A 144,179-nucleotide genomic window follows, 5' to 3' on the forward strand; every position below is an offset into this window, starting at 1 on the left:
CCGCCGACCAGCATACCCTAACCCACTCTGTTCACCACCTTCCTTTCTAGTTCTGTCCAACCTTCTTCATTATTTTCATGTTTGTCTCCATTTCTCGGTGTAATGTGTTCTTTGATCTTCCTTTCCTCCTTTGGCCTTCAGAATTCCATATGAGGGCTTGTCTTGTGACGCAGTTGGGTACTTTCCTCTATATGTGTCCTATCCACTTGCAGCACTTTTTCCTGATTTCTTCTTCCACTGGGATTTGGTTTGTTCTCTACCACGGTAGATTGTTGCTGATAATGTCTGTTCAACGGATCTGAAGTATATATATATATATATATATATATATATATATATATATATATAAAGTTCGGAAAGGTCAAAAGTGAAAAAGATTGTTGTCAAAAGTATTAAATGGTCATTACACAATATCATAAATGGTTTCAGTTGTTAAGAGTTCTGAAATAGTGAAGATTTGTAGATTGAATGAATGATTTTCCTGGGAATAAACGTTCACCTCAAGACCTTAATATCCTACGTTCAGTTCTTTATGAATTTAATGATGTACAATCCTGGCAGGTCGAGGACAAAACAGCTATCCAGTTAACCTTAATTTTTAATGACAGTCTAAGAGAGTGCAAAGTGTAAAGACAGTTGGAAAATAATGTAATTCAATAAAAGCTAAGTTACTAATATAAAGTAAGATTAAAACTTATTTCCTAATCAATACATCAATCGAGTTTTATAGAATGAATAAATATACAAACAAGATTTTCATAAAAGTAAAACTTGACTATACCCTTTGGATATACCTACATACACAGCTACACAAACCAAGACTCATGCAATTCATATATATACGCATAGACATCGACCAACCCGCAAGATATGAGAATCTCAATGTTGAAGAACATAAGTAATCTAGTTTACTGTTGATTGGGAGATTAGTCCGATCATCACCAACCTCCAAAGTTAGCTAGCAAGATTCCACCTACCAACCAGCAACTCCGTGAGGAGGCTAGGTGTCGGATTTCGTTGCCACATTATCCTTCAGTAAATCAAATTATTATAGTCATCATCATTAATGTTATCATTTGACTTCACAACAATTAGCTTGAGAATTCAACACTGTGTTGGTGACAAAAATCTCTGTTTATGTATAACCTAATGACCGCCTTGTTTCACTTTTGACAACCATATGTGTCGGACAGTTGATGAAACCAAGAGAAAGATACAGTGTGTGTGTGTGAGAGAGAGAAAGAAATTAATCAGAATAATGAAAAGTTTGTTGATGAGATTAATAACTTCACAGTTATGTGAAAGTAACATTTCGTCCAAATATTTGTGAGAAAAATATGGTGATATCTGATAATGTTTGTATGAATCTAAATCAATTAGGTGATGTGTAAGAATGCTACTGAGATAGAGATTATTGTGTTTATTAATTCACGTTTAGACCAAGTGATTTTTCATTAGACGGCTATTTGTGTTGTGAAATGAGTTGTGGTGATTTTGTTGTGACGATTTGTGCCTATTATGACAGTCGATACCATTCAGAAACAAACATTGACTTGATGGTCATTGAATATGCTGGACTTGTGGATAATTTGTTTGTTGTAGAATGTAGTTAATTCATCAGTCGTTTGTCATGATGACGTTGTTCATGAATGAAGTAGTGATTTTGAGATGATGGAGAAAATTTGTAGTTCAGGTGGCTGATTTTGATGAGGTTTTGTTTTGTGAGGTGGATAGTCTGATTGTGGAGCTTTTATCGTTATTCTGAATGACATCATCATCAGCACAAACTTCAGGTATAAGTGAAGTGTTCGAATTTCTACACATATAGCTCACAGTTTGTCCTGTAGACTTCGATGTTGATATATGATTGATGGCCTTTAACCTGTCGTTGTATATTCCCTTATTTTGGATATATCTTCCAATGAATTGATTTTTGGTCCTCTATTTGTCCTAATGTTTCTGATTGTTCCGTCGATTGGATCGATTTCAATGTGTTTGTTGATTGCTGATTGACTTGAGTGCCATGTTTCTAAAAATTCTTTTGTGCTTTTAGAATTGCTTCTATCCGAGATCTCAACATTTTTCCAGCTGAATATATGTCCGCAGTTGTCCATATGCATTGATATAAGTGAGGATATGTGATGGCATTTGACCGCTAATTATTGTTCAATCTCAATTTTCAATCAAAATCAGATTCTTAGTTTTATCCTGTCTTTAAATACTGAAATCGTTACTTAAATAAATACAAATATTGTTTGCTTGTATCTTCCCATTGTTGTAATTGCAATTGACAAGTCTCTTGTTGGCATATGTGCATTCTGTAGAGATTGCCTAGATACTGTCACAAGCTTTATAGTTAAAGATATATAGTGGTTAGCAATGGAATGCAGGACGCGCTTATAAAGCTTGTGACTTGAGGTAATATCTAGGCAGTCCGCAAAGAATGCACATATGCCAACAACAGACTGATCAATTGCAGTCGTAATCAACAATGGGAAGACACAAGCAAACACTATCAAGTGAATTAATCTTCGCCCCATTGCACCAGCAAGTAGCTAAAAGGACTCAGTAGCTTATCTGATATCGTGATGACGTTTAAAGGGAACAGTACTGGGTTTGAGTCCTAGAGTGAACATCGACTCTAAGATTCAGGCACGTCCAGCTGACGAGTTCAAATAAGATGGAACTAGCGTTCCGGATTCCACTGCTAGCCACTATCCATCTTTGCTTCAGAAACGTCTGTATAATAAATGTATTTGTCATACTTCATCGTAAGCTAAGTTATGAATTGTTTATAAAATATTTGTGCTTTGAATATAGTTTTGTTTAATGAACTAATTAGTTACTACGCAAACCAAGGTCGAAGTCAGAATCTTCAATACGAACGTTAAGACATTTCTATCGTATAGAGCTAAATCTTGGAGAACTACTACAACCGTCATCAAAAAGGTTCAAATATTTGTCAACAATTATCTACGCAAGATGCTCAATGTTCGTTGACCGGATACCATCAGCAACAGTCTTCTCTGTCAGAGAAAAAAATCAGTTTTCAGATGACGAGAAAATTAGGAAAATATGCTAGAGGTGAATAGGACATAGATTTGAGAAATCACCAAACTGCATCACGTAGAAAACGCTAACTTGGAATCTTGAAGGGAAACAGAAAAAGAGGAAGACCAAAAAATAAACTGCGTCGGAAGCTTACGTCGAAAGGATGAATAGCAAATGGAAACAATTGGAATAAATTTCTGAGGAGAGAGTTGGATGGAGGATGTTAGTAGGTAACCTATGCTCCTCCATAAGGAGTAACAGACGTAAATAAATAAACGTAAATGTGAATTCATATGAAAATACATCGTCACACAGTATTTATTCATCATGAATGGACTGATATGTATGAAATTTGATTTTCAATACATAAAAGTTACTCAAATGATTGAGATTACCGTAGTTTTTTCTGTATATTGGAATATTGTACTTTATAAAAATACTCACTCATCTATTTCATCAATAAAGAATATAATCATTTGAAGGTATTAAGGAAATAATAACATTCAAATCAGGTTATTTCATTCATAAATACTTGACAACGATTATACAAAGATAAGTATAAAGACTGTCAGTCTTCAGTCCTCAGTAATAAGGATAGGAGGTCTCTCGACCTATATTAATCCTTGCAGTTTGTAATACTATGGATGTCCAATCTCGTTTTGAATATATTAACAGAAGGTGCTGATATTACGTGTTGCGGTAGAGAATTCCAGTAATTCACTACTCGATGCGAGGGACGAAACTCCTGACGTAAACGATTTGATCTTGGTTTTTGAACTTTCTTCGAATGTCCTCTCAAATGATCAGTCCTGGACAGAAGTAAAAGATAAGACATGTTAATACCACGGTCATCGTTCAGTATACGATAAACCAATATTAGATCAACCCGTACTCTACGGTAAGATAACGGAAATACGTTGAGGTGTCTCAGTCTGTCTTCATAAGATAGGTCAGATAGACCTTGCACCATCTTAGTACCTCATCGTTGGATTCTTTCCAGCATCTCTGCTTCATACTTGAAACAAGGACTCGCTGCTTGAATCTCATATTCTAAATGTGGTCGCAAACCCATAATAGTTGACAAATTTAATTTTACATATAATACACAAGTTTGATACTTTTAAAAATTTCATTATGAGACTTGACTTCTATCCAAATCTCGACTATTCAAAGTTTTCTTTACTGGGGATATAATGATTAAGTTCAACTGTAGCTTAGATAATCTGTTGCTTATATTAATAGATTTCTTAAGATTTAAAAGAGAAAAGTTGGATGTAGGCATGAGTGCAACATGAAGACACCTATAAAATACCATGGTATAGTGTAATATAATTCAGTCATTAAATGTTGATGATTGGATTCTAATCTGGATTTTTAAACTTATCATATTCTTGGTGAGAAAAGATGGATGATGGGTCAATATTGTCAAATTATACATAGCTAAGGTGATATACTTTCTATGATTGATCGATCATGAAGTAATGACCAGTGTTATGTTTGTATATTGTTTTGTTGCTAATTAAATGCTCTCGGTCATGTTAAAATGTAGCCATTAATTAAAATGACTTCACACTACACAAATGATGCTGTGAAGCCACATGACGCGAGTTTAAACCTCTTGGGAAACGTCCGTTTCCTCCAGATTACTAATACACCCTGTTGTTGAAGGCAGTTTACATGAATAAAAAAGTTCAGAGTTTTCTAACAACTACCTCCGACCACCTTACATCGCAACACCGTATATGAGATTTCGAATCCTTTAAACTAGTGACTATTGCAAATTGATTAGAGTTTGAACACAACCAATGAACCAGATAAACAGGATACCGACTATAAGTGATCAATCAACTGTAAATATCTCAGTTCTACAAGATGTCAGTTGTGACCCAAATACCTTACTACTAACCTCTTAGAGTATGAAGTTAGGTAAAGTGGATCGGATTTCACCAAGAAGCGTCAATCGTCAAAAAATGATAAATACACCTTATTGGTGAACGCTAACTAGTATGAAATCTAAGTCATGGATTTCATTTCGATTACCTACAACTGCGTAACACATCTTTACTTTATTTTTTATCTGATTCTAGATAGCTTATGATTGTTTCAATTATCCTATTTAAACAGTTATTCAGTATTCAGTTTAGATGGGGGTTGGAAGTAGTCAACAGAAAACCCTGGACCTAGGTTTCATGTTACCTTGGCACTCATCAGCAAGGTCTGCCTGTAATTTTGAGGAAACTAATGCTCCCTGAAGGATTCGATCCCGTGTCAACCAAATTCACAGTCAGAAACGTTATAATTGGGCTATTCAGGCCATGACTGATCTCCTGTAGGACTGAGAGGTCATATGATGGAAAGAAAAGTCAAAATTAGATTGATTTACTCATTATGAGCTTTGTTCAAGATTACTTCCGTTTTGATTCAATGTAATGATTACTCCATGTAGTATTTGTTTTCTTTTCTCGTATGATATTTTATTCTGTATAATATACGATATTCTTGTATTCCATTGACCCGAGCTATGCTCAATATGTGATTCGTTATAACTGCAAGTATTTTTTCATATATGTGATTTCATCCTAATTATTAATCAAAATGGGTGTATAATCAATATATAAATGAGTGTATTTTCGACTAGAGTCGTCGTCGAGTTTTAGGGGTTACTAAATCTTCACTTACACCAGTCTTTGTGTTCTTACTTTCGCGTCGTGGGAATTGCAGAGGTACCTCGTTTCGAGTATAAGTGATAAGCGTTTCCGACATAACAATCAGCAACGACCAGATATAATAAGTAGCGTTCAATCGACAAGACATATCAAGATGATCACTGGGTGGTGACCAATACCATGTGTATCAGGTACACCTTGGTAATGAGTGCCAAAATAGTAAGAAACCTAAGTCCAGGGTTTCCTATCGACTACCTTCAACCACAGTTATTTATTTATTTGAACACAAATATTGGTACAGAGGCACCGAATACAAGTGTGCCACATAAGTCACTTGATTTATTTGTAGGCTGAGATGCTGCCCGGGTACCAAGGCCGAAGCAGGTAGTTTTCTCAGGAAGTCACACCCAGAGTTTTCAACCTAAAAGTCTGATTCATAAGACAGTGCAGCAATGTCAGGCAATGCAGTCCCGTAGTAGCCGGTGACCAACGGTTGGTTTATACGCCATTTATTCCCTCAGAATCCTGGATCCAGCCCATGTTACCATTGGTTTGGAATCAGAGTTTTCCAACTCTCTTAGGTGAACCATCCATGTCCACATACCTGGTTAAATCACCAGACATTCACTTCTCAACCTCTGAACTTTGTAAACAACAGTAATGCCGCGAGATGGCAATGTATAGTACTTCCCTGGTAGCAGTTGTATACGCATGGTCATTCGAGAGCATTTCGAGAGAGAGAGAGAGAGAGAGAGGAACTAACTCTCCTCACCATTGGTTGTACCATCTCATCCTAGCATAGTGCACATAATATCAAAGTCACCTAGACTAGTGATCATATTACAACTTGATCGATAGGATTTGATCTGCACTAAGAAGGACCTAACACATATAACATTGATCACCACCTAGTGATTAACACAATTGTAAACTATTCCATTTCACATATCAATTATTTTTTAAAAATAAATTAAAACAATGCACATTTATAATCAGATTATTTATTTATTATTTCATAATAATGAATTCATTTGAATAAATATTTCACTATGGAATTTTAACATAATGATAACAGTAATAATAATAGTAATAATAATAATAATAATAATAATAATAATAATAAAGAGAGTAATGACTTATTATTGTTTTAATAGATCAATTATTATTTTTCATTTATTCACCTAGTTTAAACGAATGAAGGAACGAACGGACGAATGAACAAACCGAATTGTACAAGAGAAGATTTACAGAAAAAAGAAGTGAATAAGAGAAAAGGAAACTCCAAGAGAAAAACAAACAGAAGACTGGATGATTATCATTCATATTCCCTGTTGTTGGTTGTTTGTTTTTTTTGTTTTTTGTTTCGGTCATCAAAGAAGAAGAATTTTTTTGTTTATATTTGTCCCATGGATACAATTTGTAGGTGAAATTATATGTTTATGATGTATTCACTAGACTCATTCATATTTATATTCATATTATTATTACAATATTTAGACATAAGTATTATGCAATATAAATGTATTAAAATATATAGAGAGAGGGGAAAAAAAGCGTATGAAACAAATGGTTAGTTACATTATATGTACTCAGAGTTTGATCATAGAAATATATCTGTAGACTAGAGGAAAATTTCAAAGAAAAAACAAACAAACAAACAAACAAGTAACCATGATGAATATAGATTTTATGCAAAATAAAAATAATTTTAAATCACCATACTTTTATTACTCAACAGCCATTCTTATATGTAAGAAAAAAGAAGTCATATTACATAAGGTGCAACACATAGGATTGGTTGAGTTGTGCATGTGTAGTTGTGTGTGTGTATGTGTGAGAGAGAGGGGGAGGGAGAGAGGGGGTAGGGAATATGGATGATCGTAATAATGGAAAGAAGTTAAAACAGTGAAATATAGTTGTTTTTTTGGAAGAAAAATACAGCTGAAAAGAATTTTTTTTAAAAACTTTGGTAATGTAAACTAAGTTGTGTTTTGTTGCTGTTGTCAATCCCTTCGAAACTATTTATAACAAGTGTAATGCTTCGATAGAGTATTTTTTTAAATATATACATTCAATTAGGTTCTCACTATATATATATCGGCTAACAATGGCTGGCAACATTATGATCAAAGAAAAACTCACACAAAAAGGTGTCTTCGTTTAGTTAGTTGATGTGATTATGAAATGAATGGTTCACATATCTATTTATATTTATCATTCTATATACACTATATACAATACAGAATCATATTATATTCTTTTCACAAACAATATATAATATATATATATATATCATACGTTATTATAATTATTATTAGTATTGTGTCTACTGTTATTCAAGAGTTTCTGTTATATCTTATCAGTAAGTAGTATATTAAAACATAAGATAAAATGCAATTTGATTACTTTACATTTTTTTTCTTCAAAAAAAAGTGGGAATATTCATCAACTATGTGTGTCTTTTTTTCCTGGGGCGGGGCAGGAGCGGTGAGGGATTATTCTAATAAACAACTTATATTGAAACTACGTTTAGATGAATTCATATATGTTAATGATGTTGATGTAGTTATAGATGAATTGATCATATTACTATGTGATAATGTTGATAATGAATGTGAACAATTACAACATAATGAATGATTGAATTCATTTTCACATTTTATTTGATTACAATATAATTGTTCATTTGTTATTATTCGTTTAGAGTTTATAGGATTATTAGAATATTCATTTTCATTCACATATTTAGATTCATTATTCATTGTAATAGTTTTTGGGATACATTGTTTTTTTATAGGCTAGAAATTAAAAGAAAAACAAACAAACAAAATGAAGTAAACAAACAAATATTACCCTTAACTCAGGGTCTGAAAAGTTGGAAAAATGAAAATTTCGCAAATGCAATAAAAATTATCTTGGTGGTCTAGTTATAGTATTCCGGCACCAGACAGTGGGTTTTAAGCGTTATTTAAGCCCTAACGTTTCAGGTTGGGCTATTTCGCTTACTACCCTGCTTAAGTGTTGTATGCAGTATAAGCTATATGGCTATGTACAGCTGAAGGTCTCACATGAGACTGGAGGTTCGCTATTGGTATTGTGGATAGTTCAGCATTGCTTTGGCAAGTTTTGCTGACTGTTCATGCAAAAATTAGTTTGCTGGTTAACCGATTTCATCTATACTGGTGCTTGCTTTTCAATGTTCCCGAGGGCCATTGTCATTGGGACATTGTAAGGCATGTCGCCATTGCTAACATTAACGAGTTTGACTGTCGTGTAAGCGGACTAGGTCAACTTTGGCCTTGATTCACGCGATCATTGATGGTCCACCAGGGTGCTTGGAACCTGTGTGGTTGCGCCACAGGATTTAACTGTACTATTCAGATTGTAGCGTTAAAGCCTACACGGCGTCTGGTTCTCCTGTTAACCGGGGCTCAGCTGTACTGTTTGGGTTATCACGTGAAAGTCCGGATGGTGTCTGGTTCTCCTGAAAGCCAATGCAAAATTACCCTGGCCCACAAGGACATATTATATAACTTTGAAGGAAAGTATCAGAAGAATGATGAAAACCCTATGAACAAACGATCCAGCTTACTTACTTACTTACTTACGCCTGTTACTCCTAATGGAGCATAGGCCACTGACCACCATTACAATTGATTGATCACTGGGTGGTGATCAATCTCATGCTTGTCTAGTCCTTATTAGTGCAGATCGAATGCTATCGATCATGTTGCAATGTGGCCACCAGTCTAGGTGACTCGACACTGCGGGCACTATGTATTGAGATTAGATGGTGGTTGGAGGTAGTCAACAGGAAACCCTGGACCCGGGTTTCGTGCTACTTGGCACTCGTCAGCAAGGTGTACCTGTAATCTTGAGGGAACTGGTACTCCCTGGCGGATTCGATCTCGTGTCACCCAGCTTCACAGTCAGAGACGTTACCACTGAGCTATCCGAACCTCCAACCACCATCTAACCACTGACCACCATTCTCCAACCCACTCTGTCCTGGGCCTTCTTTTCTAGTTCCATCCAATTCTTGTTCATTTTTCTCATGTCTATCTCCGTTTCTCGGCGTAATGTGTTCTTTGGTCTTCCTCTTTTCCTTTGGCCTTGAGGATTCCATGTGAGGGCTTGTCTTGTGACGCAGTTGGGTACTTTCCTCAATATGTGTCCTATCCACTTCCAGCATTTATTCCTAATTTCTTCTTCCGCTAAGATCCGGTTTGTTCTCTCCCATAATAGGTTGTTGCTGATAATGTCTGGCCAACGGATCCGAAGTATTTTACGTAGATAACTGTTGATAAACACTTTTATCTTCTGGATGATGGCTTTCGTAGTTCTCCAGGTTTCTTCCCCATACAGTATAACTGTCTTGACATTTGTATTGAAAATCCTGACCTTGGTGTTGGTTGACAGTTGTTTTGAGTTCCAGATGTTCCTCAGTTGTAAATATGCTGCTCTTGCTTTGCCGATCCGCGCCTTCACGTCTGCATCAGATCCACCCTGTTCATCAATGATGCTGCCCAAATATGTAAATGTTTTTACATCTTCCAAATTTTCTCCGTCAAGCGTGACTGGATTGTTACATGCTGTGTTGTATCGGAGAATCCTGCTTTTCTCTTTGTGTATATTGAGACCTACTGCTGCTGAGGCTGCTGCCACACTGTTCGTCTTCTCCTGCATCTGTTGTTGCGTTTGGGATAGAAGGGCCAGATCGTCTGCGAAGTCTAGATCATCCAACTGCATCTTAGATGTCTATTGTATCCCGCGCTTCCCTTCAGACGTTGACGTCTTCATGATCCAGTCGACCACGAGGAGAAAGAGAAAGGGTGAGAGTAAGCAACCTTGCCTAACACCGGTCTTTACTTCGAACGACTTTGTCAACTGTCCTCCATGCACGATTTTGCAGTGTAATCCATCATATGAGTTCTGTATGATATTGACTATCTTCTGAGGCACGCCGTAGTGTCGAAGAAGTTTCCATAGTGTTGTTCTGTCCACGCTATCAAATGCCTTTTCGTAGTCAATAAAGTTGATGTAGAGTGATGAATTCCATTCAATTGATTGTTCCACAATGATCCGTAGAGTTGCGATTTGGTCTGTACACGATCTATCCTTACGGAATCCTGCCTGTTGGTCCCGAAGTTGGACGTCTACGCAGTCCTTCATCCTGTTTAACAATACCCTGTTGAAGACTTTTCCCGGTATTGAGAGAAGAGTGATGCCCCTGTAGTTATCACACTTGCTGAGATCGCCTTTCTTCGGTATTTCTATCAGAAGTCCTTCTTTCCAGTCTTTTGGTACTTGTTCCTCATCCCAAATCTTATTGAAGAGAATGTGGAGTATCCTTGCAGTTGCCGCTACGTCTGCTTTTAGTGCCTCTGCTGGGATGTTGTCTGGTCCTGCTGCTTTGCCACTCTTGATTTGTCTGATGGCCATGCTGATTTCTTCAATTGTTGGTGGGCCAACATTGATTGGGAGGTCCGTGGGTGCTGCTTCGATGTTGGGTGGGTTCAGTGGAGCTGGTCGATTCAACAGTTCTTTGAAGTGTTCTACCCACCTGTTTTGTTGCTCTTCAATGTTGGTGACTACCTTGCCTTCCTTGCTTTTTACTGGTCGTTCTGGTTTGCGGCGATTTCCAGAGAGTTTCTTTGTCGTGTCATACAATTGTCTCATGTTTCCTTCTCTTGCAGCCTTTTCCGCCGTCATTGCTAAATCTTCCACATATTTACGTTTGTCAGTTCTGATGCTCCTCTTCACCTGTTTGTTTACTTCTGTGTATTCAGCTTGTGTCTTGGCTTTTTCTGCTCTTGTTCGACTGGTATTGATTGCTGCTTTCTTGTTCCTCCTTTCTTGAATCTTATCCAGTGTATCAACAGTGATCCAGCTTAGAGAACAAAACTCCATCAAAATCATTCACCTGAAATACATTGAGAGTACATCGTAGAATTAGCTCTTTCAGATAAGGTGTTTGTTTTCAGTTCTCTCTTTAGAAATGTTTATAAATGTGACTACATTGAAAGTAACAACTTTTTGTCTCAAAAACATTATCTGAATGGAGTAACTTCTACAGTATATTTTCAATGTACAAGTCAGATTTAATAATGATTTTTATAGAGTAAAAGTTCCACGTTATCCTAATTACTTTAGATTGATATAATGAATGGATCACTGTTAGACTACCATTAAAAACCTGGAAGTACTGGATGGCCATTTCGTCCTAGTATGAAACTTCTCATCAGTGAGCATCCACGACTCAAAATGTAGGAATCGAACCCAAGACCTCCAGTCTAGGACGTGAACCTTAAACTTATAGACTTGATTCGTTTTAAAATGAACTTACCGAACAGCATAATTTGGATGCATTTGAATCTTTATGACTCTGTAAGGAATTACAGTCTTCTTGACAATATTTATTCATCTCATCATATTTACGTTTTAAAGTATCTGAGAAGAGTTGTAATTCCGTTATTCCCTCTCCTGTTCCTCCGGCTAATCCAGATATTCTATCGAAAACAGATGTAGTTAGTGTTGAATACGGTAATGATTGACTTGATTTTAATGTTGATGTTGTTGTCATCATCGTCGTTTTCGTCTTCGTGTTGGTGGTATCAATGATTACTGATGGTGTTCCTACTAACGGAGATGATAATCTTGATGTTGGCTTTGATGACAATGATATAACTGTTACTGTTGAAGATGGTAAAGTAAAGGAATTATTTGTTGAAGATGACATTTCATTTATATCGTGTAATCTGTCAGTTTTATCAATAAATTGTTGTTGTCTCTGATGTTGACGTTGAAATTCCATAGAATGATTATTTTGTATTTTATTGAAAGAATATTCAATTGATGAGGAGGAAGAGGATGATGACGAGGATGACGATGATGATGATTTAGATATCTTTGGACAGTAATGTACTGTATGTTGACTTCGTGGTAGATTTGTTGATATCAACTTTGAATTCAATGATGTTGGATCAAAATATCCTATTGAAATGAAATGTTTAAGAATGAATTAAGTTTCTTTTAATAGACAGTATTATTAGTAGTGTGCAATGGTAGATGTATTAATAATTGGACAAATATAAAAATATCAATGATGAGCATTGATACAAAATGAACTAAAATAAAGGTGTTTAATTTTTATGGTTCAGATCATGGACTAATCATTTAGATAACTATTAGCAAAATGGAAGCATTAGAGATCTATTTCATCCTAATACACTGCTACTCATCAGTAAGCATCTACAACTTCTACTCAGTAGTACAAAGTTTATGAGCTGTTCATGAAGCTTAAATGTTCGGGTTTCTATCTCCGATGAAACTACAATTTGTGGATGACCTTTCAATGAAGATAAAGTAAACTTGAGGAAAATCACCTATTTACTAGTGTCAAAAAAGAGCATAAATTTATGAGGAATTAAGATTGGGATTTACAGTTAGAAATTAGGGATTGAATTCAGAGTTAAATTTCTCATCACGAAGTGATGTTAGTTATAATGGCAAAATGCTATTTAATGATATGAATGAATGAACTTAAAATCCAAGATTTGTTTTCTTTATTTTCATCGGTTCATTCATAAATTATAATCTTATTCTATCTCCGGTAGTGGGATCATGAATGGACAAAGTAGTTTCCCGGTGATTCGCGGTTTTCAGCCTAGCCTCAAATTTAACAAAATGTTTGGTTGGAACTAACTACAGTAGTCATTGAATGAAATGAGAATAACATGATGTATTTTTGACAGTGGTTTGTTTATTTTATAATCCATACCTACTGGAATTTACAAATGATTAATCACTGAGCAATAAGTAATGTTATATCAGTCTAGTCCTTAATAATGATCGAATTCTATCGACTATTATGTGATAAAGTGACTAGGTTAAGTTACTCGATGACGCATTCCCTATGCTGAGATATTAGCAGATTCAGGATAGTCTACAGAAAATCCTAGACTTAACTTTAGTCGGATTAGTTAATCTGGTGTTCACACTGCAATCTCGTTCACAGAATTTGATTATTATTATTATTATTATTATTATTATTATTATTATTATTATTATTAAGGATTAGATAAACATGACATTGATCACCATTCAAGGATCAACTGATTTTAAATATCTCAGTCCTACAAAAGATGAATCATAGCTCGACTAATTATGTGATAAATTCTTAGACTTTGAGTCTAGGTGACATGAGTTGCTGTACTACAGAGAACGGCAGTTCCATCAAGATTGTAGGTATACCTCGTAGGCCAGTGCAGCAAGAACGGAATTGAGGTCAAACATTTCTTGTCGAACACCTCTATATATTCAAAACTCTCTGAAATGCATGTATATATCATTGACGAAACCTCTAAAATTGATAAAAATTATTCACTTAGATTTTATTATTAATTATCATCAAATAGAATTCAATTAACCTCAGATATTAACAAACGAATGTAACTACTCTAAGACATTAATAATACTTACCTGACCATAGTGGATAAGGTAATGACAAAGATGGAGATGATAGATCTTTTGTAGTAGATAATTTATCAACTGATAAATTACAAAATGATAATGATGATAATGGTGATAAAGAATCAACTGATTTACTATTATTATTACTATTATGATTATTATTACCACAGTTATGCAAATTGTTGATTGAATATAATGAGAATTGATCTGATGAAGTATAAGATAAAGAGTTAGATAATCCACAAAATAATTGATTTGGTGTTGATATAGTCGATGATGATGCATTACAAATGGGAGTAGAAATTGAAGAACAATGGGAAGATGAAGAACACTTTATATCTAATCCATGATTATTATTGTTATTATGTAATAATGACAATCGATTTGTATATGCTGGATGATTTATTGAATTCGGAAACGAAAACTTAATATTTTCATGTGTTTTGTATAAATCAGTTGAACGTTTTCTCAACATATCCCTTTCAATACTATCTAGATCATTATAAGTATCAGTGGAATTTATTGGCTGTTTGTAACGTAATCGTAAACCTCTATAAAGATAAAGGAAACAGTGATTGATTAGAAACGTTTATTGATATATGCAATATAATGTTAACAACAGACATCAAATTATCTGTTAGGATTTGTATGTTAATGTTATGAAATACAGTTTATCTTTATAAATAAGTTGAAATATGAATCTTGGACTGCTTACCTCGTCTGTATTAAATTGTACTAAAAATTTGTGTCTAAATAACAATATTAAGACATTTCACTGAGAATCCCCATATCCAAACAAAGATTAATTATGAGTCAATTGAAGCTAGATAACCATGAAAAACCTGGAAGCACTGGACAACCGCCTTGTCCTAGTACGGGACTACCCAGCAGTGCGCATTCACGACCCCGCCTAGCGAGACTCGAACCCGGGACCTAACAGTCTCGCGCGTGAGTGCTTACCCTCTATACCATTGAGCTGGCTGGCGTCCAGCGGTGTTGATGTCTAACTTCAACCAATCTAGGAAATTGAGCAACACATCCACTATTGTCGTCAGAGAGTTACAGTCTCACAACTGACCCGGTTGAACTCCACTGGTCACTGCTTCTCACTAGAACTCCAGGATATACATCTTGAAACCAGTCACTAGTGATCTATATTGATTAGTTCCACAATAGGACGAAACGGTCGTCCAGTGCTGCCATGTTTTTTATGGTGGTCTAGCTTCGATTGACTCACAATCTCAACTATTGAAATTACTACAATCTCTACAAAACCCCTTCAAAGACTGATTAGTTACAGTCCTTAACAGTAACGATGGGAAAATACAATGCGTCAGAAAAATAATTCATACCAGTTGTACAAACTAGTGAAGTTGGCTTCTGAAACTAAAAATTCTGGGTTTAAGTCTTAGTGTGAGCGTCAACACTGAGATTTAGTTACAGCTGATTAAGGAGTTTCAAATAGGATGAAATTTTCTTCCTGGATTACATACTAGCTGTTATTCAAATAGGTAATTTTTGTAAATATTTATCTAATTTCATAAGGAAGCTGGTCTACATTGTAAATCGATGTCAATTCAGGAATCATTGTAAACTAGAGAGAACATCATAGTTAACTTCTTAACAATAAATACACATGCTTATATAGTGGATTGTGTTGTTGAATATCGTTGCTTCAGATAACTTAACTAAAACTATATACATAGATGCAAATTACTTTGACTATCTGATTTTCAAAAATTGATAACTACTAAGAGTGGTGTTTAACACACTTCATGTTCGGTGTAAGTTTCAATTAAGTTTCAGAAGGGGTTTTGTGGAGGTTTTAGTAATTTCAGTCGTTGAGATTATGAGTCAATCGAAGCTAGACCACCATGGAAAACCTCGAAACACCGGACAGCCGTTTCGTCTTAGTATGGGACTCCTTAGCAGTGCTCATCCACGATCCCGCCGCCCGCTAGATTCGAACACAGGACATATCAGTCTCACGCGCGAGCGCTTAAGTTTCAGTCAATCAAGCAAAAAATAATAATAACTCACGATGTTAAATAGAGTTCGACAGTGACTAATAGTAAAATCCAGGAAGTGCATTTTGTCATATTTAGGACTTATCAGCTGGACGTACTTGCTGCATCCCAGTGAAACTTGATCCTGATAAGTTCCACTTCAAATACTTAGTGTGTTACCTACCGAGCTATTGAGTTCAGACAATCACAGGATTATGCAACAGGACTCGTTTCCGATTGTTTCGTAACGGTTTTTTTTTCACATTTTCTCGTTGTTGTTGTTGTTAAGGACTGAAATCGATCAGTCATATTTTTGGTATGTATGCATCCGGTGTGGATGGCTTCAATGTTGTAATCAAATCATAAGTATTTTAAAAAAGTAGAGTTGGATTAATTTTACAATTATAATAAAACAATCATGAAATATCAGAAGGGGATTTTGTGGGGATTTTAGTAATTTTATAGTTGAATTCATGAGTCAATTGAAGTTAGACCACCATGGAAAACCTATAAACATTGGATGGCCGTTTCTTTCTAGTGTGAGACTCCTCAACAGTGCACATCCACAATCCAATGGTAAACGATGGCTCAATTTCATGAATTGGTTGAAGTTAGACTCTAATACCGTTAGATACCGGCTCAGTGGTCTAGAGATTAAGCATTCGCGCGCGAGAATAATAAGTCCTGGATTCAAATCTCGTGGGACGGGTTCGTGGATGCCCACTGCTGAGTTCGTTTTATTTATTTAATTTTTAATTGAATAAGTTAATTGAATTCGAAATTTTATGAATTGATTATTAAAAATAAATTTTCAAAGTCATCATAAATAAGACTCTAGTCAGAAAATAATTAGAACCAATGTGTACTTTATACTTTCCAACTGACATGAGTTTATGATAGGCATTTTATCCTTTGAAACAGCTATCCAATGTTCTTTTTTTTTTGTATTTTTCATGGTACTCGAATTGTGAACAGTTTAGCATAGTAACTAATTACAAATTTTCATAAAATCCCTTCAAAGGGATTTGTTGAGTTGTATAGATTTATTCAACTTGTAGTGGATTGAAATCATTGTCATATCAAAAATTTCTTTAAATGGTTGAATATTTAAATAAATAAATCTCAACTTAGTGATATAATAGTAACTTGTTTGCCAAAAAAAAGTATTAATACTGGATTGGATACATGTATGTTTACTATTGAGGATTCCCATAATAAGATGAAATAATTATCTAACAATCTCGGGTGTAAATTGTGTTGTACCTCTACCACCCCTCTTCACAACCAGAAGGAAGAAATTGTTTAAGAATTACAAGTATTAAGTTATTAATTGGTGGATTCAGTTCAATTAGGTTCAAAATCCAATTTAATTATTTAGATTTTGATAACCAGATTGTGGAATTAATCGTCAAGCATGCATAACAGCTCAATGCTCAATATAATGACTTGTGTTTAGTAAATGTGATACATTCATAAAATTGTAATATAAATTGAATTAAAATGGTATTTTTGAGATTAATTTATTCTTATTAAAAGAGGCTTGTAGAGTTTGTTCAATTTTCAAAGTTTACACCATGAACTAATCTTAGTTTGACAATTAGTGGAAATCAAGAAGTAATGAACTGCTGTTTTATCTAAGTACGGAAAGTTTTATCAATCTGCATCGATGATGTAAAACGATTTAAACTCAGTACCTTCGGTCCTGCGTAGGAATGCCTAAACTTTAGACCATTGAAACAGTATCTAATGGTAAGCATTTCTAAATTTAATAAATTTGTGATATTGCGTTATTATCTATTTATTGCAATGAATAACTGTTTCATACCTTACATGGTTGAACTCCATTAGTCACTGTTACTCGCTGGAACTTCGGGAATTTCATCTTGAACTTGGTCACTAGTCAGTACATAATTTTTATTGGTCTAGTAGGCATTGTGAGGATTTATATATTTATTTAAAAACATAAACACTGGTACAAGGAAGCACCAAATACATATGCGCTGAAATACTGACCGGCTTTCCAAAGAGAAGCAGGTAGTTTCCTCAGAGGAATACTCTCAGAGCCTTTGACCTGAAGGTCTAATCCACAAGGCAATGAAGCAATATCAGAAGATGCAGTCCTATGGAAGCCAGTGACTAACAATAAGTTCATACGCAACTCATTCCAACAGGATCCTGGAGCCCATGTGCACCATTGGTTTGAAATTAGGGTTTTTCAACTGCCCTAATTGGTTCCCCTATGTCCACCAACCCGACTAAAGAGCTGGACATCCGCTTTTCATCCTCTCAATTTCATAAACAACAATAATACCACGAGAAGGCAGTGAGTATGACTTCTCTGACAGTGGCTGTATACGCGTGGCCTTATGAGAGCATTTCGAGAGGGAGAGCTGACTCTCTCCACCCTCGATCGTACTAGAGCATTTAATGGAGATTAATGAATTTTCATAATTTAAATTACAGACTGGTGAGATCGTGGATGTGCACTACTGAAAAGTCCAATACTAGGACGAGACGGTCATCCAATGCTTCCAAGTTTCCAACGGTGGTCTAACATCAATCAGTTCATGATCTCAATCAAAAACTTAATAATCTCCACAATACCTATACTGAATACTGACCTTAGTTAGATGATACCTTAGCATTCATGGTGAGATTGAAAGTTTTGAATAGGTTCAGAAATATCTACTACTTAAAAGTCCTATACTTGAATAAGATATTTGTTCATTGTTTCCAGGTTTTTAATAGTTAACTAATAATGATCAATTCATAGTGAAAAATATAAATAATTCATTTCTTAATTATCAAATTAGTGTTAATATTTAATTCAATTTTTAAATGAATTGTATTTATTAAGTTATATATATATATATATATATATATATATATATATATATATATATATAATGATGTTAATAATATAATACAATACAATCCAGTGATTGTACTCTTCAAGTGGTGTCGTTTTTGGCTTTGTTTAAATAACAATACTACTAACAATAGTAATACTACTACTAACAATAATAATAGTAATAATGAACGATAGAAACATAAGAATTAAGGTGTGGTATAATCTATTCTTCAATCTTAAATAGAAAGATTATCAATTCCGCCTACTACAAATAAATGATTATGTAGTTCAATCAGAAGAATCAGATTATGTCATTCAGATATGAAATCAAATTTAAAGAGAGAGAGAGAGAAAAAAAGAAAACTTCCGAATATGAATAACATTGAATAGAGGAAATATATCTAGTAAATATTACCTATCATTGATTTGCATACATTTTCAAGAGTTAAGCGAGTCCTTGTTTTTTGTTAGTAAATGATATTGAAGAGATTTGTTTTTGTTTTTTCTAACTGGTGTGGCTTCATTTTATCGCTTTGGTCAGTCAGTAACAATGTAGAACTTCGTACGTACGTATATCAGTTCGAGTTGACATACCACATTAGCACAGAAATGCAATTGTCGATTCAAATCCCATAGTGGTAGAGATAGTAAAAGTACAAGCAGTAATCGGAAACATTATGGTTTGAAGATGTTATTCAAGGAGTATAATCCAGTGAGATAAATTTGGAAAGTGAAAAAGAAAAGGGACATAAAGAATACAGAAGATTAGAATTTAGGAGGACACAAAGAGTGGATGCACCTACACTATTGCAAACAATTTTAAGCCATGTCATTCAGACCATATGAAGAACTTATTACTCTGATCCCACTGATCTGACATCAAACAGTTTATATTCCGAAGTTTACTTAATCAATGTTATTGTTTTACGGGGAACTATCGTTATGAATAAATAAATCCTTTACTATTGAAATCAATGAAATCTACTGATCATAGCTTTGCGATGAAGATTTTCAAATTCTTATTGAAGTTAGAATGCATTCTGTATTGTTTGTTTGAATCTTCCCATTGATGCTTGGAACAACAATTAATCAGTCTTTTATTGGCATATGTGCATCCTGTGTGGATCGCCTTGTTATTGCCTTAAGTCACAAGCATTATAAACAATGATTAGATAGTGGTTAACAATAAAATCCAGGACGTGCGTTCCACCCTGTTTGGAACTTGTCAACTGAATGTACCTGCACCCAACAATTGATGTTCACTCCGAGACTAGAAATCAGTACCGTTCGCTTCAGGCGCCATTACATTATTGACTGAGCTGTTGAGTCCATATAGCCACTAGCTTGTGAAATAAGGTGTAGGTAAATCCAGCTGACTAGTCGCAAATAGGATGAAACCCGTGTCCTGGATTCTATTGTTACCACCATCCATCTTTACTTATAATACTTCTTGAACCTAGTCATTCCTTCGCATATAAATGTTAATACAACGCATCATAAGCGCATATTTAATCAAAACTAAAATTAATGATACATATAGACTGAATACATATTAAAATAAAGGGTTGACTTACTTCTTTTCACGACGTCCACTACCATTGTCTCGAAATCCTTTAGCAAATGGATTATTATCAATTTTTAATTGAGTGATCTAAAAGAAAACAGAAAATAGACCAATAAAATGCATATACAAAATTAATAGTGAAAATAATAGTGTGGTGTATACTACTTATGTCAGCATAAGTAGTGAATTGGATAACTGTCTCCACCCAACACTAGTTCAAACGAAACATGAAAATGTATTACAATATCTGTACAATCCAAAAACAAACGTTTCAAAAGTTTGAAACAGGTTACTTTGATAACGGGACAAATTTGATTAGTAGAATTTTGTTATGAAACGCACTTGATAACCAATAAAAGAAAGTTTATGGTAGATTTTACAAACAACGTTTTTAATTGACAGATTGCCTTTAAAACAAAACAAAAAATATAGAAACAAAATGAAGATATTTAAGTGAAGAAAATTCTCTTCACCATGATATCACTTACTAGAGTTCTGCAATAGTGTTTATGGGTTTCTTTTTACATCTAATGGTTGGTAATAATAACAGAGAATGATCTCATCAATAACAGAGGTTCTAAAAGTTAATCAGAATTTAAAGTAACATAATAGTTGAACAGTAATAAGATTACACTAACATACAGAAAAGAGATTTGAAAGATAATTATCTACGCTTGATGATTATAGATAGATGAAGAAGAAAACAAACAAGTGTCAAGAAATAACTAACAGAATATGAAGGTATATTATTAAAACTATAGTTTATTAAGTGATTGGATATACTAATTCTAAACACAAAGATCAAGTCTGAATCAATTAGTTACCAAAACCTCCATTATGCATAAGTTTCTTATTCGATTTCCTTTCGAACAAGGTCATCATTAAAGATTTTTTTTCAAATAATGTTAAGTAAGATTTTTGTCTTATTCAACTTATGTATTCAATATTCAATAGGAAGAACCAATTTTAACTGAGGTTTCGTGCAAATTAGTACTCGTCAACACTTCTGTAAGAAATAGTTGATATTCTAAGAAGAATTCTAGCCCTAGTAATCTATTATCACATCAAAGATGTTACTATTACGACCAATGTTGTGTTCATCTAATCCTTCAATGATAATTGAATATTATCAGTCAATTTATAGTATGAACATAAGTCTAAATGACTTAAGATTGCATGTATTATATTAAGATGTTAGGTAGTTAAAGATAATCAAAAGAAAACCGTGTTGTTCATACTAGTTTATATTCATTAGTATAGTATACCTGTAATCTTAAGCGAACTGATGATCTCTAATAGATTCAAATACTTTTTACCTAATCACTTAGTTATTTTTACTACTACCTATATATTTAGTGATATTTACCATGTGTTAATTAGTGACTAGCCGTGACCAGTGGAGTTAATCCATGTCGGATAGAGACAGGTATCTACCATAATACAATGGAAGATGTTCGCATAATTTCGTAAATTGGTTGAAGTTAGACATTAACACCATTGGATGCCGGCCGTCCCAGTAGTCGAGTAGGTTAAACGTTCGCGCGTAAGACTGAAGGCTCTCGATTCGAATCCCGCGCAATACTGAAGAGTCCGACAATGGGACGAAACAGCCGATTATAATCTTTTTTTCGTAATTAATAGATGTAATTGTTTATCATGTGGGTTTTTTTCAAAAAAAGTATGGCCAAATATTACGACAAACCCCATTGTATTAACTTAGATTTTTATACCGATTCTTATTTGTCTGTAACTCATTTGTTCCTTTTTTTAGAAAAAGAAAAGTAAAGAAGAGAAAATTAGTCCAACCGTTTCATTTTAAGTTCTTACATTAAAACAACAACAACAACATCAGATTATCAAAATGAAGGTGTTCTCTTCAAACAAGAAAAGCAAAAAAAATTGTCAAAATAATAAAAAAATGAATGAACTTTATCAAGAAAAAGAAAAGAAAAAAAGAAAGAAAAAAGAAGGGAAAAAATATAATTATTTATTCTGATAAGAATTTTCCTGTCTACATCGTTATTTAGTTGAAACTTTTTCTTAAGTTATTTATGAAACATGAATTTTCAATCGTAAATATTCATTTGTTTATATGTGGGTGTCATGTGATGTGATGTGGGGGCGTGTGTGTGTTTTAGGTGTTAAGATCAACGTTCAAAAACAAAAACAAACAAAAAAAAAGAGAAAAACTATTCATGATAAATATTCAACAAACACGTGTTTACAAAAAAAATTTTTTTTCTTTTTTTTTAAAACAAAAAAAGAAAAATGGTAACTGGAATAGATAATAATAATTATTATGATTATCATATGATTATCTAGAATACGGGTTATTTGAAGTGAACGAATACGTTTCACTAGACCATTTATGAATGATAATGTCAATAGATCTTTATATTTACATGTGTGTGTATTAAGTGGTGAATAGGGTATACATGAGCACATGTATGCGAGTATGTGGTTATGTGTGTGTGTGTGTACGTAAACGTGTACTTGTAAGTGTACGTGTACAGTAAAAGTAAATGTGTTTGAAAATGTTCACCTTTTCAATGGATTTAATTCTTATTTAAAAGGATATTATTATTGTAACATTTGATGTTAAGTTTTTGTAGAACGATGATGTAATATATATATATATCTGAAAGGGTTTGTGGAGATTTTAGAAATTTCACAGATTGAAATCATGAGTCAATTGAAGCTAGACCATCATGGAAAACTTGGAAGCACTAGACGGCCGTTTCGTCCTAGTGTGGGACGACTCAGCAGTGCGCATCCACGATCCCGCATCCCGCGGGATTCGAACCCAGGATCTATCAGTCTCGCGCTAGGCGCTTAACCAACTAGACCATTGAGCCGGCATCCAATGATGTTAATGTCTAAGTTCAACCAATCCGCGAATTTGCACCACCGTACACCATTGTCTTCAGTGAACCGATATCTCACTATATATATATATATATATATATATATATATATATATATATATATATATGTATTCTATATTTTTGTCTGTTCATGGTTGTTACCATTCTTTCATTTAGATGATTTATTCATGAAGCTTTCATTATTCTTCTAAATAACATAATCAACACAAACTTTCGATTAAAATGAGAAATGACAATTCCATCAATTTTGATTGACTGATTAAATTGTCAACCTTAATCTTGATTAATTATTGGTAATGAATATCTCGTTATTATCTTTAGATTATCTTCTCTCCTTCCTCTTTAACTTGATTATTGGTCTGATATTTGTATGTGTTTTTACTAATTCATCAATAAACTGGATCTTTTCCGATAAAAGAATTCGAATAGCTAATTTCTACATGAAGTTTATGCTGATAATGTTGTTCAGAAGGACGATGAAAGTGTCACGATTAAATAATTAACCTCAGAGAGAGAAAGAGTGAGTGAAAGAGAGTGACTTCACTAAAATTATTCACTTAAGCTATACATTTTCTCGATTATATGAAAAGATCTATATCAGTTATTTAAAAAAAAGCATTAAAATTCGATTGTAGCTATGTCATACTGAACAAAGAGACAAGAGATTTCAGTTATACACGGAGTAGGTGATCAGTTGAGAACTGAATAGCTTATTGATAATGGTTGTAATTATGCAACTGGTTGGTGCAAGTTTAAATACCACTGAAAGCATTAGATCTTTCAAGTCCTAATCATCATCAAACTTAAATTAAAAAGGATTTTTTTCCATTAGTTTCTTTCAATAATCAAACATTAAAAGATGGTGAACTCAATACTAAATCAATTAGACTAGTGGCCGCGTTGTAATATGATTGATAAAATTTAAACATCGTTAAGAATAAGACATGCATAACATAAGTTATTACTCATTGATCGGTCAGTATGTAGATTAGAATATTCAGCTGATTGATCAATGATCCTGTCCTATAAAATTTGCTCGTTTAGAATCTAGTGATCAGTCTCATAAAAGAAAGTGTTTCAATTATATCAATCGATCATATAATTAGACAATAAATCAATTCACCATAGAATTAAGTTAAGCGATAATCAAATTAAAATAATACTGTGGTATATTTGATGATACCATTACCAATGATCAGTAATTCAATTGTCAATACATATTTCGAAAGATAAGATGTTAAATGATGTTAATATTAATTCTCATTTTCATCTATTTTACCTTTGAATCTTAAGCGTAGAAACAAGTGTCCAGTGTTGTTACTATCCTATTTTTTAGGTGTCATTCATTAATGAACAATCCAAATTATAATCAACAGTTCAACTTGATAAATTCTCGACGTTATTTTAAACAAAAAATAGATGAATGATTGTACACAAATATACTTTATGATTATTAACATATGGTTTTTGTATTGTGTAAGTTACTAATGGTAAAAATTACCCATAAAGGAAAATGTAATTTTAATTCAAATATTCAATCTAATAATTTTTTTTATTTTCCTGAGTTCGAGTCCCTCGTAGGGGATCGTGACTAAACGCTGTTGAGGAATCTCATACTAGGACAAGACAGCCATCCAGTGCTTCAAGATTTTCAATGGTAGTCTAACATTGATCAATTCACGATCTTAATCAAAACTCAACAATCTCCATAGCCCTATATTGATAGTGATTGAGTGTCCAAAAAATAAAAATTGTTTAATGCAAACATAAGAAGCCGTTTTAAGTTTGATATTGACAACTATAATGCGAGTTAATCAATAGAATTTAGTCATCACTAAAAGACTAGATAAATATGAAATCGGTCAGTGATCAATCAACTATAGAAGCTCTTTCCTAGAGAAAGGTCAGTCATGGCCTAAGTAGCTACAAGTAAGTTCTCAGAGTGTAAAACTAGACTATGTGAATTTGAGTCTCTTTCAGAGTATGAGTCCCCTCTCCAAAGAAATTATCGGTACAGTTTGCTAGCATGTATCAACCAACGCGTAACTTGGGTCAAAGGCTTCATGTTAACCACCTCCATCCACCTACATAATTCAACATGCATTTCTCAAGTCTCAGTTCAACTGACTGTCAACGACGCTTAACTATGAGAAAACACTTAAATAATTAAACTTACTCGTTCATTCTGGTAGGCAGTTACAGCGATGAATTCAGTTTCATCGAAGATAAATGTAACAAAATTGGACATATTCATTTTATTTAGATGATCTGCGCGAACAATATGAAATCTTGGTATATATTTATGCATTGAATTGAGTACAGCTTGCTGAAATATTATAAAATTTAAAACAATACATCAATATCTCTTCATTATTTAGAAAACATTTTCATATATGTCATTTCTTTTATAACGGAGGTTAACAGATATGAATTTATGTATGAAGTTAAATATGTAAATCACTGGATGCCAACTTAGCGGTCTAGAGGTTGGGCGTTTCGATAAGAGACTGAAGACCCTGGATTCGACTTTTGAATGCAGGGTCGTGAATAGGCATTACTGAGGAATCCCAGAATAGGGAGGAACTCTCGGTTTTTCATGATGATATGGTTAAGATCAGTTCGTGATATAAGCTTTTATTTAAATCAATTTGCTATGGGACATTAAAATGCATGTTGTACATTGAAACGTTGAAAATTACAAGAACACTTGAGCATCTTGTTTTTAAGTTATCAGTTTAGTGCGAAAGGTAAGTCTTTATCAGTTTATAATTAATATTTAATGAGTGTCGCTTTACTTTGAAATTATAAATAAGTGCCGTGGTTGACGTTCAAATAACAGACATATGAATATATTGATTGTAGGGAAAAGTCAGCCGTAATTGGCTACTAACAATGTTTGTGATGCATGCAAAATCTAGAAAAAAGAGTACGTCCACTCACTTATTCGATTTGTCGGTTTTATTCTCTCTCATTCACTCTCCCTGTTTCTGCAATTCAAGTTTGATATTTCAAGATCATCTTGAATACATCAGGGATCTTTTTCAAATTCACCTTTCTGAAACTAAATATAGGTTCAGTGGTCTAAAGATTAAGAAACCCGAGTGTCTTGAATTTTATCCCCGGTTAAACTCACGGAGATGTACTGCTTTGAAATCACATGCTGAAACGTAACAACTGTTCATTACTTCCTGTATTTCAATGGTCACCTAACTAGAGTTATTGCGTGATACTATGTTTAAAATTTAACAATTATCACAAATTCATACACTAATATAGAAATGTAAGTTTTAAAACGCTAAAATGCTTCAGCTCTACAACTTAAATATAGAGAAAAAATCAGAGTTGAATAGCACATGATTGGATCATATCACAGTGCTAACCTTAGTACTCGGATGTAAGTATATATAGCTGACTAGTTCTAAATAAGTTGAAATGCAAGATATGAACTCCACTATTAGCTAATATCCAAAATATAATTATAGCTTTGTTCTTGAAAGTCATATGTGGTGTATACTACTTAGGTTGACAGATATAAGTAGTATGTAAAACCGATCGAAAGTGGAATGCCTGCTAGCAGAAGACTGAGAAGATTCAATGGAAGAGAACAGAAATGTTAACATAGAGTAATTGTAATAACAACAGAATTGAAAGAATCATGAAGCATGTAAAGGAAAACTGAAGGAAGATGTGCAAATAACTTATTGAATTTATGTTTGTCAATGTTTTATGACAGCGCTCGGTAATTATGAATTAAAAATTGATTGGTTTTCCCCACCTGAGTTTACGATCACTACACAAATACCTAACAAAACCATTATTTCTGGACTAACCAATCAGATATAAGATAACATGCGTTCGATTTTGGCGTGAAATTCATTAATCCATTTGACTAAATAGCGTTTTGGCATTTTAGCTGATGTCAGTTCGTGATAAAAACCCTAAATCTAATATCTAACCTTAACCATAAGCTGTAAATCATAATCATAATTCCTCACACTGGTTTATGACCCTTATGTAACCCTAGTAAGTAGTTGAAAATCCTCAAGGTCACTTTAGTGTCGCTCGATGGTCGTCCATAAACTATAGTCTCACTCAAAGCAGACTCAGGAAAGGCACTAGTTGTGATTACAAAAGCCAACATAATAATAATAATAATATTAAAATAACCATAACTTACAAAAGATTGTCTTTCAGCTACATTATTAGTTAATTTTAATTTATGAAATGAAATTGGTTTATGCATCCATTCTTCACCGGTTGTTGGAGAATCTGGATGAATGTACGGTTTACGACATGGTTCTGGATCAGCTTTACCTGCAATTGTCCATTTACCATTTTGAAATTTATATCGATGTTCATCACGTGATACAATATCTAATAACATAATATATTTTGCATTTCTATCTAATCCTGTAACACGTACTTTGAATGATGGAAACATTCGACTGAATATAAAAGAAACAAAACAAAATGTTAACAATAAGAAATACTTTTTTTTAAAATGAACATTTATGTAATTGAAATATTCAGTAGTATGTAAATGTATGGCATATTTGATTCAGTTAGGGAAAATGTGCAAATAATGTACTTAATGTAAGGTTATCGTATATTATAAAAAACACTCTGTAATTTCGCATTAATGAATAAAATGATTATTCTCACCAAGTCTTTGTTCACTACAGGGTAAGGGATATTTTAACTTAATAGTTGAATTCATGAGTCGATTGAAGCTAGACAACCATGGAAAACCTGGAAGCACTAGACGATCGTTTCGTTCTATTGCCAGACTCCTCAACAGTACACATCCACGATCCGGCCTTGCGGGATTCGAATCCAGAACCTATGGTCTCATGAGCGAGCGCTTAACCTCTGCACCACTGATCTGGCAGGCATCTAACGGTGTTAATGTCTAACTTCAACTAATCAACGAAATTGAGCGACATATCCACCATTTTCTTCAATGAGTTGCTATCTCACAACAGACCCGGTCGAACTCCACCGGTCACTGCTCCTCACTAGAACTTCGAGAAATACCTCTTGCGCACTGCTGAGAAGTCCCATACTGGGACGAAACGGCCGTCCAGTGTTTCCATGTTTTCCATGGTGGTCTAGCTTCAATTGACTCATGAATTCAACTATTAAATTGCCATAATATCCACAAAAAACCTTTCTCTGATATTTTAATGTTGGACTATAAAGAAATCTAGATGATCTTATTAAATTTTTTCCTATTTTCTACATTTTTTTCTTATGGAATAAAGCCTACACGTCAGATCAAGTGTAGATACTTTACTATGCATAATTTTTATTACTACATGTATTCAATGAATGTGGCTTCGAAAAGAATTTATCATTCATTCATGTACAAAACAGTTCTTTTTTATTTTAAATTATATGATACTACGACTATAATTTATGGACGAACCAATCAGGTATAAGATAACAGGTCCCGGATTTTGGCGCGAAATCCATCCATTTGGATAAATAGAGTTATGGCATTATAGCTAACGTCAGTTCTTGATGAAAACCTTAAATCTAATTCTTAACCGTAATCATCAACTGTAAATCATCATTCGAACTCTTCACACTAATTCATAACTCTCATTCGGTCTTGATTATTAGGTGAACACTCTCAAGGCCAGTTTAGCGTCACTCAAGGTCGTCTATAAATTATAGTTTGTATTTTTCTCATTATTGATTTTACAAATTGGAATCGATCAGTTTCGATTGGCATGTGTGTATTCAAGCACTATCTGATTCAACAGGTAATCAAATAATACACTGGGCCTTTAAAGTGACGAGACCTGAGTCTGAATTTCAGTATGAACATTAACACAGGGATGTAAGTATATCCAATTGACAAGTTTAAATAAAATAAAATAAACATCATGCATTTCACTACTAGTCACTATAGAATTTAAATAATGCATAGAAATAATTCATTTTACATTATCTCGTGTTTTGTTTTCAATGATTAACTAAGATATTAGATCTGTAATCAAGAATCATGTTGCCAAAGATTTGAATCACACAGTTTAATCATAAATGTGAATGGCAGCCATAAAATAGAATGTTCAAAGAATTCTTTAATTCATATCAAAAGGGTTTTTGTGGATATTATAGTAATTTCAATAGATTAGATCATGAGTCACTTGAAGCTAGACCATCATGGAAAACCTGGAAGCATTGGATAACCATTTTGATAGTGGTTTAGCTTCAATTAACTCATGATCTCATCCACTGAAATCCTCTAATTATTTAAAATATACATTTTTATTTACAACATTTAATCAACATATAAAAATTATCCATTTAGTTCATAAACTGAACAATATTAGACTTTCATGATCTCAATAAAATCCAACAATTTCCAGAATCATATACTGAAAATTATTTAGTTTAAACTTGTAAAAGTTTGTTTTAAATTAAGAAATAGATTTCATAATAACATTGACTTCATTTGATAAATCATACGAACACTAGGTAACATTAAAATGCATTCTTATCTATCAGTGTCTGAAATTGTGCTCTCTCTCTCTCTCTTTGGTATGTAATGAAGGATAGAAACTATTATAAAGTTTCAAACTAGACAATTGTTTCCATACTCTCTCATTTTCACTGGTGTATTCACCAGTTGAAAGTCAATCTGTAATAAACTCTATGTTAAAATGTGACCATATAATCATACTTATAATCTTATGTCTATTTCACATAAATATTTCACAGGTATTTTAAATTTATATCGCGAATGGATCAATGTTAGACAACCAATGGAAACCTAGAAGTACTGGGAAGTTAGTTCGTCTTAGTATGCGACTCCTCAGCAGTGCAGGTCCACGATCTCGCACATGAGACTTGAACTTGGGACCTTCGGTCTAGCGCACGAACGCCTAATCTCTAGTGAATGGCTTTATGATCAATTTCCTGGAGTTGTAGTGAGGAACCATGACCAGTGGAATTCAACCTTGTCAGTTTGGAAGCAGTTGACCGCTGATAACAATGGTAGACGGTCACACAATATCATGCATTGGTTGAAGCTAGACATTAACACTGTTTAATAACGGTTCAGTGGTCTAGAGTTTAAGTGTTCGCGCGCGAGACTAAATGTCCTAAGTTCGATGTGTATTGCTGAGAAGTCACATACTAGGACAAAATGGCCGATCAATGCTTTTATGTTTTCAATGGTCATCTAACGCCGATTCAATTTATAGTCAACAGTCTCCATTACTCTATACTGATAAATATTTTAAACAAATATCTGATTTATCAGAAGGGTTTTTGTGGAGATTTTAGTGATTTCAATAGTTGAAATCATGAGTCAATTGAAGTTAGACCACTATGGAAAACCTGGAAGCACTAGGTGGCCATTTTGTCCTAGTATGGGACTCCTCAGCAGTGCGCAACCACAATCTCGCCCCCCACGAGGTTCGAATCCAGGACCTATTAGTCTCGTGGGAGAGCACTTAACTATTAGACCATTCAGCTGGTATCCAACGGTGTTAATATCTGATTTACACAATATAATAATTACTATCATTCAGACAAGTTTATGATTTATGAATAAAGTTCATAAGATAGTTTTGGTCATTGATATTTTGTAAGTGATAAAAAAAAAATTTATAACACGTGGTAGACAGAATAAATTAATGTACAAAACTAATCTATATACAAACTGGGATAAGTGGCACTTTTTATTTGTAAAATGAAACTTTATCTACACTTCTCATTCTTGTTTGTCTGAAAATTTAAAAAAAAAAAGATTCACTTGTAACTTATCATTCTATAGTCAAACTATATTACTTGTATTTTCATATAGACAAGTATAGGCATCATAGCAACTAATTCTTCTATGTATATATATATATATATATATATATATAACACATGTAATAGAAGAATTCAATAAAAATGACAAAACAAACACAGATCATAAATTATTATTATTATCATTTATCTTCTATTCAATGTTTCAATAATAATTGTGTATATTATTCCTATGTATATACATAGTTAACTATATAGTGTTGCATATTTATTGTAATGTTGTATTACTAATAATAACAAAACATTGATAACATGGTAACATGAAAAGAAATGTGATGATATCCATATATTCAAGTTCTCTCTCTATATATATAAATGGTTCTTTGTACTTTTCGAGATTTATTTACATTATCATAAAAGTAAGCAATAAACCAAATTATTCATTATATTCTATATGTTGATATACATGTGTTTATAATCATAATAATATTACATTTATTACATACTTACACTTAAAACATATATACATATATTGTTGTTATCATCTTGGTAAATAAACCATAGCAACTATTATTTATTATGAAGTATTATACACTTTTGATATGATCTATACAATAATTTGAAGGGGGAAACAAAATGCCCGTGGCATTTTTGAATGTGTTGATCAATGTTGAATTTTTTCACATGTATTACTTTTTCACTACAATACAAGAGAATGACCAGTAATTGACAGTTATTATCATTGATTTATTTGTATATCATAAAAAAGTCGGGTAGGTGGGGTGGGGGGGGGGTGAATAAGTTGAGTAGATTGACAAGAATATATCTTTCCGGTTTTATTTGATAATAAGAAATGTGTAAAACATATAGCAATAAACGATACATTCAACTTCACTGTGTGTATGTGTTTTTTACTTATTGCTAATGTTAGAGTTGTCAATACAACCACATACACACACAGAGTAGGAGCCAGTTTGAAATTGAACTAACCATTATTATGAATTGATAAATGATTTTATTAAAATAATGAACCGATCTTAATTTGAAAATATGGAAGTAATAGACACTTGTCTCGTTCTAGTGTAAGATTTTTGAGCAGTGCGTGTCCTTAACTTTGCAACTGAGGATTGAACCCAATATTTTTGGGTTCAAACTTCGTAGTTTTGAGGTTAAACATTTACACAAGATATAGAAGTTCTTGAATACCATCCATAAGCTATTTATCCTAAAACAAACGTTAATCAAGTTGTGATATATTTTATAGATAAAATAATCAAAGAGCAGCTCTTAGAATTTTACCCATTTATCATTTGCTTATCCATATATTTGCAAAGGGCTTTGATGTTGTAATTTACATTAGTTTGTGTTAATTCAAAGGACCCTGAACCCCGAATCATAACCCTAATCAAGAACATTGTGGAGTCCATTAAAAATCTTTTCGATTCCTTATAAGGGTTTAAGGAGATGAATAGGCTATAATCATGAAGACGAATTATGTCTTCTTTTTTTTTAAATTACATGCATATGAATCTATAGGAGACTTTAATGGATTCATTAAATACGTAGAATCTGTGTATATTTCTGCAGTTTTATACTCAGTAACTATTGATAATTTTAACAAAAAACCAATAAAAGAAAGGCTTGAATGAAAAATTTAGTATCCAAAATCCAAAATCTCGTGAATAGCAATTCTTTGTTAAAATGAGATCAATGATACCTGGTGTTTTATTTAACTGTAATAAACTATAAATAATTGTATAATATGAATTCCACTGTGTTATGTTGCCATAGCAACAAACAAAAAACCATGATTGAAATGTTTAAACGAACAGTCTTTATGTTGATTAGAATAATAGTCACTTTCCTATCGTAGATATACAATAAAAGTATCCAAGCCTTTTTGAAAAAATAAACATTTGATTTCATCAAAAATAAAAGTGTTTTAATGGGAGATTTTTGTCGTGAAGTTATATCACTTCAAAAAGTATTGAAATCTAGGAAGCACTGAAAATACCTATTCAATTCTAGTTAGAAATTGTATATCAATACTTATGAACAATCTAGCAATGGATCAAATTAAGATAATATCAGTTCTTTGAGTAATGGTTTAGACTTTAAATCACTGATCTAGTAGTTGTTCTTTTCTAATGTTCTGATCGTCAATGATGAAAGTGTCATCAACGTAATGACAGTAGAAATCAAGCTAATTGATAACCTCTTTGAGAGGTCCGTTTTCTAGTTTCGCCAGAAAAAGATCCACAAGGATGGGACCTAGAGGCGAACCCGTCGCTATACCATCAATTTGTCTATAATATGTGTTATTAAAGATTTTTTTCTGGCGAAACTAGAAAACGGACCTCTCAAAGAGGTTATCAATTAGCTTGATTTCTACTGTCATTACGTTGATGACACTTTCATCATTGACGATCAGAACATTAGAAAAGAACAACTACTAGAACTATTTAATAACAAACATCCTGCAATTAAATTTAAATCATTGAGCTTTCATTAGCATGTATGTATGACATATATATTGAGTTGAATAATTCAATGTTAAAGTTTTTTTACATTTCTTTTAGACAATATGTAAGAATAATAAGGAATTTCTATGAACTTTTAATACTCAAGTCAATTTAAATTCACTGGACATGCTAAGATAATAACAGTTGTCTATCAGTTTCTATAATAAAGGTCAGTAAATCACATGGCTAAAGATCAATGTAATTAGATAATCACTGATAAGATGAATATATATGAAGAAAACAATGCTTATCAATATGACCAACTGTGATCAAGGTCATCAGTAGAATTTGATTACAAGACACCATATAGAAGAACCTATAAATTAACAGAACTAAATAAAAAAATTGATTTTACATTATTGATTTGGTTTTGATTAATGAATGTTATGAAATTAAATCATTCAACTCTGTCTATCATTTCATAATTGCAGTGGATATCAATGGAATCCTTGTGATTAATACACTTAGGACTCGTCAGTTGTATGTATTAACACCCCAGTAATAATTTCGACATTGAAATTCAGACGAAGTAACTTACACATTTTACGTTCAATGCATTGTCTACTGATTTATTAAGTTTAGATGGTCACATAGTAAAGTTTTTCACATTCAGGATTACAATTTATCTTTTCATCTTGACATCTACATCCTGAGAGGATTAGTTCAATTTGTTGTTAATTTTTTTGAAAAATACCATTGAAATTTCAGTGAAGAATTAGACTTCAAAGTTTCTTTGATCAATTTAGATTTTCTGAGCTGAATTAAACTATCATTGTCAATATAATCAACAAGGAAATTCAGCTTGAAATGAGATATTTCGAAAGAAAATGTAACAAAAGGATTCTAGATTGAAATCCATTTCTTTTTTATCTCACAAGTTGAAGTCATGAGTCAATTGAAGCTAGATCAACATGGAAAACCTGGAAGCACTGGGCGGCCGTTTTGTCCTGGTATGGAACTCCTCAGCAGTGCGCATCCGCGACCCTGCACCTCGCGAGATTCGAACCCAGAACCTACTGGTTTCGCGAGCGAGCACTTAGCCATTAGACCACTGGGCCAGCATCCAACGGTGTTAATGTCTAACTTCAACCAATCCACGAAGTTGCGCCACCGTACACCATTGTCTTCAGTGAGTTCCTATCTCACAACAGACCTGGTTAAACTCCACTGGTAACGACTTCTCACTAGAACTCCAGGAGTGTCTCCTGAAGTCAGTCACTAGTGAGCAGGTGATTATTATTATCAAAATGGGTTTAGTGGAGATTTTTAGAAATTTCATAAGTTGAAATCATGAGTCAATTAAAGCTAAACCACCATAGAAAACCTAAAAGTACTGGACAACCGTTACGTCCTATTGTAGGACTTCTCGACCATGTGCATCCATGATGTGAACTATAGAAATAGATTATTTTTGACAAATATAACTAAATTCATTTAATGCAAACATTCAATTAGAAATATCTATCAACTAATAAAACTACCCGTAATAATATTTAAAGAGGAAATTTTAAAGAAGAAAAAAAAGTTATCACACCATTATTTCTAACAATTTTATTATTGAAACTAATGATTTTTTTGTTTGAAAAATAAAGTGGCGCCTAAAATAATCAATTTAAAAAAATTAGTTCTTCACTCAAATATCCATATAGAAAAACAAATTTCTTTTTTTCTTCACTTCACCACAGGAGTTTAGATATACAAAATGCACAAATACAACACATACACATACACATACACTAAACTGCACACACACACTCACAAACAGATGATACCTATATACATTAACATTAATATAAAGATAATAAGAATCATTCAATCATATCTGTGTATATCTCTCCTTTAATATTTGTTACCAATTACCTACATATTCAAGTGTTAATATCACACACACACACACACTATATAAAGATGAACTTTGAAAATGTTAACACAAAAAGTATTGTGTTTAATTGTTTTGTTTATTTCTTTTTTTGATCTGTCAAAACTCATCTGATTATAATTAGTATTGGATTCATTTCCTTCCACGTTAATTGAATTGTTCATATGAATAAATATCTAATATATAGAAATTATCAGAAGGGGTTTTGTGGAGATTTTAGAAATTTCACTGGTTGAAATCATGAGTTAATTGAAGCTAGACCACCATGGAAAACCTGGAAGCACTGGACGGTCGTTTTGTCCTGTTGTAGGACTCCTCAACAGTATTATCAATTATCATTTTATCCTATTTGATATATACTGATTTAATTCATGACATTTTTATAAAAACCACAACTATTCTATATTGAATAAAACTTGTTCAATGTAAATAAGATTCTTAATAGAGTCATTCTAAATAGGTTTATACATTCAAATAGACATACACATACACCTATACACATATATAGAGAGAAAATGAAAGTGAATATGTTTTCAGCAAACACCTACATAGTTAGTTGTATCTAGAGGATTAATATTTAAGACTTTATTGTATTTATATTATTCATGTATGTTCACCTGTTCGTTTATTGTTGACACGTGTTTAAGTTTTCTCGCTTACTCTTTCTTTTTCACTCTTTTCACTTCTCAAAATAAATATAGAGAATCCATAAAATAAATTGTGTTCTACCCCATGTCACACATAAACCAGTTAAACACACACATACACACATCTAACAGTAATCATAAATAATAATAACAATAATAACTATGTACAGGAGTCATAGTGACAGAAATTATTCATTCATAAATGGCGCCTAAATGGTCTAGTTGCAAAAGACATTCCTATTAACAGTAACAATAATTATAATCATGAAAAAATAAAACTTGTCACAATTGTTTAGGCGCCAAAATTTAAAAGTTGAAATATAATTATCATAGTAATTAAGACTGTCTATTATCTATGTAGATATACATTTTACACCCTTATTATTATTATTATTATTATTATTATTAGTAGTAGTAGTAGTAGTAGTAGTAATAGTAGTATTGTTACCACTCATTAATTTCCTTTTATGCATCATTTTCACAGACAACTTGACATTAACACATCACAACATACACTTATAATCACTTATGTATAAATATTAAATGTATCTTATATATTTATAGATACATAGTTTATTATGAACTTAATATTTAACCGATATGCTAGTACCATACAGGTATATATTTGTTAAAACTATTTATAGATGATATGATTCTCAAATGTGTATACTTCAGTATATATAAGTAATCTTCATTTAAATCCAAAGTAAATTAATTCACACTATGTAATGGTTTCTTTCTCCTTTTTAACTTTTCTCTATGACAATATGATAATATAGAATTATTTAATATGAATCGAGTATAATGTATATGTATACCATTGGTTATTACTCCTTCATTCCTTATACAGGCATAGATACATACATACACGCATGGATACACACATTTGCACACACACACACACACACGTGTATACACATAATTATAAGTATTTATAAAACGTCATGTTCGTTGTTTATTTTTATTTTTCAGAGAAAAAAACTTTTTTTCAACAACATAGAAAAATACTCAAGAGATATTATTGTCTTTTTTTTTCTTTACTTAGTCAATAATTCATATGCATTTCATGGCAAAATGATAATGAGGTTGTTGACATTGTTGATGATGACGATGACGATGATAACATCTAAATCATTCTTTCTTTTTTCCCATTTCACTACTATTTTCTTTTTTAAAAAAATGGGGTATTTTAGTCACAAGTTTTCATTTATTTATTTATTCACTTGATATGGGGGTACCAGCTTGATTGAAATAAATATCCTTAGGATTAATACGTATATAATGATCATATTTACACTAGACAGGATGATTTCGCCATTATATATATATACATATATACCCTTGTAATCTATCATGCAATGTTCATATTTCCATATTGAATATTGATAATTTTTCTGGAGCGTTGATTAAAGCAGAAGAAACTGCGTACTATAAAACTACTTATTTTATTTGAAGGAAATTGACACATATTTGATAATGAATGTTTCACATTGTTTTAATAAAATTTCCAATCTTCATTCTAATTATCATTTAAAAGTGATTTTGATTAAGAAATTAATAATAATTGTAGGGCTAGTGAAATGGCACTGAGCCATAGCAAAATTATCTGGCAGTTGAGTTACGAAATGTCGAACAGTTCATCAGTTCTTGTCAAGGTCAAAGACAAACAATGAGCATCAAATAATTGCATGCTAAGGACTGTCTCAGGCGGTGATGATCACAAATTCTCCTTTGTACCTACTTTTACTGATAACGTCCTTTGTGTTATACGTTCTTCAAAGCAACCATAATACCTTAATAAGACGAAAAGATAATTCACGTTAAGTGCTGACAGTGAGGTCATTACCAACTTTCTTTACAAAATCATATTTATTTACTCATTAGTGACTAACTAAAACATGAATTTTTTTCGAAATTTAAACTAAAAAAATTAGTCACCAGTCAATTTTGACAGTAATTCGTTAATAAGATTAACTTAAGACAATACTGAGACAATCTGTACAAGATACACATAAGAAACTAATCAATTAAAGAAGGACTTGACACACATGAAATTGATCACCACCACCCAGTGATCCATCAATTGTCATTACATCTCAGTCCCACAGGAGGTCGGTCACGACCGGGATAGCCTAGTCGTAACGTCTGTGATTGTGAAGCTGGGTGACACGGGATCGAATCTATCAGGGATCACCAGTTCCCTCAAGATTACAGATACACCTTGTTGACGAGTGCCAAGTAGCACGAAACCCGTTTCCAGGGTTTCCTGTTGACTACCTCCAACCACTATCTAATCTAAACATAGTGCACGCAGAGTCGATTCACCCAGACTAGTGGCCACATTGCAACTTGGCCGATAGCATTTGATTTGCACTAAATAAGGACTTGACACACATGGCATTGATCACCACCACCCAGTGATCAATCAATTGTGACCAATTACAGTCCTAAACATCAATAAGAAGATTCAAACAAACAATACAAAAATGAATTAATTACTGATTCTGTTCATTTACAAACTGAATGAAATCATAAGTAATCAACGTTAGATTCAAAAGTACCATAATCTTTACAAGAACCAATTCTCATGCATTACACCATAATGATGAACAATTATAATATTTACAGCAATTAGTCCCTTTGATAAATTTCGATAGTGTAATAAGAAGACGAAGATTATTAGAACTGTGTAATGATATATTAGAGCAATACATTTCAAACAATCTGGTCACACACATAAAGTGCTTGTTAAGAACATTTATCTATAAAAATAAATCGTCAACAAGACTAGAAATGAAATGTAAGAGGATGGACAAGGATAATAAAGAAAATAATGTGAAAACAATTTGAAACCTCATCACCTTGGATAATAAGCTAATATTACCAGGGTAGGTTTAAGGTGAGAACAAACTGTTTTTGATGAGTACACAGAGGGGATTTGGATTTTCGTATGGCTAAGGCTTCAATAAATCTTAGTATACACCCTTTTGCACTTTTGTACAACACCACAAAAACCGAGTTAAGATAGATCTTATGACCCGTTTCAATTATGTGTGTTGGCAATAGTGGATGATAGATGTTTATCCCCTACTCTTATTGGGTCATTTGATACTCTATGTTCGTGCAACCACTTTGTGTCGTTTTACTTGTATTTTCCCATTGTTAATTAGGACTGCGATTGATCAGTCTCATGTTAGCATATGTGCATTCTGTGAAGATTGCTTTGATATAGCCTTAATTCACAAGCTTTTTAAGCAAAAATGAATAGTGGCTAGCAGTGGAATCCGGTTTAACGTGTGTTTCATCCTATTTGGAACTCGTCAATATTTAGATATTAATATTGAGGATATTTGATGGAAAACCCAAAACGGTACTAGGTTCAAGTCTAAGAGTGAACATCAACTCTAGGATGTAGGTAAATTCAGCTGACGAGTCCCGAATAGGACGAAACACGCATCAAACTAGATTTCACTGCTAGCCACTATTCATCATTTAGATACATGGTTATACACCCTAATTACGAGATCACGATTACTACTCCTTATTTATATGTGAATACACACACATAACGTTGAAACTCGCTTACAGTAAATGAGATTATCATCCATATGTACATTCTTATTATTCGAATGTACAATAGATTGCATCATTTGTATATACCTTTTACAATGACATTAAACAATTACATATCACACCTATCAATACACACCTTATAATATATTGACATATTATTATCAAAAATATGTAAACTTGTCATATCTAATAACAATAACAATAATAAATTCTAATTTATTATTAATCATTTAATCATTCATTAATAGAATTATGAAACATTCCATAATTAAAATGAAATAAGTAAAGTACATCATGGTTAAGATAAGTATAGGTCTGAGGTTTGTTTGTTTGTTTGTTTTGTTTTGTATAAAACATGCATGGAATTTACATTTTACATGATATTTCATAAATACTTAGTGTGAAATATCATTGTGTCATCTTATGTCATATTGATGATGATGATGATGATGATGATAAAATACTATAGACAATTTATGTAAGACTATTCATGTAAAGTAATTCAGATAAATAATAAAAGATTTTAATCAATAATTCTATCTATCTATCTATCTATCTATCTATCTATCTATCTATCTATCTATCTATCTATCTATCTATCTATCTATCTATCTATCTATCTATCTATCTATCTATCTATCTATCTATCTATCTATCTATCTATCTATCTATCTATCTATCTATCTATCTATCTATCTATCTATCTATCTATCTATCTATCTATCTATCTATCTATCTATCTATCTATCTATCTATCTATCTATCTATCTATCTATCTATCTATCTATCTATCTATCTATCTATCTATCTATCTATCTATCTATCTATCTATCTATCTATCTATCTATCTATCTATCTATCTATCTATCTATCTATCTATCTATCTATCTATCTATCTATCTATCTATCTATCTATCTATCTATCTATCTATCTATCTATCTATCTATCTATCTATCTATCTATCTATCTATCTACATGCAAAATTATATGTTTTTTACATTTCAGAAGGGTTTTTATGGATATTATAGTAATTTCAATAGTTAAGATCATGAGTCCTACAATAAGACGAAATGGTCCTCCAGTACTTTCAGGTTTTCTATGGTGGCCTCATGATCTCAACCATTGAAATTACTAAAATCTTCACAAAACCCCTTCTGATATGAATTAACATATGTTCACTAGTGACTAGCTTCACGAGGTATTTTCGAGAGTTCTAGTGAGAAGCTGTCACCATTGGAGTTCAACCGGATCTGTTGTGAGATAGTAACTCACTGATGACAGTAGTGGATGTGTCGCTCAATTTCGTATATTGCTTGAAGTTAGACATTAACACCGTTGAATACCGGCCAGCTCAGTGGTGTAGAAGTTATGCCCAGGAACTGCCAGTCTCGCGCCAGGCGCTTAACCAACTAGACCACTGAGTCGACATCCAACGGTGTTAATGTCTAACTCCAACCAATCCACGAAGTTGCACCACCGTACACCATTGTCTTCAGTGAGTTGATATCTCACAACAGACCTGGTTGAACTCCACTGGCAACGACTTGTCACTAGAACTCCAGGAGTATCTCTTGAAGTCAGTCACTAGTGGGCAGATTTTAAGTATATATATATATATATATATATATATATATACAGTATTCATGAATTAAACGCAGTTAGAACTGTTGAAATGATCATGATCTGCCCTATATACAGTAGAAAATATGTAACAAAATAATCTATCTATCATTCTTACTTGGGAAACAATTTTTAATCATTTCAATCCATAAAATTCATAAAAAAGAATATGGTTTTTAATACTTTTCAGGAATAGTCTAACATAATGCTAAACTAGTCAGTTATGAATCTTAGTTTATAGTGAAGACAATTACAAAATCTCTTGGTATAATATGAGAACTATACAGCTGTTCTCAAGTGTCTTCGCCATAATGTTCTACCAACAAGTGTAAGATATAGACCTCCAATCAACTGTCCATTAGAATGGAGAATAGCTGAGCAAAATGGATGAAAAATGGTACACCTAATGATAACGGATACACACTACAGAATTCGCAAATACCAACACGTCATAGAGGATACTCACGTCAGAACATTTGGAAATCTTGACAACAGCTATCGAGATATCATGCAAACAACACAGAGAACAAAGAAAAAACACCCTAAAGAAAAAACTAACCAAGATCTCAAAACCACTCATAGAAGAAAACACAAACAACTGTGTTGTCAGTCTGTCAAAACAACCACTAACAAATACAGAAGAACACCTACTCTGAAAGAGAACTATACATCGAATACTTCATTTACAAGTTTCCTTCACATTCTGTATGATTTTCTCAAGTTACAATTTCTTTCTATTTTTTGTTTATGTTTTTTTTATCCAATTTGATCTTTTTAGCTTTCTACTACCAAGGTTTCCACTTCTGATTGATGTTACATACTACTTATATCTATCGACATGAATAGCATATATCATAGTAGCATTTTTAGTCATATAATATTTGTAAATTACATTGATACAGTGAATTATTGATTTATCATTGATAATCAATAAAAAAGTTATTCAAAATCGAAAATATTGATAAATATTAATCGATATTCATAAATATCAACTTTCTCATAGTCTCTGATAGATACATCATTATGACTAATCTTAAATAAAAAGAAACTTAAATCAATACAGGAATTCTTATTGATTACCATTAATCATTAATGTGAAATTACTTAAATTATGAATTACATTTTTAAATTGATTAATATTGAAGTTTATTAAAGCAATCGATTACGTAATACATGTTATTGGTCATTATTTAATTATCAGTATATGATTGTGGAGATTGTTAAGATTAATATTATGAATGGATCAATGTTAGACTACCGTTGAGAATTTAGAAGCACTGGATAGTCGTTTCGTTCTAGTATGAGATTCCTCAATAGTGTGTATCCAAGGTCCCACACATGGGATCCGAACTCAGGACCTTTGGTGTCAGGCGTGAACTCTTAACATTTAAACTACTGAGCTGTGATCCAATGAGACAGCATTTAACGATGTTAATGTTCAACTTCAACTAATCCATATAATATCACATAATGTTGAGTTTGTGCAGAATTTGTAGAGAAGTTGTTTATAGTAGGACTTTTTTGAAATACACATTATTTGACAATGTATTTCACGTAATTAGTTTATTCATAATGATTTATTTGGATAATTTTTTTTACATTAACAATACATTTTGTAAGTTGAAACAAAAAGATAACTTCATTTCATTTTGAAAACGACTTAATTACAAACCGAAAGATTATAAGATATTATCAAGATGGATGACTTTTCCTGTCTCACGATATCTTGAATTCAGTGTAGTCAATCCAAAGTTATTGTACGTGTTATCATATTTGAAGTTCTTAAGTTTGATCAATTATAAGAACCATAAGCAAAAATCTATCAATAATTCCAAACTAATATGTAGTAAGTACCTTACTCCCAAATGGTTTCCAATAATTTTTTTTTATCTGGTCTCAGTTCATTATGATAATGTTCAAATCAAGTTCCATTCAATCACAATTGATTGATCACTGGGTGGTGGTGATCAATGTTATATGTGTCAAGTCCTTCTTAATGTAGATCGAATGCTATCGACCAAGTTGACTACCTCCAACCACTATCTAATCTCAATATAGTGCACGCAATATCGGGTCACCTAGACTGGTGGCCACAATGCAACTTGGTCGATAGCATTCGATCTGCACTAAATAAGGACTTGACACACATGAAATTGATCACCACCACCCAGTGATCCATCAATTGTCATTACATCTCAGTCCCACAGGAGGTCGGTCACGACCGGGATAGCCTAGTCGTAACGTCTGTGATTGTGAAGCTGGGTGACACGGGATCGAATCTATCAGGGATCACCAGTTCCCTCAAGATTACAGATACACCTTGTTGACGAGTGCCAAGTAACACGAAACCCATTTCCAGGGTTTCCTGTGGACTACTTCCAACCACCAACTAATTAATTCAGTGTATATTTCAATTAGTTTTAAAATAATTCGCTAATTCACATCGGTAACTAATTACAAAAAACTAGAAATTAAGTTCAAATGTTGTTGAACTGAAAAATGAGAAAATAATTCACTAACAGTGAAGAGATTGTCTACATAAGTCAGTCAATCAGTCAGCTACAATGTAGAACCAGGCATATATATATATATATATATATATATATATGCATCGGTCCAAGTTGCCACACCTCATTAGTACAACAAGATGAACACCAAATTCATATAAGTAATTACTTCAATGGTAGTAATATTTAAAAGAAAAATTGTGTATAAGGATATAATACAGGCAAAAAGAATTAGTTCTTAGAAAGTAAGGTATTAAGTCATTTTAATCTCACAATTCAAAGGAAGACAGAGAGTATATACACCTACACCATTATGATCGATTCTAAGCCATATCATCCCGAGTCTCCAATCATTGGTTACGATAATAACGCAGATCCCAACCAAATACTCTACATCTATCAACGTGACTCAGATTAGAAATTAGTGATAATTATTAAATGTTTTGTAATAGAGAGAGAGAAAGACGGTTATCAAATATTTTCAACTCTTCAATGTTTATTTAACTTGAATCAATTTACAATTTTAATAAAATACAATTAAATTCATCCATCTAACAACATTATATGAATGTAAAATTACTGATAAAAAAAAAGAAATCATCTGACCAAGAGAACTATATATATCTATTCGTTTTATCGAAGGTCACAAATGTGCCAACTAACAACAACAACAACAACAAAAAGAAGAAACAAATGACATATTGAGTAATCATGTGTTCCATAGAGATAAATTCTTTCACGCACACTATTACACCTACTTAACAATCGATAATAATAATAATAATAATAATAATAATAATAATAATAATAATAATGTAAATCCGAACAGTTAAAACAATTCAATAAACGAGAATTATTCACGAGTTTTATAATAGAATAATGCAAATGATAAATTGTACTCAATAAATTACATTTTATATTTGTAACTATGAATAGTTTCTTGTGAAATGTTTCATTATTACTTTTTTTCTTTTAAAAAAAAAATGGAGAAAGACAGGGAGATAGATTAATTGGGTCTTTTTTTTTCTTATTATTAAATAAAGAAATGAAAGTATTTGATAAATTATTGAGAATTCATAATAAGAATTCAATATTACTATTTAATCGGTCTCTATTGATGAGTGTTATGTATGCCCAACCAAAGACTGTCACAATGTGCAATGTTCTATGGTGTAGGAGTAGGTCGGAAGAAAGCTGGTGGCAGCCAGATCAAAACATAGCACAAATCCATGAAGTCATTGACAAGTAGACTGAGACATGTTGGTAGGTGTAGACTACCTGGTTGAGGACCGCGAGATGATAACAAACGATGGTTAGAGATCGCTCATAATCGTTTGCAATGGTGCAGGTGCATCCATTATTTGTGTTCTCCCAAATTATAATCTTCTCAATTCTTCATGCACCCTATTTTTTTTTCACTTTCCAAATTTATTTCACTGGATTATACTCCTTGAATAACATCTTCAAACATTAATGTTTCCGATTACTGCTTATACTCTTACTACCTCTACCATTATGGGATTTGAATGGACAACTGCATTTCTGTGCTAATGTGGTATGCCAACTCGAACTGATTTACGTATATACAAAGTTCTACGTTGTTACTGACTGACTGATGGGTGGACCCCTTAAGAGAGAATATTTCTAAATCTCAAGTATAGAAATTTTCAATAAATTTTTTTTTTTTAAATTGTTGCAAGCAACAGAATTTGGTATTTTATATTCTATCTTGTTAATAAGTTCTGACTAGAGTGAAACATGAATCCTGGATTGCTTTTCGAACTACAATCTAAAACTACATTCAGCATTTCCTTTATTTCTGATTGTTGATTTATTAAAATGAACACAATTATAGCCCATACAAGACAGAGTTGTAGAGAATGTTGAATTTCATTAAAATTATGAACCGATTTATATTATATGATCACCATTGTAAAACATGAAGCAATGAACAATCATTTCGTCCTAATGTGTGACTCCTCAGGTTACGCGTTCACGTGCTGGGTTGTGGATGAGTACTGATGAGGAATCCTATACTAAGACAAAAAGGCTATCCAGTGCTTCTGTATTTTCAATGGTTGTCTAACTTATATTGATTCGGAATTTTACTGCTGGGCCCGTACTTTAGCCTCCAAATGCCCTGTTACGGTCGATGGTGGAAAGTGTCTGCTCTCCCTCTCCAAATGCTCTCACATGGCCATGCGTATACAGCCACTACCAGGGATGTCATACTCACTGACTTCTTGCAGCATTACTGCTGTTTACGAAATTGAGAAGATGAAAGCCGATGTCCGGTGCTTTAATCGGGGCGGTGAAAACGGATGGTTCACGTAGGGGAGTTGGAAAACCTGATTCCAAGCCAGTGGTGCATGTGATCCTCAGGATCCTGAGGAAATAAATGGCGTATAAACCAACCGTTGGTCACCGTCTACCATGGGACTGCACCTCCTGATGTTGTTCTACTACCTTGTGGATCAAAGCTATAGGTCAAAGGCTCCGGATGTGGAACCCTAAGAAAACCGCCTGCTTTGGTCTGGGCACCCGAGCAGTATCACAGCCCTCACACAAGTCGAATGATTAATGTGGCACATGCGTATTCGGTATCTGTTTGCATCAATATTTGTCTGTTCAAATAAATAAATAAATGTTTGAATAGTAATCTAGTGATTTCCTATGCCAATGATAATCACTTTGTTTAAACTAAGTATTTTTATCTGATTTCATGGAGTTTTACTGACACATTAGTATCAACAGATCACATTCACTTTTAATTAACTGTGAATCAATAAATGAATATTTGTAAAATTATTCAAATGTTATCTTACAATACATGTCACTTATTTATGTAGGCAACTCCGTCTGTAGCTCTTCTAGAGTTACTGCCGGTCCCAAGCCCAGACAAAGGAGGAGGGTTGGGTATGGGGTTTGCGGCTTCATCACGTAGAAAACTAGCTCTCTAAAAAAACACTAACCAGAGAAGATAATACATATTTATGTAGGTAGTGTTCAGTTATGTATATACTTACCTACATAAACCTGTTACTCCTTGTAAAGGAACATAGGCCGCCTCTATGTTTATATCAAATGATAAATGATTTCATATATCAGATCGAACATCAATAAAATATTGATTATAATTTCACTTTAACTCCGCCTGGAGTCGCTCCGGGGGCTAATACCTGTCCCAAGCTCGGATAAAGGAGGAGGGTTGAGCATGGAGTTAGCGACCTCATCCCATAGAAAACTAACTCGCTAAAAATACGCTAACCAGAAAAAATTATTCAGACCTTTTAACCTTAATGAATAACTTATTACAATAGTGACCACCTACTAATTAGATCAAACACTTCACTTCCCATAAATAATCTGATATATTAGTTGTTGAGTATATGTATATATCTATATATATGTGTGTATATACGCAAATGCTAAAACAAAGATTAATGAAATTTAAAACCGTTTACCTCTTATTCTCAAATATATATATATGTGTGTAAGTAATATATTCCAAAGCTTGGATTTTGTTCTCTCTTTCTTTTTACTATGGCACCGAATAGTGCAGATTTATTTTTCAAAAAAAAAAGAAAGATTTGTTTTACATAAATAGAAAAAAAATACCCAGATATTATTGTGAATCAACACTCTATTTGTCCTGTCTACTTACCAACTAACCAATCAACTTACTTTATCTATCCATCTATCTATCTATCTACGTACCTACCTACCTACCTACCTACCTACCTACCTACCTACCTACCTACCTACCTACCTACTAACCTACTTATGTGTAAATTAAAATGATTCAATTCATTGTTTCAATGTATATTTTATTTATCAATATTTATGTTAATCTAATTAAAGTCTGTTATGATTTTGAACCAATTTGTTATTTGAAACCAAATTCAGTGAATTGATTCATTTTATTCATTTATTTATTTTTCATTTATCTTTATATTCCATCCTCATTCATTTCATTGTAATAACAGTGTTAATATCACTAAGATTTGTATATGCATGTTCTCTTTCTTTCTTTCCCCCTTCTCTTTCTCCCTCTCTTTTCCTCTCATATACATATACACACATATAGAGGGAGATATACGTTATTCATTCGGAATTAAGAAACATATTTATCAAGTAGGCAAATTCGCCTTAGTTAGTTAATTTTTACATCAATTTCAATTAAATACAACCAATTTTTTTTTAATTACTCATTAGATAAATAGGATAAGTAACAATAAGGTACAATGATGATCAAGATTCAAGTTTTTTTTTTATTGAAAGGGGGAAAATGAATTATATACATTTGTTTATATAAATATACATGGTATATTATAATCTAATTCAATATAGTAGTTATATAGTTTAATTTTGTTTTTTAAAGAAAACATTTCTTAAAACGAACTCCTTGTAGTTAAAGCATATATGTGTGTTTGGAGCCTAATTACGTAAGAATTACATAAGAAAACAATTATGATATGAAAAAGGTATGGAATTAACTAACGAATTTGATTTCACCAACAACAACAAAAAAAAATGAATAACAAGAACTGAAAACATTCATGTTCATTTGGTCAATTCACCAAAATTATATAAGAAAGAATTATTAAATAACTGATCAAGCAATACTGTGGTATATACTACTTATATCTATCTATATAAGTAGTGCATATCATGAAATGTAAGTAGAATGTTTATCAGTAGAAGTATGAAATAAAATGAATAGATAGGAAAACAAAACATAAAAAAGAAACAATTGGAATCATATAAGATCCGAAGAATAATGAAGTATATAATAAACAACTAAAAGTAGATATTCAAATAATGTATTCAATCTATGATGATCATATTTTATAAAGTGAGTGTTTAATTTTCCATAAAATAATTAAATAGTTTACTCTACCTGAGATGTTATTCACTACAGTAAATGAGTAGTTTTATAAATAAAATATCCGATTCAAACAGTGTGTGTGTGTAAGTGGATAGTTAATTAATAAATAAATAGATTCGAATCTTGTAAGGCGGGATCGTGAATACACACTGCTGAGGAGTCCCACAATAGGATAAAACAACCGTTCAGTGCATTCAGGTTTTCTTTAATGGTCTAGCATCAATTCACTCTCATGATCTCAATCATTAATTTAATAGAAACTGCATAGAGCTTATTTGTTTTAAATTTTAAACTAGAAATATACAAAAGATAGTAGAATCCAGCATGTGTGTTTCATCTTATCTAAGACTCAACTAAATATCTTCAAGCTTATATAACATTGTTTATTTGTCTTGTTTGGTTAATATCTTATATAATACTCAATTATCATTATCTTGAAAAAGTACCTATCATGTCTTATGATATTTTAAAAATGGTTAGAAATGATCATTTCATTTGGTTTATATATATATATATGTATAAATAGGTCACACCCATTACAATTAACATGACTAATAGTTTCTATATAATCTCCTTAGGTTTTTTTATTAGGAGCCATTATCGTAAAATAAACAATTGTAAAGGCGTCTACATTAGTAAAACAATAATAATAATAATAATGGTAATATTTTCAAACATTCATATTTATATATAAACATATTGTTTATTATATACTGATTACTTGTATACAAATCATTAGTACTTAACAAACAAACAAAACAGACACACACACACACACATACTTGTCTAAATCTGTCATTAGTAAATAACTTTAAACCTTTGATCTATTCAATAATTAAATGCTTGTTACTATAGTTCATTCACAATGTTTCTAGGTGTCAATGAATTGTCTGAAAGATTGAAATGAATTTTCATTTATAAAAATTGAATTATATAATAAATGGTAATAATAAATATGTAAACTATTGACTTTTCTATTAAATATTAAAAGAGGTTTTTGTAGAGACTTTAGTAAGTTAATAGTTGAATTCATGAATTGATTGAAGCTAGATCATCATGAAAAACATGAAAGCATTAGAATTCAACTAGGTCTGTTGTGAGATAGTAACTCACTGAAGACAATGGTAGAAGATGATGCAATGTTGTGGATTGGTTGAAGTTAGACATTAACACTATTGGATGTCAATTCAATGATCTAGAGGTTAAGTGTTCAGGCGTGAGATTGATAGATCCTGGGTTCGAATCTCGCGAGGCAAGACTGTGGATGCTCACTGATAAGGTGTCCCACAATATGGCGAAACGGTCTTCCATTGCTTATAGGCTTTCCATAGTGGTCTAGCTTCAATGAACTCATAATCTCAAATATTAAGACAATAAAATACTTTAATGTTAACTAGACTGTGTATGTTTTTTCTTAGGGATGATAATCTTGCATTTTTCCAGAATTATACACCTACAGTCTTATACTATATTAGATTCAAGAGATGTAACTTTAACAATGACTACTGCATAATTTAACTGTTGAATCAGAATTTGTATATTTTGAATTAGTTAACTTTGGTACTCCAGTAGTGAACAAGAACACAGGTGGGGACAATCAAATGTATTTGAACACGAAATAACAGAATATCTCATTAAAATCTGAGAACCATTCAGTAAATCTTTAATTTGCAAAGTATCAATACATCGTCTTAGATTTCATTGTTCATGCATTTTTATACCAACTGCTGTACATTCCCGTTCTTTCCCTGTCGATCTTCCACTGAAATACATTCTATGTCTGATCATTGTTATATACTACTTATGTGGATATAAATAGTTTATATCACACTACTAGCACTCCTAATGTTAAATAGTAACAAATTGTGAACTAAATGTTTTTGACTAAACAATGAGCTGACAGGACTCAGTAGCAATGTAAATAACGCGATAACATTTGAAGTGACCAGTATTAGGTTTGAGTTCTGGAGTGAATATCAACTTTGGAATTCAGGTACATCCAGTTGAAGAGTCCCAGATAAAGTGGAACTCACGTCCTGAATTCCACTGTTAGCTACCATTCATCTTTGCTCATAAACATTGAACAGTATAAAAGATATGATATCAGAAAAACTGATATCACTAATTATTTGAAATTAAAACAACAACAAACAAATAGGTAATTTCATTTTTATAGTGAGGATAACATGTGACCACTGGCTTTGATCACAGGTTGATATCAACTGATGAAGTAGTGAAAGCCAAAGTGAACTAAACACAGCTGTTTTATTTCAGTTTGAAACTGGTTTTAATTCATGATTAATACTATTTTCGATCCTCTATAATAGAGGATTTTTTTAAATTATGCAGATATATATGTATTTAGCTGGAGTTCTACTGAGAAGATGTAACCAGCGTTATCTAAACATATTGAGAATGAGACGAATATTACCAGATGCAACTGATGACAGTCATTCGATGCCATGAATTAAGTGAAACTCAACAGTATAAACCATTTGCTACCATTTCATTGGTTTAAGGATTAAGCGTCTACTGCAAAACCTTAAGTTCATGGATTCGATTCCTGATAAGTGATGTCGTTATGCAACACTGACGAATCTCATACTAGGACGAAATAGCTAAACAATATTTACTAGAATTTAATGATCGTCTAACATGAGTTAGTTCGCAGTTAAAAATTAAGAAAAATGTCTAAGTCTCAGTTGGATTAACATGGATTGATTCACTTTTCGATTATAATTGCTTTCTTATTTCATTAAACGAGAACTCCATTTCAGTTAAACAAAATTAGATCAGTAGAACAACTCAGTTAGCTGAGATAGAGCTGTTTGGAATGGAATACCTTTAGAGGAATGATTATAATATAGGATTAGGAGAAGTTACATGATCACTGCTCTCATTGTTGTTATTGTCGTTAACTCTAAGAAAAACTCTTGGTATAAGGGGGTTATATTGTACCATATGGATGTCTACACTGAAGTAGATAAGTTTCTTAAAGGAGAAACCTTTTCGTATTCTGTTGTCTAAAAACTAGTAGTTCAAATAGACATACAATGTCGAAGGACTCAACAGAATAGTAATTAGCGGCTAAAGTAGGTTCATATACCGTTCATCAGAGATTTATAACTTTGTTGAGTACATCATTTTTATCCACGAATCAGGTTTAAACCCTAAAATAAGAACTTTAACTGTTTAATTTTTTTTGGAAATATCCCCGTATTGTGATCAAAATTGGTAGAACTTTCTTGAAATGGTCTTTCAATTTTCATTTGCATCAAAAATATTTCTAAATAAAGTGTTAACTCTCCTCACTTCATGACGTACGGTTACATTTAATTAAGTGATAATTAATAATAATAATATCAGGAGCATCGGCGTTATCGTCAAACTACAGATACTGACTGACTAAAAAAATTCCTAGTTGATTAAGTCTTAATCTTAGCATTATAAAACTGTTTCCAAACAAATTTCATCGGCGAGACTATAATTTCTCGACGAACCAATCAGATTTAAGATAACAGGTCTTGAATTTTGGCGCGACATTCATTCAATCATTAGGCTAAATAGCGTATTGGCGTTTTAGCTTATGTCAGTTCATGATGAAAAACCATAAATCAAATTCCTAATCCTAACTATCAACAGTAAATCATAATCGTTATTTTTTCACACAGGTTTACAACTTTCATTTAACCCTAGTAAGTAGGTAGACACTTTCAAGGCCATTTTGGCGTCGCTCAAAGGTCATTCATAAATTATAGTCTCACTAATAACTTTTTCAAACTTTCATAACTTTGTCTCTTTTCTTATTCTGTTGAATGATCATAATAGATCATCTTCAAAATGGAATGAAATATTTTACTTTCCACAAAAACTCACTATCATAGTATGTGATGTGATCAACATTACTGTGTATATTATTATTATAATTATTATTACTATTATGTCGTGCAAGACACGTTTCGTCGTGCAGTTAAAAGAGAAAAGAAACCACAAGTAACGACTATTGCTTTTTGTTCTACATTCTCCAGAATTTTCTTCTTCTTTTTGTAGACAAAAGATTATTTTTTGAAAATTTCTAAACAAGTTAACAGTCTACGTGTTCCTTTGTTGTTGTTGTTGTGGTGGTGGTGGTTATCTTATTTGTTTCCAAGTGAGATACAATAAGAAGAGAAGTCTATGTATACAATGTAAATTAGTCTAATTAGATGATCATTCTTTTTAAGATCATTATTATAACTAGTAACTTATCGGAATTGAAGTTGTTAAAGATGTAAAGAAGCGGTCAACCATAAGTCTTTTAATACACTTAACTTTGTTTTGTTTTCCAGACCAAAAAACATCGGATAACTATTACTTTCACTGTTTAGAAATCTATGAATTTGACAAATTTTGACGACTAATATAATAAACTACTTAAAGTGATTATTAATTTACTGAGAGTATGACATATCTAAACTGAATAGATGAATTTCGAAGTGTTTGTTGGCTACGTTGGAAGGTGTTCACGAGCAAAGACGTAATTCTATAGAACATTAGGTGATGTAAATTACTTTAGAGAAATAGTCAACTTAATATATATATTAAAAGGAAATAGATAGCTTAGACTAGAAGCTGGATTGTTAGTAGTGATGGATGATGGCTAGCAGTGGAATTCAAGACTCATATTTCGTCCTATTTGAAACTCATCAACCGGATGTACATGTATCCTAGAGTTGATATCCCAGAGTGAATGAAACATGCGTCCAGCGTTCCACAACTAACTATCACCTATCTCTGCTTATAATATTTATAAATCAAGGCAATTACAAGGCATTCCTCACAGGATGTACATCTGCCAATAAGAGACTGATCAATTACAGTCCTAAGTATTAATCGGAAAATCCAAATAATTAATACAAATGAATTAAGAGGTGAATTACTTAAGAATTTGCATTTTTGTATTCATGAACATGTACTAGTGTGACTAGTCAACACCATAAACACCTCAGATCTCATTCTTTCTATTCGAATATATTATACTCCTAAGATGAATTAATCGTTTTCAATAGTTGATTATAATATTGTCTGTCAAACTTAAAGATCTTCGAATTGCAGAAACATTAGTTACTCAATTTTTTTTAAAATAAATCAGAACACTTACTTACGCCTATTACCCGTCGTGGAAGAGCATAGGTCACTCACCAGCATTCTCTATCGAAATCAAAACAATGCTATACAAAAAAAAGTATATTCACTCAATTCTTTTATCTTGACTAACATTTGGTGTATTAAGTCAATAATTATCTCTTAAGTATAAAATGATAATCTTCATTAAACTAATAAATATAATGTGTATAGTCTTCACCTTTTTTTATATTTCCATAACTTAAATTGATCTTATTCAAATATTGTTTTTATTACAAAATACATGAATGTATAGCTAGGAGTAGAATCTAAGACATAGTTTTCGTCTTCTTTTCAACTTATCGAATAAATGTATCTAACATATCTTAGTATTTAATTGAGATCATGAATCGACAAACATTAGACGAACATTGAAGACGTGGAAACACGAAATCGAAGGTCTTGGGTGGGATCGTGGATATGAACTGCTCACAAGTCTATTACTAAGATGAAACAGTCGTTCTGTGCTTCCAGGTTACAAATAATGGTGTAACATTCGTCGATTCTTGATCACAATTAAGAACTTAACAATCTCCATAACCTCATATTCATATCTTAGTATTGATGTATCACAATGAAACTACAAACTAACATCTTTTGTTTAATTCATTATTATTATTATTACTATTATTACTATTATTAGTTGTTTTATCCTCTCTTTCTTTTTCTGATTAAATGATCATTGAAATAAACTCTACATTCTTCTTCCTCTGTTTCTATTGTGTTTTTCTTTTTTTCTGGCCAAAATGAAAAAAAAATTAGTAGATAAGCGTGAAGTTTTTCACCTTTTGTAGTTTCTCTTTTATTTTACTTTTAAATTACATTTGTGTAATGTGAGTGAAATGACCATAAACTATACACGTAGACGTAGACGTAGACGTACACGTACACGTACACATAAACATAATACACATCAATGTCTTTATATTTTTCATTAGTATCAATGTTATTACTATTTATTAATGAGATTTAATGAATTAATCTCCTGACAGATAAAAAGGTTTTTAGTCCTCATTTATGACGTCTTGTTTTTTTTCTTTAAAGACTAATTATAATGAAGATATATTATTGAAACTAATCTATTTTGGCTACTGTCTAATAATTGATTAAATAATGATGAAACATTTAAAAAATCTTTTATATCCAAACTGTTTATAAACATCTATGATCAAACTAGAGATTAAACATAGAAATCTTTTCTTTTTTTCATTATGAGTGGGTAATTTTTTAGGTGAATGAGTTGAAATCCCTAGATCTATAATTGATTAACATATATATATATATATATATATATATATATATATACTAGTGATTAGTTGTTACTAAATAGATCCATTGATTCAATTTCGTGGATTAGTTGAAGTTAGATGTTAACATCGTTGGATGACGGCCAGATCAGTGGTCTAGTGGTTAAGCACTCGCGCGCGAGACTGATAGGTCCTGGGTTCGAATCTTGCGAGGTGCACTGCTGAGGAGTACAACAGTAGGGTGAAACGGCCGTTCAATGCTTCCAGGTTTTTCATGGTGGTCTAGTTTCAATTGACTCATGATCTCAACTATTGAAATTACTACAATCTCCACAAAACCTCTTCCGATATATTATTATTATGTAATTCAGCCAGACTACATTAAAACAAGTGAAAATATGAACTGAGTAACATGAAAGAATGGTCGATTGTTATGTTATTATTATTATTATTAAACCATAAAATCTTGTACTTGATAGCAAAACATAAATTTGATGATTAAATAGTTAGGTGATTAGGTCTCAAAACTTCTTATCTCATAACCTACTAACCAAAATGTGATCTTGTCTAATATATAATGAAGTTGAACCTTTTTATATACTATTTTATATTATAAACTAACATAATAATAATAATCGTGTATTCATTAATGGTAAGATGAATTTCTCACAGTTCTAGTGCCAAAAACCATTAGATCTGTACAATCAACCAACTCGAGGAGAAAAAAAAGACAGTTTTCTATTAATGTTATTCATAAAGAATTGAATACCATACATTTATCGAATTTGAACAAGAAAATAGATCATTGTGGTTCCGAATCAGTGATTAATTAATTATTATCTAGTTTGCTAAACTAGTTGGCTTTAAGTTCAACTCCATATAGAACCTTCAATATGTATTGTTGATAATTTCCAGATCAAAAACAGAAATCTACCAATCATTCAGCAATATCGATGTGTTATTGCCTCAATCCTGATATAGTTCTAATTCATCAATCATAAATTTTCATTAACCTGTCATATTATACCATGTTCGACGTTTGAGTATTTATTAAGATTACTTTCTGTCGAAAAATCTAAACCATATGTTTAAACCTCCCTGATATCAACTATTTGTTAATTGATATCAATTTGATACACTTCAAATTATCAGATTATCATATTTTATCTAGTGGTAATATATGAAAAACCAATTAATGGCTGCTAAGAATTGGATAGTTGCTTTGTCCTAGTATGCAACTCCTCAACTGAGCATATCCATAACATTGACAGGGTTCGGATTCAGGACCTCCATGTCTTGCATTCAGTGCTTAACATTAAGACCACTGATTCAATATCCAATGGTTTAAATGTTTAACATCAAACAATTCACGATTTCACCCAACCGTATTCTAAAGTCAGTAGTGGTAACTGCATCACTCCCAACATCGTTGAGCTCCATTGGTCAAGGCTTCGCATTAAAACTCTGAGAATCACCTTTCGAAATCTGTCATTTATATCACATGATTAGTATTACTAGAGGTAGTTTGTAAAGATTACTGAGTTTCATAGTTTATATGATGAACTTAACTGAATTAGACAGCTAGAACAAAACATCTATTCACCACTTGATGAATATCAAGCTCTACAAACTACCTACAAAAATTATATATAAAACATCTTTAATTAAAAAACACTCTAATTTTTTTATCTTTTTTAGTAAACGTGATTATTAAGGTGATGTGGCGTAATAACTATATTTATATTGAGATCATGAATCGATCAGTATTAGACCACCATTGAAAACCTGAAAGCACTGGATGGTTGTTTTGTCCTAGTATGGGACTCTTCAACAGTGCACATTCACCATCCCGCACGCAGGATTCGAAACACACGACCTTGAGTCTCACACGTGAATGCTTAATCTCTAGACAACTGAGTCGGCATCCAACTATACTAATGTCTAACTTCAATCAATTCATGCTCTTGCACAATCCTTCATCGATTGTCTGAGCTGGGTAACTGTCTCTACCTAAGACGGATTATCTTCACTGGTCACGACTTCTCGATAGAACTGGAATTTAGACATTAATACCGTTGGATACCAGTTCAGTGGTCTACAGTTTAAGCGTTCGCATGTAACACCGAAGTTCCTGGGTCCTATTGGTGTGTGCAAGATGATGGGCATGCACTACTGAGGAATACCATATTAGGACGAGACGGCCATCCATTTAAAAATTATTAATTTATCCGTAAACATCAGTAAAGATATCTATGTAATAATCAAACTACAGTGAAAAGTACTACATTCAAGTGGAAATACATAAATTTTTATAGAACCAGACTGAGTGATTAAATGAATGAGTAGGTAAGTAAGTAAATAAAGAAGAGAGAGGGAGACAGGAACAGATAAAGATATACTGAAACTTATTTATACTCACACAAGGCTCATAGTGAATTGGATGAAATTTTTTCAACTGTAAACATTTAAACGCTTGCAACAATGTAGCATTAAATTCCTCTTTAAATATATAAACACATATAACTTTACTTTGGCGTCATTTTTATTAATCCTCTTGATTATTGTGATGATAATGATAATGATTATATAAACAAATATTACATTGAAGGAGGCTGTATGACATTAATCGGTTAATTAATAGTTGCTTATGAATCCTATAAGGATCATCAGTTCCCTTAAGATTTAAGCTATGCCTTAACGATAAGTCCTGACTAGTACGAATAACACGGTCTCCTAGCTATTACTTCTTACCACAATATTGAATCATAGTGCACATAGTGTGATCGGTAGAATTCGACCAGCACTAAGGGCTAAACAAACATAATATTGCTCACTACCCAACGATCGACCAGTATGAATTTTTTGGTCTTATAGGTCAGTCGAGACCTAAATGGCTCAGTAGTAACATTTCAAACTGGGAAGTTGGATGGTACAGTTAAAAATCCTACAGAAAGCATAAACTTCTTTATGATTTCAATTTTGCTTTACTTATAAGTGTTAAATAGAACGAAACTTAGATTGTATAGGGCTTCCCATAGACTACTTCCAACCACATAACACTTTCGATCCACTTAAAACAAGCCAAACACCATTAGGCGGTAAAATCAACGGAATAACTTTTCAAAAAATGATCAAATACAGTAGTGTTTTAATATGGCAAAGTTCATTTACTTCCCACTCATATTGGCCTCATATAGAATCCCGCTCTATTTCATTAAGTTTTAAGCAACCGGACAGCACCAGCAGTTGTCACACACACACACACACAGAGAAGCATATCTACACAAACTTTTGACCTAATGTCAAATACCATAACTTATACTTGATTTCTGAATTAAGATTACAAAATAGTCGACAATTTAATTTAAAAATAAAAAAAAATCATAAGTGAACTGATCAATTTAAGTCAATCAACAACAAGTTAACTGTCTTAATATATGAGAATGATTTTAGTTAAAAGTACTAATGAACTCAAAAGTTAGAGGAAAAAATAATTTAATCAGGTAGAAATATACTTTACGTGATCATTAAATAGTGACCAACATCATATTAGTCTCGTTTTTCATACGGATTGGATACTATTTATCAAGTCTCACGACAGGTCATTTGTGATTTGGTTATTATATTTTTCACTATAACTAAGTGGTGTGAATTTATATCTGTTAGTAAAAATTACTTCTGTTGAGATTCTATAGATATCTTGTTGATGAGTTTCAAACAATAAAAAAACAGTTATCGAGGACCTACTGCTGATTGTTGAAACCTTCGATACAAATTTACAAGACAGTATTTGTGAAAAATTTAGGTGAGACTATAATTTATGGACGACCGTTTAGCGACACCAAAATGACCTTGAGAGTGTTTACCTACTTATTAGGGTTAAATGAGGGTTATAAAGCAGTTTGAAAAATAAGGATTATGATTCACAGTTGATGGTTAGGGTTACGAATTCGATTTATGGTTTTTCATCACGAACTGATATCAGCTATGATGTCAAAACTCGATTTAGCCAAATGGTTGAATTAATTTCGCCCCAAAATTCAAGACCTGTTATCCTAAATTTGATTGGTTCGTTCACAAATTATAGTCTCGCCAAAATTTACGAAATTCAAGCGTTTTATTAATCTTTTGTGAACTGTAAAGACAATAGCAGAGATAAGCAACATTCATTATATAGTTAACCATTTGTCAGCTAGAACCTTATGTTATTTACTTTGTGAAATCTATACACAAACATGAATCGGCATGTGCTTTAACGATGACTTTCAGCCTAATCCAATATTAATCAATAAAAAGCTTAAAAAACTGAATCATATTCAAGCTATTTCGTACTGATGATTTCTTGCTATTGACTAGGTCTATAATTCTCTCAACATCAGTTGTAGTAAAGAGCCCAAAAGCATTAACGTTTTATCAATGATTCGAAACCCGTTTGTTCATATTTTCTAACTTCGTACGTTTCACAATATAATTTAATCCTCTCAGTCAGTCAGACAGCTACAACGTAGGACCAAGTACATATATACATTGGTCCAAGTTACCACACCCCGTTAGCACAACAATATGAACACCAAATTCATAGAAGTAGTTACTTCAATGATAGTAATATATAAAAGGAAGACTTTGTATAAGGATATAATACAAGAAGAAAGAATTTGTTCGTTTAATCGTCTGAAGACATTAGTAAAAATTAAATGTAACATGGAAGAAATTAATTTGTAAAATTTATCAGAATCACAGTAAATAAGTCCTACGGTTAAAAGTATACCATAAGGACGAGCCAATCGGAATCGACGATGTGACTTTTAGGTCTTTGCGTAAAATTCAGATGCCATGTAAAATGACAAAAAAGAAAAATCCTTGTGTACTGCTTATGACGTTTAAACTGATAATAAACAATAACTTTATACAACCATATAGTTAAAGAGATAGTGTTGGACGTATCGAATGCTCAATTATTATATATATATATATATATATATATATATATATATATATAACTATAAACCCTTGAGCAAGAAATCGTGACTCGTACAGTGCAGGTGTCATAGGATTAAAACAACTTTCACCGATAATATCGGTCAATTATTTGGTTATTTAACAAATTGAAGTTTGAAATCTGTACTGTCGAATTTCAACCTAGTGATTTATCTGTCAAGCATTCATCAAGAGACCTGGAGGTTCTAGGTTCGATCCTAGGTGGTGCAGTGTGTAAATATTGCTAAGGATTCCTATATCAAGATGAAACACTTTCTACTCCTCCTTAGTATTCAACAGTATATGAAATAAGGTCAATCTTTGGTGAATCTAAAAGGTACAATTATTTTTATTCAATTCCAGAAGGATTGAGAGAGAGGAAAGTTGAAATAAAATTGATAACCTACTGGTAGAAATTTGTAATTCCCATTTATTATTCCAAACAGTAATTGATTAGTCTTTGTTGACATGATGTCTATTCTGAACGAACTACCTTGATTTAACATTGTACTACAAGTTATAACAATCGAATTCAAGACACGACGTTTCATCCTACCTGATGTTCTTTCACACTGTGAGTCTGAATACATAAATTTTGCTTCAAATATTTAGTGAATTGTTTACTAAGCTAATAAGTAAAGTTAAATATACCAAATAGGATGTATAATTACGTAGTCTTAAAATTATACATCTATTATGAAATAAATGATTGATAATGATAACTGTTGCTTGGTTAAAGTATCTCATAAATCTTATAAAGATCTCATTCATTTTTATATTCGTTTATTTTACATCAAAAAGAAAGAGAAAAATATGAAAAGTTATTTTTAGTTATTTATTTCGATCAATCAATCAGTCAATCAATTAATCAATCACTTGAAAGATTTAAAATGTTTTAATAATAAAAAAAATCGATCGAATTTAAATTGATGAAGCCAAAAAAATTTAAGTGATCATATTATTATATATTATGTAAGGATTTGAATTATTTTACTGATCAGTCAGTCAGTAACAACGTAGAACTTCGTACGTATGTACATCAGTTCGAGTTGACATACAACACTAGCACAGAGATTCAGTTGTCCATTCAAATCCCATAATGGTAGAGGTAGTAAGAGTATAAGCAGTAATCGGAAAGATTAGGGTTTGAAGATGTTCTTCAAGGAGTATAATCCAGTGAAATAAATTTGGAAAGTGAAAAAAATAGGGTACATGAAGAATTGAGAAGATTATAATTTGGGAGAACACAAAGAGTGGATGCACCTGAACTATTGCAAACGATTTTGAGCCATGTCATTCAAGATCTCTAACTATCGATTGCTATCATCTCGCGGATCCCAACCAGGTAGTCTACACCTACCAACATGGCTGATGATATTCTTGATTTAATTTTGATCAAGTTTTATAAATTCCATTTGTCATCCCAAATTATTCATAATGAAAGTTGTTATGTTAGAGATCTAGTGTGAATATTAACAACCCTTTGATGAATCGTATATAACATGAGATATGTTTGTTTTGTATTTCATTATTAATCATAATCATATCAGAAGGGGTTTTGTCGATATTATGGTAATTTCAATGGTTGAGATCATGAGACCACCATGGAAAACCTGAAAGCACTGGACAGTCGTTTCGTCCTATTGTGATCTCAACCGCTGAACTTCACAAAAACACTTCTGATATTAATCAACATATGCTGACGAGTGACTGGATTCAAGAGGTATATCCTAGAGTTCTAGTGAGAAGCAGTGACCAGTGGAGTTCAACTGGGTCTGTTGTAATATAGTAACTCACTGATGACAATGATGAATGTGTCGCTCAATTTCGTGGATTCGTTGGAGTTAGACAGTAACACCGTTAGATGCCGGCCTTCTCAGTGGTGTAGAGGTTAAGCGCTCGAGCGCGAGACTGACAGGTCTTGGGTTCGTATTTCATTATTTCTACGAAATTTACAATTTTATAACATACAATGTTGTAATACATAAACAAGTAATTTGAGAGTAAACTGATTATTTATTAATAAAATTAATTAAATTCTTGTTATAATGATGACTGATTCAATGTAGGAAACATGAACTCAATCAGTCAGTCAGTCAGTTACAACGTAGGACCAAGCACATACATGAATAGGTCCAAGTTACCATACCTCATTAGCACAGCAAGACGTACACGGGATTTAAAGAAGTAGTTAACTCATTGGTGTAATATATAAGGGAAAGATTTTGTGTAGTGATATAATACAAAAAGAAAAATTAGTTCGTAGAAAGAAAGATATAAAATAATTTTAATCTCATAGTTTAAGAGAAGATAAATAGTGAACTACTGGATACTGATCCGTTAATCGAATGTCTAAGGTACATATATTATATAATTCACATTTATTAAGTCATGGATAATGCTTTTAACTTTGGACCTCATTAATTTCATAAAAGAAGCCAACGATATTATCTGTCTATCGAAGCTCAAATAAATAAAACATGATACAAATATGTTCTGTCTTCCTTTGAACTATGAGATTAAAATTGCTTCATATCTTTCTTTCTACGAACTAATTCTTTCTTCCTGTATTATGTCATTATATACAATATTTCTTTTATATATTACCATCATTGAATAAACTACTTATATGAATTCGGTGTTCATCTTGTTGTGTTCATGAGGTATGGCCACTTGGATCGATGCATATATGTACTTGGTCCTACGTTGTAACTGACTGACATGATACCCAAATAATTGTATTTAATAGCAGTACTGTTCATTTATCTATTTATTTTAAAATTGATTTTTTTTTATCAGACCATCTAACTTTAAATGTTAAACAATTCCCAACAGTTTAGTTTCTAATAAGATTGTTAAACAGGATTATTCAGTAGAAACTATGCTATATTACACTAAAGAATTAACTTATGTATGAAATAATCTTATAACTACAATTTATCCATGTTACCATATGTGATTTATGTAAATTTTCGGAAAGATCTATGTGTTACGTAATACATATTTCTTCTTTTTTTTAAACGATCGACCGAATTTATTGTGAAATGGTGGAGAAGATTTGTAGCTCAGGTGGATGATTTTGATGGAGTTTTATTCTCTGAGCTGGATTGTTTGGTCATGGAGCTTTCATCGTTCTTTTGAACGACATCATCATCACAAACTTCAGATAGATTTTAGAGACTTTTATCTGAAGTTTGTGCTGATGATGTCGTTCAGAAGAACGATGAAAGCTACACGACCAAACCATCCATTTCAGAGAACAAAACTCCATGAAAATGAATTCATGTTGTTTTGTTTAGTAAAAAATAGTCTCTAAATGTAACAGTATATGATAGAAGTTCCTTTTATATAGAGATCCTATATCATAACAAACTTTCCCTTATAGACTATACCTTCAACTAATAAACATTGGTTCAAACATTTTTACTGTGAAATTTATAATTTTTTCCAGGTTTTCAAAGATGATCTAACATTGATCAGTTCAGGAACTCAACTAAAACTCAGCAATCTCTACAATTATATACACAGAAACAGAAAACTCTTGTGTGAAATAAATCTATCAGAAAAATAAGTGATAACCCATCAATATAGGTCCTGGGTTTGAATCTCGCAGGATGGGATCGTGGATGTGCACTGTTGAGGCGTCCCATAATAGGACGAAACGACTGTCCAGTGCTTCCAGATTTTCCATGATAGTCTAGCTTCAATTGACTCATGAATTCAATTATAAAATGACATCAATGTAAATTTAAAAGTCGAAACAGACAGAATCAAATCATTAACGGAACAGGGTTTTTTGTTTCCATCGTTTACTTATCATATCTCACTTAATGATGCAAATAATTTACACAGATTAATGTCTGTATAACCATTTTATCAGTATAAACATTTATAGTTTTGGAATGGAACCGATAGTGAAGATATTTAACATATTCAAGTGAAGAATGAAATCTTTTTTATTAAAATACTTTATATATATATACTATATATTACTTACCGTCCTGATTTTGTAATTACCATTTCAGTAGTCATACTATGAAAATGTTTCCATAGATCAGAGTCTAATAATTCAGTTCGTTGAACTAGTGAATCTATTTGATCTGATTCATTTTCTAATAAATCATTCATGATATATGAATTAGATGACTGATAACCATTACCATTATTGTTATTATTATTATTATTATGGCTACTGTTATAAGTAGTAGTGGTAGTAGTAATAGTAGTATTAACCATAGTAGTATTCTTACTACTACCAGTTGAACTAACGATATCACGAATAGTTAATTTCTCTGGGAATACATTTAAATGATTTAATTTAAATTTTAAATTTTCTTGATCATCCACTATGTTACATTTCATAGATTTTTGCAATCCATCTCCAGTGTTTAAATAATTTGGATTATGTAACAAATTATAACGATGTTGACTAGATTTGTCACTGTGTAATATATGATCATCCATAAATTGGTTTTCTGTAGTAGTAGTTGTTGTTGTTGTCATCGTCGTAAGTCCTTTTGTCGACGATGGCGATGATGATGACGGGGAAGTGAAGGGTCCAGACGCAGATGATAATGTTAATGTTGGTGACTTATTTAGTTGATTAGGTGTTGATATCAACGAATCAACATTTCTTTTCATGAACATCATCATTAACATCATAAGTAATACATTATTATTATTATTACCACTATTATTATTATTATCAATATTATCTGGCCAATTAGCAGGATCATTCAAATAATCTTTTGAACAATATTGGGAATCCCACTGGTCACGGAGATAATGATGATAATAATCATCTTGTGAACTAAAACTGTTCTTCAAATCATTGTGTACATGATTACAAATATCAAAATGTTCCACTGAATCAAACTTATTATTAAATAAATTCATTGGTACTGAAGATTCTCTGTTAAACATGGCGCTATTGAACATTGATTGCAATGCCGCAGTAGTTAATGCTGCTGTTGAAATCGATGTAGGTGGTAGTGATAAATTTGACGAGCTATTAGTTAATAAACCATTTGTAACTGTATCATTTAACATTTTTATAAGAACATGTAATTGGTCTGGATCCATTTGATTCATTAGAGTAGTATAGAATGATGTGGAATTTTTGCAAAATAATGAATTAATTAACGGAGGGACAGAAGGAAGTGGGAATGGTAATGATGTTGGGGGTAGTAATGGTAACGATGATTGTAGGTTTATGTTGGGTTGTAGTAGGTGGGGTGGAGATCTAAACGCCGTACTACTGTTTGGTAAAGTTGATAAGAATGGTGAAATTGGTGCTTTCGTTGTGTTAGATTCATTAGAACTATGTCTATTTCGACTGAATATAAATTGTGATTTACATGTTTCTATATTGAATGATTTTGGCTCATCTTCATCATCGTCATCATTATCATCATCATCATCATCACCATCAGCATGGTTATTTTTATCATGTGATTCCATAGTATTTGAATTAAAAATGATTGGATTATTTAATTGTGTTGATAAATTCATTGATGGGGATTTATCAGGAAAGCATAAATTCGGTGTTTTTTGACTGATTAACATAACGATAATAATAGTAATAAAGACAGCAATAATAATAATAATTTGTAATTGTAGTAGTACTGTACAATTGTATCTTACTTATTTGAAAGAAGTGTCGCATTGGTAATTTTTATATAACTACCTAATATTTACGTAAGCTCTCTCTCTCTCTCACACACACACACACTCTCACATACACACATACATATACATGAAATTAACATCTCAACAAAAATGTTAAAACGATTGGATACTAAATCCTTTTTAAAAGTGATAGGGGGATGAATAAATAGAATGAAACATAACACTTTTAACCAATAGAATACTTTCACACTTGTTCATAATAAGTAGATCTAAAAATTATTGGTGTCAATTTTCGAAAGTCTATGTATATATGTATGAAAAACTTTCAAAATATTACTGTATTAACACATGCCTATAATGATTTTAGTTATTTCCTTATTCCATGTAACCCTTTTGCCCTCCCCTCTAAAAGTATAAACATTAAACACTTCTCTATCCGCTTATCTATCATATTGTCTAACTAATTTTCTATACTAGAAAATTCTGTTTGTTGTACATGAATGGACAAGGAAAAGGAGAAGAGAGAGAGAGAGAGAGAGAAGGAATAACAGAGAATGATTATTTTAAGCGATTATGTACCATATAATCATAGGAGATCCAAAAGCATTACAGTTGGATTGGTTAAAAAAGAATCAAACATTAGAAAATAAAAACTATTTTCTCCTTGGTTTATTGTTGCCTCCTATAGATATTCTCTTCGTTAACTTCTTTTATTTTCACTCTTTCTTTCCTCTCCATTATATACTCGAATTGTTCAATATCTGTTTATAATACAGTTTAGTTGTTGTTTTTTTTGTTAGTAGAATGCCAAATTTAATAGACATAGACACGGTGAACGGGTCGTTTTATAGATAATTTGGATGGCTATTCTTAATAAGAGTCATTAAACAACAACAACAAAAAATCACTCGTAATCATAGCATAGTGTTTATTAGGTCAAAAAACCTAGACAATTTACTGGATATGATGATGATGATGATGATGATGACAACAATATTAATAATAATAGTGACATGAAAGTAAACAAAATTCACTTCACAACACATACATACAAATACATTACATAGTACAATTAAACGTGTGCATCGAATCTATTAATAATGAGTTATATATGAATTTAAATGAGGTCATTTATATTGGTGTTGGTTTTAACAGAAGTGAAATATATTTTCTTGTCTGTTTGAAATTTACCACCATGGAGAAGATAGTCAATTCAGAATGAGGGTTTGTGGAGATTGTAGTAATTAAATGATTGAATTCATTAATCGATATAAATTTATACCATCATGGAAAACCTGGAAGCACTGGACGGCCATTTCATTTCAACTGTATATGTTGTGATGAAGTAACTCGCTGAAGACAATGATGGACGGTCGCGTAATATCGTGAATTTGGTTAGAGTTAAACATCAACACCATTGGATACCGATTCAGTGGTCTAGAGGTTAAGCGTTCGTGTGTGAGACCAATAGGCTTTGGGTTCGATTGATGTGTGTGTGACCATCCAGTACTTCAAAGTTTTTCATGGTGGTCTAGCTTAAGTCGACTCATGCATTCAACCGTAGTCAATTCAGTTGATAAATCTTTCAAACAGATTACACCTATGGGTGATCTTTAATTTCTTGAAAATTAGGAAGTATTGATCAATTGTAGGTTCCATTACAAAGTGACCTTACTTATACAATGATTGAAAATCAGGAAGCAGTAAACAGTTTATTCCCGCCTAGTGTGGAGCTCTTCATCAGTGCACATCCACGACCTCACTGAAAATCAATTGGAATTCGATATGTAAACTGGTGAATGATGGTTCAGTAATCTAAAAGTTGGATGCTCAGTGTGAGACCAGAAGCCCCCATATTCTATTTCAGGTTGGTTCGTGAACATACACTGATGAGGATTCTCATGCTAATGTGAAAGTTGTGTGCCCCTTCCAGACGTTCAATCGTTGTCTAAATAAGATCACTATAAGATGGAGTCTGAAAATCCAGTAATCTCCACAAACTCAGTATACTAATTCTTGGGTTTATATAACAAATTGTCATTAGCTCGGAAATTAAGAAGTATTGGGGGGTAAGCGTTTTGTTCTAGATCAATGAATGTTTATAACTTCATATCTGAGGTCGAAACCAAAGTATTCGCTTCTTATGAGAAGCACACAAGCGTTCTGCTCATTCGTTCCATATTTAACTTGTCACACTGTCAAGGTCAGTTAATTTATGTTCACCTACCAACCATCATTGATACCTGTCCTATTTTGGAAATAGTAAAACTCTATTGATCAAACCTTCTGATTAAAACATCAAGGATATTCCTAGAAGTGATTACATAATCAATAATAATGGTATAAAAAATCGGTATTAGTTTATTGTTAAATGATTTTATCCCAGGTTAGTTATATGTTCACCCTAGTCTGATATCTCTACGTCGTGTACCTCATACCTCACAGCCCCACATGTAAGAGAGAATTCAAGGTAGACATACCCCACGATAAATTTAGACCGTGAAGTCGGTATAATTTGGTTCAGATTTACGCAATATTAACCAATGTAGTCGATAAGCTCTGTTTAAAACATCATACATACATATTTCAAGCTACAACTATACATTTGTTAGATAAAAAGCCTAATAGATTATTCACTAAAAAAGAATTAGAAGATTATTCCTTTTAATGTTAGTATAAAAGTTTTATGAAGATTGTTCGGTATGTAATTAGCATTATGACATCAATGCTACTAGTCTCGCCATCAACGCAGTTGCTCAATACCATGAAATGACTGAATTTAGAAATGAAAAAAACTAGGTCTCAACCTAGTTATTTAAAAGCCAATTTCCAACTGAAAGGCCTGAAAGTCTAGATCTCAATCTCTGGAGTAGCTGTAGGTACACATATATACACTCCTAAAGACCCACATATGAAACGACGAAACAGTTGCCCATTACTCGATGTTTTCTAAAAAAGTTTATTTAGCTGAAATCAGTTTATTGTTTGTACTTGTTTTCTTTCTAATTATCAGAATTTACTATGTAAAGATATCTAGAGATTAACACCGTTGGATGCCGACCAGCTCATCGGTCTAGTGATTAAGCGCTCGCGCATGAGACTGATAGTCCTTAGGTTCGAATATTGCGAGGCAGGATAGTGGATGCTCACTTCTGAGAAGATCGACAATAGGACGAAACAAACGTCTAGTACTTCTAGGTTTTCCATGGTGGTTTAGCTTCAATTGACTCATGATCTCAACCACTGAAATTACCATAATACCCACAAAAACCCTTTTGATATGTAAAATTATTGATTGAGATTATGAATTAATCAATGTTAGATCATCATTAAAAACTTGGAAGCACAGGATGGCCGTTTCATCCTAATATGAGACTCCTTGGAAGTGTGCATCCAAAGTCTATAATGAACTTTGTTAATGAATATTTAAACGGCAAAGTAAAAATATTTCACTTATAAATACATTAATTATACTAGAAAAATAATTTAAATAAAAAGTTTAATTATGTAACTAATTGTTCAATCATTAATTCATTGTTCAATTGATTGATTAATTGACCATTTTCAAAGTATTGCATTAAACATCCAACCATATACCAACATGTATCAGGTTAGGCAACTTATTAAAACCGTCTAACCGTTTATTTTCAAAATGGTAATTAACTGACATAAATATCCCTTTCTTAAATTTGTTTTTAACTGACTAATTATGATTGTTAACTGAGTGTACTTACACATTTTCATATAAAGTGTTTACAATTCGTCGTGAATATTAAACAGTGGAATCTAAGATGTGTGTTTCGCCCTATTTGAGACTTTTAGAATTATGGTCAACTATGATATTTGTACTGCTCTAATAATAGACCAAATTCTAAAATTGTAGATTTGTCATGCATAATCTATAAGATCTTACGTGGAAGTTACGTCATCGTCTACACCAACTCATTGCATCGTAACAATTACCAATACATGATGGAGAACAAGCTTAGGCAAGAGACAGAACTATACTTAATATGAATAAAAAATATAAGGCAACATTCAGCAGGGACCACGCCCTCAAGGTCGAGCCATGCCATACGATCAACTTGAATTAATTTAATTCATTGTTCCCGCCTTCACTATCATTGGGTTTTTCTCCGCGTTATATGTTGAACATCTACTTCTCCAATTGTCTCGTGTTCAGCTTTGATGATTGTGTGGTTAGGGCCCAATGCCACTACAAACTCGTCAATTGGATGAACATATATCATATAGTTTATGTACACTAAAAAGATTCAAATAACCACTGTAAATCAATTAATTGTCGCAAATATGATAACTGGGAAGCTCAAATGACACCATTACGATAGTTCGGATAATTTTATTTTCTTCTCTCTTTATTTTAGGGAAACATGATATGATTACTATAGGATTCATACATCAAATATAAACAGCGGTGAAAAATAATATCATAAAAATAAGAGTGACTGATAAGATTTACGAATGAATATATTTGTTAAGTTACTTATTTACGCCTGATACTCTCAATGGAGCATAGGCTGCAGACCAGCATTCTCCAACCCACTCTATCCACCGCCTTCTTTTCTAGTTCCATCCAATTCTTGTTCATTTTTCTCATATCTTTCTCTATTTCTCGGCGTAATGTGTTCTTTGATCTTCCTCTTTTCCTTTGGCCTTAAGGATTCCATGTGAGGGCTTGCCTTGTGACGCAGTTGTGTGCTTTCCTCAATGTGTGTCCTATCCACTTCCAGAGCTTTAGAAGTGGTAAGTATAGGTGATAATACTGTTACGTAATATCGTCTCTGTAAAATTTAGGTAGATTGTAAGATATAATTCTTTTGATTAATTGAATAAACTGAACTTTTAAAGTTATCTTGATGTGTAATATCGCTGTACACTTATAATGAGTAATTTGTGATTAGAGTCGTAGAAAGAAACCAATCTTCAGTAAGATGTGAATGTAATTTTGAGGGGAATAATATTTATCTCGTAAATCTATTCAAGCTTGCGACATCTGGTATGATTATCAGTGACTTTCTGTAGAAGCGATACATTATTGAATAATAATAATAAATTTAATATTTGTCTAGTCGTTTTCTGACAATCTAATTCTATCGACCAAGTTTGCAATATGGGCACTAGTGTACTGTGTTAAAATGGAAGATGGTTAGAGGTAGATAGAATTCAGTCAGTATTAAAGAAGTAAACAGGTATGATAATGGTCACTTCTCAGAAATCAGTCATTTGAAAATACTGTAACAGTTCTACAAGGCATACAACCAAGTAAAAAGAGGAAGACTCAGCTTAAGAATCTTTAATATACGTAACGATTAAGAGTTATAATTAAGTCCAGAAACATGATCAGTCCAATTTGAGTTCTGATTAGTGACCAGCTATCACCCAGCAAGACCGTCAAACACCCCGTATCACAGTTGCCACCTTCGCGCCAAAAACCTTCTTCACAATACATCACAGCTCAACAAGAGGTCGCTCACGCCCCCAATAGCTTAATGGTCAAGTCTCAGACTGTGAAGTTGGGTTATGTGGGTTTGAATCTAACCTGAAGCATTCGTTCCCTCAAGATTGCAGATATCCCTTGTTGACGAGTGCCGACTAGCACGAAATACAGGTCGAACAACATTTCCTGATTATATTCAATCACCTGGCAGTCCTAAATCCTAAGTGGATTCTATCACTATAGTTATTAAGATAAGTGGTGATTTGGTATTGTTCGATATCTTATTTTACATGTTTGGAGAATAATTAGGCAAACATCTCTATCCGATAAATCTCAGTGGATACAAGGTTCGAGTTACAGAGGCTTCGTGTTAATTGTTTTCAGTTATCCGACATGGAATAAGGTACATCTCCATATTGGCGGATTTAACTGAGTGACAGCAGTATCTCAACATTAATCAACAGAATTAGATTAACGTTAGCGCCCCTAAATAATATAACCTTGATTACTACTAAATGATCTATTTACAAAACTTCAGAATATGAAATAAACTAGAAACATACATCTTATTAAACTAGACTTATGATCTCAACCATTGAAATTACTATAATATCCACAAAAATCCTTCTGATACTAATCAACATATGCTCACTAGTGACTGGATTCAAGAGGTATATCCTAGAGTTCTCATGAGAAGCCGTCACCAGTGGACTTCAACCGAGTCTGTTGTGAGATAGTAACTCATTGATGACAATGGTGAATGTGTCGCTCAATTTCGTGAATTGGTTGAACTTAGACATTAACACCATTGAATGCTGACCAGCTCAGTAGTCCTGGATTCGAATCTCACGAGACGGGATCGTGGATACACACTACTGTGAAGTCCCACAATAGAACGAAACGGACATTCATTACTTCCAGGTTTTCCATGATAGTCTAGCTTCAATGAACTCATAATCTCAACTATTGAAATAATCATTAAGATTTCAATTTTCATTTAAATATCAAATAGATCTAAATAGAACTAAAACTATAGAGATCTGATAAACTTTGATCATTGAACAACTGTTAAATTAACAATATCACACTAATATGATTAAATCAAGTATAAATAAAGGAATAAATCAAGGAATATTTAAGACAGTTGTTCTAATAATAATAATTATTATTATATTTGACATGAGAAGGCGGCAAATTGTGTCAAAAGTGTGTGTGTGTGTGTGTGCGTGTCTGTGTATTTCTTCAGTTCTTCCTTAATCTTTATACTTTACATACATATTATTATCATTACTAATATACGAAATAATACTAATAAACTAAGGAATCTCTCATTCATAACTATCATATATACACGCGTATATTAACTGTGTGAAAACTTTCACTGAGAAAAAACAAACAAAGTAATAATCAATCTAATAATGGCGCCAAATGAAACTATTGACCCTTTAAATGAAATTAATTAGAACAGATTAATTTATCGAAATTTTTATAAGTGTACAGTTGTTGTCATTGCTATTGTTGATGTCTTCGTTGTATTATAGATGATGATAGTGGTGGTGATGATGATGGTGATGATAGAAGTAATAATAATAATAATAATAATTGATAAGTTTTTCATACATGCACATGCTTGTTTAGTGAAGAATTTCACATGTATTGAGAAAAAGAAAGAGAGAGAGTAAGTGAGTGAGTGAGTAAGGGAGGGAGGGAGGGAGGCAGGGGGAGACAAAATATATGTGAATAAATTGGACAAAAGAAAAGGTTTCATTCATTAACTACTAGTTGTTATTTATTTTTTATGTATATAAAACTAATATAAATGTCTATGTAAACTGTTCACTTTGTTTCATTAAATGGTAGTCATATAATTAAAAGGAGGGTAAAATAAAATAAGAAATTAACTCATTTAATAACCAGCTGTTCAGATGTGTTAAGAATCATTGTTATTTTGTATATTGTTATTTTAATTTGTCAAAAATATCTAAACAATAGAGTTGATCGTTTACAGCTGAAACCAGAGAAAAAAAAGTGGCGCTAATTTTAATGGATTAAATGTTTTGTTTTTTCTCTCGAAATATACTACTATTATTATTATTGTGGTGTACGTTACTGATATCGACAGATATAAGTAGTATGAACTACTAATCGAAAGTGAAATATCTGATGACAGAAGGTTAAGAAGATCGAAGAAAAGAAGATGATTTAGTGTGGAAATGAAGAAAGAATGAAGTTTGAGACAATGGATTGACATTTTGTAAATGAAGTATTTATTGTATGGTTCTCAGATTTTAAAGAAATATTCTGTCATGTTGTATTGGAATACATCTGGTTGTTCCCCATTTTTATTCTCATTCACAAGACTACTACTAATACCATTACTCTGGACGAAATTAGTACATATAACATTTCCAAGTGAATTTGAAGAGATTATTTATACACTCAAAAAAATTATTATTTGTTGGGTATCCATGGCGACTGAGCATTGAGGTAATGAACAATTGATAACGCGAAAACAACAAGTTTGGCAGTTCCGTCGCCTTTTTTCATCATCATTCAGATTATCTTCTCATTCAAATACAATTCTTTCTGGTAGGAGTTTATGTACTCACTAAGTGTGCTATTATAACAGAATAGGACAACCACTAGGTTAGAGTTGGCCAAGACAGGGAGTTACTGGATGGTTTCGTTCTAAATTAAGAGTATGTAAGTAATTTTACTAGATTTAGACTATTAACTGAACGATATAATTAGGGGAATTATATTGCACACAATATAAAATATACAAGTAACTTTTTTTTCAGAGACCAGTGATAATATCTGGTTACATGGACTATGTTAAACGAAACGGGAATTTAAATCTATTTACATTAATGTTAAATCATAATTTGAATCGCACAGCGAACGGTTTAATCGTCAACCGTTAATTCCTTATCGTTCATGAAAAAATTTTGTTTAATATTCGAATTACAATGGGTTAAGTACATCATTCGGATATACAAATTATAGGCATTACAATAACAATCTCAGGAAATACATTGCGTTAAATCAATAGGATATGGCTAACAGTGAAATCCAGAATGGACGTTTCGTGCTATTTGGAGCTCATCAGCTGGATGTATTTATATTACAGAATTGATATTCACTCCGGGACTAGAGCTGCTGTCCCCTTTAAAAGTCAATGCAACTTAATTACTGAGTCCAGATAGACATTCAGTTGTGTAACAAGTATGAATCCAAACCCCTTAAAAACAAATTAGGAAATACATCAGTACGATTCCAAGAATCAGTTATATTACTCAATATTCTCCATTAATGACATACGTAAACATGTGAATCCATAGTATACCCACAAACGTTTTGTTTATACATGAAACACTGTCAATCTTAAGACTATCGAAAGGTTTTGTTGAAAGGTGTTGACCAGAACTAAACCTAAGCTAATTCCTTATTGTTGATTTCCATCATTCATCTAGTATTAAAGCATAATACACCATGATCTTGAGTCAAATTGTCTATCATCTAAACTACCAATTTACTCACTAAGGCCTTAGATTAACATTGGCTACTAACTATACTAAACAATTATCCATTGTACTAATCATTTAAATAATTCCTATCCACTATACTATTAAAATGCTAATAATGACCTACCGTATTATTTGTTTATTAATTTTTTTCCTTTTTCTATCAACATGTTAATTATTATGTTTCACTCTATCTAATCTCTTTACTAATTCTCATATTTACAATTAATCTAATGGTCAGTAATATAAACTATTCCGTTAATTTGATTTAATGTCAATTATTATATTTGACTACAATATTGCATTGTTGTAATTGTTTCATTGAAACTTTTAAAGTACAATACACTGTTCATTGTTCAATGAGTATTGCTTTTATAAGCAAAGATGGGTAGTGGCTAGCAGTGGACTTAGTAGCTAAGTGGATAACGCGATGGTATTTGAAGCGAACGGTATTGAGTTCAAGTCCCAGAGTGAACATCAACTCTGAAATGCAGGTACATCAATCTGAAGAGTCCCAAATAGGATGAAACGCGCGTCCTGAATTCCACTGCTATACACTATCCATCTTTGCTTATAATACTTGTAAATTAAGGCAATATTGAGGCATTACGCACAGTATGTACATATATCGATAATAGACTGATCAATTTCAGTCCTAAACATCAAAGGGAGTATACAAGCAAAACAATACCAACTATTGTTTTCCTTTTTGCCATTTGACATTTAACTGCATTTTGTTTTGTTTTTCTTTACATTGATAAAAGAAGTCAACTTTAAAAATAATTTTTATTATTCGATTGAAGAAAAACCCTATTTGAAATTAAAACTTTGCTGGACAGATATTTTGTTTTATAGTTGAGATCATGAGTCATTTGAAGCTAGATCACTATGGAAAACCTGAAAGCACTGGATGACCGTTTCGTCTTATTATATAACCCCTCAGCGGTGCACATCCACGCCGTTCAGTGCTTCCAGGTTTTCTAAGGTGGTCTTGCTTCAATTGACTCATAATCTCAACTATAAAATTAATAAAATCTCCACAAAACCCCTTCTGATAACAACCATCATCCGCTCATTAGTGGCTGGTTTCAAGAGGTATATCCTAGAGTTCTAGTGAGAAGCAGTGACCAATGGAGTTCAACCGAGTCAGTTGTAAGATAGTAACTCATTGAAGGCAATGGTGGATGTGTCGTTCAATTTCGTGGATTGGTTGAAGTTAGACATAGACACATCTGGATGATGGCTCATTGGTGTAGAGGTTAAGCGTGCGCGCGCGAGACCGGTAAGATGTGAATGCGCACTGCTGAGGAGTCACATACTAGGACGAAAAAGTCACCCAGTACTGCCACGTTTTCGATGGTGGTCTAGCTTCAACTGACTCGTAAATTCAACCAAAAAATTACTAAAATATCCACAAAATCCCCTCAGATATTCCATTATTAATTTAAGACATTTCTGAAGTAAATAATTTCAGTTTTGTCAGTATGGAGATTTATAGAGTAGAGATTGTAATATTTTCAAAGTTGAATTCACGAGTCAAGTTAAACTAGACCAAAAACCTGGACGGCCGCTTCGTTCTAGTATGGGACTACTCAGCAGTGCGCAACCACAATCACGCATGTGCTATTCGAAACACACAACTTTCAGACTCACGCGCCATTTCTAAACTTCTAGACCGTTGAGCCACTATCCAACTGTGTTAATGTCTAACTTCAATCGATTCGTCATCTTGCACAACCCTTCATCGTTTATCTCAGTTCGATAATTGTCTCGTATTAGACGTAGATTGGACTCCATTGGTCACGGTAGTGGTCTAGCTTAGATTGACACGTGAATTCAACTCTGACAATACTACAATTTCCACAAATCCCCCAAGTTAAAAATGTATTATAGTTAGTAGACAATAATGGTAAATCAAATAGCATACTAACAGTTTTGTAAATATAATTATTAAAATACGATTTCCATTGAAAAATAAACAAACAAACAACACAAATGATATGAGTGCATTTTGTTCAATCCTATAGAAAGTAATCAGTAGAAGCCTGCTTCTGTTTAAGCTTCTGGACAGTATCTCAACCCTCACACAAAACGAATGATTTGTGGGGTGCGTATCTATTTGTTTCCTCGTTGTACCAATATTTATGTGTGAACTAGACTCCATTGGTCACGACTTCAGTTTTTTAAATTGTTAAACACTTTTTTTCCCCACAGTGAACACATATTCCCTTAGTTAATGAAAGTTTTATGGGTTGTTTGTTTCAACTTGTATTAGTTTAATTATTATTACTCATAATTTAACATCATAGATCGACTTCTTTAGATAATCACTAAATAAAAAATTACTAGACAGCTCTTTCGTCCTAAGACAATACTTCTCAGTAGTGTGCATCGACAGGTTCATCAGGAATTAAACCCATGAACTTCTGGGCTTAAAGCAAACATTTAGCTTTCAAGTCATACAGTTAGCAACCAATTTTTCATATCTATAACTTCAGTTAATTCACTATGTCGTGTATGCTACTTATGTTGATAGTATGTAACACCAGTCGGAAGTGGGATGCGTGGCAGCAGAAGGCTAAGAAGATCGAGTCGAAGAAAACAGAAAAGGGAGATAGAAAAAAATTATGAAGTGGAAGAATCATACAGAATATGAAGGACAATTGATGGAAGATTTGCAAATGAGTTATTTAATGCATGGTTCTCATATTTTACTAAGACATTCTTGAATCTTGTATTAAACAATAATTGGTCATCCCCACTTATGTTGTCGTTTACTATACGCGTAGTTTTGCAGCCACACTTACTTGAATTCGTTCTATCAAGTAGGATTTATATTCACACCAATGATCAATATGGATAAGACTTTCTTTACCCAAGAATATTGTTGATTATGTACTTACTTAATTACGCCTGATACTCTCAATGGAGTATAGGCCGCCGACCTGTATTCTCCAACCTACTCTGTCCACCACCTTCATTTCTAGTTCTATTCAATTGTTGTTCATTCTTCTCATGTCTCTCTCTATTTCTCGACGCAATGTATTCTTTGGTCTTTCTCTTTTCCTTTGGCCCTGAGGATTCCATGTGAGGGCTTGTCTTGTGACACAGTTGGATGCTTTCCTCAATGTGTCCTATCCACTTCCAGCGCTTCTTCTTCATAACTCTTCTAAATGAAGACCTTCTAACTCCCAGGGCAGAGTTTAAGTGGTTTGAATATTTTTTTCTGGTTAGCGTTTTTTTAGTGAGTTGGTTTTTTACGGGATGGGGTCACTAACCCCATGCTCAACCCTCCTTTATTCGGGCTTGGGACCAGCAGTAGCCCTAGAGGGCTCCAGGCGGAGTCCTTGATTATGTAAGTTATATAATATGCAGAGTTGTATCTATGACTATTGAATATAAATATAAGTGTAGACATGATTTATAAAGAGTTTATTATTTATAAAGAGTGAGATATGCTAATTCCTTATTTTGAAATGATTTCGATCATAGTTTACACATAGTTTATATTTCTTTTGCAACTAAAGGCTTAAACTGACAATTAAGAAAGTAAGACATTTTGAAGCTTTTATTTACATGCTTCATTAACTACTTTAAGGAATGTTGTCATACTTACTTAACCCGTTTGTCTTACTTTAACCGGCTTTCTTATCTTCTTAGGATAGCATCCATGACCTATATAGGAACTTGTTGGTGTATAGAACAAAGTTGCATGAGATGGAGAGTGTTTGAAGGTCAACAACAAATAGAAATCGTCAATTAATTTACCTAATACGGCCTACAGCTAGTATGCCTACTTAAATAACGACAAAAACAGATTGCGCTTTAATCCTCATACGCTACTCTTCAGATTGTATGCATTCTAAAATCCAAACTGGTGTGGCACTGGGATATTGTACTACCGCATTAAGCGTTGTCCAGTAAGCAGTCAATAAATTAATTAGAAGCCTTCTGGACACAACCACAGGATGTTTAAGAGTATCATCGGAAATGAGTCTCCCACGTCCTTTAAATGAGGAGAGGATACTCTGATTAACGAGTTCAGGTTTGCTATGAACCTCAATCGAATAAAAACCGGAGACCATCATCACTGCGTTCTCATAATTCATGATGCAATAATAAAAAATTCAAAAATAAAATCTCAACTCTCTGAAATACTATTTACAATCAAAGAGGTGACATAACCTTACTATTGATAAATAGCTGGCACTCATGAAGCTTCCCATCACTTACTTTTACTTGGAACTTAACTTCGAAAATCCGAAGTTACTGTTTGTCTGAACGGAAGTTTGGACATTTAGAGAACTGTAGCTGACAGATACACATACTCTGCTTACAAAAATTAAGATGGCTAACTTCGTTGATAAAGAGCAACTACATGAAAAGCTTCATACAAGTAGACCGATCCTTTCACGATGAAAAAGCAACAACTTCAGTTACGTCATAAAACCAGTGAAAAATAGAAACAGAGCAGGACATCACACCAACAATGGCTTATGAAAAACGTGAGACTCAAAATCTCTCAATTAAAGCAACCAAAGGTGTAAAATTCGAAAATTAAGAATGAGTAACCCACTTTACATTTCCTATATGATATAATACAATCGTCGTCATTCAATATTTCTAAATTGTATACTTTAAAAGCGTTTCAAATATAAAATGACATAAATTGTTTGTTTGAATCTTCCCATTGATATTTAAGACTGTAACTGATCAGTTTCTATTAGCATATGTGTATTCTGTGCGGAATGGATCGATATACTGCCTTAAGTCACAAGTATTATAAGCAAAGATGGATGGTGGCTAGCAGTGGAATTCAGGACACACGTTTCGTCCTATTTGAGACTTAAGGCAATACCGAAACAATCTGTACAGGATGCACATATGCCAATAAGAGACTGGTCAATTGCAATCCTAATTATCAATCGAAAGATTCAAATAAACAATAAAAAATCAATATAAAATTCACTCCACTGCACAAGGTAGTGGCTATTAGGACTCAGTAGCAAAGTGAATAATGTGATGGTATTTGAAGCGAAACGTACTGGGTTCGAGTTTTGGAGTGAATATCAACTCTGAGATGCAGGTAAATCCGGATGACAAGTCCCAAAGAGAACGAAACAGACGTCTTGGATTCCATTGCTAGCCACCATCCATTTTTACCTATAATAAAATGACATGGTTTACAATCGTTTCTAGTCACGCCTTTTGGCATTCATCAATGAGATTAATCTCAGTGAAAGTTTTATTTCACACGATATTATCAGTAGGCCAGATTGACCAATAATTGCGAGCATATGATTTGAAAGTAAAGTTATTATTTACCATTACTATTGTTTAGGAAACATGAAAGTTTTCATAATTTTTAAATTTTTTGTGAACTACTCAATGCAAGTCGATAATTTATAAATTAGGAATCAACTATATGCAATAAAGTATCATCTGAGTAATAAATTAATGTTGTTTCTACTCACTCATTTGATTTACCATTTCTATCCTCAATATTGATACCATTCAGAACTTTGAATAGATTAGTTGAACTCAAATCTGTTCTCTGAGTAGCTATCATTTCATAATGTTTAACTGAGATTATCGTATGACAGAGAGTGACTTGATATGGTCAGAAGTATTGTTATCATATTTTTTTGTTAACCTTAATTGTTTTATTTATCTGTCTAAGTATATCATTGTTTATCACCATTGAACATCTATATACTATAACATCCGATTATCAGTATAGGGTTGAGATCAGGAAGTGATTGATGTTAGATCATCATTGAAAAGCTGGAAGTACTGCACAGCCGTTTCGTCCTAGTGTGGAACTCCTCAGCAGAGCGCACCCACGATCCCACTCGCGGGATTTGAGCCCAGGACCTTCGGTCTGGAGTGCGAATACTTGACCTCCACACCACTGCGCTGGCCGGAATCCAATGGTGTTGATGTCTAACTTCAACCAATCCACAAAATTGCGCGACCATCTTCCATTGTACTGAGGTAGATACCTGTTTCTATTCGACACGGATTAACTCCACTGGTCACGGCTTCTCACTAGAACTCCGAGAATTCCCTCACGAAGCTAGTCACTAGTGAGCACATGGTAACTATCAGTATCAGAGTCCAACGAGTGAGATCGTGGATGTGCACTGCTGAGGAGTCCCACAATAGGGCGAAATGGCCATCCAGTGCTTCCAGGTTTTCAATGGTGGTCTAACATCAATCAGTTCATGATCTCAATCAAAAATATAACATCCGATATTATATTTAATCTCATAAACGTTTTTTACAACTGTTCTTGATGGTATACATTTGAATAAAGACTACTGTATCCGATCAACATCCAGTATCATTTTTTCATCTCCCCCACCCTCCAACTGGCGTGTGGTTTATTCTCTATCATGGCAGGTTACTAGTGATATTCTCTGCTCAGTGGATCTGAAATATCTTACATAGACAGTTGTTGATTAGTACTCATACTATACTATATAGTATTGTAAGCTACATTAATCTTCATTCGACCATTCAAATCGTTTGACTAATCTGACATCATCAATTCTTTTCATTTCAAGTCACACTGAAATTTACCATCCGCTGTTCCATGATACAAGCTGTATGTAGATTATTGTGATACTAATCTAAAAAGGGATGGTAGGAATTCATTGAAATGTAAGTTTTTTTTTCAACTCAATATATCATCACAGTTGCCAGTTCAGTAATATGAAGATACAAATGAGATATCAAAAAGTTTCTCAAACATAAAGTTACTGAATATACACCAATCTTTTCTAAATCTTGAGCTTAGCAATGTTTTATGTATATATGATTCGTGTCTTTTTGATCGATGTTCGTTTCTAAAATAGATGAAATGTAGCCAGCAGAGAAATCCAAAATGCAAGTGTTGTCTTATTTAGGAATCATCAGTTAAATGTATCATGATTTCAGCATGAATGTTGATATTGGAACTCAAACCCATTATCTTTAGTTTCAAGTACCTACTCATTATCAACCGAGCTTCTAAGTTCAGAAAAGTACTAGCCTGTTCAATGGAGATTATGCATTATCATTATTATAAATGGTTTGAATTATCCCAATGTCGATATCCTTTACCAAATTTTGATCAGTCTTGCGCTTTCCAAGTGTAAGTTACTGGGTTCAAGTGAAACTCAACATTGAAACTTAGGAAATTACCACCACCATCATCAACATGGTACAGGTACAAATAAACAACTATGTAAGATACTCCAGATCCACTGAGCAGAGAATATCAGTAATAACTTACCACAATAGAGAATAAACCACGTTCCAGTTGGTGGGGGGATAGATGAAAAAAAAGATATTGGATGTTGATCGGATGCACTTTACGGAAACTATCAAAGTACATCTTAAGAAAAAACTTGAATTGGTATCATCAAGTTACAGAACGAAGAACACATTCGGTCGCGAACCAGAAGTCAAGATCATGAATAGCACTTGTGAACAAATGGAGAGGAGAGTCCAAAAAAGAGTTGGCTGGCGATCCCTAGTTGGAAGTCTATGCTCTAAAAGGTGAAGTAGGCTTAGGTAAGTAAATAAATAAGTCAGTAAGTAATTAGGGAAGTAAGTGAGTAAATAGTTGAATCAGTATTCAAAAATTCGTTTTACTACAAGATATGAAAGTAACTTAAAATAACTGATCAGTATTATTCATTTTGAATGATCTTTTGCGTTTACCTAAATAAATAATTATAATACATTCACCTAATTATAGTATTTACCATCTTGAATCGTACAACTTGAGTCAATCTTTGTTACTATCGTCATCATCATTGATAACATTCCTTTAAATTATAAAAAATGAGTAAATATGATTGATCATTCTATCGATTTTATTACCGAATTTCATGTTGAAATGTCAATATTTAAGAAAGAGAAATAGTGGATCAGATATACCATATTTGATTGACATGGTGGAATATTTTATGTCATATGATGGATACATATTTTAGCAACTTATGAATGACCATTGTTACTGTAATATCTCAGTCTATGTATAATAGAAGTAGAATAACAAGAATTTCAATAAGATAATGACCACGAATGACAGTAATGATAATGACCGATGATCAAAGTATATTTACAGTCAATGTGTGTATATGTATGTGTACATTTTCGGGTATATATGGTGAATAGAATTATTATCAGGTGATAAAATCAATAAGGTATCATCATGTTATAACTGAAGTTGAGTTACTTATGAGATCATAACAATACACAAATAATATTCTAAACTGTGTTGCATTAACTAATTATTTCCTGAATAAACAGTTAATGATTATTATCAGAAGGAGTTTTGTGGAGATTTTAGCAATTTTATAGTTGAATTCATGAGTCAATTGAAGCTAGACCACCATGGAAAACCTAGAAGCACTGGACGGCTGTTTTGTTCTATTGTGGAACTCCTCAGCAGTGTGCATCCATGATCCCGTTCCGCGGGATTCGAATCCAGGACTTATCAGTCTCGCGCGCGAACGCCCAACCTCTAGACCACTGAACCGTCATCCAATGGTGTTAATGTCCAACTCTAACCAATCCACGAAATTGAGCCACCGTCCACCATTCTCTTCAGTGAGTTACTATCTCACAACAGACCTGGTTGAACTCCACTGGTGACGGCTTCTCACTAGAACTCCAGGAAATGCCTCTTGGAGACCGTCACTAGTGAGCATGTAGAGGCTAATTTCCTCTATATCTAACTCCAATAAATAGTATCCCGTTAACTGAGTATTTAATGCAGGCTAAATCTCCTAGTAGAATTATGGATTTACTCGACATTATTTAAAAGCCCAAACATCACTTATAGAGATAGTTTATTGTTAAAGATTGGTAAAATCCACAAGCGTACACGAAGCCAGCACATAGTGAAACCAGGAGTGTGTGTATGTGAGTGAGTGAGTGGGTGAGTGAGTGAGTGTTAAAAATCCATATATATTTATGAGTGTTAATCAAGTATGGATAAATTATTGATTGTTTGTGCATTACAACCAATGGGAAAGTCGATTAAAAATTGACATGTGCTCAATCAGACTTACACACACACACATACACACTCTCTTGGTTTCACTCTGTGCTGGCTTCGTGTATGCTTGTGGATTTTACCAATCTTTAACAATAAACTATCTCTATAAGTGATGTTTGGGCTTTTAAATAATGTCGAGTAAATCCATAATTCTACTAGGAGATTTAGCCTGCATTAAATACTCAGTTAACGGGATACTATTTATTGGAGTCAGATATAGAGAAAATTAGCTTGTACAAACTTGGTGAGTCGCATTTAGAACTCGTACCATTTCTCTGCAAAGTTTGCTGTATATTCTCCAATCATTCACATTGGAATTACTATTACAATTATTAACAATTCATTGACAGTCATAATAAATTCACTCATAACATTGTTCCTTTAAAATTATTACTGTATATTCGCACATTTAAAGCCAAAGTGACAGTGTTTTTTCGGTGAGTCTCATATATATTTCTTGTTGTTATTTTTGACTTCTTCATATTGTATATTTCACTCCTCAGCTTATTATTATTGCCATTGTTATTATTTCTTCTTATCGTGTCACTTGATAATTCACCAAGCCTTTCATCTCAGTCTATTTCCGTGGGTGCCAACTCTGTACCTTTACCTGTCTTTAATCCTCGAGAGGCTGAACTCTGGTTCGCACGCTTAGAAAACTTTTTTGTTGCAAACAGAATCACAAGTTAGAGCAGGAAATTTAGTTACGCAAACTCATTGCTGCCGGACGACGTTATTGAACAAGTGCCTGACGTCATTTTCAAGCCGGACACAGACTCACTATACGATTGCCTAGAAAGAGAGGTCATTCGTGTTACATCTCTCACCGACCAGCAGACAATTGATCAACTTTTAGCTAATGTAGAGCTAGGTGACAGTACACCGTCTCAATTAAAACGCCACATGACAAATTTATTGGGGAATCGTATAGCAGATAAACGTCTACTATATCAGTTGTGGCTCAGACATCTCCCGCAAAACATCCAACAGATGTTGATTTTGATAGGTTAGCGGACATAGCTGATGGAATTTACGAGCGGACTAGGGCTCACTCCTTATCACACATACAATCAAGCTCAACCGACGAGACCACTGAGTTACAACGAGCAGCCGTCGTCACCACTAAACAGATAGCCCAGCTCTAATTTTTGAGTGTCTCCCACTGTAAAGGAAGGTTCATAAGCTGTACACGTCGTAGTCCAAGCACTACCAGACATAACATTTGTTGGTACCATAGAACGTACGGTAAACAAGATAAAAAGTGTACTCCTCACTGTAACTTCGCAAGCACACAGCAAAGGGAACGTCAAGGTCGACGTTTAGTGACGACTGTGATCTCTGGCCACAACTCTCAAGACAGTCGTTTGCTATAGGTCACAGACAAAATAACTGGAACACAGTTGTTAGTCGACACTGTGGCAAAGGTTAGTGTAGTACCACCTACTACACTTGAGAAAAACACACCTGACCCTAAACTAAAACTGCAAGCCGCGAATATATCTGAGATCAAGACACGGTAAAAGGCAGTTACATTTACATTTCGGGCCCAAATAGAACTTTTCATGGAACTCCATCGTAGCTGACGTCCTCGTTCCTATAATCGGCATTGAATTCCTGCAAGTCCATGAAATACTGGTAGACATTGGAAACCGGAAACTTGTCTTTGCCGATCATAGCAGTGAAATTAGAGGAATTATATCTAATAAGACTTCTATACATTCATTAATCAAACTTCATCACGAGAATGACAAATAAATCAATTTACTCGATCAGTTCCCGGACTTATCACGACCGAGTGTCAAACGTGACAAACCGATGCATATCGTTGTACATCACATAAAGACAGAGGGTTCACCAGTGTTCGCACGTCCAAGACGCCTTGACCCCTTTCCTCTGTCTCTCGCAAAGAACAAATTCAAAAAATGATAGAGTTGGGTATCATACGCCCCTTCGATAGTTCGTGGGCATTACCGCTCCATATTGTACCCAAGAAAAACTCTTTCGATGCAGCGGATGCACTGTCGAGATTAAATATCATTACCTTCTCATTCCCTGATATAGACTATCAAGACATGACAAAATGTCGAAAGCTCGATAGGGAGCAACAAAAACCTTCGAAACTATTATTCCAAAACATCCCCATGAACAACAAGGACACCTTAACCTGTGATATCTCAAAAAGTAAAACTCATCCCTTTGTACCTTGTGACATGAGACGAAACGTTTTTGAGAAATTACACAACATATCTCATCCAGGTATAAAAGTCACTGTAAAGCTTATCACAGGTAGGTTTGTATGGCCAAACATAACCAAAGATGTACGCAAATGGTCACGGAAATGCATCCAATGCCAGAAGTCAAAAGTAAATAGACATATCATATCTCCTACAGGAATTTATCCCGCAGCTAGAGCTAGGTTCGACCACATTCATATCGGTATCGTTGGACCGTTACTAATTTCTAATGGTTACACGCATATACTAACATGCATAGATAGATTTACGAGATGGCCCACAGCTGTTCCATTAAAAGACGTCGGTATCAGCAGTGGCGAAGAAATTAGTGAAACACTGGATTACAAACTTCGGTGTCCCTACAACAATTGCGACCGACCGTGGAGCTCAGTTTGAAAGCAAATTATTTTAGCAACTTACAGATACTTTCAGTATAAAGAGGATTAGAACCACTGCTTATCATCCGACTGCTAATGGAATGATAGAAAGGTTCCACAGACAGTTAAAAGCCTCCTTGACGGCGGCAAGGGGAGATTACAAATGGGATGTCAAGCTTCCTTTGATACTATTAGGCATCCGCTCAACCATCTAACAAGACCTCGGTTGCTGTGCTGCTGCGTTGGTTTATGGAACAACGTTACGTTTGCCTGGTGAATTTTTTGACCGTGTAACAGGTATTCCAGTAGATATAACCAACCACTTGCAACAAATAAAACAGCTGATGGAATCCATTAGGTCCGCTGAACCACGAACCCAAAAGGTAAGGTCATTCGTACCCAATGAACTAGACAAATGCTGACATGTATTCCTCAGAAATGATAGAGTACGACAGCCGTTACAGACTCCTTACGATGGCCCTTTTAAAATCATCCGAAAGGACAGTAAAACGGTTACAGCGGAGAGAGCAGGTAAACATGATACTGTTAGCATCCACAGAGTAAAACCAGCGTTTTTAGAGTACACTGAAAAAAAGACAACGATAAAACCGTCTAAACCCGCAGCAGAACAAGTACCATACAAGCTACCTGCAACAAACAATACTTCACATAGAAGTTCCACAGCAACAGAAACTACAACTAGATCAGGAAGAAGGGTACATTGGTCACCATATTTATCTAGACCAAATCCTGAAATTGTTCTTATAATACAAAAATTTCTATTTTTTATTGGCCCCACGGATCGTCATTATGCTTACATTTTAACTTGATGCAATTCATTGATGTTAAATATACATCTATACATACATGATATAAAACGTTTCAATACATATATGCTGTTATTACAACTTAACGCTTACTCATCATATCAAGTTGTACATTCATTTTAAAAACAATTTCGTTTATCTCTTTGTCGAACATAAATGTTAATACAGAAACTTTTTGGAAATAAAAGCATCAATGTTCTGGATGGGAGCTTATGTAGTAATCCCATTCAACTATTGTATTATTTATCTGCTCACTGTAATTTAGACACTTGATCCATCATGTAATTGTCTGTGTGAGTCTGATTGAGCACATGTTAATTTTTTAATCTATTCTCCCATTGGTTGTAATACACAAACAATCAATAACTTATCCACACTTGATTGACACTCAAAAATATATATGGACTTTTAACACTCACTCTCTCACACACACACACACACACATACACACTCTCTTGGTTTCACTCTGTGCTTGCTTCGTGTACGCTTGTGGATTTTACCAATCTTTAACAATAAACTATCTCTATAAGTGATGTTTGGGCTTTTAAATAATGTCGAGTAAATCCATAATTCTACTAGGAGATTTAGCCTGCATTAAATACTCAGTTAACGGGATACTATTTATTGGAGTTAGATATAGAGGAAATTAGCCTCTGCAAACTTGATGAGTCACATTAAGAACACACACTATCTCTCTACAAGCATTTGTTGATTAGTATCAGAAGGGGTTTTGTGGTGATTGTAGTAATTTCAATAGATCAGATCATGAATTAATTAAAGCTAGATCACTATGGAAAATTCGGAAGCATTGGACGTCCGCTCCGTCGTGGATACGCACTGCTGAAGAGTTCCTCAATAGGATGAAACGGCCGTTCACTGCTTTTAGGTTTTCCATGGTGGTCTAGCTTCAATTGACTTATGAATTCAACTATAAAATTACTAAAATCTTCACAAAACCCTTTTTGATAATTAATCATTTATTTATCGTGTTTATTGTTCATTATATTAATCAACACAACTGATATAAATCATTTGAAATTAAAAGTCTGTTTGCGTTAAATTACTTTTACATACTCCTGATGTTCAATTATTCAATGGGATAAATTTGTTTTACATCATTTCTGTTCTTTCTTTTTTCTTCTTTTGTTTCTACCGAGACTATGATTAAATTGACACAAGAAAAGTTAGGAAAATTAGAGTAATACAAACTTTTTGTAACAGTCGGTAATATTCAGTTAGTTGTTAATTGTTTATATGTGATAGACGTATATATAAGTACATATTACCGTGCTCACTCACTCACTTACTTACCTACTTACCTACTTACTTGCTTGCCTACTTACTTACTTACTTACCTACTTACTTACTTGCTTACTTACCTACTTACTTACTTACTTACTTACTTACTTACACACGTACCTACTCATTTGAAGATGTTCTCGTGTTTGCCTATTGTGAATTGTTCACTTATTATTATTATTAAATTTTTCATTATAAATCTTCTAAAGAAAAAAAAAGAATGTCGGATTTTTGTTGCTAATTTTTCTTTCTTTTTTTTTGAAAAAAAAATCTATGATAGACAAACATTGTAACACACATAGAGACATAGACAAAATGAACTTGACAACAATAATGATAAACATTAAGAGTAATCAACATTAAAATGGGGTAGATGAGATGAAGCATAAGGAAATGTCTAAAAATGTATTATAACAGAGAACAAAAGATGAAAAATTGACGCCAAAAAATAAATGCAAATTTTAAACAAAATTAAACACAATCCAAAATTGAACCACAATTTCAACATGTCACTTTAATTGTTTTTCTTTTTTTTCTTAAAAAAAAAGAAAGAAAAGAGATTAGTCTGTTTTCATTTAACTTATGATACATAAACTGCCAACTGTATGTAGAGAGAAAGAAAGAGAGGGGAGGAAGAAGGGAGCAAGGAAACGACAACAAACAAACAAAAATTGTATAAATTAAAGCATACACTCTTATGGTATGATAGTCAATTTTTCATATGCCTTTTTGTTGTTGTTAAGTTATTCACGGTTATTATTAATGTGTATGATAATGTTACTTATTATAATCCTAATGAGAATGGTAAAAATAAAATAAAAACTCATCAGAATAATAACAGTAGTTATCATAGTAATTAGTAGTATTGATAGTGGTTGTTTTAGTGTTTCTATTACTTTCTAATTGTTACAAGTTTGAGAAGAATTCTTGTTCTTTTCTCTATTTGAGTAATACAAACATATATATATGTATGTATATACGCATAAGTAAAATTTAACAGGCGCCATTTTGTCGGTTAATTTAACATTGTTATTATTATTACTACTGTTGATATAGTTGTTGTTGTGGTGAGACGTCTTATATTATTAATTTATCTCCTTATTAAATATTAGTCTTGTTTAAATAAATTGCGCTAACTATTATTATTTTTTCATCACCGATTTTTGTGTTTATCATTTATTTGTTAACCTAGTTACTTACTTTCACTGTCTTCATTCTCTTTCTCCATATCACTCTATTTTAACTTGTTCTTCCTGACTCAATCGCTTTATTGCTCTCCTTCGCCTCTCTCTCTCTCTCTCTCTTTACCTCGCTTTCTCCCACCCTTTCAGTTTCTTTCTCTCTGGCTCTTTTTTTTTTCTAGCTCCTTCCTTACATTTCAACCAAGTATACAGAGATGATTTCAATGTCATGTTCTGTTTGTTAATTCATTTACAATTATATTTTTAAGTCGTGATAAACGGTGGATGATAGCAGTGATAATTTTTACATATATATATATGTCTGTAAAATATGTACCAGTGTAATGTATTTCTCATTATGGTTGAATGATTTGCTTGTTTTTTTGAAAAAAGAAAAAAACTACCGTACATAGTTGTATAGTCATGTTGTAACAAGGTGGTTACTGAGTATAAATGTACCATGTAACTCTATATTGTTTGTTCATTTATACATTTACTGTTATTTGAGTATAGACTATATATATATGCCATTGTTAGGAATATTATTACTTACTAGCCGTTGTCTAATTGAATAGTCAATTTAAGTAGTATTTAATGAGACTGGTGAAATCAAAGTCATTCTCCAGACTAAAAGAAAAACAAAGTAGATATTGTTACTTTATTCAATATATATTAGACAAATTTACTTACAATATGATAGGATATCATCTATATTTGTATCAAAACTGTATTGTACAACTGTAATCTTCATCTACTCAACTCTCACTCTCTCCCTCACTCTTTCTCTATTCATTTACCATCCTTCCACTCCCCCTCTATATATTGCTTCATATCAAAACAACAAAAATTAGCGACTAAATATTAGGAAAATACGGGTATTTCCGTTGTGTCTAGGTCTTTTCTTTTCTTTTTTTTTCTTACGCTTAAACACGAATTCTTTTTTTTTCGGTTTTTGTTTTACTTAATTAAATATTATCTAGTTAATTATTGTCTGAAATATTTTATCAACATGAAATGTACATGTTTTTTTCTTCTTGTAATAAAAGAATTATATATTCAATTGACAATTTGCTACTACTTATAAATTTCAGTAATTCCGCCTGAGCTCATTTAGAGTTATTGCCAGTTCAAAGCCTGGGTAAAGAAGGAGGGTTAGGTATGAGGTTAGCGACCCCATCCCGTAGAAAACTAACTTGCTATAAAAAAATATATACGCTAACCAGAAAAGAATAGCTGGTGAATGGTTTATACTCAGACATAAGTATGAATTTCAGTAGTATATATTATGTACAAAGATTCTTATTTAAATATAATTTAGGTTCCAGACTTCAATTTTTTATGCTCTATTGTTATAAAAAGATTTATGAAAATTGTTAAATTTCTTATTTTCTATAGTAAACTGATCTTATTCAGGAAACTGTTGAAAATCATGAAACATTAGACAGTTATTTCATTCTAGTATTAGATTCTTTAGCAATGAAGCTTTATGATTATACCTAGGGATTAGATTTATAAGCTTCAGTTCATATTACATGCATTTAGTATTTGAATTATAGAGTTACCTTCCAATTGTTTATATGGATTAAATTTACAAAATGTAATCTATTGGATATCTGTTTAATCCTTTCAATGCTTCTTAAAATTCACTGGTTTTCTAACGAAGATAAATGTGTACCAGAAATTATTAATTTAATAGTTGGAATCATGAGTCCATAGAAGTTAGATCATCTTGGAAAACCTAGAAGCACTGAACGATCATTTCGTCCTATTATGAAACTCCTCAGCAGTGCGTATCCATAATCCCGCCCCGTGGGATTCGAACCCAGGACCTATCGGTCTCGCGATCGAATGCGAGTTAAAAGTCGATATGTTTTTTTTCTAATTTCAATAATTCAATGTATTTAGTTTAAAATAAATGATTAGACAATTATTATCAACCATTTAACCTTAAGGTCAATCAATGTATGTATTGTATTATTAGTCATGTAAATATGTTTATCATTAGTGATAGAATAGTAGTTAACATCTTGGTCAATTTACACTAATGTATTTCTTTATATTATGATTGTAATATTTATAATTTGAATAGTTTTTTTAAATACAATTACATGAAGGTGTTTCAGTTTTCATTGTATCTACCTAAATCTATAAAATTAGGTAATGTCATATACACTTTCAATTCCCAAAGAGTATAGATATCCCAAATAAGTTAAGTCTTATGATTTCTTGTAACTTGTATTGAAGATTGTGATTAATCAATTTCTTGGGTTTGCGCACAAGACCGAAGGCCCTGGGTTCGAATCCTGCGAGTAGGATCTTGGATGCGCACTGCTGAGGAGTTCTACAATAGGACGAAACGGCCGTTCAGTGCTGCCAGGTTTCCAACGGTGGTCTAACATCAATCGGTACATGATCCTAATCAAAATTTCATTTGATTGTTTTTGAAGGACTCATTATTATGATGTATGTATATACTGGTGTTAATATTCAAACGAATACCTTTATATCAAATGAACATGTTATTAGCTATTTGGATTCAGCAGTTCAGTTTGATAACAGGTTGAGCGTTTAAATTAAAAGGTATTGGATTTAAGTTACAATGTGGATATATTAACAATGAGATGTGACAGATACATCGATCTAACAAGTCTCAAATAAAATGAACTACCATATCCTGGATACTACTTTCAATCATAGATCAAATACACTAGGTGTAGCTCAGACCTCAGCTTATTAATTTTATACTGACTGATATTGTTTAGAATTCATAGTGAATATAGTTTGTCACAAGATTCCATATATATATCTCATTGATGAATGTAGCCAATATGAAACTTCATTTGAAGGATTAGTCTTTTAAATAATCAGTCCGAAAAAATTCACATCCAAAATAATTGCAATTTGATTATTATATTCACTTGTATCTTCCCATTGTTATTTAGAACTGCAATTAATTACTCTGTTGTTGGCATATGTACATGATGTACAAGTAAACAACACCAAGTGAATCTAACTTCAACCCAATTCACAAACAGATGGCTATCAAGACTCAGTAGGTAAGCGGATAACGTGATGGCGTTTGTAATCGGTTTGAGTCCCTGAGTGAACATCAACTCTAAGATGCAGGTACATCCAGATGAAAAGTCCCAAATAGGACGAAACGCGAGTCAAACTGGATTCCATTGCTAACCACTACTCATCTTTGCTTATTCTGATCATTAGTTACATGGTTTACTGGTTAGATTGTAACTTGATCAATATAATTCTGTCAGTATTATTGAACTAGATAAAGATTATATGAATTACTTACATTCTATTCAGTATCCATTTAATGTTATGAATATCAAATACTTTCATCATTTAGATTCATTTATCCTACTATAAATTGAAATAGTTACTCAAACAAGTATGAAATCGATATATATTATCTATTTATTTATTTAAATACATGAACATTGGCACAAGAAGGCACCAAATACATATGCGCCACATAAATCATTCGATTTATGTGAGGGCTGGGGTACTGCCCGGGTGCCCAGACCGAAGCAGGTGGCTTTCTTAGGGGACCACACCTCGAGCCTTTGACCTAAAGGTGTGACCAACAAGGCAATGGAGCATCGTGAGGAGATGCAATCCCATGGTAGACGGTGACCAACGATTGGTTCATATGCCATTTGTTCCTTCAGGATAGTGGGGCCCATGTGCACCATTGGTTTAAGATCCGGTTAAAGCGCCGGACATTCGTTTTTTGTCCGCTCAATTTTGTAAACAACACCCTCGCCACGAGAAGACAGTGAGTAGGACTTTCATGACAAAGGCTGTATACGCATGACCGTGTGAGAGCATTTTGAGAGGGAGGGCGGTTCCACCCCACTCCCAGCCATACCAGGGCATTTGGGGGCATATATATATCAATGAAATTATTTCAATATTGATACTGATTTTGGCAGTTTTTAACGAATCTAAGTAGCTGAAAGTGTATAATCAATTATTCCACTTGGTATATTATCACATATTTGAAACTTTTCTCACTATCGGATCAGTCATCCAGTCTAGTCAGTCAGTCAGTCAGCTACAACGTAGGACCAGGCACATATAAGCATCGGTCCAAGTTGCAACCAGTCTAGTAAGTACACTTTGATACATCATGCATACACAATTGAATATTCTATCATTTCTTATTGATATTATTTAATCCCTTGTTCACTAATAGTTTAGTTAACAAACATTATTTAAATAAAAATGCATTAAAAAGGTTTAGGATCATTATGGTTAATATATCCTAACGAGTGATTAGTCGTAAAATCCATGACGTCAGTCTAATCTTATAAAGAATTTGTCAGTTAAATATATCTACCATATTGCAGTGTTATTGTTCCCACTGAGACATGAACATACCATTCAAACGATATATGTCAAGGCAATATGTACTTAATGTAATCATAGCATTCGAAATTGATCGGTTTAATACTTGAATGTCACCAAAATAGCAATTTTATGGGACTCTAACATCGGTTTACATCTAAAGAATTTGACCAAAAATGTTATGGTTTAAACAAAATGACTAATTGAACTAAGACACCTAGTATTAAATGGAACAAAGGATTGTTCAATATTTAGTTCACTTAAAGACAATAGTTTCTCCAAACATATTTCTAGCATATGGTGAAACTACTAAGTAAGTTTACGTGAAGTTAGATGTAGAGTGCATCACAGATTGACCTTAGCTAGAAGACTGTTTAAAACCAAGGAATACTAAGCAGCTTTTTCATTTCTTCAATGAGAAAATCAATTCATGATTGAAGTTATAAATGTAAGCCATTGGATGCCAACTCGTTACTTTAAACTTCAAGTGCTCATTGTGGGAATTGAAGGTTCTAGTTCCAATTCCAAATGAGGTCGACGATGTTCATTACTGAGTAGACTCATACTAAAACAAAACAGATGTCTAAGTTCCCAATTGTTGTCTGATTAAGTTTACTTCGTGAGATAAACTAAAAAAAATTCAGTCCGTCTTCTCTGACTGTTGTACTAATCCATATTAGAGGATTCTTTACTATCTATACCCCCATTTGATTTACTATTTAATGGGAATTGATAATTTTATAGTCAATAAATTCTTTTTGGGGTTCAACAATTGTTGATCCGTTTTAATGATGTTTTTTACATGATTATCATCCTCAGTAGTAGTAGTTATTGTTGTAGTAGTTGTATCAGTAGTGTAATTAACACTGTTTTGTCCTATTCTAGTACTCGTTGATTGTAATCACTCCAATATTGTTCTTATCAGTTATTTTTTTGTTGGTGTATCTTTAATATCAGTATAGGATTGTTGAGAATGTTGAGTTTAAATTGATATCATGAATGGATCAATTTTAGACCAATATTGAAAACCTACAAGCACTGGACGGTCATTTCATCCTAATATGGGACTCTTCAACAGTGTTCATCCACCATCTCACACACATCAATCGAATGCAGAACCTTCAGTCTCACGTTCAAACGCTTAACCTTAAGACCAATGAGCTGTCATCCAATAGTGTTAATATCTAACTTCGACTTCTTTATTAACTAATAAATATAAGTTTACGAGAAATATATGCTATTAAGTAGCATATTCATTTGATTTATAACAGAAGAAGTAGTAGTAATATTCTTCATAGATACAAAAAAGAGAACAGAACAGAAAGGGAAAGTGTCATACTAACATTATATAAGATATAGTTATATACATATATGTATAACAATTCATAGCATTATTCTTCATATGATAGAATGTCATACACTCGACAGTTATACGTTTACATATATATGATCATATGATTTTCTCCATATATCTGTGAAGTTTATAAATGTATGATGAGTATTATATCACTTTTCTAATATAATCTTATTATAAGACATAGAAAAGTATGAAGTTATCATGATCCTTCTAGATCAGCAACATCATTAGAACAAACTTTTTGTTCAAGTAAACGAAAAGATTTTCTCCATAATTGACTAGTAGGTTATTCTGTTGATAGTAGTTGCATACATAAGAGAAATCATTCTACTAATTTACAAATCTTCATCACAATATCAAGATGTTACTACTTCATGAGGTTAACGATGATATTCATTATGTATTGATTGATATTGACTAGAGAATCATTGAAGATTGAATAGAGCTGAACAGTTTTGTTGTTGTTGTTGTTTGAATTTGAAACTTTTTCATTAAGTATCCCAATGAACTGGAAGTTTTGCCGGTGAGAATCAGTAAATCGAAAGGGGTTTTGTGGAGTTTTTAGTAAATTCAATAGTTGAGATCATGAGTCAATTGAAGCTAGACCACCATAGAAAACCTCGAAGCACTGGACGAACGTTTCGCCCTATTGTCGGACTCCTCAGCAGTGCGCATCCACGACCCTGCCTCACTGATGACAATGATTGACGTGTCTCTCAATTTCGTGGATTATTTGAAGTTAGATATTAACACCGCTGGATGCCGGTCGGCTCAGTGGTGTAGAGGTTAGGCTCTCGCGCGCGAGACTGATTGGTCCTGGGTTGGAATCTCGCGAGGCGGGATCTTGGATGCGCACTGCTTAGATATCCCACAATAGGACGAAACGCCCTTCCATTGCTTCTAGGTTTTCCATGGTGGTCTAGCGTCAATTGACTCATGATCTCAACTATTGAAAGAATCATCAAATCACAAAAGAATACCGAGTTATTTTTTCATAGTGATTTACATGTTTTGTTAATTTGTTGAAGGTTTGTCACCAAAAAAAGTTTGGAATGAAGGGAACTAAGACAGTTCCATATTAAATGCATTAAAGTTGAAAAGTTAAACAATCGGATTCAAACCTGATGGTTTACAATATCAGTTATAATCTTCCTAAATCACTGACTAGCTTATTATATGGTAGAGAGAAAGAGAAGGAGAGAGAGAAAGGACGAAGACAGTTGAAAATCCTTATCGTAAAAGCTAACGAATAAACACAAAAAATCACCCATTTACTTGTATGTAAATGATGCTAGAATAGTCCAGATAGGGGCACATGGGAAGAAACCTCAACCAAATAAATAACTCACTCATGCACATGCACATGTTTAACTTCAATCCATCTATGATATCCCCCTGATCCTCGTTCATTACGTTCAGTGAATAACAATCTCACACTTAACATGATCGAAATTTACTGGTCACCACTTCTAACTAGAATCCCTGGATTGTCGAATGAAGATCGATTCACGATATCATGTAATAGCATTGTAAGCTAATATTATGCATTTATACTGGCTTATCATTTAGCTGATTATAATTTTGATAAGGAAGTACTTATTTCTGAAGGTTCTTTAACTTTTAAAATATGTTCATTATATTTTATCATTAAATGAGAGAAATTGAAATTATGTACAAATAGATACTACTTCAATAATCTAACTGGTTAAGTGATCTCTGAAGAAAACGTAAGTTATAGTTGCGATTCTTGATAAAGTCATATAGGTTCACCATAAATGAATCCCATCCTGGGATAACAAATTTATTTATTGTAGCCTAATCTTCATTTGTATCAGAAATGAAGTCAATTTGTAATAAGTTTTTATTGATTATTTTGTTTGATGTGTATTACTTTTTGAGTAATAAATTAATTAATGAGAGGTAAATAATTCCAATAAGCACTTTTATTGACATGTACGAGTACATACGACGTATACTGTAGAACCAATCAACATCAGGAAAGCCACGTCAAGGTCATGGCGCATATATCAGTTTAGCTTGATATTCCTAGAAATACCTGAAACAAGATGATGGCTATCAACCGTATTATAAAGAATTTTAATGAGAGAATTATCATTAAATAGATAGAACTATATCATACAAATGACTTTGCGAAATTGAGAAAATGACTTTGTAAACCTTGTCCATTTATTGACCATCCAGAATCAAGATAGACAATTTAGGATTTTAAGATATGATTACTGATTAAGATGTAAAATTCAGTTTTAAGGTTTATGATATATCACTGGTTGAAATCATGAGTCAGTTGAAGCTAGATCACCATGGAAACCTGGAAGCACTGGACGGCCTTTTTGTCAAAGTATGGGACTCCACAGCAGTGCGCATCCACGATCCCGCCCCCCCCGTGAGATTCGAGCCCAGGACCATTAAACCATTAAACTTAACCTTATACAGTTTATCCTAATTGTAAATCATAACTCTAATCCTGTACCTAAATTGAATATCCTGCATTTTACCCAGTAATCTTAAACTGCAGTTTTAATATACTGGAAATTAAGTTTAAACTCTAACTCCGAACTATTACTGCTAAGAATCTAAAATAAACTTAGAAAACTTTATTCATCATGTAAAAATGTTATATTCTTATTAAACTCTTTGATTTTGAATTATCATTCACTTGTTCATATCTGTCAAAACAAGGGCTGTATTCATACAATTGAAGAACATATGAAACTCAAAACAAAAACCAAAGTCAGAATCTTCAATATCGACGTCAAGACAGTTCTACTGTATGGAGCTCAAACTTGGAGAACTAATACGACCATCATCAAGAAGGTACAAGTATTTATAAACAATTGTCTACGCAAGATACTCAACAACTGCCTCACACTTGACATAGTTGAACTTTACTGGTTAAGACTACTCACCAGAACTCCGTGAATTTCCTCTTGATGCTAGTCACAACGGGGTTGTATAAATCATTAAATTTAATTGAAATCACAAACCAACCTAAGTTAGACCACCATTGAAAACTGGAATCAGAAATCTTGGGTTCGATTCATCCGTAAAGAGTCGTGAATGTGTACGGCTGAGGATTCCTATACCAGAACGAAACAACCGTCCAATGATTCTAAGTTTTTGATTGTCGTCTGACTTAGATCGTTTCATGATTTCAATGAGATTCTACACTTCTTTCACTAATGTAGGATAGTAATCATTCTCACTGTAAGAGATACTTGATGTGGAACGAAAAAAAATATTGTCTTTAGGGAAAGTCTAATATTTATTTATTTAAGTTAGATTATATTCACTCCCTGTCTTGTTTCCTATTATGAACTAACCAATATAAAAATCTTTCTCTGATAATTCTAATGCAAGTTAAATTTTAGCAAAGTTAATTACTTAGATTTATTTCATAGCCCTAACTAACGGAGTTCAGACATTTCGGGTATGTGTCATTTATCCGCCAATGGCGTAGGAGAATAGTTGTGGTATGTACTACTTATACGAATCAATACAAGTAGTATGTCTCAAGAATTGGAAGTAGGATTCCTACTGACATAAAAGGAACATGAAGAGAAGAAAAAAACAGAAGCAGTTTGAGCAGCAATAGGAATGGAAGAACCAAGGATTTTGTAAAAGACAATTCAAGGAAGATGTACAAATAGTTTATTCAATATTTTTGTTTTCATAGTTCACAAACACAGTAAGTTTGCTAAATTGATTTACTCTATCTGAGTTTTCGTACATTACATGATTACTTAATATTGTAGATTGATTAAAGTCCGAAATAGAAACCATTAGATACTAGTTAAATGGTTTAGAAGTTTAGTACTAGTCACTAGATCTACAATAAATTCATAGATGCAAGCTGCTGGGAATTTCCATATTGAGACGGAACAAAAATTTTGAATGTTCCTTGATTCTTAATAGTTGTCTAATCAAGATTATCAGTATAGGGGTTGTGGAGATTGTTAAGTTTTTGATTGAGATCATGAATCAATTGATGTTAGACCACCGTTGGAAACCTGGAAGCACTGGACAGCCGCTTCGTCCTATTGTGAGACTCCTCAGATGTGCGCATCCACGATCCCACTAGCGAGATTCGAACCCAGGGCCTTCAGTTTCGCGCGCAAATGTTTAAACTACTGGACCACTGTGACAGCATCCAATGGTGTTAGTGTCTAACATCAACCGCATCTGAGGAGTCTCACAATAGGATGAAGCGGCCATCCAGTGCTTCCAGGTTTCCAACGGTGGTCTAACATCAATTGATTCATGATCTTAATCAAGATTAGTTTGTAATGCAAACCATGAAACTCAATAAACTCCTTTCTGATATGATGTCTTGACTACATGCAAACATACTCACTTGTACACTTATGCACATACATATATAGTTGCATTTAATTACACCTAAACTTGCTCATAATTCATTTTACTCTGAAGTATCTAACTGATATAATTTCATTATTATTATTATTATTATTATTATTATCACTATTATACATAGTAGTAGATATATACATACTTAAGGCGACATTTACCACAAGTAAATTATCTACTTCATTTATACAACAATTGGCCATATTTACGTTTTAAAGTTTGACAAGTTCAACTTGAATTTGACGCCAGTTGAATAGGAAAAAAAATGATAGAAAATAATTTTAGTAACAATGAAAACTGAAAGGACAAAAAGCTTGGTGAAGAATTCATAGGCGTCTTTCTTTTCCTTCCTCTTTTTTTCTGTCTTATCCTTTTCTCAAGTTGAAATCATGATTGAACTTGTCTTCTCTCTTTCCCTCCCTCTTATTCTTTAACCCTTTTCTATAACTCATCGCGTATACACTTCACTATTTATTTCACCTAGATCATCGCGTTGTGCTCATTTCTCCCATATTGTCTCTATTTTAATTGCCGTATGGTTATCTGCTTTTAACGTTGTTGTATACATGTACACATATACACATGAGTGTATATGTATGTATATACATGTATATATATATATATATGCTAACAAGGTGCGACAATATCTAAGTCATAATATACACATTTAGTGTGTGGTAGTGAATGGGAAAGGTGAATGACAATTTTGAAATTCATGTCATTTTTTGTAATGCTATACATTGACTGAAAGATATTGAGCATTGTATCAAATGTGTGGGGTTTTGCCTTAACTAACTTTCATACAATTGAATATTTGGAACCCCCCCCCCCAAAAAAAATGAAGGGAAAAAATTAGAATCTTTACTGATAATGATAATAAAATTCAACTGTATAGTGAATTGGTGGTTATTTTGAGAAGGCATTTTTATCAACTTAAAACTGAATAGAAAACAAAAACATGGGCTGGAACTCTTCCATGGGTTTGTGCATGTGCATTTATATATGCATATTTATATACATATACCTAGCGTTAAGTGTTGACAGCAATATCATTGTCAGTTTGTTAGGAAAAGGCGACAAGAATGAGTAGTGCATTCTGTGGTACTGGTGTATAACCATTGTGATTATGAATGAATGAATGAATGAAATTTTAGGTAAATGTACTATTACATTAAAAGGCATTCCCTAAAACTGGTATTAACTTTCGTTTTGGCCGTTTTTTTAGTCATTATCCTTAAATCGATTTTTTTGTTTATATATATATATATATATTAAAAATAAGTGGGATATAAATTTTTCAGGTGAAATCATACGCTCGCTAGTGATCGATTTCATAAAGTAACTCTCTGAGTTCTAGCAAGAAGTCATTACTAGTAGGCTTTCACTATATTGAATGTGAGTCAGTTAACTAACGATTACATTAGAAGATGGTTGATTGATATTACAAACTGATTAGACTTGAACATCTAGATCATTGGATGCCGACAGAATGGTTAAGGGCTTGTTAGGAGATTGAAGATTATGGCTTCAATTCCTGGTGGTATGGTCGTGGATATGTGCTATCGAGGAGTTAAATACTAGAACAAAACAACTATTCAATGTTTTTGGTTGAGATCATGAATTAATTGATGTTAGACCACCGTTGGAAACCTGGAAGCACTGGACGGCCGTTTCGTCCTAGTGCGGGACTCCTCAGCAGTGCGCATCCACGATCCCGCACCACGCGGGATTCGAACCCAGGACCTACTGGCTTCGCGCCTGAGCACTTAACCATTAGACCACTGAGCCGGCACCCAATGGTGTTAGTGTCTAACATCAACCAATCCACGAAATTGCGCGACCACCTTCCATTGTACTGAGGTAGATACCTGTCTCTACCCGACACGGATTAGCTCCACTGGTCACGACTTCTCACTAGAACTCCGAGAATTCCCTCACGAAGCTAGTCACTAGTGAGCACATGTTATGTTTTCTTGTTTTTAATGGTTAGTGAATAAAGATCCATCTGTGGTATTTATTGTAAAATTAGATTTGTTAAAAGAAAATATATTAAAAATTAACTGTTAAGAATGAGACTGTACAATTTGATCTATAGAACTCGGCACTAAGGGATAAATATTAACAACACGACCTTGATCAATACTTGACCATTAATTAATTATGAATATTTCGGTATTACAATAAGTCATTCATGGCTAGAATAGCTAATTGATAACACCTTAATCTGTGTAACTTAGTAACCATAGTTTAAATCTCACAGAAATGTATCAGTTCCCTCAAGATTGCAAGAATGCATTAATGTATAAATCCTATCTTATAGGTTGCATCCCGACTAACTCCAATCACTAACTAAGCTGAGGTTATACTAGGAAGTGATTGAATGAAACATTCGGTAAGTAAGTACTTGTCAAACTATAACTTACAATTAAATGTGCGTAACTTGTATTTAGTTCGAAGCAAATTCATCTAATATACTCAATAGAATGAAGTTGAAAGCTTAGACTATTGGTAGTATATTTGTTGTCAAATCTCGATCTATTTAGTATATTTCTTCAGAAGAGACTCAAACGATTGAAAACTAAATGAAATAAATGTTGAATTCTTTGAGCAATTTGTGTTATGGAATTACTTAGTGTTTATAATTGAGTTGTACAATGTTGTCGTTTTTGTCTACAACTATGTTCATATAGTAAGGCTTTAAGTAAACCATATATTATTCCATAGGAGCAAACGTGTGAGTGGGTGGATTAAGGTATTCAATTAATTAGTTATGATCATTGTAGAATCTGAGATTATTATCCACCGGGGTAATCCATAATAATACAAAAAGATGGAATCATCAAGATGAATAACAAACAAATAAAGATAATGACAATATGGTGAGTGTTACTGGTATTGACAGATATAAGTCATATGTATCATCATTCGAAAGTGGAATGCTTGGAAGCAAAAGGTTAAGAAGCTCGAAGAAAAGAGATCGAGAACAGAGAATGATTGCTGGGGAAACGAAGGAACAATGAAGTCTGAGATGACTGATTGGCATTTTGGAAATGAAGTATTTATTGTATGGTTCTCAGATTTTACTAAGAGATTCTATAATTTTGTATTCAAATACATTTAGTTGTCGCCCCACTGATGTTTTCGTTCACTACTAACAGTACTAATCACATCAAAAAAATATTAAACCTAGTGGATTTAACCAGAAAAAGTAGATATGATTTCATAAAATAAATTTATTTGAAGTAACAATTAAATTGAAAAGCCTCGAGAAGATAAAGAACAAGTTTGTCTAACCTACTTCTACCAACTGACTTTTTTCATTGAGATCATGAACCGATTGATGTTAGACCACCATAGAAAACCTGGTGGTATTGGACGGCCGTTTCATCCCACTGTGGGACTCCTCAGTAGCTCACATCCACGGCCCCGCTCGTGGGATTCGAACCCAGGGTACTCGGTTTTGAGCGCGAACGCTTAAACTTAGGACCACTGAGTCGGCGTCTAACGGTGTTAATGTTTAATCTCAACCAGTCGACAAAATTGCGCGACCATCTTCCACTGTACTGAGATGAATACCTGTCTGTACTCGACACGGTTGAAGATGATCGCGAACTATCGTGGATTAGTTGAAATTAGACGTTAAAATCATTGGATACCGGCTCACTGGTCTAGAGGCTAAGTGTTCTTGAGCATAATCGAAAATTCTGGGTTCAAATTGCGAGAGTTGGATGGTGGATGCGCACTGTTGAGAAGTCCTACAATAGGACGAAACGGCCGTCCAGTGCTTCCAGGTTTTCAATGGTGATCTAGTATCAATCGGTTCATGATCTCAATCAAAAACTTAATAATCTCCACAACCCCATACTGATATCATGTAGATGTTAATCTGACGATCATCATTTATTATTAGTCAACAAAATTTACGAAATGATACTTCATTTCTTTCTAACTTTCTTGATGTATTTTTGCAGTTTACCAGTAGATAAAATTGCATTCTTTATAAACTTTATTTTTCATTCCGGAATTAATTATATTGCTTATTAAAAATTCTAGTTGTTGTTTTCTTTTGTTTTATTATTTTTTTTTCATGAGCTTAATGAAAAGTCACTTGGTGTTATTTTAATTGTATCTTCCCATTGTTATTTAGGACTACAGTTGATCAGTCTATTATAGGCATATGTGTATCCTGTATGGATTACCTCGATATAGCCTTAAGTCACAAGCTTTAGAAGCAAAGATAAATAGTGTCTAGAAGTGAAATCGAGAATGCACGTTTTGTCCTGTTTGGGACTCATCAGCTAGATTTACCTGTATCCCAGAGTTGATATTCACTCCGGGTCTCGAACCTAATACCGTTCACTTATATACATAATGGAAATATTCAATAAGATAATAATTTCATCAATTCATTTAATCTATATACTATGGAATAATAGGCAAGATAAAGGTAATCCACATGATATATGTTGTATAATATGTGTATCATTCAATATTTCGAAAATCAGAACATGTGTAAAAGCATAACGATGATGTCATTAAAATCAAGTTTATAAATAAAAACCATTATCATTGTGTCATTGTTTATTTACTAGTGGTAAATACTACTTTTTATTGATAAGGTGAAACACGTGTCCACTCAGATATTATGTATATAGATGAATTATAAGTAATGAATGAGGTATGTACACTTGATATATATATGGTTTATAATCATAGGTTAAGGGCTTATGTACTCAGAAAAACATATTTAAATGTAAACGCAATACCCTTGTGAGCTGATCATATGACGATTGACACATGTAAAGTGTGTTCATATACAGATACATACATACAATTATGTTCTCTTTGTTTGTTGATCGTATAAAAACAGTGATAATAATTAAATATGGTATTGTTTGCTTGTATTTTCCCATTGTTGTTTAGGTTTGAAATTGATCTGTTATAGGCATATGTGTATCTTGTGTGGATTGACTCGATATTATCTTGATTCACAAGCTTTATAAGCAAAGATGGATAATGGCTAACAGTGGAATCCAGGACGCGCGTTTCGTCCGATTTGAGACTGGTCAACTGGATGTACCTGCATCTCAGAAAGTTGATGTTCACTCTGGGACTCGAACCCAGTACCATTCGCTTCAAACACCATGGCGTTATCTACTTTGTTCGAGTCCCAGAGTGGACATCAAATGTAAAATGCTGGTACATCCAGCTGAAGAGTCCCTGAAAAAGTTTGAACCAGATTGCCAGGCAAATTTATTCGCTGTGATTTTACAAATACATTCTTTTCCTTTAATTCATCATCAGTTAAAAATGTTTTAGAAATATTAAATTCAATCTCAATTACTCAAAACTATCGTACTCGTAACTTAACTTAAAGGTTGTGGTAGCACATTCTTGATAGGTGATAAATTAAAACATAATAATCGCCCAGCATTATTCAGTTTTCAATCATTTTCAATCTGAGATTTATTTTTATTCATAAAGTAAATTGCTTTGTAAGTTCACAATAAAGATTTCTTTTTACGAGAAAATCACTTTATTTAATATTAAAAACAGATCGATCCATTTAGAACTCATCAGTATGAAGATTTAACTGCGAAAATACTACAATCTCCATAGATCCCCCAACATTGATAATAGTCATGTGCTCATTAGTAACTAGCTTCAAGATGGATTTCTAGTGAGAAGCTGTGACTAGTGGAGCCCAATCCATCTCAGATGTGAGACAGTTATCCACCTCAGACAACGAATGAATGGTTGAGCATGATCATGAATCAATTAAAGCTAGACATTAACACCGTTGGATGCCGGCTCAGTAATCTAGAGGTTAAGTGTTCACGTGCAAGATTGAATGCTCCAAGTTCGGATTTTGCATGTGTGGTCGTAGAGGAGTTACATAATAGAACGAAAAGATCGTTCAGTGCTTCCAGGTTTTCAATGATGGTCTAGCTTGAATCGACTCGTAAATCTAACTCATTAGAACTGTTTTTCAAATTCAAGTAGGATAATTAAATGGTGGTTAGAGGTAGTCAACAGGAAACCCTGGAGCCGGGTTTCGTGCTACTTGGCACTCGTCAGCAAGGTGTACCTGTAATCTTGAAGGAACTGGTGCTCTCTGATGGATTGGATACCGTGTCACCCAGCTTCACAATCAGAAACGTAACCACTGAGCTATCCGGGCCGCGACCAATATCCTGTAGGACTGAGATATAATCACAATCGATTGATCACTGGGTGATGATCAATGTCATGTGTGTCAAGTCCTTCTGTAATCGATTAGTTTCTTATCGATATATGTGTACCTTGTACAGATTGCCTCGATATTGTCTAAAGTTAATGTTATTAACGAAGATTACAGGTACACCCTGCTGACGAGTGCCAATTAGCACGAAATCCGGGGCCAGGGTTTCCTATCGACTACCTCCAACCACCATCTGATCTCAATATATAGTGCACGTAGTGTCGAGTCACCTAGACTGGTGGCCACATTGTAACATGGTCGATAGCATTTGATCTGCACTAAATAAGGACTTGGCACACATGACATTGATCACCACCCAGTGATCAATCAATTGTGATTCAAGTAGGATAATACCATCACTTAGTAACATGTCCAATGTATCAATGACTGGAAAAAGTAATTAATTTCTCTATTTAAATTATGTACTAATACTAATCATGTAAGAGACTGATACTAATCATAAAAGCCGTAATTTTTAATGCTTTCGAACAATTAATCAATTTAATAGACTATCTTCTAGATTTTTTGTTGTTGTGTTTGTTTGTTTGTTTGATTGTAAAATGTAAATTTTAGTCTCAACAATTGACATGGTCAACAACAAACATTAAACATTACTTGTCCTACACATTGATGAGTGTGTATAGATGATCCATATTGAAATGTCTTACTAATACACATAATGGATTCTCAGAAGTAAGGCAATATATATATACCAATGGATAATAGCAATCCATATAAAAACTCACTATTTGATTAAGAAGATGTGGGTGGGATTGGTAAGAGAATGGATGTGATCTAATCTGATCTTTTCTTTTCTAGTTACTAGGCTTTTTACAACTTTGAACTTTATTCATTTTGACTAACAATAACGATATATTGTTTATTACAAACATATATATATGCACATACCATCATGATCAAATCATCAACCATTTATCTGAACGTACAAATCTACACTTGTGTTTACTTATTTATTTTTTGGGGAGGGGGGGGCGAGGGTTCATTGTTTATTTATTTCTCTACAGATAAAATAGGTATAAACATCATGACGATACAATATAGAAACAAAAAAACAACCTTTTAAGATCATGCTGATATGCAAGTAATAAATTATCAATGTTCTAAGGTTTGTTATTTTAAAATTAATCACACTTTCATGCTTAATTCTTAAGTAGTTAACAGTTAGACATGATATGAATGTTTGATTGTCAAACGGAGTTTTTTTTCAGTCATATGTAATTGTACACTTGTATGGCGTTTAAGTATACCACACAGACAAATAAATATATAGTTGAGTGTTTGGTAGAGATTAATTTGTTATGAACAGAGTTGGAGGGTTTTTTTCTCTCACGATAAATTGGTATCATCTGGAGAACTATTGAATATTATTATGAAGTGAAAAATAGTTTGATTCTATTAGTAAGGGGTTTTGTGGAGATTTTAGAAATTTCAATAGTTGAAATCATGAGTTGATTGAAGCTAGATCACCATGGAAAACCTGGAAGCACTGGACGGCCGTTTCGTCCTATAGCGGGACTCTTCAGCAGTGTGCATCTACGAACCCGCATCCCGTGAGATTTCAACCCAAGACCTATCAGTCTCGCGCGCGAGCGCTTAGCCACTAGACCACTGAGACGGCCAGCACCCAACGGTGTTAATCTCTAACTTCGACCAATCCACGAAGTTGCGCCACCGTCACCATTGTCTTCAGTGAGCTGACGTCTCACAACAGACCTGGTTGAACTCCACTGGTAACGGCTTCTCACTAGAACTTCAGGAGTGTCTCTTGAAGTCAGTCACTAGTGAGCAAATGATTATTGTCAGAATGGGCTTTGTGGAGATTTTTAATAATTTCAATAGTTGGAACAGACTTAAGGTTATATTAATACTAGCTCAAAGTTACGAAAATATCATAACATTGAAGCATATTTTTTTGTTTTTGAAAGAATCTGGATGAAAAATTATAAGTCTATATGACGCTATCAAATTATCGTCATGCAATTCGTGTAAACTAATTTTTCCCAATGAGGGATCTTCAATATGAATTAAATATCACAGAAATGTATAGCGGAATAATTTATGTTATTTCAATGTTTATTGCTAGTCATTACAATGTTTCTGGATAGATTTTATAGTCAAAGATGAATAGTGGCTAGTAGTGGAATTCAGGACGCGCGTTTCGTCCTATTTGGGACTCGTCAGCTGGATGTACCTGCATCCCAGAGTTGAAGTTCACTCCGGGAATCGAACCACGTACTGTCGGCTTCAAACGCTACAGCATCATCCACTTAGCTATTAACCATCATTATAATATTTTTTGAATTTCAATAATTGAGATAATGAGTCAATTGAGGCTAGACCACCATGGAAAACACTGGACGACCGTTTTGTCCTAGTATGAGACTCCTCAGCAGTGCTCACCTACGAGTCCGCCCCCCGCGAGATTTCAACCCAGGACCTATCAGTCTCGCACGCGTACGCTTAACCATTCGACCACTGAGCTGACCGGCATCCAACTGTGTTAATGTCTCAGCTTTTATACAATATAAAGAGATAAGATCAGTAACAAACACATATCATACTGACTCATACTAAAAATCTATTTATTATTTAAATTTCCATAAATATCATATTACTACTGACCACTTGATTATTAGAAATAAATTTTTATACACAATCATCATGATTTCAAATATAATACACATATTGTTTACTAACATGTTTCTCAAAAGAAAGAAAGAGAGAAACAGAAAAATCAGCGCCAGTAGTTTTCCTGTTATGTTAGATCTTGTCAGTGCCACCTGGTTATTTTGTTGTTGTTGTTGTTATCTGTATACATATGTATATGTGTATATGTAAATATGTATGTCTCCTATATATATATATATATATATATATCAACCCCATCTGAAATGTCATATATGATTAATATATTGTAATAGTTTGAGTGAATTCTATTGTTGTTGACATTGACAATGACAATAATTATCTCCTATCACGTTTTTTTGTTTGCTTGTTTGTTTGTTTGAGTTTGAATTGAATAAAACGGATAGAATAGAATATGGTTAACACATTAAAAGATTTTGTTTATTTGTTTACATGATAACCCCTTTTTGTTTTCTATTCAATTTCACACTAATATTATGATGATGATAATAATAATAATAATAATAAATAACTGTAGTAATCATAAACACATGTGAGTAACAGAGAGAGAGAGAGGGGAGAGAGTGGGAGAGAGAGAGAGGGGAAACTATTATGTGAATAAGAACATGATAATCTACTATAGTTTTGTTTATTTAAATTAGATGAACTCAAAATAATTAATTATTTGAAGTTTATACATTAAATAATGACAATAATAGTAGTATTAATAATAATATTAGTAGTATGGGTGTTATTATGAAAATTATACAAGGTATTGATAACAAATCAGTGGAGTCGTTCTGTTTTATAAAGGGGTCAACATAAATATGTGTAGATTTATTTAGAATATAGATAGATTTAAAGTCTAAAATTTGTGTATATATGTGGGTGGGCAGTTGATTAGCATGATAAAAGGCTAATGTTATAATAGAAACTTCGGTTCATGACAATGAACAAGATCAGTTAATTAACATCATGTCGCCAAATATATGAACAGTATATAGTAATAACAATAATGATAACGATAATGATCTAGGATGAATGTGACCTAAACTAGTCGCCAAAAAAATAGCCAGCTTAATAATGACTTAATTCATGATGACTTCTGGATGTTCTAATGAAAAATTTGTAACTAGTGGAGATCGAGTGTGAAACAGTCGTTATCACTGGGACTAGATAATCATTTTAAAGTGCTACAAATGATTTGAAACTGTACCATTGAACATTGTTCCATTTGCTCTAATGATTAAGCGTTGTTCGAGAGACTTCAATCTCTGATGAGTTATAAACTAAGAGGAAAAACACCTGTCCATTGTTCTCTAGTTTCAAATGAAAACTCATATGAGACTGAACTGTAACGAATACAACCTTCCAAGTACAAGACAAGACGTTTCCATGTTAATTATCATCTCCCTAATCTAAGTTAGCCATAATCTATCAAATAATTTAACATTTAGACAATAAGCTGAACAAGTTCACAAGTTTTAGAGATGTTAAACAAATAAGACAAACTGGATTGGGTAAGTATTCAATTACATTGGTAAGACTAAATGACAAATATTTCTAAAACAAAGTGAAGTGGTATAGTATGTATAGGTTTTAAGAATCGTTACTAGATTTCGTCTATTTTAAACAGAAGAATCGTATACAGCAGTTGAGAAAAAAATCTGAAAAGTGTGAATATGAATAATGTTATACATACTGGACATAGGATGTTCCCATAACTTAAAATCAGTTATCATTACAGGCTGACATTAGAGGAAGTTAGCCACTAACGTCGTTGGATATCGGCTCATAAGTCTAAAGATTAAGTGTTCGCGCGTGACACTGAAGGTCCTGGGTCCTGATCTCGTGAGCAGGATCGTGTGCACGCACCGCTGAGGAGTTCCGTATTAGGATGAATCGGCCGTCCAATGCTTCGAGGTTTCCAATGGTAGTCTAACATTGATGAGTTCATAATCTCAAGTGCAAAAAAAGAAACAAGTGAGGATCAATAACTATCTTACATGTAACCGAACTTACAACCATTAAGTATCTATCTATCTATCTATCTATCTATCTATCTATCTATCTATCTATCTATCTATCTATATATATATATATATATATATATATATATATATATATATATATATATATATATATATATAAATCATTCGGGTTGCATGAGAGCTGGAATACTACATGGGTGCCCAAAAAATTAGGTGGTTTTCTTAGAAGGCCACACCCCGAGCTTTTGACTTAGAGGTTTAATCCATAAGGCAGTCAAGCAATGTAAGGAGATGGAGTTCAATGGGTAGCCGGTGACCAACAATAGGTTCATACGCCATTTGTCTCTTCAGGATAGTATAGCCCATGTGTATCATTGGTTTGGAAACAGGGTTTTCCATTTATCCTAGGTGAATCCTCCATATTCATCAACCCGGTTAAAGCACCGGACATTCACTTTTCGTCCTCTGAATTCCGTAAACAACACCCCCTCCACCAGAAGGCAGTGAGTAGGACTTCCCTGGTAGTGGTTATATGCCCGTGGCTATGTGAGAGCATTTGTAGAGGGAGAGCTGACTCTCCCTACTCTTGGCCGTACCAGGACATTTGGAGACTACAATTAATGTAGGTAATTGCTTTCAGTATGTAATTAATTCTGTGCTTTTTGTTAGCTATAGAGTGCAAAATTTAGGAACCAGTATGTTTTTAGTAAGAGGAATGAAAAGTCATCATTTGATAAGAGGAGACGATCCCCTTTCAGTTACTGAGTAAATTTATCAGTACATTATTGTGCTACACCAAAATAGAATTTCAAAGTTAATAAATAATTTTCTAAAGATAATTTGTGCAACTTAGTTATCATGAAATAGAGTCATTTTAATGACTAAATTAAATCAAAATCTATGGAAATCTGGAAATTTTTGTAGGGCAAAGTCTTAATGCTCATCTATAGTGATTAAATTTCTCCCGTCAGCAGTCTATAACCTATAAGGAGTAGCAAGTTTGAATGAGTGAAGTGAAACATAATAATTAGATTAGAAAAACAGACTTATTAATAGTTTTGAAGATGCCACAGGTATTTGGAGTTTGACAACGCTTTAACCAGTAACGCCTAATATGAATCGTACCTACCAAGTGAAATCAGAAGTCAGAAGCGACAAAGTTCGAAGATATAATTGATAGGCTATCAATATATCGAGGATCGATTGATCTAGACTGGCCAGCGATTGCAATGGATTTCGGGCACGGCGTTCCCACTCGTGATCTGGTGCGGATGCATGACTGAACGCCTTCATTTAGGTGAGTCCATTAAAAATAATCTGGTCAGCATCCAATGTCGAAGACCTACAGAGCTATTGATTTTGGAGATTTATTTACCGCTACAGTGTTCTATGTTTGAAGAGATTACGAGTCCACCTAATTTGAGAAGGAAACAAATAATCTGGAATATAATGACAGATAAACTAGCTATTCTGACGCGTCTCACTTCCACTAACTAGAGAAAGAAGTCCAAGTTCAAATAGGGAAATACATTCCACAAGCAGTCAAGAGCACGAACAACCACGACAAGTCTAGTCAAAAATAGACTCATTTACATATCTATTTGTACATTCATTTTGATTAAATAATTAGGATAAAATAAGATAAATGAAAAATACTTAGGGTCATAACAAGATTACATTTTGCATGTCTTGCCGAGCATAGTTCACGTCAATGCAGAATGAAATGTCATATGGGGAAACAGAAACGAATACTATATTGAGTAATCAGCACATCGAATTAAAACAGAAGTAATGTTGAATAAAAATCATAATGAGTAAATCCATCTAATTTTGACTTTTCTTCCAATCATATAGTGTTAACTTGTACCATGATTTATATGGAAAATCAACAGTTTATTTTTATTTAAACGCATAAACATAGGTATCATAAGATAATAAATATATATGCGCCACACTTTGCCATCCGATTCACGTGACAGCTGGAATACTGACCGGGTGCCCGAACTGAAGCAGATGGTTTTCTTAGGCGGCCAAATCACCAGTCATTCACCTAGATGTTTAATTCACAAGGCAGTAGAGCAACGTGAGGAGATGCAGTCCCATAGTAGCCGATGACCAACAATGGGTTCACACTCCACTTTTTCCTTCAGAATATTGTAACCCATATGGATCATTGGTTTGGAATCAGGGTTTTCCAACTCCCCTAGGTGGATCTTCCATCTGAATCAACTCTCTTAAAGCATCGAACATTCGCTCTTTGTCTTCTCAATTTCGTAAACAACAGTAATGCCACGAGAAGGCAGTGTATAGGACATCCCTGGTAGTGACTTTATATGCGTGGTCATGTAAGAGCATTTCAAGAGGAAGAGCTGACTCTCCCTAACCTCGATAATACCAGGATATTTGGGGACAGAATCAACTGAAAAATAGGGTGATAAGCATTGTTTAGTAATAACTTATCGAAATTTAAATTTTAAAATATATTCATCATTCTCATATGTAGACTGAATATGATTTTTAAGATTGGATTGAAAATAGGTTTTTTCTTTCTTTCTTCTTCTTCTTCTTCTTCTTCATTTCCATCAAATCCAGATTTTGAAAAATAAATGTTCAAGTAACTTCATTTATCCTGATTGTTTTTAACTAATAATGTGAAATCATGTTTGAATATTGAATGATAACACTGTTACCACTTTTTAAATTAACTTATAGGCTTTGAATATTATGGTTACGCAAAACAATTGTCAACCAATATCAGAGTCAGAATCTTCAAAACGAACATCAAGACAATTCTGCTGTACGGATATGACACGTGAAGAACTACTACAACTATCATCAAAAATGTACAAGTATTTATAAACAATTGTCTATGTAAGATACTCAATATTCATTGGTCGGATACTATCAGCAACAGCCTACTGTGGACAGAACAAACCAACTTCCAGATGAAGAGGAAATTAGGAAAAGATGTTGGAAGTGGATAGGACATATTACGGAAATCACCAAACTGCATCATGACGAAAGTGCTAACTTGTAATCCTGAAGGGGAACAGAGAAGAGGAAGACCGAAGAACACAATTCGAAGGGAATCGGAAGTAGACATGAAAAGGACAAATAGCAACTGGGAAGGATTTCCCAGGACAGGGTTGGATGGTGAGTGCTGGTGAGTGACCTATACTTCTCCACGATGGGTAACAGGCGTAAGTAAGTAGTTTTGAATACTATGAACCTAGAGTAATTTGAATAGAACTAAACGACTGTAATACAATTGTAGGTGCTAAAATAAACTCATTTTATCAACGGTACACACAAGATACATATTAATGATGTAAATACTAATTCAGTGGCTTTATGTATAGGAATAAATATTATCTACAATATACCTGATCTGTTTTGAATTTTCTTCAAATTCCCAAAATAGTGTGAAATAACCCCTAGACTATTAGTGGGTAACTGGACAATAACCCCTGATATGGTTGAACTGTACTAATCCCCAGAACATTAGAAAATAATTTAAAAGTCAATAACAAGTCTGTTGGTGATCATCACTTGATATCACTCCTGAATAAAAATCCAAGTTAGCTGAACGCTTTCGAATGATTTTATGTAATTCATTCTTGTAAACAAATTATTAAGGAACTATCAGTGAGACTATAATTTATGGCTGACCTTTGAGCGACGCCATGGTGACCTTGAGAGTGTCTATTATTATTATTATTATTATTATTATTATTATTATTATTATTATTATTATTATTATTAGGGATAAATTGCGGTTATAAAACAGTGTGAGAAATCAGGAATATGATTTACAGTTGATGGTTAGGATTAGGAATTAGATTTAGGTTTTTCATAGCGAACTGATGTAAGTTAAAATGCCAAAACGCTACTTAGCCAAATGGATGAATGAATTTCACGCCAAAATCCAAGACACTTTGTTTTGGGAAATAAATTGAACGCTTATAGATTTCTTAAAAAAGACTGAAGCGGGTTCGAATCCCACTGGAAGTATCAGTTCTTTCAACGTCCCAGGTATCCTGTACTGACGAGCGCCAACCAATATGAAACTCGGGTCTACCGGAGGTTCCTGCTATCTCCAACCACTTGATAAAAAAGCACTGTACACTCAATATCAAGATGATTTTAAAACTGACTATAAATCAATGCGTAATAGATAGTAACTAATTAACTGATCATATCTACCATACTCTAAAATGCATACAGAATACAGGACTAGTGTTTTAATATACTTCAAATAATTTCGAGAAGAATACATATCATGGTTTTTTTATGAGATCAGACTTAACATGACATTTAAAATATATTTAGATTATTGAGTAACATTTCAGTATTACAGGTAATTTTCAACAAAGCTTGATCCTTATCTAGATGTTACTGATGAAATATTGAGTTCTTTCTAACATGGTTGAATCCCTATTAAGGATTAAAAAACCGTCCAATGTTAATTGGTTCTCGATGGTAATATTAACTTCAATGAAATCACTCAGAATATGCCTCAATAAATAGACCTATATTAATTAGTGAGACCTAGAGGTGAAATCTTCGAAGTTTTATCAGAAAGCCATGAACATTGAAGAGAAATCTGCCACGGGTTTGAAAATAACCTACTAGTAACGTTGGATAGGAGTTCCCATAAAATCTAAAATTGACTAAAGTTGAATATGGAGATTACTGTATTGTTTATGAGTCGTTTAAATGTAAAGTATCAAACCCAAGACCTGAATAACCTGGGTTTGGTTCCCTGGTTAGAATCATATTTGTTCTGGACATGAACTATATACTGGTTACCACTCGTCTATAATCTTAAGGTAAAAAATAAAACCCAGAGATTAATAATCGATATCCATCGTTATCACATTGATAAACAATACAATCATGAGATCTAAGCCAATCAAATTTGAACTGAACTTAGTGACTATATAATATCATATTTGTTACTACCGTAAACCTTTCTCTATTTAGCTAATTCACCAATTACAACTCTCATTATAACACTGGGTAACTTGAGTTCGAATCCTTGTGAAATACATTAATTCTCTCATGATTATACAATATCAATAACCATCAAACAAAAGCTTGACGGACAGATAATTCAATATTAAATTACTACTCAACGATTAATTAGTGTAGTAAATAAAATTTACACAAACTATTTTAATAGTTGAGATCATGAGTGAATTGAAGCTAGACCATTATGGAAAGTCTAAACGCACTGGACGGCTATTTCATCTAATTGTGGAACTCCAAGGCAGTGTGCATCCACGACCACGCCTCGCGGGATTCAAACTCAGGAACTATCAGTCTAACGCTCGAGCGCTTGACCTCCACACCACTTAGACAGTCGGCATCCAATGGTGTTATTATCTAACTTCAACTAATCCACGAAATTGAGCGACACATTCACCATTCTCTTCCGTGAAATACTATCTGACAACAGACCTGGTTGAACTCCACTGATCACGGCTTCTCACAAGAACTCCAGGAAATACCTCTTGAATCCAATCATTAGTGAGCATATTTTGATTAATATCAGAAGGCTTTTTGTGGGAATTATAGTAATTTCAATAGTTGAGATCATGAGTCAATTGGAGCTAGATCACCATGGAAAACCTGTAAGCATTGGGCAGCTATTGAATCCTCTTGTGGAACTCCTCAACAGTGTGCTTCCATAATTCCACCTCGCGAGACTAAAACTCAGGACTTATCGATCTCAGTGGTCTAAAGGTAAAGAGTTCACATGTGAGACTAATAAATCCTAGGTTCGAATTTCTCGAGGTAAGATAGTGGATGCGCACTACTAAGGAGTCCCAAAATTGGAAAAAAAACGGTCATCCAGTACTTCTATGTTTTCCATAGTGATCTAAGTTGATTAATCATTCAATTCAGTAATTTCTATATCCTTCTTTGTAAAATATACGTCATAACCTATAATCTATATAGATAATAAAGTTATAAGAATCAAGAAACTAATATCAATCAATTTGTAACTAATGTGAATACATTTTAATTTCTACTATTCACAGGTGAATTTTCTTCTCATAATAATTCCTATTAACCATTTGTTGCATTTCTCTTTTATTTTTCTTTCTTTCTTTCTTTCATTCACTCTTTCTTTATATTGATCATTTAACTAAATGTCATTCAAAACAATTTTTTTCTAAAAAAGAGAAGTGATTATTAACTCATATTGATAAGTATAGTGCGAAATGTTTCCTGTTTCGAGATAGATCTTTCCATCTTCTTTATTCTATATTCTATATTCCTTTTTAATAAAGAATTTTCTCTCATTTTTTTTTCTTTTTCTTTTCCCCCTTTCACTTGAAAAAAAACCAAACAAAACAAAACAGAACAAACGACATATATATAGTTTAAAATGTGTTAGAATTTTCCCGTGTTAAATGTTCAATATACCATATGTATATGTGTATCTATATATATATATATGTTCAATTGAATATTGTACAGTTTTTCCTAAGGCAATAGAGAATAGTTTGTTTCACACCACGTAACCCAACCCAACCCCCACCCCTCCCCCTCAAGTAGAGTATGAAATTTTTGTATATTGACTATATGGTACACTTAATAAGGTGTTTTAATTTAATTGGCGTTTTTTTTCAAAAGAAAGAAAAAAAAGGGAAAAAAACTTGTTTTTACTGATTTGCTAACTGGCTACATATTGACTATATTAAATTGTTGACTGTGGCACATATGTACATTCACACACACACACACGCACACACCTATATATAATGATGTGAATGAATACTTATATTCTTATTATTAGTAGTATTGTTAATGAATAGAAAAATAATTTTAGAAGAAAAAAGTATATATACATATTTACATGGTATTTTGTTATATAAATTTGTTGTTGCTGTTGTTGTTGTTGGTCTTAGTTTCTTTGAATAGTCTAAAAAAAGTTTTTTTTTTCCCCAATTCCGGAGATTGATAATGTAATATACGTGTAAAGTATGTTGTATTGTTCTTTAAAAATAATTGAGTGACAGTTGGTTATATGTTAAATAGAGATAATTTTAAAGAAGTCGACAGAGTATTCATGCATACATTTCACATACATCCACACACACCCACACACACACAGACGCACGTACATATATATAAAGGAGGAACATGGCGGTAGTAGAGGTGATGAAATGTGGTAAATTATCAATTTATTCTCTATATTATTAATAAATGTTTATCAAGTTTCATAATGTAATCAGTAATAATGTGAAAGTCATAAAAAGATGAATATTTATGTGTGCCTAGTTTATATTAATAAATTTATTAAATATGACATTTAGAAACTGTAGATCTTGTAGTGAAATTATACGTTTATTGAAATGATATCCGTTGGTCCATAATCTTAATTTCAATCAGATTGTCAACCACTGCCAGGGAAGTCCTCAACCACGGCATTACTGTTGTTTATGAAATTGAGAGAAAGAAAAGTGAATGTCTGGCGCTTTAACCGGGTTGATGGATATGGAGGATCCACCTATGGGAGCTGAAAAACCCTGACTTCAAAGTACTGATACATATGGGCTCCACTAACCTGAAGGAACAAACGGAGTGTGAACCTATTATTGGTCACCGGCTACTATGGGACTGCATCTCCTCACATTGCTCTACTGTCTTGTGGATTAGACCTCTAGGTGAATGGCTGGCGATTTGGCCTACTGTGAAAACTACCTGCTTCAGTTTGGGTACACAGGCAATATATCAGCCCTCACACAAATCGAATAATTTATGTAGCTCATATGTATTTGGTGCCTCCTTGTACCAATGTTTATGTGTTTAAATAAATAAATAAAAACAAACAGATTGTGATATTTAGCAACGATTATTGATCTATAAAGTTTGTGTCTTAAGGTAATATCGAGGTAATCCTCACTGGATGCACATATACCAACAATAGGAAGATACAAGCATGTAACACTAAGTGAAGTTATCATTGACTATCATTATTCATATCTGTTTTACATAACTTATGTTATTGAACTACGCCAGTTATTGTTTCTTATAGAGGAGAAAAATGTACTCACTAAATTATGTTACTGTTAGGAAGAGTTTGAATTATCCCATTGTTAATATACAGGAACTAAATTTTGATCAGTAATTATTGACATATCTGTATACTGTGCAGATCACCTTGATTTAATCATTTTGTCATAGATTTTATTGAACACATAGATTGAGGCTAGATTTGGAATTTAGGACAAGTGTTTTCCATCATATTTCGGACATATCATCAGGATGAATATCAGTGTAATAATTAAAATCTTGATGATAATGATGTAAACATTAAACCTATTGAACAAGTTAGTAACTTTCTGAACTCAATAGCTTAGTAGATGATATTAGGTTTAAGTTTCAGTGTGAAAATCAACACTAGGAAATCATAGGTACGTTCAGTTCACGAGTTCCAAATAAAAAAGTAATCGCTAGAACCTTCCAAATAACTGATGATAAAGTCCCCAGAAAATGTTCAAGGAGTTTCATACTTAACTATAAACAATATGAAGACTTTTAAAAATATGTTTGAGTCCTTTTAAAGGTTCAAGAATATGGACATACTATATCCATTAGGAAGAGTCTACATGTCAATAATATGGGGTGATTAATCTGTGTATATTTTGTACAATAATAGTGTTCTTCTTCATAAACTATCTATTTTCAAAGGCTATTTCTTGATTGCTTAAGAACTCATTATTATTATTTACTATTATTATTTAAACACATAAACATTGGTACAAAGAGACACCAAATACATATGCGCCACATAAATCATTCGATTTGTGTGAGGGCTAGGATACTGACCGGGTGCCCAAACCGAAGAGCGTGGTTTTCTTAGAAGGCCACACCCCGAGCCTTCGACCTAGAAGTTCAATCCACAAGGCAGTGGAGCATCGTAAGGAGATACAGTCCCATGGTAGCCGGTGACCAACGATTGGTTCATACGCCATTTCTCCCCTCAGGATACTGGAGCCCATGCACATCAGTACTTTGGAATCAGGGTTTTCCAACTCCCCTAGGTGGATTCTCCATGTCCACCAACCCGTTTAAAGCATCGGACATTCGCTTTTCGTCCTCGTAATCTCATAAACAATACCTCCACCACAAGAAGGCAGTGGTTGAGGACTTCCCTGGTAGTGGTTATATGCACATGGCCATGTGAGAGCGTTTGGAGAGGAAGAGCTGATTCTCTCCACTCTCGGTCGTACCAGGGCATTTGGGGGCTCACTAAGAATCCATCAACTTAAAATTAATCTTTATACTGTATTCTCACTGTTTTATCAATGTGTCCATTGTGAGGTAATTGCAAAATAAAAGTTGAAAGTTAATAAATTATTATCAAATGTTGACATTCATTATAATTATAAATTAATTGATAATCCACTGCTAGCCACCATCCATCTTTGCTTATAATTTAAGGCAATATCGAGGTAATCTGCACAGGACACATATATGCCTATAATAGGCTGATCAATTTTAGTCGTAAACATCAATGTGAAGCTTCAAACAACCAAGACACAAATGAATTAAAAATTCACCTCATTACATAGGATAGTGGCTATCAGGACTCAGTAGTTAAGTGAATAACGTGATGGCATTTGAAGCGAACGGTATTGGGCTTGAGTCCTGGGGAGAATATCAACTCGGATATAAGTACATTCAGCTTAAGAGTTCCAGATAGAACGATAAACACATCCTTAATTTCGCTGCTAGCCACCATCCATCTTTGCTGATAATGCTTATGAATTAAGGCAATATATATATCGAGGCAATCCGCACAGGATGCACATATGTCAGTTTCAGTCGTAAACCTTAATGGGAAGATTCAAACGAATATGTGCATCTTATAAACAATCACATTAGATTGCAAAGAAGATCCAGATCATGAGTACTGAATAGAATGAAGTCCAGATTGTAGATTCAACCATTAGCCATTAATCATGTATTGGGAATCTTTGAGTTTTCTTGTGGGCAAATATGATTATTAATATAGTGTTATCGATAAGTCGCTGTCTTCCACCCTCATCATTCATTAACTTATATGAAAAGTTTTCAATTCCTATTGTAATATTAAGGGTGAGGGTGGAGAGAAGGAGAGAGAGAGCAAACTCATGGTTACTCATGATCACATCTTTTCACTAGTTAAAAAGTTACACTTCAGAAAGATTATTATCATGGATGAGTTGCATAATAATCTCATGTATTGTGCTAATATATCATCACATAGTTCTGATAATCTTCGTCTTCTTATTACACTATCACAATTTATCAAATGGGACTAATTGGTTTAAATCTCATCCAAGCTTAAAACTTGTAGTAATTTGCATTAGATTGATCAAATAAGGTAATTAAAGCTATGAAGTTGGAATGATTACCATTAGAAAACTCAATAAATTGTATTTTGTATTCCACTGTAAGATTGGTCACATCATGGACTGTATGTATGTAGAAAGTCGTTAAAGATCCGGAAACTCTAAACAGTTGTTTTTTATTATTATGAAATTATTTAGTGGTGACGAAATTTTAGAGATTTAATCCAGGTTCTCTAAGTTTCATAACATCAGTGATTTGGTATCTGAAAATTCTTATTTCCAATATTTGTTCCTTAGTGATTTGTAGATGTGTACTTTTAAGGAGTTCTATACTAAAAAGATCTGGTTGGTGTTTTTTTTAGCAAGATTCTTTCTACGGGATGGGGTTGTCGACCCTATGCTCAACCCTCCTCCTTTACTCGGGCTTAGGATTGGCAGTAACTCTAGAATAGCTACAGGCGGAGTTGTAGAATATTTCACGTACCTGGGAACAAGGAGGGTCCGATGCAGACGTAAAGACGACAGTTGGTAAAGCAAGGACCGCATTCCTACAATTGAAGAACATATGGAACGCAAAAAAACTATCAACCAATATCAAAGTCAGAATCTTCAATACAAACATCAAGACAGTTCTACTGTAGGGAGATGAAACTTGGAGAGCTACCAATACCATCATCGAAAAGTATAGGTATTTATAAATAATTGTCTATGTAAGATACTCAATGTCCGTTGGTCGGATACCATCAGCAACAACCTTCTATGGGAGAGAACAAACCAGCTTCCAACTGAAGAGGAAATTAAGAAAAGGTGTTGGAAGTGGATAGGACATACATACGGAAACCACCAAACTGCATCACAAGGCAATCCCCAACTAGTAATCCTGAAGGAAAACGGAAAAGGGGAAGGCCAAAGAACACATTACGTTGGGAAATATAAACAAATATGAAAAGAATGAATAACAACTGGAGGGGATCTCTCAGGACAGAGTTCAATGAAGAATGCTGGTCAGCGGCCTGCACTCCTTCACGAGGAGTAACAGGCGTAAGTAACGAAATAAGTAATACTAAAAAGATATAACCTTCCGGTTCTTAATTTTTAACAGTTCATGATATAAACAATTTTCAGATCGAGAAATCGTTTCAACTTCGCATAATAATATCCACACTTTTAAATAGTATACCATTCATTCTATTTCATTAGTGACTTGTAATTTACCTTCATTGATCTTCAAGACTGTGACTAATCAGTCTTTGTTGTCATATGTATAATCTGAAACTGATCAACTGAAGTTCTGAATATCAACAATTACAAATCAGAAAACTCTTCATAACCATCGAACTAATTAATAGTTATCGTGACTTAGTAATTTAATGGATAAATTGTTGGGATTTTGAAATGTGAGCACAAATAATATGATGTAACCAATGAATCTTAGTTTTGCTCCTGTACAATACAAAAGGAACCTCATTAAGACACTGTACCATAGTATCAAGATCATATGCTCCCTAGATGCGGTCGAAGATGAAAGAAGACGGATATCCGGGGAAATTTATAAATAAAAACATAGCCAATAAAAGAGAGGATAAAGAATGCCTAACAGTGAATAAAAACGCCTCGGTATGTACGCTTACAATACAGAGGCAATGCACCTAGTGAAATGCTAAGACTAAGATGAACCCAATTAATGTTTTCCACACATCCAATGATCACTCCGACGTTGAAAGATAAATTGCTTAGACTTACCGGTTCTTTCTGTATCTATCAATTCAACTGCTCCTATGAAACAATTTGTATTGGTAGATGTTCTAATGATTTGTATATTTGGGTTGATGAGCACCTCCCAATGTGGTTAAGCAAAAATGTAGTTAATGAATCTCAGGTAGAAAAACAAACAAACAAACATGAATCATGGATTCTTCTATCAGTCACCTATTTAAATAGACTAAAATCCCTTTGCATTTTAGATGGAAACAAGACAACAAACAAACAACAGAATATTCACCTTTTTCTTTCAACTACTCATCTTTCGTTCAATGATAGTAGTATAAACAGGATTTCCAAAGATAAACCAACATGCCATCTAATTAATTATATTTTAATAGTTGAGATTATGAGTTAATTAAAGCTAGACCACCATGAAAAACATGGAAGCACTGAAATTACTATTGAAATTACTATACTATTCACAAAAACCCTTCTGATATGAATGAACATATGCTCACTAATGACTTGCTCCAAGAGGTATTTCCTGAAGTTCTAGTGAGAAGCCGTGATCAGTGGAGTTCAACTGGGTCTATTATGAGATAGTAATTCACGAAAGAGAATGGTGGATGTATCGCTCAATTTCGTGGTTGAGTTAAAGTTAGAAATTAACCCCATTCGATGTCGACCAACTCAGTGGTGTAGAGGTTAAACGATCGTACATTAGACTGATAGTTCCTGAGTTCGAATCTTGTGAGACGAAATCATGGATGCATATTGCTGAGGATTTCCACAATAGGACGAAACGTTCGTCCAGTGCTTCTAGGTTATCCATAATAGCCTAGCTTCAATTAACTCATGATTTGAACAACTGAAATTACTATAATATCCACAATACCGCCTTCTCATATGAATTAATGATATGTTTCTATTAGTTTTATTTCTTTAAAAATATTTAAGTGTACCATCAATTTTTTCATAAACTAAACCAAATTGTACATCAATTTAACAAACTGACAGGATTATACTACTGAAATCATAATGATTTACCCAATCGAACGCTACAATAACACCAATAATAATAGTGGTAATAATGGTAGGAACATATTTATTTAAGGTTGAAGAAAAATTCGAGAGGGATAAGAAATAAAAAAACCCCGCGAAAGAATGAATATTTAAGATTCCATTATTATTATTATTATTATTATTATTATTATTATTATTCTGTTCATTGATTATCATTTTGTTTTTCTTTGCTTTCCTGTGTGTATTTAATCAATTCCTGGTACCAGCATATAATGAAATAAATGAGGAAAAAGAAAACAAGAAGAAAGAATTAGAAAAGAATTTTTTTCCCCTCTCTCTCTCTTTCATTAAAACCACTTTTCAATTGATAATTAACTTAAATCTAGAGCTGTATACGTGCGAGAGCATGTATAACTATGGATATATAGTCAAATTGAGTCGAAAGAGAGAGGGAGAGAGAGAGAAGGAGGGAGAGCGAGGGAGGGACGAGAGAGGAGATAGGATAGAGAGAGGAGAAAGAGTAAAGTTGAATATCATATTGATTAGAATGATACACATTGATAAAAAATAAAATAAAGCAGTGAAATACTTTAAGATAAGGGTTTCATTAGCTGATTTTATAAAATTTAACACAAAAGGTTATATTTGATATATACATTTGTTTATAAAGGAAAAGATCAGGTAAATTAAATGAAAAATTCAAAGTGTATAATTATGTTGTTTTAGTTAGTTCTCACTAATATTATAAATCACAAATATATATCAAAGAAGAATAGTTGTATTTATCTGTTTATGAAGAGTATACAAATAAACCGATGATTGTGGGTGAATTAAGTGTGAACACCCACGATCCCGCTAGCGGGATTCGAACCCAGAGCCTACAGTCTTGCACGCGAACGTCTAACTTAGTAGACCACTGAATCATTGGATAGCGGCTTAGTGGTCTAGTAAATTAAGCGTTCGCGTGCGGGACTGAAGGTCTTGGGTTCGAATCTCTCAAGCGGGGTCCTGAATGCGCACTGCTGACGAGTCCCATAACAGGACGAAACGAACATCCAGTGCTTTCAGGTTTTCGACGGTGATCTAACACCAATCGGTTCATGATCTCAACCACTAACTTAATAATCTCCACAGCCCTATACTCATAGGTGTGAACAGTTGGACAAATAGAAATATATTCCTTATTTTATACTTTTTCATTTTAAATCTTTTATCCAGTTCAGTAACAATTTATTGAAGACTTTGCTTGGTATCGATAGTAATGTGGTGCCTTTGCATGTTTCCAAATTACTCAGATCTCCTTTCTTCGACATCTTGATGAGTTAGTTATTTGTGTTCCCAGTCTGTCGGTGACATTTGTTCTTCCTCCCAAATATTCCTGAATAAAATGTGCAGCATCGTCATAGTTATTTCTATGTCTGACTTCAATGCATCGATTGTTAAGTTGTCAGGTTCTGTTGCTTCTCCACTCTTGATTTCTCTGATAGGTATCCTGATTACGTCGATCATCGGTGAAGTGATATCTATAGGAATGTCTGTAGGCGCTTCTTCAATCTATCTATCTAATCTAATCTAATCAAATCAAATCTAAATAAACTATTCAAGTTCTGTACTTGTGTGCACTGTATATATTATCTCTGATTGTGGTTATTTACTATTATCATAATTACTTTGTTTACTTAATTTAAATTGAGTAGTAATAATGGTAAATATTTTCATTTTTAAAAAACAAAAACTAAGAAATGAGAATAATTTTTAACCCAATTTCACACAACTCAAAAGAGGAGAAATATATAATCTTAATGGTCATAGATAAAAGTGTTTTATTCGGCGAAATGTAGCCTCACAAATTTATTCTAGAGTATATTTATATTAACTACAATATCATCAATACACTAATTGGTGGTAATGATTGTTTGTTTGTTCTTTGTTGTTGTTGTTGTCTTCGTCGTCGTCGTCTTATTTCAATGACTAACCACAGTACTCTTGATTTGTCAGGATTGTGAACGCATACTGCTGAGGAGTTCTACAATAGAACGAAACGGTCATCCAGTGCTTCCAAGTTTTTCACAGTGATCTACCTTCAATTAACTAATGATCTCAAATATAGAATTAAGTTTATCAATGAAGAAAAAGAACAAATAATCAACTATAGAAATACTTCAAAAGATGTAATTGAACATTGAACAATTCAAAATAAACAAACATAGAAATCTTGATATGATAAGAAGTAAATAATCAGTAAGGGGAAAAATAAACAAAACTACTCACACATGGAAACATTGTCGTATGTATTTCAGCTTCTAGTTTACTATTGATTCATTCTATTATTGTGAATAGTTATCTTTATGCTTAATGTTTATCATTGAAACTATTACTATTAAACATGTATAACATTAATGAATAGTTTAATGTTATGCTTTAATATTAACCAAATATTAAATTATTTTTAAGGTATCAAATAAGTAGAAGGAGACAAATCAAGACAACGGTGGTTAGTCATTGAAATAAGACGACGACGACGAAGACAACAACAACAACAAAGAACAAACAAACAATCATTACCACCAATTAGTGTATTGATGATATTGTAGTTAATATAAATATACTCTAGAATAAATTTGTGAGGCTACATTTCGCCGAATAAAACACTTTTATCTATGACCATTAAGATTATATATTTCTCCTCTTTTGAGTTGTGTGAAATTGGGTTAAAAATTATTCTCATTTCTTAGTTTTTGTTTTTTAAAAATGAAAATATTTACCATTATTACTACTCAATTTAAATTAAGTAAACAAAGTAATTATGATAATAGTAAATAACCACAATCAGAGATAATATATACAGTGCACACAAGTACAGAACTTGAATAGTTTATTTAGATTTGATTTGATTAGATTAGATTAGATAGATAGATTGAAGAAGCGCCTACAGACATTCCTATAGATATCACTTCACCGATGATCGACGTAATCAGGATACCTATCAGAGAAATCAAGAGTGGAGAAGCAACAGAACCTGACAACTTAACAATCGATGCATTGAAGTCAGACATAGAAATAACTATGACGATGCTGCACATTTTATTCAGGAATATTTGGGAGGAAGAACAAATGTCACCGACAGACTGGGAACACAAATAACTAACTCATCAAGATGTCGAAGAAAGGAGATCTGAGTAATTTGGAAACATGCAAAGGCACCATACTACCATCGGTTCCAGGAAAAGTTTTCGATAGAAAGATTTATTTTTTATCTAATTGTTTAAATCATCAAAGTAGTACTTAATAAACAAGTCCTGTAAGTAAATTTACAGATGATTGGAAAAGAAAAGTATTTTCATGGTACTGCTGATAAAATGGTATGATCGACATTACTTATAGAAATAAACTTAATGTGCTTCTACACTCAAAATAATTAATGTAAGTGATGAGTATTATTAATTTTCACCCCATTTTCAGTAAATATATATGTTGATATCATGGATCGATCAATGTTGGACTACCACTAAAAATGTAGAAGCACTGGACGGCTGTTTCGTCCAAGTATGGGACTCCTCATCAATGCGCATTAACAATCTCGCATACACAATTCGAATCCAAGACCTACTGTTTTCAATTGTGGTCCACAATCCCATACTGATAATTACCATGTGCTTACTAGTAACTACTTTCGAGAGTTAATTCTCAGAGTTCTAGAGAGAAGCCGTGACTAGTGAAGTCCAAAGTGTCAAGTGTGAGGCAGTTACCCGACGAAAACAATGGAAAACGGTCGCGTAATGTTATGGACTGATTCAAGTTAGATATCAATACTGTTAGATGCCGACTCAGTGGTCTAAAGGTTAAGCATTCACGCGGGTGACCGAAGGTCTTAGGTCCGAATCCTGTATGAGAGATGATGGATGAGCACCACTAAAGAGTCCAATACTAGGACGAACCAACCATCCAGTGCTTACATGTTTTCAATGGTGATCTAACATTGATCGATTCATGGTCTCAATCAAAACTCAACAATCTCCATAACCCTATACTGATGAATATATATATTTAAGGTGAGCAAAAAATAAACACGGACTACCTAATGGAATGAATACATTCTATTTCATAGTATCTCATTGGCCGTATAAAGCTTAAATTTAGAATTATTTGTTTAATTATCAACAAATGTTTAATATACTTAAGTTTGTAAAGTCAATTCCTTATTATGTTGAGTATATGTATGATCATTTATCAGTTTCATTAAACTTAGATGAAATCTTTTACCTTAATTATAATTAATAATATTTATAACACCTATTCTACTGTGTAATATATAAATACATATCGATTTTAACTATATTTATTCGTGACCTATGTATCCTATTCTGCATCTTCTTATTATTTCATTTACGTTTCGTACACTTATCTGAACTCTACAAACTAATTACAAACCAACGTTACTTGGATAACCGTTAAATACCAAGGATCTACAGTTTGCAAACTATTATTTTTAGCATTAGAGTTTGCTTACTGAAATTTATTTAAGTAGACAAATGATTTTCAAAGAAATTTAAGCCTATCATTCAATCAGTCACACAACCCATTAATCGAATGAATAACAGTTTAATTTTGTATTTAAGATTAAAAGAAATTGAAGTATAACAAAGATTGACAAGACTATAATTTGTAGACGAACTAATAAGATTTAGGATGATAGGTCTTGGATTTTGGCGCGAAATTCATTCAACCATTCGGCTAAATAGAGTTTTGGCATTTTAGCTTATGCCAGTTCGTGATGAAAAACCATAAATCTAATTCCTAACCCTAACCATCAACTATGAATCATAGCCATTATTTTTCAAATTGCTTTATAAACCTTATTTAACCCTGGTAAGTAGACACTCTCAAGGTCACTTTGGCGTCGCTAAAAGGTCGTCCATAAATTATAGTCTCACCGATAAATAATTTTTCTCAAACTATAATTTTTAAATTAAGGTATAGACAGAGTAACAAAATTAGAATCCCATAGACAAATATTATAAGGGGTTGTTTTAAACTTTGATGATGGTGACAAGGAATTTCTAGATTGGAAAAATGATGTACAGAATGATATACAATCCACAGACCTCAAAATATATGTTACTGCCAACTGATAACTAACTACTAATGACAATGAACTATGTAAGACACCTTTAAAAATGAACTAATATCAAAAATACTGTAGTGTGTGCTACTGATATCGACAGATATAAGTAGCATGTATCACCAATCGAAAGTGGAAGGTTTAGAAGATCGAATAGAAGAGAACAAGAAAAGAGAGTCATTAGTATAGAAATGAAGGAACAATGAAGTCTGAGATAATTGAACATTTTGCAAATGAAGGCTTCAGTGTATGATTCTCGGATTTTACTAAGAGATTCTGTAATTTCGGATTTAAGTGAATTCGGTTGTCTCCGCTTGTGTCCTCGTTCATTACAGTACAATCAAATGGATAACCAGAGATATTTCACTTTAGTAAAGCGACATGCTTGAATGCAAAACGTTAGATAAAATAATAAAAATGACCAAAAGTTACTGGAATCATAGAGGATTGGAAGGCAGTATATTTGGTAGATCACTTATGAACCGATGAAAATAAAATCACACTTTTATGAAATGAATAACTATTGTTCATCAATAAAACAGATTGATAGAATTTAGATAGCAATGGAGTCCAGGAAACGCGTTTCGTCTTATTTCGGGCTTATCAGCCCGATTTACATGCATCACACAGTTGATAATCACACCAGGACGCGAGCTCAATACAGTCTACTTCAAACATTGTAACGTTATCCATTTACATACTGAGTCCAGATAGCCACTCACTTATATAACGGGCACGAGATTTACTTAAATTTCAAGTCGTTTAGATTATCCCGTATGTTGATATTACTTACTTACTTACGCCTGTTACTCCTCGTGAAGGAGCATAGGCCGCTCACCAGCATTCTTCATCCAACCCTGTCCTGAGCAATCCTTTCCAGCTCTTTCCAGTTGTTATTTATCTTTTTCATATCTGCTTCCGTTTCCCAACGTAATTTGTTCTTTGGCCTTCCTCTTTTCCGCTTCCCTTCAGGATTCCAAGTCAAGGCTTGTCTCGTGATGAAGTTTGATGATTTGCATAATGTATGTGCTATCCGCTTCCATCGTCTTTTCCTAATTTCTTCTTTAGCCGGGAGCCGGTTTGTTCTCTTGATGGTGGCTGTTGTAGTTCTCCAAGTTTCAGCTCCATACAGTAGAACTGTCTTGACGTTCGTATTGAAGATTCTGACTTTGATATTGGTTGATAGTTGTTTTGAGTTCCATATGTTCTTCAATTTTAGGAATGCAGCTCTTGCTTTGCCAATCCTCGTCTTTACGTCCGCATCTGAACCTCCTTGTTCATCGATGATGCTTCCCAGGTATATGAAGGATTCTACATCTTCCAGAGTCTCGCCATCATGAGTGATTGGATTGCTGTTCTCCGCTTTGAATTTGAGGACCTTGGTTTTCCCTTTGTGTATGCTGAGGCCTACTGATGCAGAGGCTGCTGCCACAATGGCTGTCTTTATCTGCATTTGTTCGTGTGTATGCGATAGGAGGGCTAGGTCATCTGCGAAGTCCAAATCGTCTAATTGGTTCTGAGCTGTCCATTGTATTCCGTGTTTCCCCTCAGATGTCGAGGTCTCCATAATCCAGTCGGCCACCAGAAGAAAGAGGAAGGGGGAGAGTAGACAGCCTTGTCTGACTCCGGTCCTTACTTGGAATGCATCTGTCAGCTGTCCTCCATACACGACCTTGCACTGTAGTCTGTCGTATGAATTCCGGATAGTGTTGACAATCTTCTCAGGAACTCCATAGTGTCGAAGAAGTTTCCATAACGTCCTCCTATCTACACTGTCAAATGCCTTTTCATAATCAATGAAGTTGATGTACAGTGACGAGTTCCACTCAACTGATTGTTTGACGATGATCCGTAGTGTTGCAACTTGGTCTGTGCACGACCGATCCTTACGGAATCCAGCTTGTTGATCTCGAATTTGGGCGTCTACTGCATCTTTCATCTGGTTCAGCAACACTCTGTTAAAGACTTTTCCTGGTACTGACAGTAGTGTAATGCCTCTGTAGTTTTCACATTTGCTCAGGTCTCCTTTCTTTGGAATCTTGATGAGGTGTCCTTCTTTCCAGTCCATCGGCACTTGTTCCTCCTCCCAAATCTTTTTGAATAGAAGGTGAAGCATGTTTGTAGTTACTTCGATATCTGACTTCAGTGCTTCAGCTGGTATGTTGTCAGGTCCCGCTTCTTTCCCGCTCTTGATTTGTCTGATGATGGGCCATTCTGATTTCTTCCGTCGTTGGTGGATTGACATCTATAGGAAGATCTGTATGTGCTGCTTCGATGTCCACTGGATTCATTGGAGCCAGCCTATTCAGGAGTTCCTCGAAGTACTCTACCCATCTGTTGCGCTGTTGTCGAATTTCAGTGATTGGCTTGCCTTCTTTGTCTTTGACCGGTCTCTCTGGTTTACTATATTTCCCTGATAGTTTCTTCGTTGTATCGTAAAGTTGTCTCATATTTCCTTCTCTTGCAGCTTTTTCCGCCGTCGTTGCTAGTTCTTCCACGTATTTCTGCCTGTCGGCTCTGATGCTCCTTTTCACTTGCTTGTTTGCTTCTATGTATTCAGCTTGTGTTTGAACTTTCTCTGTTCGTGTTCGGCTGTTGTTAATTGCTGTCTACTTGTTCTTCCTTTCTTTGATTTTGTCCAGTGTTTCTATAGAGATCCATTCCTTATGATGGTGTTTCTTTAGGCCCAGAACCTCTTGACACGTTGAAGTTAATGCTTCTTTGATACTTTTCCAGTTGTCCTCCATAGTAGTTTCTTCTTCCTTCAGTAGATCTTGAAAGGCTTGGAACCTGTTGTTGAGAGCTATCTTGAATTCACAGAGTTTGTCAGTATCTCGAAGAAAGGCTGTATTGAACCTTTTTATTGCTATAAATAAATGATACACAATATATAATAATATATAATTTATTTATAACTTTCTATCCAATGCTCAATTTATTCGAAATTATCAAATCAAACCTTGGTAATGATACATACATTTTATTGCTGTTTGTCCAGTTGTCCAGTTCTTCTTTAGCTTCAGTTTTAAATTGGCCACAACTAGGCGGTGATCTGAAGCTATGTCAGCTCTTCTCCTGGTTCTCACATCTTCTATTGTCCTTCGGAATTTTTTATTGATGCAAATATGATCTATTTGGTTCTCTGTAGTGTGGTCCGGTGAGATCCATGCAGCTTTGTGTATACGCTTGTGTGGAAATATTGTGCCTCCTATGACCAATTTGTTGAATGCACACAGATTTGCAAATCTTTCTCCATTTTCGTTTCTCTCTCCCAGTCAGTCCATGTCGTCCCATGATATCTTCATATCCGATGTTGTCTATTCCGACTTTGGCATTTAGATCTCCCATAAGAATGGTGAGGTCCTTTCTTGGGCACTTCTCTATTATTGATTGCAGCCGCTCGTAGAATTGCTCTTTAATGTCGTCGTTGCTGTCATCAGTGGGTGCATAACACTGGATAACATTCATTAAGATCCCCTCCTTCTTTGTTTTGAATGATGCTTTGATTATTCTGGATCCGTGAGATTCCCATCCTACAAGTGCATTTCGTGCTACTTTGGAAAGTATTAGAGCAACTCCTTAAGTGTGCGGAGCATTTTCCTCTTCATGACCGGAGTATAGTAGCACCTCTCCCGTATTTAGCCCTCGTTGTCCAGCTTGGGTGCAATGGGGTTGGCTGATTCCCAGTACTGCCAAGTTGTATCTCCTCATTTCCGTTGCTATTTGACTGGTCTTCCAGGTCTCCCACATTGTTCGGACGTTCCATTTATCTATAAAAATTTTTGTTCTGGTTGTTAGAAGGGGCATCGGTCTCGTGGCTTCCGAAGGAACTCGGTTTTCACCATGAAGCGTCATAATTCTTCTAAATGAAGAACTTCTAACTTTCAGGGCAGAGTTAAAATGGTTTGAAATATTTTTTCTGGCTAGCTTTTTTTAGCGAATTGGTCTTCTACAGGATGGGGTCGCTAACCCCATGCCCAACCCTCCTTTTTTACCCGGGCTTGGGACCGGCAGTAACTCTAGAAGAGCTACAGGCAGGGTTGTATGTTGATATATTTAACTAAAATTTGATCAATTTTGGTCACCACATTCTGTCAAACTTGTTTCGTAGTGACTAGACCAAGGCAATTCACCCGAGATTCCCCACATGTCGATTAAGAATGATCAACTTCTAGTCAAAATCATCAACGACTAAATAATCTAAATCATTACGTTCTCTATCCTTACTCACCACCCATCGATTCTTTTGTGTATTGTCTTATACTACTTATTAATATTCAGTAAATAGTTTTATTCCTAGCAATTTTCACGCGTACGATGTAACCCATGTTTGTCGTGTAATATTCTGAAATATTTACATATACTAATAACATTTATTATATTTATCATTATAATTACTTTATATCAATCATCGTAGCGGTCATTCACAATTTCGAGCAATCGTTTAATTCTTGTCTAAACACAACAGTTTCCATATTGCTTACTCTTAGTTCAATTTCCGCTTGTCGATAAACCGTTATCAAGTTTAGACACACCCAACGACTGTCATTCAGCATTATCGAAGCCTTCTTATTCCAGACAAAAGGATGCGGTGAACTCTACAAACACCTCACAAGTTGAGGCTTGTAAGTAATTTTTGTATATTACTCAATAAAGAACTGCTATTTTAAACAAATCGTTGCGTTGTCAACTTCGATTTTGCTCATATCTAAATTAGGTGATTTTGGATGCTTCGATAAACTTAACACTAAGGGAAAATAAATATCTTTAAGGGAAATTTTAATACCAATTCTATTGATTGAGATTTATCATTTTCAACGGAATTAAATCTTCAAGTATAATTTATACTAGCAGATAAACAATATTCAAAATAAAATAATAGTGATGTATAATATTGATTGGCTTTTATTTGGGTTGTTTACATAGTCAATACTGAGGACGGGAAATAAATCGATAAGAAAAACAGCCTACCGTTTTTGTTGCTGTGAAAAATAGATGCTTGGTAAGGCAACTCGAACTGATGTACGTATGTACAATGTTCCATGTTGTTACTGACTGACTGACATTTGAGTAGTATGTGACGATTAATTCAATTACTTATTTACGCCTATTACCCCTCGTGGAGAAGCATAGGACGCCCAATAGCATTCTCCATCCAACTCTTTCTTATGTGATCCCTCCCAGTTATTTCCAGTTGCTATTTTTCCTTTTTATGTCTGTTTCCAGTTCTCGACGCAGCGTGTTCTTAAGTCTTCCTCTTTTCCGTTTCTTATCGATATTCCAAGTTAGCACTTGCCTCATGATGCAGCTTGACGATTTCTGTAATGTATGCTTTATCCACCACCAGCTTATTTTCTACCTGTAGCTCTTCTAGAGTTACTACCGGTTCTATACCTGGGTAAAGAAGAAGGGTTGGGATAGGATCAACAACCCCATTCAATGGAAAACAAACTTGCTAAAAAAAACCCTGACTAAAATGAATAATTTAAACCATTAATCAATTTGGAAGATAGTTCTTGTAAAGGAAAAGATATAGAGAACCAATGAAAGTCAGAAGTTGATTTAACATCCATTACCAATAAGCACATAGACGATCCAAACATTCAAGTGAGACTACTGATCAGCAATTAAATGATCCATGATTGTAGAGTTACTATCACAGTTTTGAAATGCATATCGATTTTTTTTGAGACTCCTGAGTCAATAAACTTATAAAAATGACTCATTTAATAGGTGAGTAAAACATTTCCAATTTTAAAATCAATCATATTGTATAAAGAAAGGAGATAAAATTAGAATAGAATCGTTTTGTTCGATAAATCATCAATATTTTTCATGGTGGATAGTTCTGGATATGAATCCCGCGAGTGAAATCATGGATGTGCATTGTTGAGGAGTTCCATCCTAGGAAGAAATGACCGTCCATTGCTTCCAGGTTTTCCATGGTAGTCTAGCTTTAATCGACTCATGAATCCAGCTATTTAACTAATTATATTTTCTAAAAGAGATTTGTTAATCAGATGAATTCTCATTTACATTGTTCGTTAGCATAGATCATTACGTAAGATCTAGGATACTAATCCTGTTTTTATAACTTTTAATTCGTTGAACATACATATGGTTAAATTATAAATCTGATAAGTCGTGTAGGTTGAACGCTATATACGAATCCTAAGCTATTCCCGTAACCCGCAAACTAGAACTACACAGCGACTTGAACTCCAGAAAGAAGACACAAGTATGAGAGAAAACACTTTGTCCCCAGGTTCATTTTAGTACAGGAAATCAAGGGTATTTATAGATGTTGGCGTCTTTTAAATCAACATCTTATTTCAGCCAATCCGTTAACGTCATATTGTGCTACCGACCAATGGTAGCACACCACGCTGGAATTCTCGAACGTTCCATCATACTCTGATTGGCTAGGGCCCTTCGGCTCCTTTCTGGGCCTCTGGAGGCTCCGTTGAAGTTCTCCGGAAGCCGATCCAACAAAGTCATTCCTTCTCATGTTTACTAAGATGATTATGTTGTGAAAGAGATTTTTCAAACACAAGAAGAGATTCCTATCATAAAGTGACAGCTGGAAAACAAGCAGTAGCAACAACGGAGCACTGGGAAGCTGTTTTAAAATGCTTTTTGGTAATGGTCATTAGTTGCCGAAAGCCTAAATAAAGATGAAAACTCTCGTATGACATTGGTTGTAGATCGTATTGGATCGTATTACTAACTAAAGTGACGTATGGCCGAACATGATAATGACTGGTTATCTGTTTAGTCAAACATGTAGATAGTCTGACAGGTGTCAGATCAGTTATATATTCCCCTATTCTTATTGTTATTATTACTCACTTATTATTGATTGTTCATTGTTGTTGGATTTGGTGTGGAAATACATTTAAGTTGTAGTCAGGCTAATCACGTGTTCGTGATCTGAGTTGTGTTGAAGTCCTGTAGAATAGACACTAGGAGGGAATTTAGTGTAGATATTCTTTCAAGGTAAATTAATGTCCCATTCGTGTAAACGTTAAAAAACCAACCGTTATAATATAAAGTTAAAAATGTTAGATAATAAATTTCAGCATAACTTGTCAATAGCATCCTGTTCACAACAAGACTCAAGAATTTTGATGTCATACTATGGATACACACTGAAGATAAGCTACAAATTAGGAGCTATCAACTATCCAATGCTTACTGGTATTCGATAGTCCTGCAATTTTTAATGGCCCGTTATCTGATTTTCATTTAAAAGAATATAAATCTTCCACTTAATTCCATATATTACATCTAGGTTAACCCTATTTGAATGACAGTGGTAATAAGAAACCAAATACAGATTAAGTTGGATGAAGTTATTTCGTGTATTCGTTTACTCGGACAGATATCAAAATGAGAAGCAGAAAAGACAAGCAAGTCAACATAGTAACACAGTACTAGACTCTATAAATCAATTTTGCTTCATACAACAAAAAGATAACACCCTGAATTATCTGTCATAAAGAGAAATATCTATGTCTTATTTCATTCAGAAATTAATTAATTCATCTTTTCAGTATGAGATTATTGGAGTGACCTAGAAAATTGCTTGCAAAAGACAAGCAAGCATCAGGAATCACTAAGATGCGTTTCGTCCAATCAGTGTTCACTTGAAGTTTTTGGCAAAAATATCAAGTAAGCGAAACGTCATATGTAGAGGTTCTGATTGGCTGGTTGCTACACTGCTACTATGTTTAGTAGCATTCCAGAATCTTCTAGCAACCCAAGGACATTTAAAATATTATAAAAACCCTGTATTTTCTGTATTAAAACGGACCTTGGAGTAAACTACTTCTCGTATACTTTGAGTCTTCTCTCTCGTGTTCAGGTCACTGTATAGTTCTAGCTTGGGAGTTACAGAATAGCTTAGGAGACGAATATGGCGTTCAATCCGCAGGACTTATCAGAGATTGTGGAGATTGTTGAATTTCATTGAATTCATGAATAGATCTAAATTAAACCAGCATTCAAAACCTGAAAGTCTTAGACAACAGTTCCAGATTAGTCCTCTGAATCTTCTTATTAACATTGATTTTAAATTTACACAATAAACTTGAGTATATTTATCATGATGAGAAGAAACTAGGAAAAATACATGGACAACTAATTTTTAGAATAAATTCATATTGATTACTTCTTTTGGGGGGGTGAGTGGGTGGTGAGATTATTGATATGGTCAAATTCTAGTATAACAATGAAGAAATCGATAAGAAAAAAATTTATTGAAAATAGGAAGTTGATAGGGATGAAATGTTTGTTGTAGATAAGGCCTATTGATATTTACTAATAGGCTACCGAAATTAAAATAAACGATGTAGACTTTGAATGCTAAATCTATTGGTCAAACTTATAAATAAGAAAGGTTTTCAAACTTGTATAAAAGACATAGACTCTTCTAAGCAGTAGTATCAATGATACTTTTTGTTATATCCGAGCAAAGATTAAATGACGAGTAACTTCTGAGACATATTAATTGACTAATATTATCTATACATTCTCATGGTATAACTATTCAATAATTAGATTATGTATATTTATATTCCGCTTATTATAAGCTTCATTTTGACCTATAATTTATCATGGGACGATTTACGGTTCTTAAGCCATGTTCAGTTTATTGACTACTGCCTCCCACGTTCACAGTCACTTTTTGACTTTATCGTGTACAAATGTTATTTCCTATTTTATGGTGCGTTGCAGTCTGTTTGGTTGATATGTAAACCGAGTATGTTTGAAATAAATGATTCGATTCGCATAGTGGAAGCTGGTATTTTTGTTCTGGACTCAAGTGGACGGGCTAGGCGAACATAGGACCAATAAGGACGCTAAGCTACCCATACCGGTCGAACGTCATTGGTTTGGCACAGTGCGAAGATTGTATAAATCGTATTTTGATTGTTGGATAAATCACGTGATAAAAGTCGGACATAAAGTCATAAGACTTTTCTTTTCTATTTGGAACCCATCAATTAAATGTACCTGCATAGAAAACTCAACATTCCTTTCGGTATTTGAACCAAGTATCTTTCACTTCAAACTCTGAATTTGTTGTCGTTCTCATTGATCAGTTCGAACAATCACTTACTTTTCCTACAAGTATGAATTCAATTGAAGTCATAAGGATTTTTGAGTTATCTCTCTTACAAACTTTATCCAAAATCCTGTAATCACATATTCTTAGGACTAAATACAAATACTATTGTGAACAACATTCTGTCTTAACCTAATAATGATAGCGATAATAGTATTAATGGCAATAATAGTAATAATACTGGTTATAGTAATAATAATAATAGCGACACTAGTTATACTACTAATAGTAATAATAATGATGGTAATAGTAATAATAATAGTAATAGCGATACCAATAATACTACTAATAGCAATACTACTACTACTACTACTACTACTACTACTAATAATAATAATAATAATAATAATAACATATTCCGAAATTCAATTCATTAAACTGCGAACAATCAATAAAGACAATATCATTCAATGTATAAGTCTATCTATGTATTTTCCATGGAATGATTTTCACGACAATAACCATAAACAATGGATTGAACTAAATAGCCCATTTAGAATGAATAAATTATAATTACAACCTCTAGTATCTCATATGAATACAGGTATTTTATTGATATACATGATAGTGAATAAAAATTCTTATTTCAATATACATAGACATGAAATTATTTGTGTTTAAAATAAGGCCTATATAAATGATATGAAATAAATATTTGAAAGGTTATAGAAACAAACTAGTTATTTATCTAGGTATCAGTATGCGGTTGTGGAGATTGTTAAGTTTTTTTTGATTGAGATCATGAATCGATTGATGTTAAACGACCATTGAAAACCTGGAAGCACTGGACGGGCGTTTCGTGCCAGTATGGGATTCCTCAGCGGTTCTAGTGAGAAGCCGTGACCAGTAGAGCTAATCCGTGTCAGGTAGAGACAGGTATTTACCTCAGACAACGGAAGATGGTTGCACGATTTCGTGGATTGGTTGAAGTTAGACATTAACACCGTTGGATGCCGGCTCAGTGGTCTAGAGGTCAAGCCTTCGCACGCCAAATCAAAGGACCTGGGTTCGACAACCGCGAGTGGGATCGTTAGTGCGCACTACTGAGGAGTCCCATACTAAGACGAATCGGCCGTCCAGTGCTTCCAGGTTTTCGATGGTGGTCTAACATCAATCTATTCATGATATCAATAAAAGAAATTATCTAGGCAATTGGACAATACGCTCGTGTAAAATAAATAAATGAATCAGAAGCATTTTATGAAAACAAAATACTTACGCTGAATAGTGAACAGTATTATGTTGTCTAATCATTGGTACTGATAGAATTTAATCGATTAAGTTGTAATGTACATAGTGTGAGTGACTCGAGGCTTCATATACGCTTGCCTGACCAGTGATTGGAATGAACAGATGGAGAAACGACTAGGACGCCATAATTGAGAAAGGTAAATGATGCTGTAAGTAAATCATGGGTATATATATATATATATATATATCCCCTTGTGGTAGAGATAGTGCTATGCAGGGTTAGACCTTGATCAGGTGAATAATATACTTTCTCCAATGGCAGAGACTGTCTTGCTAACGTGCATTAACTTCCAGAAAATCTAGGTTCAGAGGTTCTCGACGATTGTCACTAACCACCTGGCATCAGCATAGAATGCTGTCAGTCATGTATGAGGAAAGTTAGAAGTAAACAATTTAGAGATCAGAATTTCTAAAACAACTTCAGGATTTGAGGTATGATGATGGAAACGTAAATTTCTATGACGAAGAAAAAGGGAAATAAAGGTAAACCCGGGGGGGGAGATAATGAAAGAGACAATGTAAACGAAAGGGAAGCATCTATTCCCTCTATCCTGAAAAAGACTATTTCGGTTACAAGTAGATTACTTGGTATGAATTAAGGCAAAAGGCAGACTGTTTGGTGTATATTTCGAGAAATTCCCCTTCAGAAAAACATTAAGAAGGAAAATTTCGATATATCTCCCTGGTAGGAGACAAAACAGACATTCTGGCAATTTTCCCCATTATTTATACAAAAATTTCCGCAGGAATGTCGCCTTTATTCCCACTTTCTGTTTCCTCAGGTTACTTGAGGTAAGTGAACCTTCATCGTGATAATTGATGGATTTAGTTTGCGGTGTATGCAGTAAACATAAAATTCTCATTATTTTCTATTTATCAGAGGACATACTTACAACCTTCGAGGAACTGATATTCCTGATGAGATTTTGCATACTATAAATGAAGTGCTCGTTATAAACTGATGTCGAATGAAAAACGTCTTTTTAAATCATGAAAAGTTAGAAATCTGTTTGTCTTAATTTGGGATTTACTGGTAATACGCAGTCTTGACATCACAATGCACTGACGCCAGGAATTTCAAGTATCGCGACGAATATAATTCCAGTGAAGTAAAATCCAATAGTTTTTATATTTTAATCGATTCGTAATAACAGTATAAAAATAAAAAGGCACACAAAACCTTGCACCAATATTGTAGTGAACGAGAACACCAATAGGGAAAACCAAAAGCATTTTCATATGACATTGCAGAGTATCTTGGTAAAATCTGAGAATCATACAGTAAATATTTCATTTGCAAAATGTTCAATTGTCTCACACATTGTTGTTCTTTCATTTCCATACAAATCACTCTTCGTACTCGTTCTCTTCTCCTCAATCTTCACAACCCTCCGCCTGCAGGAATTTCACTTTTGATTGGTGATACATACTAATTGTATCTGTTGACATCAGTAGCACACACAACAATATCACTTTTTTCAAGTATCCAAAGTTCACAATAAAAATGAAGAGCTATTCAAATAAACAAGGATATATACTTCTACATGTATGCATATATATATCAACTAGGTTAATTACTATTCAATTCTAGATTATTAATAGCTTAATGACTATCGTACAAAGATTTCAGACACTGAAGTACAGCCTTCAATTGCACTACATCCACTTCGAATTCAATGATCGAGTAATATTATTAACCAATATGCAAAAAACCTTTTTGTGTGGACCCTAAAACGTTTACATCCAAATTACTAAGTTAAAAGTTCAAACTCTTTTACAATACAATCCCAATTGTATAATCAGCCTTAAGAAATAAAACTAGTGAACTACGTCTAACTCCATAAGTCACGTACTCGTTGACCATTCATGTTTTCTATCAATTTTCATGGTTGCCGTTAGAGCTGCTAATTGTTAGACTAAAAGAATTGATTCTATTATCTTTGAAAGTCAGAAACAAATTTAATTCCAAAGCTAAAAAATATAGTCCTGGAAGTTAGGTCTCCTTTGAATACATTCACATGATTAACCAGCCAGTTGGTTATTTGTGAAAGTTTAATGATACAACTCTAATTTTGACTATCTAAATTAAGAGACGGAAAAGACTGAATCTTAACAACTACAAATTGAGACGAGTTGATAATTCTTTTTTTTAGTGAATACTACTAGTGTAATCCCCTAATGAGGTACCAATGATCTGGTGGGAAAGATTATATGCTGTTTCGATCCCGGACAGTTAATATACCATCCCAAGGTCACACAGCAGATGAGAGATGAAAGTACGAGCACACTATTGTGAGTAACTAATCACCCACCTACACACACACACACCCATACATTTCTCTACCTGGATCAGTCTAGTAACTTATGTATAAACATACGAAACGTTTAAGTCATTATTAAGCCTTCGGGAATACAGATTCCTATGCACTGCTAGATTTTAACTCTGTAGAGCTGGTCGGGAAAGTGTTTGGAACTGTTTGTTGTGACCGAATCAAACCTTAAGACATAGCTAGTAATCGTTAAAACTATCTGTGTTGCATAAGTATTTTTTTCTAGTCATCAGTGGTCATTATCGTGAGCTAGTAACGCAATGGATAAGGCCATGGAGAAAAATACTAGTTTGAAGTTTTATTTTAAACACCAACATCATAGGAGGACGGGTAGAATAGCTGTCGAGTCTCAGATAAAACATAACTAATGGTCTGAATAGCACTACTACACATCTAAAATATAACTGATAATTTGCCTTTTATGGATCAAATGTAACCAACCAATAATTATTACACCCTAAAACTAGTATACTACAAAACAGCACTTTTAAATCCTCAAAAATATTAAAGAATAATTACTTTACAGTTGATGTTTATCAAACCAAACGATTTCCGAAGATTATTCGTTACGAACTTAATTTACGTCAAAAACTAACATCAACTGGACAACGAAGACCGTACGATAAAAGTCTCCTCTTTGTATAAGACACATTTTCAGTGCACGAACGCTACTTTAGAAGGATTGAACGAAGACTCAAATAGTATTGTGTTCGTTTGTGAAACCTGAAGATCCTGAGTTCGATTCAATAAAAGCGCGCTTCATTTCACTTGATGACAGCTCAAAATACAAATTAACTTTAAATTTAACAATCCTCATTATCATCCAACACCTATTATTGCTCCATGAAGTTATTGATTATTAGACTAGATCTTGTAGGCAAGTACAAACGACCTAGTTTCTATCTTCCATATTATAGTTGGAGATGATGAATGACATGGTTCAGAATCGGTTATAACAGTGTAAATGTTTTCACTTTTTATTTTCCTTCAGATCTATATTTGTTTCATACTTTTCCTACCACAAAAGCATTCTATACCAAATCTTTTTCTATTACTATTGATACTGATCATAAATTTAGTACACTGTTTATTTGTTTAGATAACTTTATTACTCTATTGCTGATATCATGTGGAAATTTAAAACCAATACACATATAGGCCAGATTCCATATTGTCTATGACTGACTAACTGACTAGTTATTATCACTATAAACTAACTATACCACTATTTTATTTTTCATTTCAACACATAAATATTGGTACAAGAGGGCACCAAATATATATGCGCCACACAAATTTCATTTGATATGTCTGAGGGCTATGATACTGCTCGGGTGCCCAGATCGAAGCAGGTGGTTTTCTTAGGGGGCCACACCCCGAGCCTTTGACCTAAGGGTTTGACCCACAAGGCAGTGGAGCATCGTGAGGAGATGCATTCCCGTGGTAGCCGGTGACCAACGACTGGTTCATACGCCATTTGTTCCCGCAGGATACTAGAGCCCATGTGCACCATTGGTTTGGGATCCGGTTATAGCGCCGGACATTCGCTTTTCGTCCTCTCATTTTCGTAAACAACACCCCCGCCACGAGAAGGCAGTGAGTAGGACTTCTCTGGCAGTGGCTGTATACGCATGGCCGCGTGAGAGCATTTCGAGAGGGAGGGCGGACCCACCCCACTCTCGGCCATACCAGGGCATTTGGGGGCTAGATAACTTCATAATTCCGAGGTATTTAAAAAAGAAATTACCCATAGATAATAAAGTGAATATAATATTAGAATCACTTATTTAAACATTAAACGTAGTAGTATTATTAGTAGTATATAAATCCTTCATAAAAAAAACAAAAAGCATAATTAAGCTTCAATTATTACGTAAATATTCCATTTTTATAGAAAAAAGAAATCAAATAGAAATGCATCGAAATAAAATGACGAAACTGATTAAATCTTAATAAAAATTATTTCTCTCTTTCACCTCCCTATTCAAAGTGGCATATTCGAATGTTTTTTCCAAGGATTTTCTAATTTCTTTCTTTCTAATAATTCCAAATCATGACATAAACGTAAACGTGTTAAATGCGGATCGATTATATCATCAATGTAACCACGACTAACTGCTGGAAATGGATTAGCAAATGCTTTGATGTATTCTTCTTCAGCTTGACTTTGATTATCTTTACCTCGAAAGATAATTTGAACAGCACCTTTAGCTCCCATAACAGCAACCTGATAATAAATGAACAAAATAGGTAGTAGTCGTGTATGGGGATTTTACCTCTAGTTACTATAATAGTAATAATATATATATATGAGAAATGGTGGTGTTCACTACCCGGAAGTGAGCCAAAGTAGGCGTGACTTGAGGTTGGATTCTTTAACTTACTGATTGAAAGTTAAGCATGAAAGAAAATCAGCTGAAACTA

At 33.4% G+C, this 144,179-nt stretch overlaps 2 protein-coding genes across 2 annotated transcripts in view; both read right to left on the reverse strand.

The window, feature by feature from the left end:
- Positions 1–6,795: 6,795 nt before the first annotated feature.
- On the reverse strand, positions 6,796–65,933 carry TBX3_1 (T-box transcription factor tbx3). The gene is made up of 7 exons (XM_051209318.1): positions 64,281–65,933; positions 27,673–27,940; positions 25,672–25,821; positions 20,621–20,697; positions 14,199–14,740; positions 12,064–12,710; positions 6,796–8,515 (listed from the first exon to the last, which is right to left on the reverse strand). Exons 1-7 carry the CDS (start codon positions 65,846–65,848, stop codon positions 8,213–8,215), a joined length of 3,555 nt encoding a protein of 1,184 aa, XP_051073057.1. The 5' UTR covers positions 65,849–65,933; the 3' UTR covers positions 6,796–8,212.
- Positions 65,934–143,535: 77,602 nt separating this feature from the next.
- The window catches only part of MS3_00010041 (uncharacterized protein), a gene marked incomplete at its 5' end in the record, with an annotated part of 12,961 nt that continues 12,317 nt past the window's right edge, over positions 143,536–144,179 (reverse strand). The window contains one exon of the mRNA XM_035731050.2: positions 143,536–143,982. Within this exon, the coding sequence (XP_035588773.1) occupies positions 143,740–143,982 (243 nt within the window). The 3' untranslated portion in view covers positions 143,536–143,739. The remainder of the gene's footprint in view (positions 143,983–144,179) is intronic.

This window comes from Schistosoma haematobium, chromosome 1, assembly GCF_000699445.3.
Source record: "Schistosoma haematobium chromosome 1, whole genome shotgun sequence".
Lineage (NCBI taxonomy): Eukaryota > Metazoa > Platyhelminthes > Trematoda > Strigeidida > Schistosomatidae > Schistosoma > Schistosoma haematobium.

Coding starts and splice junctions, on each gene's coding strand:
- TBX3_1 (XM_051209318.1), bottom strand. CDS start 65,848: ATGTTAATCAGTCAAAAAACACCGAATTTATGCTTTCCTGATAAATCC. Junction 12,711..14,198: donor ACCTTATCCACTATGGTCAG/GTAAGTATTATT, acceptor TCATTTCAATAG/GATATTTTGATCCAACATCA. Junction 8,516..12,063: donor CATCCAAATTATGCTGTTCG/GTAAGTTCATTT, acceptor TTTAATTTCTAG/CCTATAAAAAAACAATGTAT.